This window comes from Anomalospiza imberbis, chromosome 1 (assembly GCF_031753505.1).
Source record: "Anomalospiza imberbis isolate Cuckoo-Finch-1a 21T00152 chromosome 1, ASM3175350v1, whole genome shotgun sequence".
NCBI classification, from domain to species: Eukaryota; Metazoa; Chordata; class Aves; order Passeriformes; family Viduidae; genus Anomalospiza; species Anomalospiza imberbis.
In genome coordinates, this window is record NC_089681.1 from 61,712,760 (window position 1) to 61,853,750 (window position 140,991).

Genomic DNA, 140,991 nt, shown 5'->3' on the forward strand with positions numbered 1-140,991 from the left:
TGATCTAATAAGCTCTTCAAGAGGTTTGGAGAGACAAGTTCTGACTTAGTGGACTGCTAATGCAGTTCCTGGCTTTTTGACTAGAGTGGCCTCGTGTACTTTTTACTCACAAAGCAGAGAGCTTGTTCCTACCTGCCATCCATGCACAAAACAACTCAGAAAAAGAAACAGAATCACAAAATATCCTGAGCTGGAAAGGACCTACAAGGATCACAAAAGTCTGACCCCTGACAAAGGACAACCCCAAGAATCACACCAACTTTGTATAAGGAGCATAACATAGGTGTAATAGAACACTGGGATATGCAGGTCACAAGACAAAGTGATGAAGGAAATATCTGCAGAAAATAATATAGTAATCATTGCTCTAAATGCCATATTAGATCTTTCTGCATTTTCCATCTTTCTATCTTTCTATAGGAGCCTTCTTCACTTCTGACTGCAAAGCTAGAGAGGGTGGAGATTTTATCATGAGTCCAGAAATACATGATGAAGTGTGAAATATGGTCCAGAAATATCTGGTGTTCAACTTTAAGTTATTTGAAAAGACTATTTTGAGTTTCCAGGCTCATGTTTGCAAAAAAACATGAAACCAGAGATTGCTGAGTCATCTGACATCAGAAGCCAGATTTTATTATTATTTTAATCTTAAAAGAGTGGAGAATTTTAGTCACTCAGGCCTGTTTTCAGCATTAGGCTCACTGTTTTTTAACAATTATAATTATTCATATTTGTCCTTCTCTTTTCCATGCTCATTTCTGAAATAGTAAAGTGCATTTGAATCAAGTTTTCTTTCTTTCCCCTGGAAGTGCAAGCATTAGAAATGTATTTTAAAGACACTAACACCGATATTCATTTCTAAAGACATTCAATTAGCAGTACCTTAGGGTTTTAAAATAAACACCAGAAAACAAAGTTCCATATGGAGTCATTAATTCACAACAAGTAGATATTACAGTTTTTATACCAAACGCACACATTAAATATAAATTCTTACATGTCTCCATTCCTCTCTATGATTTAAGCTGTAACTGGTTAGAAGACAGAGCACACAGAATACCTGAAGGCTTTTCTGATCCACCAAATTTGAGTTTGGCAGTGTGAGAAATGAGATCATGAAAAAAACATGTTTCTCCTTTTCTCACAAATTACACTGTTAGTTAAAACACTCTCCCTGGAGGACAGGACTTCTCTCACTTCAGGTCTCACTTTTGCTCCATCCTTTCACCAGTTTGTAAAAGTTAGTAAAATTTATTCTTGGGCATTGGGTCAATGGCTTCAGGTAAGCATCTAAAACACCCCTCAGTGAAAAACCAGACTTAATAGTGCTGCACTAAATTACCCATTCCATCAGGAATCAGGGACACCCACTGGCTTCAGCAGATGGTATAGGCAATGTTTGTCATGTATCTGTGGTGTCCAACTCAAAACATCTGATCTCATTTGGTGAATGAACCAGACTGAATGCACAATCCTTTCTCAGGAAACCACTTGGAGGAAATTATTTCCAAGAGGCTCAGAGACTACAACTGGACTGTGTAACAGCTACACCTTTATTTTTTTTTTTTTCTTCCCTGGTAAAAACATTCCAGTGACACACTGTAAAAAATAAACTTTTGTCAGCTATGGAGGAAGGTGAAGAGATGTGGTCACTGGGGCAATGATTATACAATACTCATTTTCTGGATGCTCACTTGCTACCTGATTTACAGACAAGCCAAAAATGTCACATAGGATCATTTACCATCAGTGCAAATTTTTCCTTTAAAGAAGTTAGTAAGAAAAGGACTACAAACTTGGTGCCTAGACTATTTTTCAGCAAGGGTAAAAATCCTTTTTTTCTGATTGCAACCAATGCAGTAGCTCTGCAGGAATTCTCAGTGTTGATGACACTGTTGAGCAAACTCAGTGGAAAAACTCAGCACAGAAAAAAATTGCAAAGACTTGAACTGAAATTCTTACATACAGAGGAGGATTTTTTTTTGGTTGTCACTCATGCTCTATTCCCAATTTTGTTTCTCTGTTTTACTTTTGCACAGACATCTTAAAAACATAAATGGTGGGAGAATTAGTATCTATTATCAGTACATAGTTTTGTTACTTTTTGAATGCAAAAGCATTAATACATTTTTGTAACTTTGTGTGATTGACTCAGATCTGTGAATAGCACCATCCAGTTATACAGTTATAAATGTATTTCTATGGAATTTTGTAAAGAAGCTTGCTCTCAAGCTGAAGGAAGAAAAACAGGCAACTGCCTTACAGAGGAAAGTTCAAAAGTGAGTAGGATGAGAAATATGAGAAAGCTAAAACCTGGAAATTCTCTTATGTCCCAAACAGAAGAGAGAACTGAACTGCCCACGCCTCACAGCAGAATATGAAGTGCAACACCTCAGAGAATCTGGATGACTTAACCCAGACAAGCTGTAACATCTTAAGTAATGCACCAGCACTCACTATGTAAGGCTGAAGAAAAACCATTCAGGGCATTAAAGGACAGGCTGCTGTTTTTTCTGGAAAAGATTGTTAAGAACTAAACCACCAAACACAGCTGAAAGCAAAGGAAAAGGTACAGAATTTGTCAGCTATGGCATCAAAAGTACTGATGTACCTGAACAATTCAGGCAAATGGAATTGTATCTGAAAAGTTTAAGTTAGGAGACAGGTTCAGCAACAGCTCTCAGGCCATGGGATCACCTGAAACAAGGCAGAATGAAAAAGCGCGTACAGCACAGCACTTAGCGTGCTGTCAGTGCCCAATAACAGATACACTATGTACTGAGCTGTGGTTTTGTTGTCATTGTCTGGCAGCAAGATCATTTGTTTTAATGACCTTCTGCCATCATGTGAAAGCAATAACTCTTTTGATTGGGCATGTGGTAAAATTAAAGGCTAATTGGTATTCCACTGGCAATATACAGTAGGTGCCTCATTGTGCTGCTGACAAGATCTGATGGATGCTGCTTCAGGTTCAAAGGAAATTAGTTTGATAGGAAAAAACCTGGCCGTGCCAGGTTTTCAGGTTATCTACTAGTGTTCTATTTCACAAGAGATATTATTATACCATCCAAATTTAATACATACCAGGCAGAAGAAAACAAAATAACAATAATGCTAAATATTATTGTGGCGTCTGTCTGCTGTATGAGGTTACTTTTTTATCATAGTTTTGAAACAAACACACCATGAGGCAGCAACAATTTAACAAGAGTTGAGGACATCAGTGTAACAGTTTATGGAAAGAGGCAAGTCTTGAGACCAATAACAGGTCTCCTACTACTAGAAATGTTACAAGTCCTGAAGAGTAGAGCCGGGCTGTTGGATATTTAGAAGCCCTACACATGCCAAGTAGTTGCAAAGGAGTAGCTTATCTAAAGTGTTCTAAGTGCTACATGCAGTTTTAGAGTTTATCTGCTTATGTCCAATTAGGACAGCACACTTCGGACACTATCAGTTCTGCAGAATGTAAACAAGCAGCTGTGGCACGCCCCAAGATCGACCCAACATGCACATTGTTATTTCTTTCTAGAAAGTGCCAGAGAGAAATACAGCAATACTTTTAATGTATAATTATGCGGTAAACAACTTTATCTGTGAGCCAACCTTTGTGTCAGAACAGGTTTACTTCTTACTTTACCTTAATGGCACTCATCAAAGCTTTAGTGGTCAGAACTCAAGCTAACATTTAAGACAGGCTTTTAAAATGGCATGGGAAAACTGGATCTGGACTGAAGAATATAAATAAGCAGGCTTAGATTCTGAGAGGCTGACTACTCATTAAGTTCAGTGATTTCAAAGGCATTTGGGCTTGAAAACTTTGATTTTAAACTTGGGATTAGGAAGACCAGCTTCCCAAATGCATGCCTTCCAATTATCTTCTGTGTTCAGCAGAGAACATAAAATACAGTAAAAATTGCAGCACTCATACATGCTTTTTGAATCCAGCTTTTAACTGCCCTAGCTTTGCAAAGTAACATGAACTCCAAAAATTTATTCCAGCAGTACCTTAAGCAGCTATGGCTTCCATTATTACAATCCATTTTCAAAATACACAAACTAAAGTGGCATCATTTTTCTGTTAGGACAAAGCAAAGTAGGGTACAAAAAAGAAGCAGGCTGTGTCAAAGGGAAGGGTGGCCAGCCACGAATCCATTCCTGTGTTCACCCCAAAAAGAAGAGCCACAACAGAGGTAATCCTAGAGCAACATCCCTTTTACAGGACACTGCACTCAAAATTGGGAAGAATATGCTGCTACCACAGACATTCTTCACCGTTAATTTTCTCATTGCAAATGAGTGTTGCATGGCTGGCTCAGGTAAAAAAGTGAAGGCAATGGGTATTGAAAAGCCCAGTGCTAACCCAGTGAAGTTGGCAGCCCACCTTTGTTGACTGAGCTAGGGCATTTGAGATTCAGGTTTCTATTTATACAATAAAATGTATAAAAAAGGAACAAATAAATGAGGAAGAGGTTTCTTCTGTGTTTTTTAAATATAACTTTTTCTAACTAAGCAGAAATTTGCTGATTAAATAATTGCTACCCCTATATTTATATACACACAAAACGTGCACATTCTATGATGCAGAATCTCTTTGGCAACTTCTAAAAGTAAATAAAAGCTCTAAGCACCAGATGATAAACTGTACTCAGACACTTTGACTATTATATTTCTATGGCACAAAGGAACAGAATCTCCATCCTGGGATAGCTTTTAATTATGCAGTAAAGTCTCCTGTGAAGATACATAATAACTTATGCTACTGAAAAGCATGCCATGCATGCATAAATGCTGTTACTCTCTTCCTTCAGCATCTTTCAGTCAATAGCACCTACAAGAATGTATAATATTATTGCATATTATTGTACTCTGTATATATAACCTTGCTATATATCAAAGCACATTTTTCTGCAATTCTAAATAGGTTTCTCTGGAGTGTTTATATTTTTGCTTTTTTTTCTAATTTTCTCCATATTCTTTTCTGGTATACTTTGCTGCTGCTTGCATTCTTTTCCTGAAAACTCAGCCTTTCTGCATCTGAGATCTAATGCCTCCACAATACCCAAACAACAACAATTACCCATGAGAGGCCAGGCTGTTGCTGCTCTGGTTCCAACAGCAGTGAGGCTGAGTTGTTTTTTTCAAAAAAAGGTGGAGATGCATTGTACCCACACAGAGCCAGTCACACAGATACACAGACCAAAACACAGCCCTCATGCAATCACCATCAGTACCGGCACCCACATCCTGTTTCCCCATCTGGCTGATTAGGATGAAAGCCTATGAGCAAGGAATGCATAGATGGATATAGTACAGATCCCTCCAGCAGCTGCTCTTAGACACTCCATCTGTCTAGTTACTGGCTGCCTGATCTGGTGTCTCCAGTTGCTGGCACCTGGACAAAAAAACCCCTGAGGCTTGTAGCTCCACAGACTGCTGGCTCCCAGACCCCCTGGAGCATGTGCACACTTGCACACACTGACACACATCCTGTGGCTCCCTCTGGGCTTAGTCAATCTATACCTAGCTTCCAAATCCCCTGGCCTGACACTTGCCTCATGTACAAACAGGCTCTCTCACAGCCTCATCCCCTAATTCCAGGGGTCCTTCCAAGAGCTGGCTTGGACCTCCAGCTTAATGTTCATTAGGAATTGATTACACACATTGATGTACACACCCACTCCAGTCTTTCCAGTTGCTGTCACTTCAGACACACAGACACCTATGACATACTTACAGCCACCTGTCCAGCTGCTGGCACTCAGACCTCCACACATTTGTCTTTCCAGCTGCTGGTATAACAAGCAAGGGCCCCTGTAACTCCTGGGGTCCTCTCCAGCCACTGGCACTTACTTATCCATCCACACAGAACAGACAGACACTCATCCACAAATTTACCAACAGAGTTCAGTAACAAGGCTGGAAAAGCAGCAGACCATGTTAAACTACTTACCAGCAACCTTGCAACTGGTCCTTGTTGTCATCTCTTCCCTATCTTCTTGTCTTTGTCCCTTCTCAAATTACCTTCTACCCACCTTCTCTTACCTTCTACCCACCTTGGTCCTTCTCCTAAACATTTTATAGTAAGCCCTGCACAGTCCCAAGAATCTCTGTCCCTGCATCCCATAATGACTTCAATATCCCTCTCAGGGTGATGGGAATGTCTGTAATGATCCAGCCAGCTTCTTCCATTTAGTTGTCTGGTGAATTTCACACCTGATCCCAAGGCTGATCCTTCTCCTTTGACAGTCCTACATGCACAGCAGGGCATTTTCCTCATGCTTACTCAGCGACTTGGTCCCTGGAGTTTCCCCTCAAGTCACTGCTCCTCTGTGCTCATGGCAATGAGCCTCTGATAATCCCACATACAGCTTATGCCAAGACACTTTTCTGTGTTATATCATTATATTATCAAGCACAGCCTAACAGTTTACAAATTATTTTCAATACTGATATTCCATGCATCATAAGCACTGAAGAACACAAAAATATAATCAAAATTACTGAACACAAAAATTACAGCAGACCCAAACTTCCAAGTTTTTGGTGTATAAGTATCTGAGATCATATGTTCACCCTAGGGAGTTTTTCCATAGACTTCAATAACTGATGGATGAGGCTAAAGGCAAAAGATCCTCTGCAGGGGGAAATAGCATGACTTTAATATTTTATTTCTATTCTTTACTATTTCTATTACTTTAGGGCTTATTCTTCAGAAATTATTTGCAAGCATGTCCATAGCATGATTTGTAAGAAAATGTGTGATACAAGTCAAAGCCCCACCCTGGCAGTTAGCACTTCCCCAGACATCTGTGCAGCTAAGCACAGCACAAAAGGATCCAATGCTCTTGCTGTGAAACTTCCAGATAATTATTTCTTCAGCCAAAACTTCTCTGTTTCAGAAAGGTCTTCAGAAAGGAATTTGCTGACATGAGGATGAGCCACTAAAGAAAGACAGGAGCAGAGGAGAATGTTGTGGAGATTCTGACATAAGGATATATCTATTAATATTTTTATTTAATTAAGAAATTACTGTCATGTATCTATGCTAATTAAAACAAAACAAAACTCCCCTCCAAAGCTCAGCTTATAGTTTGAGAAAATCTGTAGCTATTTGGGAGACATAATCAGTAACACCAATTTTTTTTTTTTTTTTACAGACAGAATTCTAAGGATTTTGAAAACCACCACAGAACACACACAAAAACAATGGACATTGCTTCATTAAAAGGTATCTTTAGGACTTAGAATACAATAACATCAAATATGCAATTGCCAACTTGTTGTTCAGCATAGTACTGAAAAGAGGAACCTATTGGAACACTAACAAGGAATTCCTGATTCAGGGATTTCTTTACAATTGTGAAGTGTTGTTAATAGAATAAAAGGATTACTGGAGATTTTAAAGAAAGAGATGGGAGTTTTGTGTGAGGTTTCAGCTGTCCAGAAATTTTATGCTAACAACTTTGCAATTTAAACTAAAACCAAATTTTTTAACTTTCAGTGTTTTCATTTATTTTATAAAACATTTAATATCTCTAATCAAAAATATTGATGTTCTCCATAAAAATTTAAAAGGCAAGAAAATAAAAAACTTTCCAAATCTCAAGAAACTTTTAGGGTTAGAAGCTTAGAAGGACCACTTAAGGGTGGTTCCCAGCATCATGCTCAGTCCCAATTCCCTATCATCACCCCCATTAAGTGCATAATGTTGAGCTCACACAAGACAGCTGTGATAAAGCCTTGCTAAGAGACTGGAACTGCACCAACAGCCAGCTCCTTATTGATTCCCAGCTGGTAAGTCTTGAGGCATTTGCACTGGCACACACTCAGCACAGCAACCAAGACATTTTTGGGCAACACCAGTCACATCAGTTAAACGTGGTATTATTTCACAAGCTTTTCCACTTCCATCCTCTTCTTCCTCACCCATTTTCCATGCTGAAAAGACTGCCACCTCCTGAAAACAAACAAACAAAAAACCCCCAAAAATCCCAATGAAGATGATAATTTCAATTCCGAACGTACCCTCTTTGTAACACAGGCCTGGAGCTACAGGCTATAGCTAAGATGCAGTTCCATGATGGACTAAGACAGCAATCAAGCTGCTTCCTGGTTTGCTCTCCACCAACTCTCTAATTAATGGTTCCCATTTGTCCACAGGCTGAGAGATTTATATACATGCATTAAGTCATCCACAAAGGTCACCAAGACCTTTATTGTCTTGGTTTTATGTAATCACAACTACTGCAGAGCCCATGGCTGGGTATGTATTCAGACTAAAACACTAAATAATAGAATGGGAAAAATTATTAAAGTACTTTAGTTTTACCATGAGGTAAACATACTGAGATCAGTTCAGGTAAAATAGACCTCACCTCAAGTTTTACTGCAAATAAGTGTTTTAGGTGAATTGTTTTTACTGTAATGGATTCTTTTTTTGCCTAGTTGATTTCTGTTAAGTACTCCAATTAAATAAAAAATATAAACACCACTGAAGACCAGTTCTGGGGGACCTAAGCTCCGATACTTAGGTTTGTAAATGACCTTGAAAAGATGTGAGGGGAAACTCCAGATTTGTTGCAATGAAACAGAGACAGTCGAGGCATTCAAGAGGCTAGAAAAAGAGGCTGCATCATGTAGCAGCTGTAATTTCAAAAGATTAAAAAAAGAAAACAATCCACAAACAAACGCCTAACACTAGCATCTTAGACATAAATTTTGTGTTACTGAAATAATAGAAAGGCATTTGGTAAATAGTATTCATGCAAAATGAATTAGCATTAAACAAAAAAAGATCCAAACACACCAACCCCACCCACTCCTGCATTTATAGCCTCCCCCTCTTCCTTTGGAAAAAAAAAAAAAAAAAAAAGGAGTAGGGTTGAATGACACAGAATTTTATTCAATACTTCAAAAGTGAGTGCATGGAACAAATCCATAACCTTCTGATGAGTTGTTCTCTATTTCTGAAGTTGTTCACAACACATACTTCCCTTCTGTCCTTCAGTCAGCTGAACTCAGGAACAAAGAGGTTTAATTCAGTCAGCAAGTGGGAGGTATTAGATGTAAAGAAGAGACATCTGTCACCTCCTGACTGGTGAGCAAGGTGGCACTGTCAGGAGTGCAGGCAGCAGGAGAAAGATGGCTGAGAATGGTTTGGATGTGAAGTTTAAGTCACTGTCATAGCATTCAGAAATCATCAATACAGCCAGATACTGGGGCAGGATTCAGTGCTGCCTTCGCACTCTAGCAAGCTGAAAAACCTTGGCAACTGATCACACAAGAGAGGCCAAATTCAGAGGCAGTGGGCATGGGTAAGCACAACTGCACCCACTTCACCAGCAATATTAATCATGTGGTGATAGAGAGAAAAACTGTGGAAATGTTGGAGAAAGAAGAAAGAAGTGTAAGAGACCCTGTGCCTGGGACTCGGAGTGGTGAAGGGCTCATGACCACTTAAGCGGTACAGCAAAGCAGTATTTGAAAAATACAGTATGTTTTTTCAGAAGAAAGCAACAAGTTTTTCGCAAGTTTCAAGCCTTTCTCCACGGCGATCTCAGTCCTTTCTTACTGTCTCTTTGTTCACTCGTGCACAGAGCGATCTTCTGCCAGATCATTAATTATAATGACAGGTTTGACCAAGCTGCGCCCACCGCAAAGGCCCTGTGGAGGCCGTGGAAACCCGCCACCCCTTGCCATTTACCCGCGCCCTTTGCTCACAACCGGACAGCCCAATTCCGGCCCTGGCTTGCCCACACACCCACTCTTTTTAAGACCGGGAATCCCTGTACAAAACCCTTTCCAAGCCTTCAAGGAATGCTACCACACCTAGCGCCATCAACCAACGCTGCCAGCCCTGAATGACTCGTGTTTTCTGGGAGGAAAAGACCTCTCCGACTCTCATCCTTTTAACTCTTTGGGGATTATTCACACCTCCCGCGAAACCCTAAATCCAAGCGTCAGTGTTTTCTGAAACAGGGAGCCTCTCAGGATCCAGCCTTCCTCCCGGGCCACCTCCTCCTTGCTGCTGACCCTGCCCCGGGCCCCGGTGGCGGACGGGAGCGGCGGGACGCCCCTGCCAGGCTCCGGGGCAGCTCCGTCGAGGCCGCGGCCGCGGCCGCTCGGGCCCCACGTGAGGCGGCCCCGCCTCCATTGGAGCCGCGGGAGCGGCGCGCGGCGGCCGCCGTACCCGGAAAAGGAAAGGAAAGGAAAGGGAAGGGAAGCGGAGGGGCGCGGCGCGGCCGGCGCGGGCGGGCAGCGGCGGTGGTGCGGCTCAGCCCGGCCCGGCGGCGGGAGAGGTAACCTCGGGCTTCTCTTCCTCCCCCTCCTCACCCCTCTTGCTGCGGCGGCCTCTCGTGGCGCGGTGTGTGCCGTGCCTGGGCCGCGCTCAGCGCAGCGCGGGCGGCCGGGGCCGCCTCCACCGGTGCGGGGTCGCAGCGGGGGCTGTGGGCGCTGAGCGGCTCCTGCGGGTCACGGAGTGGGACAGGTTGGGAGGGACCACGGTGGAGCGTCTGGTCCAGCCGCCCTGCTCCAGGAGGGTCATCCCAGAGCACGTGGCACAGGATTGCGTCCAGACGGCTCTTGAATTTCTCCAGTGAGGGAGACTCCACTCCGTCTCCGGACAGTCTGTTCCAGTGCTCGGTCACCCGCACAGTTGAGTTCTTCCTCGTATTCCGAGGCAGCTCCCTGTGCATCAGTTTCTGCGCCTTGCCTCTTGTCCCATTGCTGGGCACCACCGAGAAGAGCCGGGATCCGTCCTCTTGGCACTCCTCTTTCAGTTCCTTACCGACAGTGACGAGGTCCCCTCGTCTCTTTCCAGCGGCGGTGTGGGGTTTTCCGGGCTGACTAATATTTTTGGAAACGGAGGTTCTCCTCATCGCCCTGGAAAAAGGACTGAGGCAGCACAGCCCTGCACGCAGTCTCCATAGCAGTTAATTCGCAGCCCTGCTGGAATATTTATGGCATGAAACACACAAACGCTCACACGTGTGAGCATGTGGTCCGCAGCAATGGCCTACCTGCCTTGTGAAAAGGAGCCGTGTGACACTGATGTTAAAACAAAGGCAGAACGTCACAGCATAAAAAGCCAAATTTTTATGGAGTGCTGGAAACACTTGCCTAGCTGGTTTGCCAAAACCTCTGGGAAATCCAGTAATGAAGGGTTGGGAACTTCGATTTTTAAGCATGTAATTTATATGACTTATTCATTGGTCAGACAGAAATTACAGGGTTTTTTTTAAGCACCAGAAAACCCTGACCTAGAACTTTGTGCACCCTTGAGGGCTCTCATTGTATAGCCCATGTGAGCAGTAACTCAGGAAGAGCTAAACAAAGGCAAGCTGGCACCTGGGGAGGTGTTCATGGCCAGTGACCTCACTGTGGTATTCAGCTTCTTCTGTTGCCTGAGGCAACACATCTGGGAGAAGTGCTGAATGTGTAAGAAATTTAAATGTCTCTTGCTGCACTGATACTTTCAGCAGGGTTTGGTTTTGTTTGTTGTGGTGTTTTGGGTTTTTTTTTTGTGTGTTATAAAGGATAACGTGATTGTTTTTGTGCAAACCATTTACATTGTCCTCTTTTTCCAGATTATTTTCACTGCTGAAAAGGAACTGCAATGGAGAGTACGGTACCAGTTATTTTCCTTGTATCGTTTTCCATACTGCTCTGTGAAAGTTATCACCATGGGGTGGAGACGGCTACTGTTGTGCATACATCAGAGAGAGCTTTTCCAGAAAAGACAGTGGGTGTTAATACTGACTTGGCAGGACTAATACAGAAGTTGCACCTTCAAGAACTTTTTAATCGTTATGGAGAAAACAACTCCCTGTCAATTGATGGGTTTAGAAAACTGCTACAGAACATAGGTATAGATAAAATGAAGAGGATTAAAATAAGCCACAATCATGACCATGATCATGACCATCACGACCATGACCACGACCATCACTCTCATCATAATCATGTTTCATTGAGTAAAAGCTCTGAGAAGACTTCTTGTCCAAGCCACGAATCTGATGCTAGCAAAGACCACAGGAACAGCCACACGAAGGAGCCTCATAAAGCCGAGAGCGTGGAACGGCAGCAGAACTTTGTGCGCAGCAAGAACGCGGTCCATGAGATCACGGCGTCCGTCATCACCGCTTCCGCAGGCGGCCACGCCGAGCTCCAGAACGTGCAGCCCGGAGAAGTCAAGACAGTTGTTCGAGTGGGTGCGGCTGGCCCTGGTGCCGTTAATGTCACAGGGGGCCGCAATGCCACCTGGCTTGGTGCCACAAAGGCAAACGAATCTCGTGCTTCTCCGAAGGAGTTGGACAGAGGGAGCTACCTCTATTCTAAACTGAAAAAACAAAACATTCAAGAGGTGAGGCCAGTTCTGTTGTATTCTCAGGAATCCAGATCCATCAGTAATGTTGTCATGGCTTATTTTTCAGATGCTTATTGTTTACCTGGGTGCAAGTTTTGTGGCATAACAATGCCCATAGCCAAACACATGCAAACAACTTTCCTTGGAACTGAATATTTTGAGGGTAAATGGTGTTGTGTTCACAAACTCAGAGGAAAATTAAGTATAAATGTACACTTGGTTTAATGCATTTATGATTTATATATTTAACTGTTACTAAATATTAAATAAATTGTTACTAAACCTGAAAACCAGCTACAGTTTTAAACTTGCAGATCTGCCTTACATCTGGAATCTGTCTTGTTTTCCTATTAATGGAGTAAAAAAAGTAAAGTAAAAAAATCCAATTAAGGTACTGTGATTCTTATCAAAGCTGTCTCACATTGTGATAGTGTAGAACCATCCTCCTCTAACACCTTTCCCTGCCCATCTAACAACGGGATGTAAACAACTCTAAAAAAGATTGTGGCAAAATGTCACGTGTTACTTTAAAATAGTATCAAATTAGCACTGATAAAGAGTATAATTGTGTTGTAGATATTTTTCTTAAACAGTCAGATCCTTTTCTATTAAAGGCTTTAAAAAGCAAGCAGGATCTTGCAAGGTTTAAAGCCGTGCCAGGTAACTCCGAGTGGGTGTTGTGTGGCATGTGATGGTGGGTGCTGAGTTCACAAGTTGTTGCTGTGTTCTGCACTGTTGAAGCAGAAGTACTGCTGTTCTTTAAACCCACTGAGACTTTGTGTAGGTTGTACAGTGGGGAGCTTATTTACTAGAGGGAGTGTATGTACAACCTGCTCTCTATAAGACTATCCACAGCAGTTAGTGCTACAAAAAGGCATTTGACCTTGTTAATGCTTCCTTATGTGGCCTTTGAAACTGACTGAAAAGTGTTAGGCTTTTTCTATTTGTACGTCGAAGCATCTGACCCATTTGTGCTGAGGATGAGTAATAATTACATGTCATCTACTGCAGACTCCCAAACCAGCTTTCTGAGGCAGGATTAGGGTGGAAGTACATTTTTTACTAAATGGGTTTGTTAACAGTTTTTGAGTTGTGTTGATATAGCTGCTTTCATGTGATGCCACTGCATTTCAATTAAGATGGGATGTGCAGTCCTTTTAAGATGGATCGTGGTATCTTGTTTCTGGTTAATCTTTAACATGTCTCTTTCCACAGTGCTCCAGTGCATCCAAACTGATGCAGTCGCATGGAATAGGCACTCAAGTATTGTTGACTGCTACAGAATTTAGTTATCTCTGTCCAGCTCTTATTAACCAGATCGATGGCAAGTACTGCATAGTTCATGCTACTAGTGAAAAAGCTGAAACTCCTCCAAAAAGTTACTCTCTGCAAATAGGTAGGCTGTTTTTGGTTTTTTTTTTTTTTTTTTTTTTAACATCAGAGCTTAATGGAAAAATGTTTATGTTGGATATAAATCCAAGAAACCTATGTCATAGTTGTAAGAAGTGTCATTTTCTTTTGGCACTTCACCAAGATTGGAGGGAAATCTTTGTGGCATGCCTTTTGTTAACATCTGATTAATTGAATGATCAGGTGTGTTTGATAACAAAAATATTAAGCAAACAAAATCACGTACAGCTGTTACTTATTGTTGTTACTATTTTATTTTTTTGCCAGCTTGGATTGGTGGCTTTATATCCATCTCTGTCATCAGCTTTCTTTCCTTGCTGGGTGTTATATTGGTACCACTGATGAATCGAGTATTTTTCAAATTTCTTCTGAGTTTTCTTGTGGCATTGGCTGTGGGGACCTTGAGTGGAGATGCCTTCTTACACCTCCTTCCACATGTAAGTATTAATTACTGTTTCATTCATTATCTCAAAGCAGAAAGCTTGACAGCTGTATGTATTAGTGCACTATTAGTTCGTACCTATTTGATGAGTCATTTCTCAACCCTGTTACGCAGGTTGTTTGATGGAAAGGTTTTCCATCTGGAACATCTGTATTAATCATTTCACAGTCTTTAAAAGTTCAAGAGCTTCATAGAATTATCCCACTCTCTATTTCCTTTTCTTAGTCATATGTGTTGCCACGTCCTTTTATTATTCCTTGAATACAAAAACTTTGCATAAATTTTCTTAGTGGTTTATTGCAGTGCTGCCCCCTTTTTTTTTTTCCCAGTTTAATGGACTTTAGAGGTAGTGGAAATTGCTCACTGAACACTTTAAATGTGACATGAACAATCAACTATTTTTTGTTACAAACCACTTATGTTGATGGCTTATCCATTGTGATTTTTCTTTTTCTTTTTTTTTTTTTTTTTTTTTTTTACCAGAATCCATAATTTCTGAAGTCCTGGGGAAAATATTACTTCATAGATTTTGGAATTGCTGTTATTTAATAGGGACAATGAAATGGGAATATTATTGCTAAATTTCTGTCTTTCTTGAAGTTCTTAAATAGACATTCTCCCCTCCCAAAAGTAGCTTGTTTCAGCTTTCAAATAAAATGGATAAAAGTGACTGCAGATTCTGTGGTTTCCCAGTCCTGCCAATAATCTACCAGGTGGTTATTTTTCCTTTCAGTTAATTTTGCATTTGCTGTGTAAGGTTATGTAAATCAAAACATGTGTGAATGAGATGTGCAGAAGGGTTTTTTATTTCTGATCATACCTGTACCCAGTAAGGAGAGGAAAAGTGTCAGACTTTATTAAAGAAAGAAATTGCAGCCAACTTCCTTGTAGAAAAAATTGTTTGACATCTATGAGTTTTCTTAGATGGGAAGCTAACTGGTGTGCTGGCTGTGACCACTGCTTAAAATGTGGTTTCCTTGATGGTGTCAGGAGTTTGTGTGGGGGATAGCTGTACACCTTGGATTAAGCAGTGTCCATGCAGCTTCAGTGAGTGGGCCAGTGCCAGGCTTGTTCTCAGTCCTTGCAATGTTTCTTCCTATCAAAAAAATTCAAATCAACAGATTGCTTTTTAATTGTTTGAGTCTGCAAGCAGAGCATTTGCCCTGTGAAAATTGTCAAGTCTGGACTCCGGACACGAGGAAAATGATGTGAAGAATACTTTCTATGTTTCTTACATTGCGGTTCTTTTGAATATGACGACTTCCTCCTTTTTGTTCTCCCCTTAGTCTCATGGAAACCATCACCATCACCACGAAAAGCCTCTGCTTGATCAAAAAGGCTCTATGTACAAACATCTTGTTTTTCAAAGTACAGAGGAGAGTGCTTACCTGGATTCTACATGGAAAGGACTTACAGCACTTGGAGGCTTGTACTTCATGTTTCTAGTGGAGCATTTGATCACTTTAATAAAACAATTTAAAGACAAGAAGAAAAAGGTAGGGAGACTTTTACTCCGAAGCTCTGTTGTATTACATGCTCATTTCTGAAAACACTTACTAAAAAACCTTCCATGAATATCGTATATCTTTTGATTTAATGGCAATGGCTAACTGGATTAGTGTTAGAATGTTATTTTTATTAGGGAGACATACACTTCTAAACCTTTTATTTAGGGCTCTTTGCTATTTCCATAACCAGACAATATAGTACAGGGTTTGACATTGCAGTGAACTGTTTAATAAGAAAATATCCAGTTGCATCCTCAGTTTTAACAGAGTGATTTAAGAACTCATTTTATTACTGACTTCCTTCTGACATCTTGAGGCATGTATAACTATCTTAACTGGTTTTATTATTATTTTAATTCCAATCCTGGATGCACTAAGTTTGCATTGTACAGTTATTGTACTGCTGTTGAGGAGGGCACTTGCACAGACAAGAAAGGGTCGGCAGTAAGCGCTTACATAAGTAAGCATCCAAGTATGCTCTAGAAAGTGACTTTGTGGAATAGCATTCCATGAGGAAACACAGTCTCTCAAGCCCCTTGGTGCTTTCCCTTCTGTCGCCCAAAAATGCAGGTCTCAGATTGTTATGCTGGTTTTTATGTGTAAGGTAAATAACTGAATTCGGGCAGGTCATTAGTGTTGGTAACTTGCCAATTACTTGTAACAGTTCTTTAAAGACCTGTGTAGCCAGGAATAAAGAATGATATCAAAATTGATTCAGTAAAAAAAAATTAAGCAGAAGTTGGTGATACAATAGAATCATGGAGTGGTTTGAGGTAGAAGGTATCTTAAAGGTCATCTGGTTCCAACCAATCCTAAGCCTTGCTTGAAGAAAGTTAGTAAATACTAATTACTTAGTTTAAAAATAGCTAATTGCTAGGCTACCTCAAAGACTGATAATCTCTGCTTAGTTTTCTCATTAAATTGGTCATTAAGGCAGTAGTCACAGGAAAGATGCCATGTAAGCTCTTTGATCATGGGAGGTTGTGTTGGTGTGGTTTATACTGAAGCTAAACTAACTGTTAGATTTCCCTATCTCTAGTTAAATTTGTTTGACAGGAAAGAACATGAAGAGTTTCAAGCAATGCAGGAATTTTGTCTCCTCCCAGCCACAAGGAGTGGATTTCCTGTTAGACTAATTATGCCTTCCTAGGTATTGAGTCACTGGTCATAAATTGTTGTGATACAGACTTTAGTGGGCAAGGAGGAGAGATCTTATTTGGTTTTCCTTCTGTACATTATTAAAAAACATTATATTGACAATATGATAGAAAAGAATTAGCAGAATAAATTAATCACTATTTGATGCATTTCACTTCTCAGATGAAAACCTTCTGCTTGTTTCTTGTGAAAAATGTAGGGCATTTGTGTGTGTGGGTTAGTTAGTTTGTTTGTGGTATTTTTTGTTTTGTTTTGCTTTTTCTCCCCTCCTATGGAGCCTGAGGAACCTTTGTCATCTTACTTTAGTAAGTTTCTAATATTCCTCTTCTACACTCTTTATACGGGTTCCATATTGTCCTCTTTCTGTGCAGGCTGCATAAATGTTGTGAATATAATGTTGCTCATATATATCCTGAAAAATAAGTAAAATATTCATAACTCCAGTATTTTCTTTTGGAATAAGAAAAAAAATGAAGATGATGGAGAAAGTAAGAAGTTTTCAGCAAATGAAGAAAAGTTGGATACGGATGATCGTAAGTCTCATTAATATCACATAGTTGCTTCTTTGTGGCAGCACTGTTTAAAAAACACCTGATTGATGACAGCTCCTAGATCTGCTTCTTAATGTAGGTTGGATCACTGCCTGTTTGAATTATTTTCAAAGCAAAACCTGTCTGTCTGCTGATATTTGGAGCACTAGGTCTATTTGCTGCTTTCCTTTGAAAAGGATCAGTGGGTTAGAAGTAGTGAATCCACAGTTTTGGAACTTCAAGCCTTTTAATTCTGGATTTAACAGCAGAAGTTGAAATCATTCTGTGAAAGTTGCAATACAGCTACACTTTCTACACTTCTCTTTAGTCTGCTAGATGTTATATGCATGACTCATTATTTAATTTTTTGGGTTTTGTTAGTTTGATTATTTATTTATTTATAAGGGTAATATTACAAAATTCTAGACAATACTTGAAGTTCAACATTCAGAGTGCAAATGACCATGTTACCCCCAAGATCATGCTTTAAGCTAAAACACACCAGACTAGTTACTTGTTAGCTGTTGTTGCTGAAAGAGATGTTCAGTTTTTCAGAGTAATTTTATAACTAATGAAATACTTGTCTGTAATGTAGGAAAAAAAATTTATTCATTTAATTGCAGAGGCAGAATTTATCAAGTTTCAGCAATTAGTTAAAAGAACCAACTGTGGTGTGTCAGCAGTGTTTATATGAGGGTATTTAATGGTCTATATTGATGACTTTGTTTTTTAGTGTTTATTTTCCAGGTGTTAAACTCAAGTGCCTGTATTTGTTTCGAAATATAGCAGTTTCCAAAATTATCTATAACATAATTTTCTTCTGTATCGTTTTTGTTCAGCCCGGAGATTACTAAATGGCACATGCTTTTCAGATACTTGGTTTTTCTGAAGCAACTGAACTAACAGTCTTCAGGTGTGAAACTGGGACTTGAAGCTTTTTGCTGTTGTGTTTAAATTGCAGGGAGTCTTAGATGAAAAGATTTTTTGCCATTTAGGAAGCATTTTTGTCTGTAATGTAAGGGCTGTTTCAGCAGTAGGGGATGGAAATGAAAAGTTTTCCGTGTTGGGAATTATCTCTGAAATTGAATAAGTTGTGGAAACATTTAAAAAAATCTTCTGGTTCAAGAAATTGGATTATATCTGAGATATCGGTCTCAGACTCTAAACTTCTTTACTGCTTCACATAGCCAAACTGTTTATTGTATCTTTGCTACTCAGGCGATTTTAAAAATGTGTAACATTGTACTCTGGGTTTTTGTAACAGGACCTGAGGGCTATCTAGGGACAGACTCTCAAGATCCATCAACCTTCATTTCTCAGCAGCCAACTGTACAAGAGGAAGAAGAAGTGATGATAGCTCATTCTCATCAAGAGGAGGTTGACAATGAATATGTGTCCAGGGGCTGTAGAAACAAATGCCATTCTCACTTGCACGATACTCTAGGACAGACAGATCATCTAAGTCACCATCACCATGACTACCATCACATTCTGCACCACCATCATCACCAGAACCATCATCCCCACAGTCACAGTCAGCGCTACTCGCGTGAAGAGCTGAAGGACGCGGGGATAGCAACTCTGGCCTGGATGGTGATCATGGGAGATGGACTACACAATTTTAGTGATGGACTGGCAATTGGTAAGTGCTAACTCGGATGCTGCAGCCTTGGATGTGAAGGCAGTGAAGTCTTCTAGCTGTCTCTTACCTCTGTTAGGGATGCAGCTAATTAGCAGAGGATCTTTGAAGTCTAAACTTTTTTCTGAGAGCATCATCTTAGTTAGTATGAAAAATCTCCAGCTTAACAACCTGGAGGTAAGTGATATAAGAAACAGAAATTATGTGTTTGCAGCTGTGTTTCTTAAGAAAATCTATAAACTAGGCTTCATTTTCTGCTTTTGGAGAGTTAAAGCTAAGATGTTTCAGAACTAAAGCTAGGCTTGTAAAAAATATTTAAGATTGAGTTTGTATTTCAGTACCTGCTAGTGCTCAGGCACTTTTTTAAAATTTTAGGATTTTAGTTTTTAGGACAAGCTTGTATTGTCACATACAAAGTAATTGTATTTTTCTCACTTCCATCAGGTTACTGGTACCATTGGCTTCTTTACTTCTTTTTCTCTTTCATCTTTTCTTGTGATGCAGCAAGGTCAGGTTCTATACTTGGCATATCTGCCTCCCTGCCTGTACTGGGCCCTGGTTACACATCAGTGTTCCTCCAGAGCACTGATGGATAGGGAGATGATGCCCTGGTTTCAATCTGTATTAGCCTGAAAATTTTGTTTTCTGAAACAGTGGTCATACTATACTCAAAATTTTGTTCCTAAAGTTGAGCATAATAGTCCATTAAAAAAAAAAATGAACAGGTATAAACAGTTATTTTACTTGTAAACAAAACATTTATCTTCTTGTTTCTGGTTAGTTATTGTCCCTATTTTTCCCTTAATGCGTGTAGTTGCTCAATCTTTTTTGATAATGCTTCAGTGAAAATATTTCTTTATCACAGTAATAGTAGATTGAATATTTTGTTTTGGACTTCTGTCTGGGAGGTCAGGTTTGGGAACTCATGTTTTTCCTAGAAGGAGAACTAGATTACAGGTATATTGAATTTAAAAGGTTAAAGTAAGTTACAGAAAGTGAAGTCAAATCAGTAATCTTCAGTACTTATGCTAATCTTTCCTGATCTTGACTATTGTATTTAAGACTAATCTTTACAGGTATTGGATTCATTTCCAGGCTGTTTAACATACTGGAGGCAGCTCAGCAGTATCAGTCATTCTGTAAATTTTATTTTAGGAAAAAATTCGTTCTTGTTTGAAGAGGAAACCAAATAATAACTGTTTTCTCACAGCAATATTTGCAGTTGTTCAGATTCAGTCAATTCAAAGTGTAATGTGAAAAGAGACTTTCTGATTTAATCTCATTTTTGATGAAAGCTGAAGCATGAAATGTAAATTTTTGAGCGGATCAGTAGTGAAAAATGTGGTAGAAGGAAGATTTGCATACAAATGACACAGAATCAATTACGTCTTGGCATTAGGGAGATTTGGGAAGGAGGTATGGCTTTATAGTTATGAAGGGAAAAGTATGAGAAAGGTTAATAAAGGCTTATTGAGCAAATGAGAGCAATAGCTTTTAGAAGTCCTGCTGTGTAGCTTGTTCAAACTAATGAAAATATGGGTTTCTTTCAGTTCTGTATGTGCTTAAAAGAATTGTTATCAATTTGATGGTGTTGTGAAAATGCCAATGTTGCTTGTGTAGTAGCTAATCTGTATTTTAAAGAAGATGTGAACGCTTCTGTAAAGATAACTTTAGCCAGCATAACCCTTCATTTAAGTTCATTCACTTCATGTGATTTGTTATTCATAAGTTCCATCAGTTACTTTTTTCCTCAAATCTCTTGTGCTAATTATGTAGGAACAAGATTTAAAAGTGCTTATTTTTTTATTAAGGCATGGAACTGTTGCATTTGACTCATTTGTGCAAAAGGATCATCTGTGATTTGAACTTTAATGTGTAATTACAACTAAATAAGTAAAATGCAGAATGCTATTTTTATACTAGTCTTGCATAGATATTTTTTTCTTCAGCTTTTGAGAGAAGTCATGTCTTAAAAGTATATTTTAAGATAAATCAGCATCTTGAGAGGGGATAATGCCAGATATATTAATTTCATCTATGAGTTTGTTAACATTTCAGGACTTCTTTTTAGCAGTGAAAAAATAAAAAGAAATATTCTTGATATTTAAGCTTGTACTTTAATTACTTCTTACTTTTTCTCTTTGAACTTAATAAGAATTAAGTTTGCTATGGTCTTGTCTAAAGCTCTAGTGCTTGGTGTGTCACCTCAGGCCTTTCTTTCTCCCTGCTTTCCCCTAAATTTGCTGTTAGTGCCATCTGTTTTATCCAGATCATTAGTGAAGACACTGAAGAAAATGGGTTGCAGTTTTTGTCCTGATGACATCCACCAGGCCCGGTTAGCCCAGCAGTCCAGTCAGTGTGCAAGCCCATATTTCCTCTTTGCCCAGATAAGACTGCTATAGGAGATAGTGTAAGAAATCCTACTAAAGTTCAATTGTATTCACCATCTATATGATCAATTATTTCCTCAAGCTGGATGCAGCTTTTGGAGAGGGATTTTAATAGGATATTCCACGTGATCTTTTCAGGAACTGAGATGACACTGACCACTCCTGAATCCTTCCTTAAAGATGGGAATAATGTAATCCTTTTCCCAGAGTTCCAATGGGGCCTTCTATAGCCGTGGTTTTCCACACATGATCAACAGCAGCTTTTTAATCACACTAGTATCTGTCAGTGCCCTCAGGTGAGTCCCATCCTGGGATGCATCTGAGCATTTCCAGGTTTTTCTGTATTTCTCTAAACTGTTGCTTCTGTGGTTTGCTGTCTCTTTCTTTCTTGAATGGAGCTGCAATCTGGCTTTGTTGACAAAGACTGAGATGAAGGCTGTGCTGGTGCTTTGCCTCTTGTTATGTCTACAGCTTATTTCCCTTCCTCATCTATCGACAGATGAGAATTTTTCATGAATGCTTTTTCTCAGCTAACATTCTTGTAGAACTGTGTCTTGTTATCCTTGGAGTCCTGTTAGTTTTAGATCAAGCTGGGCTTTGGTCTTCCTCCCTTTTTTTCCACTGCTTTTACCTTTGTTCATATTTCTTGTGTGCTTCTTTTTTGAATCTTAATTTACTAGGACACGCTGCTTAGCTGGGCACATCTTCTGCAAGTGTTCTTGTACAAACAGGCTTGTTGGTTTGTGCATCTCTGTGCTCTACGAACTGGCCATCTCTTCTGGGCACATTATCTCTTTTGACTGATTCCCTACACTGCAATTCCTTAAATAAGTCAAAATCTGCTTCATTAAAGCCTGGAATCCTGATTTTGCTTCTTCATCTTCCAGCCTCCTTCTGTGTCCTGAACTCAGTTACCTCATGCTCACAAGATGTCATTTTTTGCTGTATTTGCCATCAATTTTTCCTTGTTTTTGAGCAGAAGGTTAAATTGTGATGCTAATCCTTGCTGGCTTTTGTGTCATCTATAGTAGGAAGCCATTAGCAATACAATTAAGGAGCATCCTGGTTTGTGTGCCCAGTACTGTTACCTCCACAGCTGAAGACTCTGTGTGAATGGTGATGTCCTGTGTTCATAGGTAGGCTTATCCACCACCTTTCCTTGGTCAGATGATTAGTAACCTTATTCCTAGTGTTACTCTGAATTGACCAAGAGACCGAATAGACACATGGAACCGCAATTTACACGTACTTTTATACTGGAGCAAGGAACCCTTTTATGGAGGTAGCCAAAAAAACCCCAAAGTGAACTGTATTCTGTCCCTGTAGGCAGTTGGTATCTATCCATGACAGGCTAGACAAGCTTTGGTGGTGTCTCCACAGCATCATTCAGGCAGTCTCATGGACTTCCCTTGGCAACAGGTCAGGAGATCTGTCTTTGTCCTGCATGGGAGGGAATCTCCTATCACTAAAAAAAAAAGATCTTTCCTTTCTTTTTGTACTTCTAGTCTGATGTACTGAACTGCTGGGCAAGGCAGGGCTTGCTTATCCTCTCGCTGCTGCCAGGGTCATGACAATGTTCTTTAGCTCAGTAGCTGCAGTGGAGACGAAGAGTCTTCCTGTTGCCAGACTTCACTGTTTTCAAATGTTACTTGTCTCAGAGTTCATGTTTCCTGTTCCAGTGCTGCTTTAGTCTTGCCTTCCTCTTTAGTCTGATGGGCTTGGGCTTTTGCCTCTGTAGAACCTCTTCTGAAGACCCTCTCAATCCTGTTTGTTACCACAAAGGTGCCTGCTTGCCATGTCCTGCATCCTCTTGCCTGGATGCTGCAGCACACATCCCAGACATAACGTGGCTGCTGTTGTCATCCACTTCAGGGATGAGCGTCGGTCATTTCTTGCACTTGAAGACCTTGATAGCCATGTCTCCTTCAAGAATTAGGTCAGCATGTAGCTTCCCCAGGGAAAAGAAGGGATTGTCTCCAGTGGAGTCATTGCCATTGTAGTGCTTCCTCTGGGAGCAGTAGTCCTGGGTCCTTTGTGTGCCAGCCACTGTGACATGACTTTGTGCCTCTTTGACTGCTTGTTGGCAGCATCTTGTTTGCTGGCAGGCTCCTGGTAGCAGCTGAAGAGGAAGCTGGATGTGGCTCTGCACCCTTGGAGAGGCTCTTCATGCAGCTGGGGACCTGACATGCCATGTGTGAGCTGTGGTGCAGCTCTGCAGCGAGCTGCGTCCTCCCGAGCTGCTGCCAAACAAGAAAAATGGCAAGCAACAGGAGGAGCAGAGAAGACAAGAAAGATGAGGACTGTAGGACTAGTTTAAGGGATTGTTGTGGATTTGGGGCTTTTTTTCTCCACTTAAAAGCAACCTGCTGTGGTATTTACCTTAAAGCAAGCTGCTTAGAAGTTGATCTGTCACTATTGATTTTGTAGCCTCTCTTATTGTTGTCTTGACTTTCCTTTCTTAAGGAATGTGACTCTCAGGTGCAGTTGAGCTGCTTTTGTTCCCTTTGTATCTTTAAAAAAAAGTATTTTTGGATGGTATTTCCATTTATTGCATTTTTTTGGGAAGGGTTGTGTTGTTGGAATATATTTGGCTTAGTTCAGAAATAAGGTAGTGAAATGTGGTTTACTTTAATAGCAAGATTCTGAAGAAGAATTTTACGATGTAAGAATCATAAGCAACTGTTTAGTTGAAGTTTAAATGCTTCCACAAAAAAATTGAGTGAAATCTATGTCCTAATGTAACACAAGCACATACAACAATGCTTCTGTGCTTGATGTCTGAATATCTAGTAATGTTTTGTTTGCTTTTTTTCCCTGTCTCTTCATAGGAGCAGCCTTTACTGAAGGATTATCTAGTGGTTTAAGCACTTCTGTGGCTGTATTTTGCCATGAATTACCTCATGAGTTAGGTAAGACCCCAGCATTTCCATATGCTGCATGTGTATGTGCTTACAGGTTCATGTGGGAGAATAAAATTTGATCAGACAACTTCATCTGTCAGGTTATCTATTCAAGGATACTTCTGATTTACTTAAAGACTTTAAACATTTCTTAATTTAACCATTTCTTAATTAAATTAATAGTTTTAAAATCTAAGTATTTCAGCTACTTTGTTTAAAACTGTCTCTTGCTGTTACAGTTTTTTCTGTCTACTTTAGTTGTAGTTTTTATTCTCCTTACATATAAGTTCTGAATTGCAGGAGAATGCATGACAGAATTTGCTTTTCTCACATCTCTCCTTAATTTTATTCTCCTGCTTGTGCTGCTAAAAGGAAGGTCACAATTAGTCAAAGTACTTTCCGCATAACATTTGCTGCTTTTTCATTAAGTCTTGCAAAGAACTGCTGTAGCTCTAAATTAAACTTGAAACTACTTGGAAATCTGTCTGGAAACAGTTTGTCTTTCAAGCTCAAGTGATTTAAATTCGTGTGCAGTCCCATGAGAGATTATTGTCGTGTCTTACAATATGAGTTCAGTATTTGGCCCTTTTGAAGGGCAGCTGGTTGAGAACACGATGGATGTGCTTAGTTGAACTCGAGACAAAGCTGATCTTTCCAGTTGTCAAATCATTTTGGATGTGCAACTGGTGTTTATTTCTCAGCTGTCATGGTCACAGTCACACTTGGTGTATAGAATGAAGAAAGAAGAGTTTGCTTTCACTTTTTTTAAGGTTTAATTCCCCAGAGGGGAGAACATTCAGTTTCATTTAATGGAGCTTGTAAACCACTATGTGTAAACATTAAACTCTCTCTGTATTAACAGTTTGATATATTTGTACAGTAAAGTTATACAGAAATACATTATTATGAAGAAAACATATCTGATTTTATAGGTTGGGAGGAACTGAGTTTTGTTCATACTAATCATGGAACTTGCATTAATTACACGTACTAAAAGTTGTTAGTTCAGATATAAGAAGTAAATTCATTGTATGAACCTGGTAATTTTATATTCAACTGTTCTGTTGGTTTTAGAAATAAAGAAAAATGTCTTAAAATTTAAATCATACTTCTTTAATCAGGACAGAAAACCTGATAGGAAATATCTTCATTACCAGAGGACATGAAGCAGCATAGGAAAATTGAAACAAATGGGACTAGTTGAGGTTAGCTGGGAATAAAATTGTGTCATTGTTGTTAATGCTAAGCTATGTTTTTAATATACCAGTTCATCTTAATTGCAATAGCTTATAGGAAAAGCTGTTGTAACAAATTACTCAAATCAGCTTTGAAAATCACTTTTGTTTGCTTTAACTGGAGATAACTTATAAAGAATCAATTTTATTTTCAAATAATACACTTATATTACTCTGGTTTAGAAAAAAATATGTTCTGAATTACAGAAAATATGTTTCTGGCTGGTGGTCTATCATTCCTTCAAGTAAAAATAAGACGTTAAGCATCATTTACAGGAATAAATAAAGAAATTATTTTAAATTTATAAAACAGATTAAAAGTATAAAGATAGGTTACAGGATAATAAATTGAAAATGCAATTGAGTGGGAATATTTTACTTGAGGAACACTCAGGCATAACAGGTACTGCAGCATTTTAGTGGTGGTTTAAATTCAAACTGCTTGAGGATATGAAGCTATTAGAGACCATCCAAAGGAGGGTTACAAAGATGGTGAAGAGCCTTGAGGGGAACCCATTTGAGGAGCAGCTGAGGTCACTTGGTCTGTTCAGCCTGGAGGAGACTGACGGGAGACCTCATTGCACTCCACAGCTTTCTCGTGAGGGGAAGACAAGGGGCAGGCACTGATCTCTTCTGTCCTGCGACAGGACCCAAGGGAATGGCCTGAAGTTGTGTCAGGGCAGGTTTAGGTTGGGTATTGGGAAAAGGTTCCTCACCCAGAGGGTGTTTGGGCACTGGAACAGGCTCCCCAGGGAATGGTCACAGCACCAAGGCTAAGCGTTCAAGGAGTGTTTGGACAATACTCTCAGGTACATGGTGTGATCTTGGGGCTGTCCTGTGCAGGGCCAGGAGTTGGACTTGATGATCCTTTTGGGTCCTTTCCAAGTCAGGATGTTCTGTGATTCAGCAAAAAGCTTCTTTCAAAAATGCAAAGACTTAAAAGTTATAAACTTAAGAGTATCTGCTGCTGTGTTGTTCATGTGCACCCTTTAAGTTTCTGTCCCTCAGTGATTTCTGATTTTATGAAGGAAAAAAAAAATAAGTCAAACAACAGCATAAAAGTAGTTTAGTAATCCTGTAAGTAAGAGAACTGTAAATAAGACAACACTGCAGTACTTACGCAAGATTGAAAAGAATGAAAACTTAATTTTGTTTTTTTTTTTTTTCCCTGTTATAGGAGATTTTGCTGTCCTTCTAAAAGCTGGTATGACTGTCAAGCAAGCTGTGCTTTATAACGCTCTGTCAGCTATGCTGGCCTATCTTGGTATGGCGACTGGGATCCTTATTGGCCATTATGCAGACAACGTTTCAATGTGGATATTTGCACTTACTGCTGGCTTGTTCATGTATGTGGCTCTTGTGGATATGGTAAGTGCCTAGACCTATTTGAATTTCGTAAAACACAGCTTAAGAATTAACGATTTGAAGCAACTGTTTCTTTTGAAGGTATTTAAACACCTTCTTGTTTGTTTAGGTACCTGAAATGCTCCACAATGATGCCAGTGACCATGGATGTAGCCGGTGGGGATACTTCCTGTTACAGAATGCTGGGATTCTCCTGGGTTTTGGGATAATGCTGCTTATCTCGGTATTTGAACATAAGATTGTATTCAGCATAAACTTGTAATCCTGGTTGCCAGGAAGACACCTTGGTGTTAAATTATAAGTGGTAGGGGTTTTTTTCTATTAATTTCCTTATTGGAAAGGTACATTTGATATAGACTAGACATTTTTGTTGGTGTGCTTTGTTGTTGTGTACTTCCCTCACTTCTTGCTTGATAGAAAGGAACACTGTAAAGTTTGGGGTTTATTGGGGGTTTGTTTGTTTGTTTGTTTGTTTTTAACTGTGGTTTTTTTACTTGGGATTTAGCATTGCTTATGGTACTTGGAAAGTGGTACTTAGTAAAACATGGCCAAATCTGTATTATTTTTATTGTCTGTATTGTTTGAGGGGTTAGCTTGCGTTTTTTACTGAATTTATTTACTGTATGTAATTATATGTAATGTTTTTTACTTCAGTGGTTTTGCTGGTTTAAAGAGATAAAACAACAGTGGTTTTTATTTTAGCACAATTAAAATCAGTGGATATAAAGCACAGTGAGCAAAATAAAAACAGATCAAGACATGTAATAGTTAGCATGTGTTTATTGGTAAAAACTCATCTCTTCTGCATCCAGCTGGTTTATATGGAAAGGCAGATTAGTCCGTTCTGTCCTTTGTGGTGGTGCTGGTTCTCTCAGTAGCTTGTGGATTCCTGTGTCATATTCCAGTTGGTTTCTACTCCAAACAAATTGATGTAAAACCATGTTCTAAGTGTTTACATCAGATGTTTGATTTGTTTCATCCGTTCTGATATGAGTTGCTCTTCACTGGTTCCTTAAATCAGCAACAAAGGTCCAGCTCTTAAACTGCCAAAGCTTTAAGATATGTAAATTCCATCAAAAAGACTGTAAAAGCAGTGCTGTATCCCACTTACACTGCCTGAAGCGACAAAGGTGTACTAAAGCCTGTTTGATATCAAGGGGGAGGAGTGCTACAGGCTGAGATAAACAGTCATTACCTACAAAAGCTTCCTGAAGTAAAGTGTTGATTTACTTTGGGAAAATGAGCTGAGTGGGAGAGCTGCCTACTTCTAGTTCAGTGTGATTGCACACAAACCTGTGCTATATTTTTTGCAAGACCTAAAGCTGAGAAATCCAAAATAAGGAAATTTCTTTGGTAGCATATCTAGAGAAGCAAGGTGTTAAAGATAATAAGTGTATACTTAAGTATGTAGTTTAAGCCTACAGTCTTAATATGTTTAACCACCCTGAATGTCACTGAAGGAAGAAGGTTGAAAAATCCAATAGCAAAATAAATTCTGCATTCGCAGGGAAGGTTAACATGTCAAAGTTGTTTAATGATGAATAAATAACAGAATTATGCTCTCTTACTAGCTAGCTTTAAAAATCCCAGAAGTAAACAATTAGAACCTATTTCCGATCCACTGCTTCAAATCATCAGCTGAATAAAAAGCTTGAACAACAAGAGAAATGTTTGATAATACTGTGTATGCCAGGTTAAAACAGTTTGTTGGTCTGTCATACAATGAAAGCCAGGAACCATTCTATGACCTCAGAAATAGATGTTTTCAATTAATTGAGAGGTTTTAGGGTGTTTTATGAGTTGAGAAATGGGTACCACGTGAGTTTTTGCTGCCAGTAGACTATTAGTTTTTCCTCCTTCAGCCTTTCCTCAGGTTAGCAAGATTGATATTTACTTTTCTGCTCACAGTGATGAAATCCTGTTCTGTGCCTCCTTTGAAGCCAGGGGTTGAGAAAGGCATACTTCCTTCAGCACTCCTAATGCATCCCTGTGTCCTAGCAGGCTTTTTAGGGCTTGGACGTGGTGTTTATGTGTAGTGTGGGAAAACTCCATAAATACAGTGCACTTCATCCACTTTCTGCACTGCAATCCTGGCTGCTACAGAAATCGGGCATCTCTGTAGTCCTGGGGGATTTCAGACTTGGATGAGCTCAGTTTGCTTTGAATTTTTCACTGCTGGTTTCTGTTAGCCTACAGCCATAATAGCTGCCAGTTCAGCTGGATTTCTCTTATCTGGATATGACACAGGAAGTGGGCAGGTAGCCTACTATTGTTCAAGAGATTTTAAGATTAATGACTAAATGATGGAGATAAATCTACAAATTTCAGTGTTTCCAGTGAGTTACTGGCTGGTTTTTATGTACTTGACTGACATTAAAATATCCACATATCAATAGCCATTGCTAATTCAAGAATAAAAAAAATTGCCTTTAGAGCATTTGGGCAGAAATGTCTTTACCCTGTACACAAGCATATTCTACCCATTCAGTGCTCTTTAATCATTGATGGAGAAACATCCATGACAGGCAGCTGTCCAAACTGATAACTGAGAAGGTGAGACTAAAACTTGCTGTAGTTTTGTATCGGCAGGATGACAAAATGTAGGTTGTTCTTTTTGTTTGTTTTGAGTTGGTTGGTTTGTTTTGTTGTTGTTTCTCTTTGTTGGCCTTACAAAGTAGAATCTGCATCTGTTGCAGTCTACTCGTGTTGGAAATACTCAAGACTTGGCAAACCGGTGGGGCAGAGCCTCTAAGTAGCCCTTTATTTTTATGTGTATATTTTTCTGCAGCAGTTTTTAATGTGCTTGGCTACTCTGGATAATAAATGCAAGTGTCTGTTTTGTGTATCCATCTGTAGCTTAATAATGGTACAGACCTTAATTTTTATGCTTTTACAGCTGCCTTAGTGCCTGTGCTAGATGCGGGTAAACAGAATAGGCAAACAGTGCTGGAATAAATCTTGGTTTGGGTTTTTTCTGTAACATATTCTTCTAATTGTTTTGGCCTGTATTTGTACAGAAGAGGTGTCATGTTACTTTGGGCAGCAGGAGTCAGAGCAAAGGTGTGGAGGTTCTCCAAGTTCTCCCCTGCCAGGCCTGTGGGGATCAGGTGCTGGTACACTTTCTCTGCATCCTTTTTACATTTAGACACCACGTGTCTAAATGTGATGCCACGTGTGTTGTGGGAATGCAGCTCTTTTATGTTTATATAAAACACAGCCCAGGCTGTGAGTTCAAAGGCTGAAATAGAATTCACAGAGGCTCTCCTGCTGCCTGAACTGAGACGCCAGTGCAGTTAAAATCTCTGTGGAAAAACAGGGTCGTTCTGTTTTCCACGAGCAGAAAACAGAAATATGTTTTAATGGAATGTGGGTTGTTTTACTTTGGTTGTTTTTTGGTTTTTTTTTTTTTTTTTTTTTTTTTTTTTTAATTTAAAGCACGTTTTCGGTGTGTGTATATATATGGTCACTGTAGCTGTTACTGTATTGCTGTGTGCTAGAGAAAATAAACCACTGAACCAAACCGCAGGCGTCTGAGCGTTTTTCTCAGTGGTGCAGATACGGCGAAATATGCAATAGCCTCGAGAAGAAAGAACAAAAAACCAAACCAGGTAATAAAACAGGTAGTACTGTGTTTCCTCGGGGTTTCCCGTGCCGGGGCGGGGAGAGGGCCGGGCTGGGGCCGCCGCTGCCGGGGCCGCCCTCCCGCCGTCATCGCGCCGCGCCGGCGGGGCGGGCCGCGCCGGGCCGGGCATGGCTGAGGGGGCGGCGGGGCCGGGCGGCGCCGAGCGGTACTTCACACGCTGGTACAAGCCAGGTACCGCCGGGGGCCGGGCCGGGCCGGGATGGCGGCGGCGGGGCCCTGACTCCTCTTTGTGCCCTTCTTGCAGACGTGAAGGGGCGGCCGTGCGAGGACTTCTGCGTGCTGCAGCACTCCAACAGGCGAGTGGCCGGCGGGAGTCGGGGTCCGCCTCTGCCCGCCGGGCGCCGGCGCTCGGCCAGGGCGCTGCCGCAGAGCCGGCCCTCGCCCTGCGCCCGGAGGGAGCGGCGGTGGCTGCAGCAGCCGGGACATGGAGAGGCTTGGCCTGGGACACAGCACCGGACAAATCGGCCTCCCCATCCTTTAATTACTGCTCCAGTGAGAAACAGGGAGGCTTGGCCTCTTCCCCCCTGACGGCCCCCCACACCCCCTCGTACTGCTCAGCAGTGTCCGTGGTGCTGCCCTCGCTCCCTTGCACCCTCTCCTGCTGAAAGGGCCCCGTGCACCGTCCCTTGGGGTGTTCATGGAAAGACTGGATGTGGTGCTCAGTGCCGTACTCTAGTTGACACAGTGGTGTTCGGTCATAGGCTGGACCCAGTCTATTTCAGAGGTCTTTTCTAACCTAGTTGATTCTGTGATCATCAGCAGTAGAAGAGAAACGTTCCAAAAGGCCTTTCCATAATGACATTTTGAAGGAGTCTGTTTAACTTGATTTAGAAATCCTTCCGTTTGAACAAACATTCAGCTTTTTCTGGATAAAACTTAATTGCTTTTTCCTGTACATTTGTGCACTGATGGATGGTGAAGGCAAGATAGGAAAAGTGTCTTGCTTGTGCTTGGATGTAGCTGGATATCCAGTTATTTGGAGTAAATCAACCTGTACCTGATGTGGAGTCTCCTTCCATACCTTACCTCCCCCTGCTGCAGCCTCTTAGGGCAGCGGGAGCATTTCTGGGGTGTTCAGTTCCAGAGGGAAGAACAGAACCTAACTACTGTCCACACAAAAACTGTCAGGGCCAGTGGCTCATGGGTTGAGGGAAGGTGAGGCAGCATTTGTGTTCCCGGTGAGTAGTTATGGCCTGCTCTAGGAATTCAGAGTAAAAGGAAGGGTATGCTTGGCACAAGGCAGAACCATCACCTTGCTGCAGCCTTTGGAGTTGGAGCTTCTCTGTGGCTGTTTCCTGCAGTTCTTCCTCATTTCTTTCAAAAGGGAAACTAGTGTACCTTCAAATAACAGGTGTGACAGTAACAGCAAGGAAGGACACCCTTCCATTTGTACTGAATACTTAATATAAGATTACTAATCCCAGGTGTTTGGCATAAACAGCAGTTTAAATTCCACTGATTTGTTCAACTGTCTGTGAAGACTGTTCTGCTACTGTGAATTCTGAAATATCAGGACCCTTGGGTTCCACAGCAGCTTAGTCAGATGTTCTGTATTTTACCATTGCTATGCATTGGGGCTGTGGCTTAGTTTGCTGTTCCTAGGCAGTGAGAAGTTGTCCCTTGATTTTTTGTTTTACGAGGTCTCAGCTCCATCAGGTGATAGCTCAAAAATAATTTGTTATCTTCCCCTTAGAAGGAGGCTGGGGTGAAGGGAGGCAGCTTTGCTGCTAGGACATGCTGGATGCGTTCACCAGGATCCAGCTCCCTCTTGTGGGAGCTGTGCAGCCAGAACTCCCCAGGAGTGTGGGGAGACGGATAGAGCATCCACAGGGAGAGATCTGGTTCTGTGCCCTGGTTTTCTCTGCAGTCACTCTTCTGTTGATTCTGGTGCTTCCTGTAGATTTTATACTCTCAAACAGAAGAGCTTCCACTCTCTTCATTTACTGGCAAATTGATGCTTGTGCATTAGGCATGGTTCTAGGCCAGGCAGGCCTAGTCTCTTCAGCTGGGCTCGTCTCAAACTGTCCAGTGTCCTGGTAAGAAATAACCCTCCTTTAGAAAAAAATGAAGTGCAAGCAACAAGTTAACTAAGGCCCAGGTCACCAAAAGATTTCTCAGCTGTTCACCACAAAGGGCCTTTAGCTGTTGAGAAACACTGCTGTGTCTTACATTTTGTGACAAAAGTATACTGTGCTTTACTTGTCTTAGCCCAAGTACCTACTTCAGCTACTGGCTGAAATGAACCAACCATGCTCTCATGGTTGGTTAGATAGAACAGCACTGGCTTATTTAAAAGCAGTGGTTTTGTTTAGTATGAAGTGTAGGGCTTTTGACAGTCCAGTCTGGTATCTCAAAATGAAGCATTTTCCATGGGAGTGGCTTTAGGACAGAATGCCATTTTTGTTCACTTTGGTATGGTAGGTGTCAAATAAGATAGACAGAGAAGGTTGTGGGACTTGCTTAGAGCACAAAGCTGTGGCTTACAACTACAGTGGAATAATTGTATTCTTTTTTTTTTTTGCAGAATCTGTGTCATCACCTTGGCAGAAGCCCACCCTCTTCTTCAAAGTGGGAAAACAATTAAAAACATTAATTACCAAATCAGTGCAAACTGTAGCAGACTTCAGAATAAGGTCTCTGGAAAGTCAAAAAGGGTATGGCTTTTTGATTTCCTTAGTTTTGATTTTAATCTCTCATACTCCCTGAGATCTTTCTGTCCTTCCTTGGATAGAAACCCAACAGGTTACTTCTGTATTTCATTTAAAACAAGCCCCTCTGCACTTGAAGAATTTAGACTTCCTCAAAGAGGTGCCTGTCTGCCTGTCCCAACCAGGGTCTTGCAGTGCTCCTACAGCACACTTGCTTCTAGTAATTTTTTTTGGTAGTGTACAGAGGGATATAAACATCCCTGAAATAATAAAAACTTATTTCCAAGAAGATGTAAAGGATTTGGAGACTAGATAGTAGATGGGCCAGTTCAGTGTGGTGGGTTTTTGAAGGTGCAGTTTAAGTAAGCAAACACCAAAATCAAAGGTGCTGTTCCTCTCCTCTCCCCCCTGACTTCAATCTCATACAAGTTTGCTAGTCTGCAAGAAACTTAATTATGACTAACTCTGTAAGCTTGTAACAAGCTTTTATTTGATATGTGCACATAAGTAAATTGGCATCTTCCCTTCTGTAGGGAAGCACACCTCTGGAACTGAGAATTACCTGTAACTATCACACATCCTTCCTTTTAGGTATTGCTGATGGTAATACTTTTACAAGCCCTATGTAATTAAAACTACAGACATGTTTGTTTATTTTCCAAATGCAGGGAGCTCAGTTTTTAACAGAACTTGCCCCTCTGTGCAGGATATCTTCATCAGATGGAGAGGAATACACCATTTACAGGTAAGGTTTTTCCCATTTTTTTCTTACCTTGCCATACCACACACATCTACAGAATCTGAACACTTTTGCAGTTGCATACGAGGGCGCCTGATTGAAGTGAATGAGAACATCCTCAGCAATCCTGCTCTTCTGCAAGAAAAGGTAAGACACTTTCTTGTTCTTTATTTTTCAGCTTTTATTTCACTGCTAACTTCATTCTTGCTTTTTAGCCATCAACTGAGGGGTACATTGCCGTGGTTCTACCCAAATTTGAAGAAAGCAAGAGTATAACTCAGGGACTTCTGACGCAGAAGGAGTATGAGGAAGTTTTGATGAAACGCCGCAGTTCTGCTTCATGAAATCAAATCTACACTTGCCATCTATGTTTGATACTAAATAAGTGATGTTTATTGTACACTGTGAGTTTTATAGTACGGAAAAGGCCCAGTGCCAGTTTTTAAAAGTGGAACTAAACTCCTTGATTCATAAAAGAATAAACAAGTTCAAATAGTTTGTAATTAAAATTTCTGTAAAAACTTGACATAAAATTTTTCTTTTTCTCTGAATTCCATCTTAATTCAGGTTTATTAAATAAGCTCAGAATGACATGGTGGAGATTATTTATGTTCCACAATCAGCTTTGCTTCTGCTTAATGCAAGCATAGTACATGTAGAAAAAAATCATAGCATTTAGCTATCATGTCATTTAGCTAAACTAATACAATATGGAGTTTGACACAGGTGAATGGAAAATAAAAATGCAACAAACGCCTGTGTACAAAGAGAAGATAAACTTGAAAATACATATTTCACACCAAGTTGTATTTTCATGGTATCCTGAAGTCAAATAATTCCCTTTGTACAGAATTTTGTAATAATCAGTATCTATTTTCTTCAGTTTTAAATGGCATAATGTACAGTCTGCATAATACTTCAGTGGTTCTACAGTCAACTCAAATTCTGCTCAGTAAGTTTTAATAAAAAAGAAAGCAACAACTGCCATCTACAAATAGGGTAAAAGAAAAAGGGTTTGAGTCAAGACTATTAATCACTTAAAAATATACTTTTTGTGGAGATAAATCTTGTCAAGATTAAAATTCAGGGGTGCATCTATTGAAATAGGGTTTTTTTCCTAGGACTACTTCATTGCAGGAATAACTTGTAACTAAGGTAACATTTCAGTGCTTCAGGCCACAGCCTTTCAGACTATATTCCTGATTCTGCTTTATCAAATACATAGACTGAAATAAGCCAGAGATGAGTTTACAGACTTCAACAGTAGTGTAACATACAGCGTATGCAGCACAGGGGTCTTTACGTAAAATGTCTACTAGCAGCATCTTTGGGTTGACACATCTATTAAGACATTCAGAAGCATTAATTACAAAATTGGTATCAATAGTGAGCATAGGAAAGGCATTCACATTATAAAAATACAGAACATTTAGACTAGCTTGTATTTTAATGGCTAAGTAATGGGACATCTATTAGATGTGACAAAGATCAACAGTTTTGTATCAAATAAACCTGGCTTGACTTTCCACAAATGAAAGCAGTATTGAAACTTCAGCAAGTATTATTTTCAAATGGGAATTCCTGCATTTCTTAGTGCTATGATTACTTGCTGTCTAAAAATGTCATGTTTGTTACGTGATTTTCCAAAGACTTGATGCCAAATGTCTCCACACTTCTTTCTGGACTACGTGCATTTGTACCAGTTCGTATTCTGTCTTCTTTCCATGGTGGAGCAGGCTTAAGACAACCATTTCCCACTTTATTCTGTGTATGTATATAAGAAAGATTTCTTAAAAACAACCAACCAACCCAAGCAAATAAACCCCAGAACTTTTAAATAGTGCAGATTAAACTAGTACTCACCTTTCTCAGTAATTTGCAACAAAGTGGAAGAAGTTGACACAACAGAGTCATCACATTCCTTGTTTTCAGAATGCATGCATCAACCTAAAGAAGACAATTAATAGTAGAGTAATACCTCTTACTCAATACTTGTGTTAGGAAGTTGTTTTTGGCATGAGATGATCTGTTTTGAGCTGGGTTAAGTAACACGTTTCCTGTTAAAATATCTCCTTATCAAATGGGTTTGCCTACATTTTTTAAACTTCTCTGTATAGTACATGCAAAACAAGAGCATCCCTTCTGTTAAGCACAACTTGAGCAGACACATCCCAAGAGAATGAACTACTACTACTATTATATTAAAAAGTAACAGAAGTTTCTTGGAAAGGAGCTCTTACGATCTAAGCATGGATCATCACATTTCTTCATGGTTTTCATTTTGTTTTATGTCTTGCCAGCATGATTTAGAGAGTCATGCATCATCTAAGCCTTAGTTCAATGTTACACTAAAAGTTATCTTAAATCTTAACACTCAACATCGGTCACAAGTCTGAGCCCTCAGACATTAATTTGAGAACCTGTTACTGCTATGTACTGATACATCACTCTATAAACAAACTGGAGTTCCCTTTTAATTTAGAGGGTATAAAACAAACCATGCAGTAACCCCAGGGTTTGGTTCTGAGTGGCTTGTATGCTTTAGCCAGTTTCACACCCTGCTGTAAAACTGAAACACCTTTTCCACAGCCAATTGGAAACAAATATCCAGCTGCATAGAAATGGTCTTGCTCACACTGATCACTGCTGGTTCAGGAATACTGATCCCCTCTGATGTTTGCAGATCTACTTCTTGTGTTAACAGTGATGAAACTTTCATGGCAGCTGTCTATGTAGTTATTTATAGCAAATATGAATATCAGAAAAAAATCTCTGCAGTCCAGGGTAGATGCTACCTACTGAGAAGCAAATGTGTTTCAGTAGTGGAGTTGGGGTTTGGAATTTGTTACATATATGTTAAGCATCAGTAACAGTAATTATTACAGTGGTGGAAATACGTATTACCTTCATTAAAATTTTGATCCCTGAAGTCCATACCGAGGTACATTTAATTACAGTTCCTGTTTATCTGAATGGAATTCTAGTGGATTACAGTTCTACTGCAGCCTACTTCCATATTTTAACTGGAGCATAAATTAGTAAATTACTTTATTTCAAAACAAGTTAGGTGTGACTTTGAGAAATATATATAATTTTTTACCTTACCTTTGTAAATGTAGCACTTTTACCCTGAGCAGAAGCTTTAGCTGTTGCCTGGAGCTGCTTGCACAGAGAGATGAGTTTTTCAGCCTCCAAAAGAAGCAAAGGCTTGTCATCATCACGTACCTGGTATGTAATCCAGGAAGACAAAATAACTCTGTGTTAAAGACTCCAACGTCAAGTTAAGGGAGAAGACAGCACAAGCAACTTCTAAGCAGTATCAATGATGTCATAAGATACATCACCTGATCAGACAGAGCATGAAGAGCTGAAGCAAGCTTTGTGCCCTCTGTGGCAAAAATCTGAAAGTAGGAGAAAGCATGTAACAAAATGAATCACAATAGAGATAGGCTTCTTACCTCCTGCTTTAATCATGTGCTTTTAAGTAAAAAAGTATCAGGAAGTAATTGTAATAATGGTATACGTCTATAATTCACAAGTCAGCAGTTACAGCAGTGACTTCTGAAATAACAAGCTACACTAAAAACTGCCATCCTCACAGATAAGCACAGTTTAAAGGTTTTCCCTTTACATATAACAAAACCCCCAACTTCCAATTATCTCTTGTACTGTGGCAGCTCACAAATGTTTTGTGATGACACCTGCCCTGTTTGTTTATTGTCCTTTCAAAGTTAACCAGTCTCCTGTTACACACAGAGGTATGCATCCTGGAAATAGCATCCCACATCACTTCATTTGGGCCCTTCTGTTTGCATCGTGCAAGTTTTTACCTTCTTTCTTTCTCATGAAAATCCTGCTCAGACTGGGATTTAGTACCTGTTAACACTACCAGGGACTGAGCTCAGTGATACAACAAATACTACAGATGTGTTGAAGTCCACTGTATTTGCCATAATGCCAGTTTGCTATCCCTCCTCCTAGCTGGAATCTATCAGTGTAATGATCCTGTCTGAAGCTACTACTGCAACACTGGGAAGTTCACTTTCAGAATATGTATCAGGGTTAGGCTGCTCAAAATCTACAGCTGCTGGTCAATTCATGGTACACTGTACTTATGTGTAAGGAATCAGACACTGAAGGTCCTGTTTGGCTTCACTCAGAGTGTCTATGTCCTATTTTGTTAAAAATACCTCTGCCTGATGAAATAAATCTTGAGTAGTTTTCAGAAGTCCTTCTCCTCTGTGGGAAATAACAAAAGCAGAAGATATGCCATTTATAGACTGCAGATTATTTTGCTTGCTACTTAACAAAAATTATAGTCTTACCACTGAATATTTTACAGTTCACACCAGTGAACTGTTAATATCAGTCTTTCAGAAGATACTAGGCACAACAATAACTACCTACAGGAACTGCATTTAAAAATATTACACAAACACCTCAGTAGCTACAGCACTGTTGGGGAATTAACAAGACTAGAAATCCACATCTCTGGCATACTGAGTATTATTGGACTAGTAGGTAACAACAAAAAATTCTCAACTATGATAAAAAAACCTCAAGCAAACCTAAATTCTTCAAGTAAGAAAGCTGACATTACACAGGCAAATTTCAGATAAACTCTTTTCAGTACAAGGATCAGTAATTCCCATCTATAGTTATATCTCATCTACAGGTACTTATGATTTAATTCCCTTTATTTTCAAAGTATTTATGAACATACTTCTTAAAATATCTTCCATACTCAAGAGACATTTAAATAGATGCTCTCCAACAAAACAGGTGTTTAGCCCTTTAAAAACAAATGGGGGGTTTAAAATCAGAGTTTTTTAAAACAGCTTAAAAATTTACAAAAATTTATAAAGCCTACAGACAGAATCAAGTTCCTTTCTAAATGGGTCCCAATTATTATGCTCTGAAAGTGAAAATTTGTTCTTTCTTATAAACACTGTTAATGCTCTTTTTCCCACCAAAATTTGTCTCATGCAGTGTAATTACCTGGTAAATAAATACATGGAGTAGGCCATACTTGACATCCCTTGCCCATGTTGCACAATCTCATTCTCCTGATCCTCCCATTTCTCTGTCTCAGAATCCACATCGGATGTTAGCAGATGCAATTCTAATCCAAGTTTTGCAATTTTCGCCTGTTCCTGTAAATGGTAACCATATTTATGGCACTTAAAAACATATTCTTCAGATGAGATAAAAATATGAAAGGAGGTTTTTTTTTACTAAAACCATGGCATCTTACCTCAGTATCTAGTTTGACTGGCTTTAATGCTTTCAGATTTGCATTATGCTTCTGTTTCAAACAAAAAATAATATTTTTAAATAAAAGGAATTGGTAATCATTTTACTAGCAAATCTTAAAAGAGGTAGCTCTATATTCAGAGAAAGACTTTGCAGGAGAGTTCCAGAGGTTCAAACAAACTTCTCAGCAGAAACTGAGAACCTCTTCTGATCTGTCTGTCCTGAAATGGCAGGTGTAGATGCCCCGAACTTGTAAGGAAAAGACCTTTTCCACAGTTCTCAGGCTCCACTTCCTAATGCAGTACAGTCTCTTCCCTTTACCCTGTAAATCCTCAATAATACTCAGGTCTGAACAGTCTTAAGCAAGTACTCCTGCACTGATTTTTCTATCACTGATGGTACTGATATAACAGGGATGCTGATTTCGCTAATAGCAAGCTGATGTAGGCTACAACCCATACAAATACTGGTGTGAGGAGGCAGCCCATTATTCTGTGTCACTCTGGAGAAGCAGCTGTAAGCAAATACTGACACTCATCTTTTCATGGGTTTCCTTCTTTTTTTAAGTCATGAACTATCCAAAATATGTCTGGCTGCAAGCCAAATATGAGCTCGCATTAAACAATAATTAGTGGCACTGATGTGAGTGGACTACCTGGTAAGGCAGTGCTTGCCAACTGCATGACACACTTAGGCAGTAATTCATAATTTATTTCATAATTATTTGCTGTTCTTGGCTTTAATTTCATCTGCTGGTGCTGTCACTGTGCAAAGCCAGCAAGACCACCAGACGCGGGAGGCACAGTCCACATTCAGAAACCACTGGACTGCAGTACAAAGTTGGTGTCATAACTTGGAGAGGTGTGATGCTCAGGAGGAAGCTGGATCATCTCAGTGCCCAACCGAGGGCCTTGTCTGAGATTCTGAAAAACTGAAAAAAAACTGCTGCTATTCATTAGTGGGAGTACTTGGGCGAATTAGGTTCAGTTATGCATGCAGGACAAAAAAAAAACCTAAGAAACAACACTGTTCATTGTGAACAGCATCAGAAATGAGATTCTGGTCCCATTTCCATTTCTCACTTCAAGAATCTGAGCAAAAGTACTCATACTGAAGTTCCTAGTGCAATTTAGTGCTCAGTTTAATTTTCTGCCATTTCTCTTTTCCTATCCAAAAATGTTTAAATATTCTGAATCTTATGAATGTCTACCCAGATTAGACAATGCAATTCTGCCTATGTATTAGAAATGCTGATCTCATTTTGAAACATTTAGCACAAAGGACTGAACTCCTAATTGTGATTTGACTATAGTGCATATTAGAAATGCAATTTCAGAAATGGTGTTTTCAAGGCAGTGTTTTAAAATAAGAAAGGAAGACAAAACCAAACTACATTTGTTTGTAAACACAAACTTTGGTCTAGAAGGTGTAGCAAATATTTAAGCTGCAGAGTAAAGGGTATTCAAGAAAACCAGCACTAGTTACAACAAGTAAGTTTTTCCATTCACAAATTACTAAAGAAAGCTCAGAATATTTTTGCAGTTTTCTCCACTCTAGTGTTCCTTGCATTGTTTGAATAGTATTATTGTTAAAAGACAGATCAATAGATATGTTATTCTGCTTTTAAAACATGATTCAACACTTTTAACTATAGAGAAAAAATATGCATTAAGTACACACATGAATCATCACTGCTGCTCTGGTCCTCATCTACAGCATGGTCTAGGGTGCCACTCATTACCAGCAAACAGCACAGTGGCAATTAAACAGATGTCACAAAATATGTGATCTAATTAGATTGGCAGGAACAGTGTGGCCTCTGTGCAGGGACAGCGTGGGCATCAGCCAGGCACAGCAGAGCTGTGGTTGCAGCAGGGGGAGGAGAGGCTCTGCTGAGAGGAACAGCACCGGGAAGAGAGGCAGTTCCAAAGCTCAGAGCATCAGCCAGGCAAAGAAGTCACTCTGTGAAGAAACTCTGGTGTCCTGTGGATGCAATCTACATTTCCTGTTGACTTTCAAACTGTGCATTTGTAACTCCCCACAATGGTAAGTATCTTGCAAAACTCAAAAAGAAAGCAGCAACTTTTCAAACAACAACAAAGCAGAACTGTTTAAATGCTGACCACAAAATTTTTATTAGCGTATTTTTAAAAACATATGAATCCATAATTGGGACTCTGACTTCAAATATTTAATCTCTAAATTATGACATCCAGAAGCTATGTGTCTTAGTCAAATGAGTCAGGGACAGAAACCCTATCCCGAGTTTCAGTATTTAGTTCCATAACTGTGAAATTCACCCATGCTCATGCAGCCTAACATATTCTATTTAAATCTACAGATTCGCTTTATAAAACTTTTTTTAATAAATATTGGATTTATAAAGCTTTTCTCTTTTCGTTAAGGGGCAGATGTTGTATTGTGTTTGAAGCTGTAGAATTGCACAACAGAAGACATGGAGACAGAGGACCATTTCAAACTGAAATTCCTCTATAGGTTAAGGAAAGAAAGCAAGGAGAGAAAGAAACAAGCTAGAGCTTACTGTACCTTTTGATACTACTGTTTCCCTTTTTCCTACCCATGGAAAGATTCAGTTCAGAGTAAGTGAATCAAATGACTGATTACATGACACTAACAAGATTTAGGAGGCTTCCTAACACACAGATGCTCTCAGAAACAGTGTAATATCAATTATAATCAGCTAACAATATTAAATACCTCACACCTAAGAACTGGGTACTTGGTGTAACTTTTTTCTCTACATTAAACACACTTAAGATCAAAGAAAGAAACAAGAACCCATTATTTAAAGAGGCTACAACAGGCTCAAACATGAGCCCTTGTTCCAAATATGTTAACTCAGGCTACAATGTTAAGTCTTGGTAGTATGATTTATTTTTTTCTTTTTTCAGTATATTGCACCATATTCCTACTGTTTTAATAGTAACAATGCACTTTTTAAGTATATAGTATGAAAGTAGAGTATGTGGTAAAAAATTAATGAACAGGAATTAAAGTTTACGTACAATCAAAGTGATTAAAGCACATAATTAGTTACATTTGTCTTCAGTCTGCTTATTATTGACTTAATAAATTGACAAACTTTGATATTTTACTGTCAGCCATCTAGTCAGGATGCATGTTACCAAGATATTGTTATGTCCCCATCAAGTTGTGACAGGGAAAGAAGTCAAACAGAGAACAACAGATGCAAAGTAAACACAACAAACCCAAAAGCAACTTACCCCTGGTCTGGGCAGTGATAGGTAGACACGCTTCTCTCCTATGAAGAACACACAGGTTTATACCAAAATTTATATACAGATTTTAATCAGTGGGGTCAAATGCCTTACTTCATCCTTCCTTAGACTGCAGTACTATAAAAGCAAATTACTTACCTGTAATTCCTCCTCTCTGAATACTGCAGGAGATCCTCTGTCTCATGCTTTCAGAGACAGGCCAAGAGCTCCGTACTGCTCAGATTTTAGCAACTGGCAATTAAGAAAGCTTCTCTGATCACTTCCCTCAGTAATATTTCTAGTCCCTTGCATGTATTTCACAAGGAAGTAAAGAAACGCTCTCACTAGCTACAATGACTCACTAGCTACATGCACTCATTTTGTCAGAAAATGCAGAACATAAAATTGTAGCTCCATGTATGGCTTTTCTTGGCATGGGTTGAATGGTCTGAAATTTGGAGTAGACAGTGCCACTAGTGAGAAATACCTAGGCAGGTTTTCCTAAGTAATGCAAATAAAACTCTCATGTTGTACTGTACTATACGTATCCCATGTGTGCTGTATTTTATGAAGAGGGAAGTTCTACAGCATTTTACACACTTATTGAATTGTTTCTTGTATAGCCAGAAGCCTACAATATTCCAAGTTTGAGCAAAACAAATTAAGAAAGAAAAAATCCTTTTTGGGTGTTACCTAAAAATTGATAAAAACACTTTATTTTCAAGTAGAAAAACTGCTTGGGCTAACAGCCTAAGATTAGAGTTTCAATTATCAGAAGACATAATAGTCTATGAAGACATACATTTATTACAATAGATAAATGAGAGGAAAGTCTCCTAAACCAAATTAAAATAAATAAAAACCTTAAGAGCTAGTAAGACATTTTTGGTATTGCCAAAAACCCCAGAAACAATCAAAAAAACCCCACCAACTAAAACCCAAGGGCTACTACAATGGATGTCAGTACAGCATCACAGCAAAGGACAACCAACAAATGCCTATACAATTGCTAATTCCTCCTCTTGTATCAGCTCCTAGAGAAATTCCATTCTGAGTCCTCAGAAGAGGGTTCTTTTGTGCATTCAGGATTTTTTGAAAGCATGCCCTTTTTCTCCTGACACAACAGGAAGATCATAATCTCTGTATCTAGGCAACTGACTCCTACAGTTTTATGATGCCAACAAGTGTCCTTCAACCCTCTTGAAAAATACGAAAAATGGAACCTTCCTTTCTAAGATCACTTTTTCCTTCCCCTATGCAGTTTTGCAAAAGATGAATGAGCTAACAGGGCACAAGCTGCATAACCTTTTTTTTTTCAGAATGCAGTGTTATTCGGCTATTAATTGCCCAAACATGTATCCAAGCAAGATTTCTCCCTAAAGACCAATACAAATTATGAGAAGTCATTTACAACATCCTATACATCAAAACATCAGCTAAAGGGCATGTAAGACATGCCAAGAACAAAAGTGAACTTGCAATTTTAAATGCTGCAGCGTAAAAGATCTCCTTGGAGCTATGTAAAAACTTGTTGTGTCTTGTTAAAAAGTTCAAACACAGAAAGCTTTGACATAACAAATGGAATAAAAATGCTCACTGCAATGACACAGTACTTGCACACACAAGGCAAGCATTCAGAATTACAGAAACCAAATGGAAAGTGGTGGCAAACAGAAGTAAGAAAATAAAAATTGCCTTTGCTCTTCTAGTAATTCCCGTTATTTGGCTTAGCAAGGTTTCGTTGCTCACCATATTCAAACAGAAGAATGATCTAACTATTTCTTGGAACATTTTTAAAAAACCCTAAAGATCACAAAATACGCACACAAAAAACATACTTCACTGGACCCACAGATACCAGGCCTTTCAAAGGAGCAGATCAACTCACGTTAGAGATAATCCTACTTAATCCGAAAATACTTAATTCCATCAGTGTAATCACAGGACTTTTATTTGATTCCATTAACAGAATATACATATATAATTTTTTAGGTATGTCATTTCCTTAGTTTGTGTGTCAGATCTTTGCTATTATATCAAGAGGCTTTTTTCATCATATGATGGTCTTCTTTTTATTTTACTCTGCCTTTGTTTTTCCTAATATGTTTTCTGAAACATGTTTTTCCTTTTTTATTCTTTTCACTTAAAATTAATTTTCATTATTTCATTCTGTCTTCCAATTTTCTGCTTCATACTAGTTCCAATCCTGATTTTCCCTCCATAATACTCCTATTTCTACTTTTAATTCCTACTTTTGATGTCACTTCTTCTCTGAGAGAATGGCAGCATGCCTGCTTCACTCTTCTTCCTAGAATTTGAGCTTACTAATTCTGATCTGTATCACCTACACACTACCTACAGATGTTCAGAAATCTCATGGTCATTCAACTCCTCTCAAATCAAGTGGTCAAAACAAAAGAGGAGGACAGAGAAGTATGTTATCTTCAGAAACCATTTTCTCACTTCTTACCCCAGTAACAAGGCAGCAAATCAGAAGATTATTTATTTACATTCTTCTCCACCATGTTCAAACCAAAACGTTAGAAAAAAGAGACTGGCTGTCATCCAGCAGCCTGGATTGATGAAAGGTACTTTTGTCAGGTGGTTCATCTCAAAGTGTAAGAGCCTCAGAGTTAGGCATCAAATGGAAATGAACCAAACAATGCCTCTGTGGGCAGAATCAAACTTCCCATGCCTGGCAGGAGGCACCCTCTCGAGGAGCCTGTCACTCTCCTCACCCCAGCCTGGACACACCAACACTGTGGAGAAGGGGCCACCTCACCACTGGATTAAAAAGTGTTTTAGGATTGAGCAAAAGAAGGACAAGTCTACCTTGCTCTACAGTTCTGCACAGCACAGGAATATTTCCAAAATACAGGTGAAGGTTACTGAGCTGTGGTGTGCTCACCAACTTCCCCCACCCCATCGTGTCTGTGAATCCTGCTACCCTAAATAAGCCCTTTTCAATTTAGGCATGTTCTGGTATAATTTCACTAAAATTGAGTAAAATATTGTTTCACTTTCAAGCTGAATCCAGCTCCTCCATCCATGCTCCCTGAGGTGCATTTGGAACCTCAGTATGAGAAATACCTCATTTTATGTTATGAAAAAAAAACCACTGGATAAGGAACTATGTAATTGCTCGTGAAAATAAAGAAATGAGTATAAACAATGTGAATCTAGTGTAATCCGAAAAATGCTTCTTTTATTTGATGTGTCCAGCACATTTAGTCACCATTCAATTTTTGCATCTTAAGCTGTATTCTGAACTCTCTAACAAAGCCAAACATTTAAATTGGTAGTACAAAAATACAAGTTTTTAAACTGAGGAGAAAAAAAATATACCTCTTACTGTAATTCTATCTCATCTTACATACAATCACAATTTTACTATGAATAAAGCACTTGATACATTTTAGTCTGTAAAATAAAGACACTTTTACCAACCTCAACATTAAGACAAGTGTCATGAATGACAAGAAGAATAAAGCCTTATCAAATATTATGAAATTTCATAGTGTTTGGAGGCAAAAGGTTTGTGAATGCCACTCCTATAATCTCTTAGCAAGTAAATATGTTCGTTTCATTTATTTACTAGATCCCTACTTGTGTTTTCTCAGAGAAGAAAAATGTTGGAAGTGGCAAAGTAACTTCAGAGTATTTTCTGGTAGAAAAAAGGTGGGGGTATTTGGGTGAGATTTTTCCCCTCCCCCTTTTTTTTTTTTTAAATAAGAGTCACTCTGAAGTCCAACAAGAGAAAATAAACAAACAAAACCAGATTAGCCCACAACAGAGAGGAAAACTTTGTAGAAGACAGGTGGATATCAGAGACAAAATTACTTCTAAGTACATAATTGGTGGGTACTATGAAACAATATAGATTCAAAGGAAAGCCTCTTAACTAGGCTGGGCCATGTGACAAGGAAAATGAGATTCCTTAACAGTGTTTTAGCAATACAAGATCTAACACACCCAAGGCCACAGGGAGAACACAGGCAATGCTCGGTATCTTACCAGTGGTGGTATCAGAATGTTTTATGCTGAAAGAAAGACTGAGGAAATGAGAGACACTAAAAAGAACACCATTGTGTGGTTATGTCAAACAACAGAAGTCTTCACTGCATCACTCATGATGACCTCCAACCTGCTGAGCAGCGCCTACCCATTCTCCTTTCCCTCCTTCAAGCAAGGACATTGGGTTGCCCTTGTGAAATGATGCTTTAAAGAAAGTGGAAAATACCCCTTATAGAAAATGTGTTATTTGCCATCAGCAGCTCCAAAAGAAAGTTATTAACTACAGAGGAGGCTGGGCATCTGACATCAATAACAGTTTGTTTGGAGAGCCAAGGATATGCTTTGCTGTGGCTGCATGATTCTCATCCTATTACTTTTAAATACTGTAATATCTATATCTATCTATCTATCTATCTATATATATATGTATGCACACACACAGAGATAGATATAAATATATAAAAAGTTTATCATTCAACGTTGCTAGACCATTGTATGAATATGAAAAAATATTATATATTGCATGATCAGCCCTAAAGGTTCCAAATTTATTCTAACAAATTAACAACAGCATAATAGCATAATTTACATTTCATTTTAAAAAATATTCTCTTTAAGGAAAGCAAGTTTGACCCTGGCTCCCAAAACAAACAAACAAAAAATTGTCTGAAAGTTAAAAGACCCATAAACAGGCTCTCTGACTGCTGCACATATTTATGTTGCATTTCAGACCAAGGTGGAAGAACAGCTGGGATAACAATCACGTTTTTCTCAAAAGTCACAAACTGCCAATAACCTAAAGTATACACAATTATTGTAAACCCTCTCACAATTTCAACAGATGTTTTCTTTTTACAAGTCCTGAGGCTCAGGCATACACTCATTCACCAACCAGCAGCAACAATTTAAGATATTACACCCCATGATTGGTTGCTACTCTACTCAAAATGCTGGCAGTAAAGAACTGCTTACACAAAAAATCAAGAACAGAAATTTAAACTACAAAATAAAGTCTGAAAATGAAAAGAGGTCTCAATAGCAAGATGAAGTACTGTATCATTGATGAAGTGTTATCTAACCTGAATAAGGATTTACATTTTCTGTATCTTAGATACAAAAAATTAAGTACCCATATTTAGCTAAATCTAAGCTTTTGAACCTGAGCGATTTTCTTAAAAATACAAGACATTCAGTATTACTATATATTACATTCTATCTGTATGCAATTATACCTTAAAGACTGAAACAAACATGTCACTGTTAGAAGTATGACAGGCTACACTAAAGACATAATCTGAAAGAAAATTACATGGTATAAAAATGAAAACCAAAATACTTTCCATTTTGAAGGTAAATTACCCTATTCTAAAAGAAGACAGAGATTTTTTTTTTCCTTAAGATTCCAAGCTTTTCTTCTACATGTTGTACAAATACCAATAAACTTACCAACCAGAGAAAATATCCCAAGATTGCGCAGAGTCGTCAGAAATTCCATCCAGGAGAAAGGACAGCAGTTTAAAAATCAAATAACTACATTCACTACATTATGAAGGGAATACAAGGCAAGCTGACAGTACAGAACATATATGTATATATGTATTTTCCACAAACACAGGACATTAATTAAACACGTCACAATTCAAGTTGTATCTTGACTGTCATGAATTGATGATATGTCCAAGCCAAAAAAGAGGGGTGGGTGAAACCCCTACACCCCTTGTATTTGGACACTGCTGGCAAAGAGCTGTGTCAAACACTTTTGTGTCCTTTGAACAGTTCCATTTGATTTTGCTAAAACTAATCCCAGTGCAAAAAATTAAGCATAGCTAATCTTAAATCAGGCCTTTAAATATTTGGTTGCTTGTATTTGAAAAAATCCAATAAGCAGCCTGATTTGACATCTATACAAACCCAACATATTTGTGTATTACTACCTAGATCCCACAGGATGTGGAACTGTTTACTGCACTCCACTCTTAAGAAAACACAATTTCCTAAATCATACTTAAAATTCTTAGATTTGAAGTTACATTTTTTTATTTCTACACAGCCTTCTTACCTCTTCTTCCTTCAAACACATCGTTGATTTCTCTTAACAACAGAGACATGTCACTCAGTTGAGACTCCCAGGCCTCGCAGAACACCTCAAGATTTTCTTTTGCAATCTTGCTAGATGGATGTAATGCCAGGGTTTCTGCGGCAGAAATTATCTGGACGAAGAACAAAGCATTTGCTACTGCAAGTCTTAGTACATAGTGTTCTACATGAATTCACAAATGCCTCCCCAGGCAACACACAAAATTAAACTGTTACTATTACGTCTTTGTAGTGTATTCATCTGACAATTGCAGGCTTGATGATCTTTCTTGTGCGTTCTTTTAGCTACCACCCAGCATTAGAGCAAAATTCCTGCTTAGAAATGAATGCTTTGAACAGGTAAACATTAGATCTCCTAACAATTCACACAAGTAATTTTTATTGATTTATGTGTAGTAGAAGAGGCCAATTAAAAGCTGAACATACCTGTGGGCCAGTGACCTGAAAGGTATCCTCTGCATGTATGCAAGTTATTTCAAGGGGCTCAGTTCCAGAAACATGCCTCAGTAAGCGACACATCTGAATTATAAAAAAAAAAAAACATGAAAAGAATTGTAAAAAATGTGTATTTATTAGTAGTGAGAAAAGGTGTACATACAAAAATAAGGTGTACGAACAAACACAAAGTTATTGATTGTCCTTTCAAGTATTTACTGGGGACTGCACAGGTGGGTGCTTCTCAGGGAGAATTAACAATAAAAATGGAGCTGAATCCTGACTTGAAAAGTGTGGAAAACCACTGAGAGAAAGGGAAGTCGTAATAAGTAAAGCAAAACAAAAACAATTTCACATATTTATGACTGAATAAAACTGAAAATAAATACACACATATAGAACTTGGAAAAACTGTAGAATAAATAACTTTAGCAAAACAGGCTTATTCAGCAAGAAGCAACCATGTGGAAAATTTAGGCTTTCATCATCGAGTGGACTAAATTATCTTTGAGCAAATCAGTGTCAAATTAGTTTAGGGAAGTAATACTGTTTCCATAATCTTTTTTTTAGGAAGATTAAGAGTGAACTTTGGGTTGAAAAGGAAAATGGAAGTTTTCAGATCAAAAGGAATTTTTAAGACAGAGACAGCACATATGCAACTTATTGCACTGTCCATCATCAGACATGCTGTAAGGTCTCACATGCAAGCACTATTTAACCTTCTGGTTATGCCTGGAAAAAAAAAAAAAAGTGTCACTAGAACACTAAATAGCCACAGATCAAGGAGACATTAAAGTTGAAATTAAAAATTCAAAGCATTGCTCTGCCAGTCCTGGAAGATGAAGGGTGTTGCTTCTGCATATTCATAGTTCTGGGAGGAATCCTCAAGCCCTGTATATCATAGTTTTTTAGAAATGAGTATTGGATACCATTCAAGTACAGCTGCTGGCATCACCATATTTCAGATCAAAGTGATCTATATTTCTATGTCTCCTGCTGGCATAGGTGCCTCTCCTCATCTGTGAGAGAGACAGCAACAAGGTACACGTGGCTGACATCCCCTACATACATTGCTTTTAACAAAGGAGGAAGAATTTCAGTGTCCCTCTTGACTGATCTTCAAAAAATCAAACTCACGCATTAAGAAACTTAACTGTGTATCTCCAGCATTCTTGATTCAGCTATTGCTGGATGCCTGCTACTTGAAAGAAAGGGGTGATAATTTCCTCTTGGACCTAGAAACTTGCTTTTTTTATTAATATTTTAGGCCAAATGTCTACATAGAGATTGAATCTAGATCCATTGGGTACAAATATAAATCTGTTCTACAACATTTGCATGCCAGAATGACATCTCTGGCTCAGACCCTGACAAGAACAATCCAAAATTCAGCAGCATACTAGGAAAATAAAATAAAACTACAAAAACACAAACCAAAACCTTCCTAAAGAACAGACTGATGCAAATTCAGCCGCTCATTTTCTAAGTGCCCTATACAATGAAAACAGATGTTAACTCACCTCAACAAGCTGTTCTTTCTGCTCTGATAGCTTGCAAGTATATTCTGCTACAGCTTCAAGATTTCCTTCTACTCCTGTGATTTTTAATGCTTTGAGAACCGTATGATCTGTATGGTATTTTAGAAGATCTGCTGCCAGAGATGTTGCTGCACTGTGGACCTTCAATAGCATTAAAAGAAGGAGAGAGAAACCATGGAACCAAAAAAAGAAATCTATCCAGTACCAAGTCAAACAAGCTTAATTTTTCAAGAAGCAAAAAATTTACTGGCATGAAAGATCATATACAGCTTGCTTATTATCTGGAGTTTTCATTCTTCAATTACTATTCAAAGAACAAAGATAAAATCCACTGCAATTAAAAACAAACCAACAACAAAAAGCCAAAAAACACTCCCCACAAACAAGAAAAAACAACTTCACAACCAAATATAGAAAGAAACAAAAGAGCAGCTGGGTAACATGAGGCCATGAAGTTATCACACTGCTTCTTTCTGATTATGTTACAGCTGGGGAGAAACCAGGTGCATGAATCTGTGGGTCACCAAGTTCAGCATAAGCAAAGTACAATGGCCATTCCACTTCTTCTAAAGAACACACATTGAACTGTGTAAATCAGACTGAAGCCACACAAAACTGAATTTATAATATATTAGAAATTAGAATTGTCAGTGATGCAAAGAAAAGCTTAAATATAATCAGCTTGTGACACAGCCTTAGGAAAGTATAAAGCACCTTTTCTACAGGGAGATGGGTCTGGATGAAGTCTCAATCTCCCTACACTCCTAATAAGCAAGAAGAAGCTTCTCATTTAAACACATCTCTAAATCCGGACACACACTCAGGCCCTCTTGTGAAGGACCCTGACTGAAAACAGATATCAGTGACTGCTGCTGCTAGTTCTAGTAACTAGTCACTAGGTTACCTGCACCCTGCAATCAGCCCCATCTTAAGAATATTGCTAAAACCAAAATAGCAACCTCTTTAGAAACAGCAGAGTATGCTCATAGGACTATTTTGAGTCTTGCAATACTGCACTCGCTCTGCTAGACTAGACTGAGTACAGAACAAACTTGGTGTTCAAGAGAAAGTATTTTTTCAGCTCTTATGAATGCAATGAGCTTGGAACTCACTCCATAGAGAAAAGTGTTTATTGGAATGGTATGTTGGGGTTTTTAATTCACTGGGCTCCATTTTTTTACACCTTTCCTCTGGCAGTACTTCCTGCACATCCAGAATTGAGTTCTTCTGGATTTGTTTTTTAATTTCACAACAGACAAGACAACTGAATTATTGCCTCAAAACCTGCTGCAATTGTTTTTTAGAGGGGGAAAAACAAGCTATGACAACCTGTTATAAACTATTTATATAACATTGCTCACATGGCATTAAAAATTAGCACAAATCACTAATCCCAGAAATGAAGTCAGCTCTGAAAAAAGGATATCTGAAAGGCTTGTAATGTTGGAGTAGGAGCTGGCAATTCTCATTTATATGTAGACTACACAGGGATCACCTTTTCATTACAGATTCTTTTCATTCTGATCCAAAATAGAAATGTACTTCTACTTAATGCTGCCTCTGGTCATTAGTGGTAAAATCATCTCAAGAAAGGAATATAACTTCTGTTTCTTCCATAAAAAGACAGAGATGGGTAGAGAACTACTTTAACAAGGCTGTCTTTTGTTCTCAGCCACTCAGGCTCTTGAAAACATTTAATTAGTGTCACAATATTTGAATTTAACCAGTAGAAATCCTGGTTGCTGACTGCTACACTGCAGCACCACAAGTCAGACTGACAGGACAGCCTTCAGCCATGTACAGAAGTATGACCACTCTGGGATCAATTCAATCACTACACAGAGAACAACAAAAAATGACATAATTTTCTGAACTTACTTTTAAGAGCATGAATCCTTTCTTTCACACAACATATTCCACCCACCTGTGGTTTTATTATCAATGCAATTAAATAGTCACATCCTAATTTGATTGGGAACTCTTCCACCTCATTCAGCACCTGGGAACAGTGTTCCTCAAAAAGGATAATCTCACAGTTAAAGCACTGTGAAGTGCTCACATTCCAAAGAGAATGCCATTTTGGAAAAGCTCTGCTACTTCCATAATGGTGACCAAATTACAAACCAGAACATAATGAAAGTGCAAAAATTATGTATCCTCCACTTTCTAGAGCCCAACACTCTGCCTGACAGCAGAAGTGCAACTGAACTGAAACAGACTGAAAGCACTTTCAAATCTTCAGGACAGCTGCCGGAATTATAGTCCAGAAGACAAAATTTCTCATTCTGCCTATGGTAAAAAAGGGGAGCATGATTTTTTCAGCAGTTAAGATTTTCCAGTTACAGCAGCTGACAGCTCAGCCTAAGCAAGTTCACCACACTTCTCTAACATCTTTGCACTGTTCTGTATTGAAACTCACTGTTCTTAATCTTCATTTCTCCATCTGTTTAAAAGAACAGCAATTTGAAGCAGTTGAAAAGATAGCTGAATCATGTGCAAATATTTAGGAAGGTGCCAGAAATCAGATTCTGTATTTGCTTCAGTTCTGTGGAACAAACAAGGCAGCAATGCTATTCTTACTAGGAAGGGTGAAGACCCTGAGCAGCAAGTGCAGTCCATCTCATGTACCAAATGAGGCAGCTATTCCATGTGTGTGTGCAAGCTGACCTCAGCATACTTGAACTTAGGAAAAGAATAACGATTTACAACAGACACATACATAGCTTCCAGCTGCTGAGGAAAACAGCCCTGAGTGTAAGGCTAAGGAAATAAATAGGAAAGGTTAACTACAAATAAACTGCAAAAGTAATTTATTAATTTAGGCACAGACTAGAAGAAAATGTATTTACAAACAGTGATGCATACATCTCCAAGGGAAGTTTGCCTTTACATTTAAAATAATGATTACATACATAGTACTTACTTCCAAACACTTCTTTTTTGGGTTAGCAATGGACCTATGAAGCCAACAGATTTCCAATCAGTAAGGACAAAGATGATGTAGCTAGCTCCATGATGTTATTCTGATTTGGTTACTCTTGTCTACAAGAGTAGGCAAGGCAACAGTCTTCTTGGGTACAGGATCCCATTTTACAACCTCACGTATGAAATTCAAACTTTTATTCACCTTATCTTGCTTAAGCTGCACTTACCTCTCTTTTAAGTTCATTCATGCACTGGCACGTTTTTAAAATGGCTACTTCCAAGTCTTCCATGAGATCCTTTGTCTTTTGGTTTTGCTACAAACCAAAGAAACCAACAAGACATTACACAAAAAACCCAGCAAACCCCACCTTCACATCATATGTCATTAGCTCAAGAAGCTTTAGAAGACAGCCTTTCCTTTCTAGATGAAATACTCTCACTTGTGCAGCTGTGTGTATTCCACTAGAAAAATTATTTAATAGAAACATTTATCACCAAATTAAATCTAAAACCAATTGTGATGCAATCTGATTGACTGCTTGTGTTCAACAGGAATTTATTTCTAAACCTCATTGAGCTTTCTTCAGGAACAGGGTTTCCTTGAGATCTGCCAGAAATCTTCTACCTGACCATCCTGAAGTAAAACAAACATTTAAGGCATTTTTTAAAATATAAACACCCTTTTAAAATAAACCGGTACCTAAAAATGTTACACCAAATGTTCTATATTGAATTATAAAATGGTTCTTCAGAATATTCACCTTGCAATGAAACTGTTGAGCTGAAACCAAATATCCACCTCAGTGAGCTGTTATTATTTTACCTGCTACTGTGTCTTTAATCACAACCAGGCTGGGTTATTTATTAATGAAAATTCTTAATGCATAAGCACACATGTGCACATCCAAATATTTCCACAGATCATATATATGCATAATCTTGAACTAGGCTCTCATTTCTATCTCTTGAAATGTAGCCTGTAAATTATTTAGAGGTGATTATTTTCCACCAGTAATAGAACTTAGAAATAACCAAGTATCCTGGTTTTGGCTGGGATGGAATTAACTTTACAAATCTGGCATGCTGCTGCTTTGGATTTGTGATAAAGGCAGCGCTGACAACATGGCGTTAGTTATTGCTGAGCAGTGTTTGCACAGCTGCCTACCAGGGCTAACCACCAACACCAAGCTAAACACAGGTTTAGCTCCTATAGTTAGAGGGAGTCTATGCAATTGATATTCTGTATGTGTCTTGTTTGTCATAATAATATTCTGTATTATCAGGAAAATTTATATGCCCTTCAAACTACACTACTGCATTAAAAACACCTGACAGCAGTACCTGATTCAAAAAAAAGGAACAAAAATGCTTTCTCGTAAGAAATACACTCATTTAAGTAAGTATCCTACACCAGGACACATCTGCCTTATTTCAGAGTGTTGATAAGACTTTGTGCTATACATATCCCCAGAAGCAAGACTGAAAGCAAGTCAGCATCAAAACCAGAAGCTGCATTTTCCATCTCTGCTTTTGCTTCCCCTTTTGCACGTATCTTCTATCATTTTCAAGGAACAAGTAGGACAAATTATAGAGGCAAGCTTAACATGATTCTTTCTTAAAAGCTACCATCATTTAAATAATGTAAAAAAGGACAAACAAAAATAGCCTTATTGTTTCTCTTCTCTCTCCATAATATTAAAACCCAGTCAATTTTTTACAATGTTTCCCTTTCCAGCAGTTTAACGGTTTCCGTTGAAAACAAGAAAGAAAACTGTAGTCACAGCTATGGGATCAAGACAATTGAAATCTCTGAACTACTCCACCAAAAGAATTCACTGTTTAAGACTGTGCAGTGATACTTCTGTTCACTGCCTTGTTTCCACTACATCTTCATTAAAATTAGTCTACTGCCATCAGTAGCCTAATTTAGCCATCAAAGACTCAATGAAGCAATACCACTGGGGTAGGGGGAGGACAGAACATATGGAAGCTGCAAAAGCACAGAACAAACTGTGGCTTCCTTGATCAGCTCCCACTGTGAGGAATACACCCAGTTCTCTCTTCGTAGACCAGAAGAAAGACTGCATTCAAAATTTCTTTTCAAAGTAGAGATGAAAAGATTTACTTTGCTAAAAAGCTCTTACAGCTTGCATCCACACTGAAACCAGCTGCTCTAGTTCCATTTTAGCTTGTTTAGACAGCTCCAAAATGTGCTCTCTGTGCTCATGACTGGTATAGGCAGAGTCTGTGAAGTCTTCTGTATGTTCCAGGATAACTTCCAGCATTGTTGAAAGGTTCTCTTTTGAGAGAAAATAAAGATTCTCACGGAGACCTTCAACCTTATTCTGAAAAAGAAGCATGTCATTTCCTTGAGAATTTACGTGATTTAGTTGTGACGCAAATGCAGAAAGTAGATCTATCATTTTACATTTTATTTTTCTCCTTAATGCTTTTTAAAATTACTCCCATATTTTCAAAGTAATCCAACAATTTGCTTGTGTCCAGACCTGCAGTTTGGGGTTTGGAATGTTTCTTAAAAGTGATAATACAATCAGCAGTTTACTAGTCACTTATCAGGAATAGCAGCAAATACATCATTGTACTCTTTATCAGGAATAACAGAAAATATACCATTGTTCTACTGGTGTCAATAAAAAGTTTCTAAGTTCAGGAAGTTTCAGAAATTAAATATATGTTCCAATTTTGTTTGATCCTTCCACATCCATGTAATCCATTTTGAGTAGTTTTCTAAAAATGTGTATGTAGCAAATTTAATACTTTGGGGCACTCTCAAAAAATTTAAGTGGAAATTCAAAGAGGGGAAATAGATAAACAAATAAATTGAATCAAAGTAACATGCTCAAAAGCAGTAAGCCATGGTTTCTCATTAACTCTTCTTAATGGAGTATGAAATTTAGAAAAGCCTTTATGAGGAAAAAAGTCCATTGAGCTACAGGATACAATTTCAATTCAGAACATTTCTTTTGAATGTCAGTTTACTCTTTTAAAAGTTTGTATGAATATTGTTGCATGCAGTTTTAACAAATTAACACTTAAAAAGCAAGAATTCTCAAACAACAACTATTTTAATGAAGGTCTGATCACATCCTGATACTTCAGTTTATTCAATGTCAATGCATCACCTCAACAAAATATTAGTTCTGAATGTATACTGTTTCAGAAGAAGAGGTGTATTTTGGCAATGACAATTAAATTATAGTCACTTCTTGACAGATTCTTTAACATTATGGGACAGTTATTTAAGTCAATACCGCTGAAGAGATGTAGCTCCACGATCTCAAATCTAAAACCATTTTTTTTCCCCAAAATCCTAGTTAAGAGGTACTTTACTGGCTGTAGAAAACAATATTATTTCTACTCTTACCTTGAATTCTTTGATGCCAGAATATATGCTGATGGGGGCCATTTCATTTTCTCCATTTGGTCTAGAGTCAGTTACAATTTCTATCACCTGTTCCAAAGCTAGTCTCATCCGATGAAAAACTCCATCTTTGTTAATACGAGCAGATTCACAGTCTGGATGCCTCAGACAAGTCTTTTTAAAGAAAGTAGAGTAACTATTATGAAAGAGTACACATGCAGTACATTAAAATGAATGATCCCTGCTAAGGCAAGTCTAAAGAACGCATTTAGAATATGGTGAATTCTTTCTGTTGAACGGCTGTTAAGTTAAATTCACACTGCTACTTAGAATATAAAGATTTTCTTTCCTCATTCTTTACACTTATACCCTTTTTATACCCTTCTTATACCCTTCCAGAAATCTGAAGTGGGGCTGCAAGAAGACAGTCAGCTCTCCTGGCAGATGCCATGCTTTGTGATTTAGCCAAGTTGTGTAAGGGTGCACAAACTCACTCACCTTTGAAGCAGTCAGAAGCATCATAGTGCACTTCTCAAGAACAGCCCTAGATGCTGCCATTCTAGCCTTTTTCTTCTCATCCTTCAAATCCTAAATACCAAAAGAAAAAAAAAAAGACCCAAATATTACACAGTATCTAAAATATTAACTTGTGAGACTGGAAAAAGAACTCTTGCAAGTTGTGCAAGAATGGGTTGTGAGAAAGGTTTCTAATTTCTGACAACTGCTGTTTTCAAGCCTAACTCATGATCTAGAACTTACTTTTCAGACAGACTTTAATTTATGCATTTATTCTTGGCTCTATTCTATTCAGATTTCAAAGAAAGAAGATCTCCAAGATACAGAGCATGTTACGTAAACTGTTGCTAATTTTGATACCTTTATCATAAGGCATTATTCATAAAACAGAAAAATGAGGTGAAAAGAATAGCTGACAAGAAATATTTTCTGAAATGGAGGGGAAGATAAGGTAGAAACAGAGAACACCTGCTTTTCATTATACTGCAGTGAAGGAAATGTAAACTAAATATTTTTTCTACTTGAGTGTTATATTTGCTATGTAACAGTAATAAAAAAGTCTTAATAGGCTGAAAAAACAATTACTTGGTATTTCTCTGCTCTGAGTACAGAAAATTATCAAGAACTTTCCAGGGAAAGATGGATACACCTGCAAAACTGAACTATATCCCCAGCAAAGTTCATCAAAACAAAAGAATTTAGACTCCAAACCAGGATGTCGGTGAAGAGGGCAAGACACTAATCCCTCAACATGCAAGAGGGTCTAACAAGGGGAAGAACTTATAAAGCTACAACTACAGTCTTCTCACTGCTCACAAAGACAGCTGAGCGCTGAGTGTCAAACAGGCAACTGAATGGGACCAGCTGAAGTTTTACAGGATGTAATGAATCCTAATATACCCAAGAATAAAAAAAAAAAATCACCCAGATAAATCACAGCAGCAGTCTGTTTTGACATTTTCATAATGTTTGTATTTAGCAACTACAGAAAATCTTTAAGATCAAAACCACATTAAAAACCAAATCAACAAAACAACAAAACAAGAAAACAGTTAATTTCTGAAATTCTGACATTACACTCTGATAAATCTGATGGCACTCAAGAATTTATGGCACACTTAAAAATACTGTGTAGTAGTGCCACATAGCAGTCTACACACTGTAAACTGAGCATATCAAGAAAGTCCTGACACAATTGAAAAAGTGGTAACATAGCACTCTTGCCAAAAGAGTCAAGTAGGCAAGGAGGGGAGAGCAGAAGACCACTTAACACTGAAAATTCAACATAGTTGAAAAGTGACTAAGACTTCCTATTAATTCATGTTTCCTTTTCAAAGGATCAACTGCTTGAGAGAAAAAATACTTCAGGAAAAAAAAAAAAGAGAGTGTTCACTTCTAAGCAGGTATTTCCTTTAAGTAGCTTTCCCAGTAATAGTTCTTTGACACCAAGCATGCACATATCAACAGTAAAAGGAAACACATGATTTTGGCCAATTTGTTTATACAAACTGAATTCTGAATTTTGCTGGATATTAGGGACTCTGTATATTTATAACAAACCCTGGTTTAGCTCTGAACAGAGGATTGGATTATCAAGGGAAAGCAACTAGAGCTCACAGCAGAAGTCTTAAGCCTCAGCAAACCCTTAAATTTACATGGAAGTAGTCGGGAAAAAAAGCTTTCAGTATGAATGAAAGGCTTTGAAAGAGTAGCTGTCTGTGAGAACTAAAACTCATTGCCCTAATATAAGAAGGTTTTGACCTTAACCTAGAAAAATATTTCATAATAATAATAATAATAATAATAATAATAATAATAACCCAAACTCTAACAAGCCACCAAGCAGACGCTTTATTAGAATCCGTTTGGAGTTTTTTAAGATAATGAAGTCCTTTCACTACATGCAAACATCAAATATTCCGTCAAATAACAACAGACAAACTCTCTACCAGAGTAATGAGCCAGAAAAGTTAGAAACAAAAGACAGTGACTGAAGCCAAAAGACAAAGAAAATAACCCACACCCAAGCTTCTGGAAGATATGCAGGGCAAACAGTGCAGCCATATTTCTCAGGCTGAGCTTTAAAATCAAAAGATGTGTTTTGGGTGGAACAAGGAGAGGCGAGGTTCCAGAGACAGGACATCAGCAATTGTTTTGTTTTATCATCCCAGAAGAACCTATACCTTCCTGATAATAAGATGAAGATGATACTACGCAACATCTCTTACAACCGCTTACTAATACTTACATTTTGCCGATCTCCAGTTAAATGGGCAAACTCCACCATTTCATTTCCAAACTGGCTGAATATCTGTACAAACTCCTGAAAACTACTGACTTTTTCCAGTTGCTCCATTGTTGCAAGAACCTGCAAGATAACAGAAAATACTGTAGATTATCAAGATGCCGAACAAAAAACATTATCATTGAACTAGGAGTACTACTATTTACAGACACTCTTAAGGTGTGTAGTTTGAAATGCATGTATTTTGTTACTATTTAAGCATTAATAATTCAACAGCCAGAAATCAAATGTAAGTGAATTATCATGCTTCATTCAAAGCGAGTCATTTGTTGTCCTCCCTCAAAAAACATTTTCCTTGTTCCTCACAGTATTAAGAGTAACAGTATTAATGGATTCAGCTTCCAGATTCAGAAAAAATGTGGTTTTAAATTTAATATGACAGTAACAAGATTGATACCCCTGTGTTGTAACTATCCATTTCAGATACCTAACTTCTAAAGTCCAAAATCACAGTAGCACAGACATGTGTTTCAGTGGCTGTGTATATTAAAAAAAAGCAACAGAATTCAACAAAACTGAACAAAAAAATTAGAAATAAGTGAATACATAGTTTTATACTTTCCATAACAACCTACTCTAACTCTGGAGATTTCTATTAGTTGCATATAAAACAAAGAACTAAATATACACAAGTTGTACCAAGTTGTTACTCAAGACACATGAAAGCATGTAAAATCAGCATTTTTTTAAACATTCAGCAGAGACTACCATAGAGCTTATAAATTACTGATTACTAAAGGTATCCTGTGAAGTCACTACATTATGGATTATAAAAGAAATTAACATCTGCATTTTTCAGGTTAGACATATACTTGCTAATCTCAAAGTGATCTTTCAAATCCACTAGATGTCTTCAGAAGGGAAAACACTCAAAGCAGTTCTGTATTGTCTTTCAGACTGGAGATAAAACACCACATGAAAATTTAACAGACTGTACTTGAAAGGGAGAAACTCCAACTGATTTTTCCTTTTTTATGCCAAAAGTATCTCCCCCCAACTACAAAAACAGTGTACACACCTGATTATGACAAACTCCCCCTTCCCTGCAACCCTGGCAAACTCTCCTAGAAGCACCCATTTGCTTGTGGCAGAGCAGCTGCTCGATCTCAGCTGTAACTGTAAATGTAAATGTAAATGTAAAGCAAATTGCCCACTAAACTCTGTAACTGCTGTAGAATTCACAGCTTTATCAAGCAGTATTAGACTGCAGCAATCTGTTTGAGGATATTAGGCTGGGCAACCAGTTCCACAAAGGCTGCAGAAAGAAGTTTTCCTGATTGGGGTGTTGATGCATGAGAAAGGCTGGAGTATGAAGGACTTGGAAGGAAGACGTATAAAGGTGTGAAAATAGCAGTATGAGAGTGGAAGGAGAGAACCACAGGACTGGGAAAGTGAGGATCTAGAAAAGTAAATGTGGCTAAAAGAGGAAAAGATACAAGCTAAGGTCCAACTTTCTCTTCTAAGAATAGATAAAAAGAAATATTAATGATGCTCAACCATTCTAGGTTTAATCAAATGTAGTACTTTATGAGTCTGACCTTGTTTGCAAAAAACTCTGTTACAGTCTTCTGTGGTTTTCTCATGATAAATTTCTCGTCAAATAAAAATTACAGTGAAAGCACATGCATTTCCATTACACTGAATAATTCTAGACATCCCAGGCAGAGCTGACATTCCAAAAACCTGTATAGACAGCTCTAAATTTGTCTAAAGCTTATTCAAGATTCTGATAGAATGCAAAATACCTGTGATGTCTTCATAATTTTTGTTTTAAAGCTTTGCCAACAAGAAACACGCAGATAATAATGAAGATGTACATATTTTAATTAAAAGGTTAAAATTTTGTTAAAAACCCCCAAGGCTTTAAGCTCTTATTAACATCTAAATTAGCACTAGGTATTGCACAGCTACATCTGCAGGATGAATGTCTCCTTGCAGACAGCAGTTGTAGACTGACATCACTTCGGGGCACATCCATATTTTGATCCAAAATGAACAATGCAGCAACTCCCCCACTATCTGTCACTTCCCTGCTTATTGTTTTGGCTCTCCTAACCTGAATGGTGCCAGTGAGTGGAGCAAAACCTTAAGCTCACTGATGCAGTGACTAAGTCTGATGGACAATGAAACTGATCTTGTAAAGGAAAGATTTGGTAGGAAAGATGTAGGCAGGTATGGAAGAAAATGTATGCAATCCAAGAACACAAGGACAGCATATATGGTGCAGAGAATGTTTAGGTTGGATATCAGGAAAAGGTTCTTTACTCAGAGGGTGGTTTGGTACTGGAACAGACTACTCAGGGAAGTGGTCACAGCACCAAGCCTGAGAGAGTTCAAGATGCATTTGGACAGTGCTCTTGAGCACATGGTGTTACTCATGGGGAGTGCTGTGCAGGGCCAAGAGCTGGACTTGGGTCCCTTCAACTCAGGATATTTTACAATTCCGTGCCTATGGGAGTCAGAGTCAGATACACTTACTTTGGACTATGAGATTGCTTGAAATTAAATGCTGCACCTATGCTTACTATATTCACATTGGTGTGTATATGACAATATAATAATAAATAAATATTATTATAAATATAAATAAAATATGACAATATTTTCATATATATTTAAAATTACCAGAAACCTAGCCTGCTCCTGAAAGGATATATCCCTCCTTATCCTTTCATGATACGTGCATTTGCACAGTTGCTCCATATCTTAAACCTGCCACTTTTGGAAAGGTAAATGAATTTGGATTACTGCATGGCTGCAGACGACAGCAGAAAAGCAGCCAAAGGTATTAAATGCACCATTCTGGTCTTCAGTGCAAAAAAAAAGACCAACACTGCAAGGAACTTCAGCAAATTGATATTGATAACACTGCTGCCAATTGAATCAACCGCTGAGAGAAGAAATGAGCACAAAGACAGCAGATCAGTGCAGCCAAGTCTAAAGCCAGAGAGAAGCAGGTAATTTCACTGGTTTTGAATCCTGGACTGAACTAAGTGTCTTGGATCTAGGTGCTGCAAAATAGAGTCCAATGGGTCTAGAAAGTAAACTGGGACAAAGGAATAGAATAGAGACAGCATAAGGAGTCAAACGTGGAAAGAGGGACACTGCTCTGGATTACAAGCTCAAAATTAATGGAAACCCCCAGGCCTTATCAGGTTCTCATTTTTCAAACATAGGATTTTTCTATTTTTGTTTTAGCACATTGTGAAGAAGAAAATGGAAGAATATCCTACAGGCAGACAGTGAAGTCTGCACTGCATGAAATAGATTATATTTGAGGTTAAATAGGCCTTCACAGATTCTTTAAACTAACCAAGTAATTTCATTCTAAGTTTCAAGACCTAAGTTAAACTGCACAGAAACCTTTTAATCTGTAAACCTCACTTCACTGGCACAGACTTTTATGTACATTCCGTGCAGCTTTTTGCCTAGATGCCATAATGCTCTCCTTGTCTTGATCCTGTCATTAGCAAGTAGAAGATTTATTGACCATTTAAATCAACAGACACACTTTTCACCTCACAGCAAATTTAAAATTAAATAAGCAGTTACACAGGATCTTTTCCAACATAATGAATGAATAAAACAATGTGAGAGACATAAAATGCAGAATCACTGAAAATTGTTATTTTAATCCTACTGACTTAGAGCTATCCCCTTTTGGATACGTGGTAAGTAAACATGTGCAAGACATTCATTTTTATATCTTTATTTTATAATTCCTCCAGAGAGACAATGACAATATCACATTTACTACTACCACTCTTTTGCACTGACTACAGGTATCACTTGGACAGAACAGAAGTGAAGCTACAATACCTTGTTCCTGGAAGTTATAATTTGCTTAATAACAATTCTGTCTGCTAACACCAGCACCTTTGTGACAGAAGAAAGCAATAACCTTGCAGCTTTTACCACACCCGTTTTGTCTGTAAAGATTGTTATGTGGCTATCAGATTCTGGATGATCCAAGCTTGCCACATCTGTAAGCTGTGCGATTGTTTCACCTAGAAGGAAAAAAAAAAGTGATTTTCCATACTTAGAAGAAAGACACTGGGCTATTAAACATTCTTAACTTTTATATTTGAGGGATAAGACAATTTCAGAGCTATCTAAAATGCTTTTTATTTCACTTTACTTCCTTTGACTGACTGCTGGTGGCACCCTCTCCATATTTAAATGTGGATTACTATTCACTACTACCTTATTCTTCCATCTGTAACATACACTAATTTTCTTACAGTAATCTACAGCTATTTGAGGGGGGAGTGATGGGCAGAATTAGGGAGTGTGGAGGGAGAAAACATTAATGGGAGGTATTTTTCTGATTTTAATAGCCAAAGTCAGACCAGTATCCACACTTGCAGCATCAATCCACTGAAATAGTGGGATGCAGCAAGGAAGAAAGAACTATAAACTCCCCTCCACTTTCCAAATTTCAGTTAGCATTCCTATAATTTATAGGTTTCCTACTCCTGTAGAAGTCTCCAGGCATGAATAATAAAAAGATTCCACACAGTAACTTTACAACTTGGAGGAGTGAAGCATTATAGTGAGACTACTGCACTTTACATTCAAAGAAGGGCCACTAAACAGGGCACTGTCAGAGACAGGAGAGGAAAAAAAAGGCAACTTATTTTCAGTTCATCACCATCTTTTTATTCAACTTGGATTTAGTTAACTAGATAGTTAAAAAGGCTTAACTGACCACTTTTATTTTTTATGCAGATAAAAACTCTACATCCACTGCAGCTAATGGATTCCCTTATCTGAGAAAGAAACACAGACCATATCCAATTGAATCTTCTGGAGTACCCTAGATAGTATTGCCACACAGGAAAGACAGAGCAATCTGTAACCAGAGAAGGGCTGCTGGGAGACTGAGCTCAGGCAAGTTCTGAGACATGATTTTTGTTAGCATTCAAGACAAGATGTTCAACCTACAGCTGACCTATAGATCATCCTTAAAGATAATATCTAGGAGATTTGATCAAATTCCCTATGACTCATTTGCAAAACCTCAATATAGGTAATTCACCTAAACAGGCAAAATACTCCAAAAGCCTGATAAAGTTAGTACTCCCCCTTGAAGATGTACTAGTACTCCAGAAATACCACACACTACAGAACAAGGAAGGTCTGATAGTCCTTCAAACCACAGAGCTCCACATTTCATAGTGCTTCTCTCCTCTGATACTCATAATCCCTTGGGTTCTTAAGCTTCACACCAGTCTCTACTTTTTCACCTTTGTCAGCAGATTAACCTATTTCTGTGACATCACAATATCTGTGACAACATAAAATGCTGTAGAATCACACAGAGAACAATAAAAACAAATGCAAAGTTCTTTTGATAACCAAGAAAAGATGAACACCATTATCCCATTTCTTATGCTATGGGATTCACCTTCTTGAGGATGAATCAAGTCATAGGTGAAGCAGCTAGTTACACAAAGAGTTATCAGAGAACACTGAAACACCTGCAACATCTGCCTGTCAAAAGCTCCAGATAACCACAGAAACTCAAGACTTCTGGTAACAGAACAAAGGCTTCCTTCTCTGCCTATAGATCTGCAACTCTGGGAACAGGAATTAACCCCTGTGAGTAAGCTATGAGGAACAAGACCTGTTAGGGTAAAGAGATGGAGCTAGAGAAGCTATACTCAGCTGGGTGTACACCAGTCCATAAAACACATCTGAGCATGTCAAAGAAACAGTTCAGTGTCACTGTAATTCTCCTACCATGACTGAGAGATTATGACAATTGGGTGATATTTCCAATGATAGAAAGACAACTGTCACATCCATGTCAAAGAAAGTTTACAAGAAAAAAATCAGGTTATTGTGGGCTAGTCAGCCTCACATCAGCATCCAGGATTACCATTAAAATAATCTTGGAAAACATTATCACATTAAGCAGAAAAAAAAAGCAATCCGGAAGAGCCATCATAGACCTGCCAAGGTGAATAGTCCCTTATTGATCTGAGTGCCTTCTGTGATGAGATGACACTGTTTTTAAAAAAAGAAAGTAAGGAATGTCGTGCATCTCAGCTTCAGCATGGCTCCTGCCATGATCTCCCATAGTTTCCTTATAACTTCATCATATGGACTAAGTGAACAAAAAGGTGGGTAGAAAACGAACCTGACTGTCGGGCTTGGGGATGGATGTTAACAGGTACAAAGTACACTGGGCAGTCAACTTCCAGTGGTGTACCTCTGGGACTGACAGGAGTCATCAAAACTATTCCCTGGATGATGACTCAGCATGCTCAGCAACTGTGTGAACAATATCAAAGTGAGTGAGTGTCTGATACTGTGGAGGGCAGGACTGCTAGACAGAGGAAGAGGCTGAAAAAAAAATGATCTAATAGAAAATCTGTGAAGTCCAAGGGCAGTAAATACCACATCTGGGCCAGGGTAACCACTCAGCCCTACAGGCTGAGATCAGATGTCAACAGGGAATGTTCGTGGGTAAAGACATAGCAGGCCAACAAAGATTTGAACAGGAGTCAGCAATAATGGCCAGCTGCATGTGGAAGGCTGCAGAAATGATTCTTTCCTTCCTTCTGGCACTTGTGAGCCAGCATCTGGAGTACCATGTCCACTTCTGGGCTCCTCAACACCTCAGCTGACACAGTGAGGCAAGTGACATAAAGGGAGACCTTGAAGGGGGAAGTTTATTCTGTCCCAAGAAGAGATGGTCAGTGGTAGAGTTTTCTGTGTTCTACATCTGTCCCCCCAGGGGGCAGGTATGGAAAGACACAGACAGACTGATCCCAGGAGGTATGGTGATGGAATAAGATGTAAGAAAATACTTTTGCCACAGCAGAGGTAGTCAAACACCCTTAAGTAAGGGCAGAAGAAAGAAGTAGGAAATGAGCAGTGTACAAGATGTACAAGTGTACATGATCTCCATTCTTGGGAGTTAAAATGATGCTTACAACTTTAGTTATTCTGTGATTCCATTTATTCATTTAAATTTCCATTTTCAGCCTTCTAAATTTAGCCCTCTCTGTACCAAAACCAAAGCAAAAATAGGAGAGAGCTATTTTTTTGCTTTTATTTTACTCCATGTCTTCCTTTAGGGCTATGTAGTCAACTGGCAGAGAATACTGGAAAAGCTATGACACTTATTCCTGACATGTGCTTTCTCTTTTAAATTAGCCAGTCTTTCTAGTTTTTAGAGAGAAAAAGAAGACAAAATCACAGATCAGCATCTAAAATGTGCTTCTGTAAGTTACATTCCACTACTATACTATCACAGTAAACACTGACACAGTGCAAGAATAATGTCACCCAAAATCTGCTACATGACCCTCTGCAGTGTTTTAGGATTCTATTTTGAGTCAATCAAATTACAAGGTTTATTACAAGGAAATAGTCATAACAAGTCTGAAACACTTCAAATCACTCATTATACCCTTCTCAAGAAACAGATACAACATCTGTCATCCTTCAAAGCCTCTGCAGAATATGCAATTGATTTAAAGACTCCTTACTTTTCTCAGAAATTGAGATGCTTAATGTTCTAAATCCTTTTGTGCTCAAATATTTTATGCCTTGCAAAATCTCCATTCCTAAGACACAATCTAATTTATTGGCTAAAAAGAAGTATGAACAGCTCTACCAGATTCCCTGCTCTAAAAAGCAAAGGCTTTCTGCTGCCTATGCCCTCAGTACATAGGGTTTATTAATATGGTCAATATTCTTGGCTATAATTGTCCATGTAATTTTTTTGGCTTGCTTGGGAACACCAAAGTTATTAAAAATGGCACTTGAGTTACCATGTTCAGAAACTGAGTTCAGACGACATTTATCCATAAGAATTTATCTGCTCAAAGGACCGCGTTACTTTGTCCAACACTGAACAGTCCACAGAGATACAACTGGCACAAAAAACCCTCTGGGAACAAACGTGTTTGCTATACTGAATTTCCCATGTAAGCCATAAGTTAGATCTCAAATGCAATGAACAACTGAGCCATGCCAAAGTAAACGTGAGGCTGACAGAAATGTAAACAGGCCATATCTTCACTCCTGTTATTGCATAACAGGAAATAAAACTTTCAATACAAAAGAACTATAGTCTTTTGCTGGGATAAAGTATCACAGACTATTTTTAGGTTCTGAGCTCCTCCTGCATACAGTGATAGGGAGAAAAAAATACTTAACCACAGCCTAACTAGCAAGTCAAGAAAGAGATTCAGACTGCACTGCTCTTCCAGCAGCTGAGATTATTGATGTGAACTTTGGCAGTTTTGGTTTGTCAGCATTTTACTTGGATCTCTGAAGATATGCTTCACATAATAATTGGAATGATTTTAAAATAGGACATTTCTGTTTGCAGCCAAGTTTACTGGAGCGACTAGGAATTTTCATTTTAAAGTTAATCCAGAATAGTCCTTCAAATCCCAAGAACAATCATTCATCATCAGAGTATTTCTAGACATTGTGACTCATTGTTGAGAGATTTTCAGAGGATTTCTTACAGCACCATGCCCAATTTCTAAGCTTCTTTTTTCATTTAATCACAAGTAATAGCATGAACTGCATCCCCAATGTCTGAGGCCAGAACGGCAATCCAACAAGACGTATACCAGTTAGGTCAGCAAAGACAAGTTCTTCAGGACTCTGAGGTAATTTCAAAGATAAAAACCAAACAGCTACCCAAGCCCCCTTTTTAACTTAACAGATCAGTTTCAAGTACAGTAACCCACATCTTGGAGTAGAATATTGCTCCATCCTACAGTAGTCAAGATATTAGTGTTGAAGGGTTGTTGAAGGGTCATTTATTTGTCCCCACAACAGAAGCTCAAGACTGTCACCCTGAGACCACAGCAAGCAGAATGTGTATCACACTTGCAGGTTCATCCACCTGTTCAAATGGAAAAGCTTTGAGTAGAGTTTCCCATAATCCAAAAGTATTTGAAAGCAAAAACAAAATGTCACCCCACTAACAACAAAAGGAACATTCTACTAGATGTCATATCGAAGCCTACATTGCAGATTTAAAAATATGCATTTACTGAGGGCCACTGAAACATTATGCAAGGAATAGTATTTAGTATCTAGGAAAGCAGTTTTTAGCATGACACTGACATTCTCTTACAGCATCAGAGAATGCAATCCCCTATTCACCTGAACAGAGTCTTCTGGGGGAAGGAGAGTGACAGCAGGCGACTCAATTATCCACACTTCACATTCAATTCTTACACACAGCAAGTTTGCAACAAAACGTGAATCCAGCAAAAAGACAAGCACAATATGATTTTCATTCTAGTGAGTGGAGTCATCAGATGACTGATGTGAGTCATCTTACTGAGTCCTGATGAAATATGGGTTGACACTGACCTTCATTCAGACACTGAGATTTGGAATGCAGTGACCTCAGTAGCATAACACTCAAATAACTTTAAATACTCCACTGTTTTAACTTGGCAGCAATAAACTCTGAAGTTGCATTCCCAACACTCTGCTCTTTGTCTGTAGTAACATCATAAAAAAAGAGCAGTCAGGTAATTCCTTGAGGCAAGTGATCCTATAAAAATCAAAGCCAACACACAATTCCATTCCCTATTCGTAAGATGACAGCAATTAAAGTAAGTGACAAAATCAGGTAACAGATCAGGCCTTGAATGAACCAGCAGAGGAAGGTTAAGCAATTAAATAATAAAGTTCTTACATTATGCCTGACACTAAAAATAGTGTGCCAAAACCAGCATAAGTACAATTTCATGAGTAACTACATACCTGCTCTCCTTGCCTCGATGCAAGCAACACTCATTTCCTCCTTTAATTCATGGTTTTCATTGGCTATGGCTTCACCCACAGTAACAAATCTCCCGACTGCCAGGTTAACGGCCTGGCCCACTCGCTGGATTGCTTGCAGAGTCTTGTCTGAACGCTTTGGTTTATCTTTATGATTAATAAGAGTAGTTATCTGCAAACAAGAATAATTATTTATTAGAACATTTCAATTTTAATACTAAATGCAAGTTTTGAATTGAACTCAAGAATAGATCTTTACAGTACTTTGCTAATAAAACTTAGTTTTGTGCTGTGTCATGAGGTATCATTTAACTTCTCAGAGAATGAAAAAAAAATTGAAGTGTAATTAAGGTTGCTCATCTGCTCAGTTTATCTCAAATGAAAAGAGAGACTTTTACTTTTATTCCACTCCCATTTGCAGTATTAAAATAAGCTCCCCTGGGTCTCAACAGCCTTTCACAATACACACATAGCCCTTCCTCCATTAAAATATCCACCATACTCATACCTTAAACATCCTCAATTACACGTTTCCTAGAATTTAGAAAAAGGTTGCTATTTTGATACAAGTTATCAGTAAAACAATTTGTGAGGACTTTCCTATTTTGAGCTCCCCAGTTGGCTTTTCTGCCCACTGCAAAGTGCTATACATTCCCTCTTGGATCACACAGACTAGAGATCAGCTGCATGCTGGCTGCAGGAGACTGAAGATTTGTCCAAAACACCAAACATGAGGAAACGAGATCCTCTCCCCTGACAGAGGAAAAAGGCAGGATTGCAGGAACAGCTTCTGAACCAAGGCATCGGGTAAACATGAGAACAGTAAGCAACTCACAATTAACTAACTATAAACTTCATTAAAAATCTGAGCTTTACATTTTTTGCTACAATTCTTTTTTAGTGAGAGGCAGGAGAGAAATTAAACTCTGTAGTTTGAAACACCCTAAACCAGCAAAAAAACCCAACAAAAATAGTCCTGCCTGTCCTTGTCACATACACTCATGTTTGCAATGAATTTATCTGATGTGGGTTTAACCTCAGTTGTGGAGAAGGTGATGCTTGTTGTTTCAATTTTCCCCATAATCAGGTCCCCAGACTGGTTCACTGCATAGGTTCATGAATATTTTTTGGTGGCAAAAGGGAAACAGTCCAGCCTGAGGAAAGATGGGCAGAAGCGCTCCTTTCAGCAGGAGTATAGTTTAAAATACCCACAGAACTCCACTGTAAGCCACATCCCCAGGAGGTCAAAGATGTCTGTTTAGATAATCTCAAAATTACATGAATTGCTTAAGTGTCTGAACATCTCAGCTATATCAGCTTGATCACAGATGTCTTTGCCATTCCTCAAAAAGACATAAATCATCATTCACTCATGCACCAGTCAAGCCTGGGGTGGGATAGCTTACAAGCTGTACCTGTAATCCTCACTACAAATTCAAGGACATAGCAGGAAGCAATGTAGGAACTGTTTTAGTTCACGATTTAATCAATGCCCAAGGTTTACCCTTCAGATATCTGAGTTGTCTTTCTGGAGGAGAAAAAAAGAGTGGTGTTGTTTAACACCTTGCTGAAGCTGGTTTTGAATGCCAGGAGCTGGTTTAGCCAAGTTTCCAGTATTAAACTCTTTGCAAGGGGAAATATCATCACTTCATAGAGTGCTTTGCACACACAAGAAAAATAAAAAAGCCAAAAAACCGGAGAACAGTGCTGCCCTATGGAAGAACTGCTACGAGATGTAAGAATATTTTGTTCTGGTACAAAACATCAGTACAGAAATGCATTGTCTGCCCACTGCCTTCTTATATACAGCCCACTTTTCCAATTTGTATCTAAGCCATAAGGTGTAAAGGAAGGCCGCTTTCTATAGTTCATACAACAAATCTGTCCCTGTAAGAGACCCCTGGATCATCAAACTTCCAACTCCAAAGCCTATGAACCTCAGATGCCTTTCCAGCGAAAAGATCTTCTTATGATGAAAACAGAGTCTTAACAGAGAGTAAACTGAGGAAACATCTGAACATCTTCAAATTAATTTTAAATGAGGAATGACATTCCTCCAAACACACAATTACCATCACTTCAATGGAAATTCAGACCAACATGAAATTCATGGTATAAACAACTGCACTACGCAGCTCTACTGAATTCTTGCATTGTAGGTACTTCAGGTATACAGAATTAAAAAAATACCTGTCAGCAGCTTATCTAACAGTGCCAGCTGGTGAATTCTCGAATAGGCATGGCTAGCAAGCCAACTGAGAACATTAGTCCAAAGGCTGAAGAAAACCAAACTGATAGAAGGTCTCAACTTTGGTTTTTCAGCTGTTTTTGAAGTAAAGAGCAACCCAACAATAGCAACCCAAATAAACAGCAACCCAATAATATTACATGGATTAATATTACATTCATACAGTGATTGACTTCTCAGAAGTATATATAAAGTAACACTGGCCTAAAACAAACTGCAAGTTTACATACTGGCTGCAAGTTTACCTCCCACAACATTTTACACCAGTAGAAGTTTAGACATGTTCTGCATAACCCTGAAAAAAAAAATGCATATGCAAATAACACTGCAGAGTGAAAGGAATCCCACTGTCTCTTACAAATCATCAAGGGCATTTATTTTAATTCCCATGTTATTGCAGAGGTACGCAAATAATAAAAATTATGAAGATATCACAGCTTAATTCCTTTATTAAAGTCTTACAAAACACTCTCAGGAACATGAGTGCCTTTTACATGTCCATAATTTCTTTTGCTCTCTTTTCAGAGGGCATCATAGTTTCTGCAGCAAAAAACAACCCCTCTACTCCCCCTGCCAAGGTTAAGCAAGAATACGCAGTTGTTCTGACAGGTCTTATCACGAGTGCCATCTTAACCTCATGAAGTTCAACAAGGCTAAACACTGGGGCTGGGACAATCCCCAGTACCAGTGCAGGCTAGGGGATGAATGGATTGGGAACAGCCCAGCAGAAAATGACTTGGGGGTACTGGTGCAAGAAAAATTGGACATGAGTCAACAATGTGCTTGTACCCTGGGCTGCATCAAAAGCAGCATGGCCAGCAGGCTGAAGGAGGGGATTTTGCCCATCTACTTTGCTCTGGTGAGACCCCACCTGGAGAGGGGTGTACAGCTCTGAGGTCCCCAACAGAAGAAGGACATGGACCTGCTGAAGACAGCTCAGAGGACAGCTGTGAAGATGGTCAGAGGGATGGAGCACCCTCTGTCCATGGGTGAAGACAGGCAGAGAGAGCTGGGGTGCTTCAGCATGCAGAAGGCTCCAGAGAGACCTTACAGCAGCCTTTTGACATATAAAGGTGGCTTAGAAGATTAGGAAAGACTTTTAACCAAGGCCTGTAGTGAAGTAGAGAGGTTGATTTTTAAACTGAAAGAGGGTAGATTCTGACTGGACTTGGGAATGGAATTTTTTACAATGAAGGTGATGAGACACTGGAACAATTTCCCTGAGCTTTGGAAGTCCCATCATTTTAAGAGTTCAAGGCCAGGTAGCTTGAACAACCTGGGGTAGTTTGAGCAAGCTGGTCTAGTGAAAGGTATCCCTGCCCATGGCAGGAGGGTAGAACTAGATGGTCTTGCAAGGTCCCTTTTAACCCAAACCATTCTCTGATTCTATGACCTACTCTAGACACCCACTTGAGAGGCTTGTATATGAAGATTAAGCTCAACCTACGGTTATACACAGCAGCAGGGCCTTTGAAAATACCTCCTAGAATAATGAACTCTTATCTGGGTAATATAATTTCTTCTCAGACTGGCTAACTTAAGGCCAGTATAGTAACTATCTTTAACACTGGAATGGAGGGAAGTTGGTTGCACTCCATACTTTTTCAGGTAAAGTCAAAAAACCGTATGGACTGACAGTTAAAAACAACCATTGTGAAAGAACCAAAACAGAAGTTGTTCAATAAGTTTGAAACATCACAGCTTCATGTAACACCCCTTTTGAGTGTGATCAACGTTATGTAGCAAATGCAGCCTATACTGATATCAGATTTGATAAGATGTTTCCTATAAAAAACTAGAGTAGCAAACAGCCCTGAAATAGAAGTAGGTAGGTCAGATAAAAGAAAGATATGAAATATTGATCAGTTAAAGAAAAAAGAGTTGGGTTTGGTTCTAGAAACATGAGTTACACATAAACCAAATGTAATAATGTCAAAGGCATGAGGAAAACTGTTCAGATACAAGACGGGCTTCTCAAAACCTGCCATCTGCAGAAAACACTGCTCTATGAACAATGAGAAAGATTTTTCAGAATTATGTATTCTCATTCCCTCACAGTGTGTCAAGAGTGACAGGTACATCCTCCATGTCAAGTAAAGTTTTGAAAAAGCAGAGGTAATGGCAACTGCAGTTTAGGATTCTTTTCAAGACTTAATTAAGCTTGTAATTAACAGGGTTAAAAAAAGAACAAGATCTTAGCAAGGAGAGGAATTTCACTAGTATGTTAAATGACAAACTGAAGGAAACTGATGCTAATAATCAGTGCAAAGATTATTTAACTATTCCAGCACTCAATAATAATTGCCTCAGAACATGAATATAGCAGGGAGCATTAACAGGCCAATAAGAAAGACTTCTAAAATAAAGAATAAGCAAAGGGTTTGCTCCTTACTTTTAAGCAATGTTTAAAACAAAGCTAAAAAATTGGACAAATTAAATGGAGAAAAGGAAAGACCCAGACAAAACTTAACAAGAAATTTTCTCTGCAACAACCAACCAAAGACTTTCTAAGGACCTATAAAAAACTGAACTAGTAAAACTTGCAACATTTAAGACACTTCAGATTACAATTGCTTTTCCCCTGCAGTCCATCCAGTTGGAACCATACTAGACCTATTACCATGTTTTAACTTTTTTTTTAATGAAGGAAACACCTGGATGTCCTAGAACATCTAAGGCCTCCTTCAAGCTTACACCTCCCAAATATTTAATCTGTTATATTCTGGTCATGTATTTCCCAGTCACCAACATCTGTGATGTTTGGACAGGAGTGAGCAGCTGAAAAGATTACCTACAAGCCTCTTTGAACAAGAGCAATACGTTACATGCTGTTTACTTACGGATTTACTGATCAGGTCCTAGAAAGGAAACAGTCCTTTTGATGGTACTCACCCTCTGTTTAATGTGAGCTCTCACACTATTTCCATGGAATGTTTATCTGAGATTTGAGACAATCAGTTTAAGGAGTGTCTCAAGAATCTGTCAGCAACATTCTTTTGTCACTTGTTATGAAAAGCCACAGAAAAAATAATGGCTTTTTCTCAAAAACTTTACCAAAACTAAGAGATATAGCCATAATGTATCAAGATGTACTTCATATTTAAGGAAACAAGCTCAGTTGTGGCAATTTTTGAGCAGCTGTTTTCAGATCTTTTTGAGGACCTTCAGATACTGACATTTAAGTCATTATATGCTTCATGCTCAGGAAGCATCATGACAGCACACTTAGCTAAAAATATTCTAATGTCTATTTATTGTCAGTGTAATTAAGTCTTGCATGACAGAATTAAGTGATACTTAAAGAGACTAGGTTTCAGGAAGTATTTATAGACATCTATAAATAAAACCAGAGGAAACAGCTATTTCACAGCCCCTGCTACAAACACAAGAGTTAAACTTGACAAGTCATGTTTGGAAGATATCCTGCCCCCCTCTCTCCTTAGGAAAGTACCCACATTGTACACAGGATGATTTAGACTCTCAAGAATAATATTTGTTACTGCCTCTTGTCTGGTGGGTTGACCCTGTCAGGATGCCAGGCGCTCACCAAAGCCACTCTATCACTCCCCTCCTCAACAGGAAAAGGGAGAGAAAATATAATAAAAGGCTTGTGGGCTGAGATAAGGAAGGGAGAGATCACTCACCAGTTACCATCACGGCCTAAATAGCCTCTGCTTGGGGAAATTAAATGAATTTATGACCAACCAAATCAGAGTAGGATTGTGAGAAGTAAAACACATCTTAAAAATACCTTCCCTCTCTCCCTCCCTCCTGGCCTTTATTCCTGATTCTCTATCTCCTTTTCCCCAGCAGCACAAGGAGACAGAGAATGGTGGCTGTGCTAAGTTACTCACTTGCTGTTTCTGCTGCTTCCTCCTCAACAAGAGGTTTCCTTCCCCTGCTCCAACATGAGGTCTCTCCCATGGAAGACAGTCCTCCATGAACCTCTCACACACATCCTTCCCCCATGGGCTGCTGTTCTTCACACACTGCTCCAGCATGGGTCCCTCCCACAGCTCCAGTCTTTCAGGAACAGGTTGCTCCACGAGGGCTCCTTGGGATCACAAGTCCTGTCAGGAAACCTGCTCCAACATCAGCTTGCCTCCACAAGGCCAGAGGTCCTGCAAGGAACCACTCCAACACAGGCTTCCCACAGGGTCACAGACTCCTTCAGATATCTACCTGCTCCAGCATGGATCTCTGCATCCCTGTGAACCTGCATGGGCTGCAGGGGGACAACTGCCTTACCATGCTCTGCACTACAGGCTGCAAGGGAATCTCTAGTCCTGCAACTGGAGCACCAACTTTGGAGTCTGCAGAATTGTTTGTCTCATATTATCACTTCTCTCTCCTCTGGCTGCAATTACTTCTGCACAATACCTTTTCCCTGCTCTTAAACACATTATCCCAGAGGTGTTACCACCATCCCTGACTGACTTGGCCTTGGCCAGTGGGTCTATCTTGGAGCCATCCGGCACTGGCCCTGCCAGACATGGGGTAAGCTTCTGTCAGCTTCTCACAGAAGCCACCCCTGTAGCCTCCCCAGTACCAAAACCTTGCCACACAAACCCAACACACTCATATTCACCCTGGAAAAGTGAAGGCTTTGAGTGACCTCACTGCAGCCTTCCAGCGTATGTGACAAGATCCTACAGAAAAGATGGAGAGGGTCTATTACAAGGACATGTAGTGATGGAGAGGGTCTATTACAAGGACAGCATACGAAGAATGGCTTCAAACTGAAAGAGAATCTGTTTAGATTAGCTATTAGGAAAAAAAGATCTTTACTCTCAGCATGGTGAGAAGAACAGGTTGCTCAGAGAAGGGGATGCCCTAATCCTGGAAGTGTTCAAGGCCAGGCTAGATGGGACCCTGAGCAACCTGATCTATTGGAAGATGGCCCTGCCCTTGGCAGGGGGGATTGGAACTAGATGACCTTTAAGGTCCCTTCCAACCCAGGCCATTGATTCTTTAATTCTATATTGATCAGCTTTCCTGCTAGAAAAAATTCAAGATGTTCTCTCTATACAATGAGGATTAGCTGCCTTACAGTAACAGCTCCTCTTCCATTTTGTGTATTTTCTGCTTTCTACCTTCCATTAACTTTATAATGGTAGAAAATTTCCTTCTTTAAAAAACAAAAAAAGTAATACCAGGAATGAATAGTCGTTGCTAAGAAAATGTAATAGCAATACATACTAGGAAAGAAGTTACAAACTACTACAAGAAGAGTGTTGTAAGGTAAATTTAGTTGCATTCAATACAACACATAGAAATCTTGGTCAAAAAGGCCTATCTCACACTGCTCATACTTTCATTTTGTACTTTCATTAGCTCATCTTGAGTTGGGAGCTTCTAATATTACATTTTAAGTACTGTGTCTCATTAGGTCTTGCATACTCCTTGAGGAGGATCAGGTCTTCAGACTCATTTAGCCAGACAGCAGCACACGTTGTTCCAACACCCACACCCACTACAGAATACAACCATGCGTCAGACAGAGCGGAGAAGCAGCAGCTGGCATTTGACATCCTGTCCATAAGGGCTACAAGCAGAACTGCCACACAGACTTCTCATCACAAGATGAGCCTCAGGGATCTTAGGAAGTCAACAAGGACTACCTGCTTACCTGTCCTAGAAAACAGAAGTCTGTTAAGATTAGATGCCTGTCCAGGCACTAATGAAAATCTTAAGCTTTTTGTACAATTTCAAGCACTGAATTATTTTTTTAAAAGTTCAGCTGGTGTGTGGATTTTTGGAATCAGAAAATTCCTATCTTCCTATTCTTATTTAATTTCGTAGAAAAATTCAACAAATAAACTTTGCAGAAACTCAATTTTAAAAGTTTTCAATGGTTGCTAACTACTAATGCACTAGTTAACTGTAAGAACCCATATTTTTTTTAATGCTGAAAACATTATTTCAGACAACTGCCTCTGCTTTATAAACTATTGAACCAGAACAGTTTCTTCTACATGTTATTATGCAAAGGGACAATCAACTCTTCTTGCAGAAGTCACACATCATTCAGGATTCTAATCAACACTTTTGAGACAGCCTCCATGAAGTGACATAATCCAGCTATCCTCTATTTCTGAATTTTCCTTGTAATCCCTCTGGACTGTTGTCTAGAAGAACAGTACAAATGCACTGCATATCCAAGACTGCTGAGTACTTAGACTTGTGGCATTATACCTTTACCTGGAGGCTTTTTAAAAGTATTTTCTCATTGGTTTTATATACATCTTTTATAAAAACCTTCAGGGAAGCAAATTAAATAAACTATAACTGAACCAGCCTACAGGTTGTTGTTATCTGTGGGCAAATGCTAACACTCTTAGCAGAGCCTCAGGCAATCTTTCATATGCAGTGTCTAACAAATTGGTAAGCCACCTTGGAAAAGGAAGGAGGAACAATCCATGACCTGCAGGGACAAGCAGGAGCTGCCAAGCACCACAACAACAGCCTTACCAGCTCAGATCACTGGGGTACCTCACCTAATATCTTATGTCCCACAGTCCTCCACATGTTTACCTAGAAAAGATCATGAGACTTAAACAAGCAAATGCAACACGAGCTATAATGCACTTGTAACCAGACTTCCAGCTGGCTAACTGCAAACTGTACACTAAATTTTAAAACACCACAATACCTAATTGTATACATCTCACAGGCACAATACTTTCACCAGACAGAAATATTATCTAGAAGAGATGAAAACAGTCCTCTTCACCTCCTTCACATCAACATTTAAAATCTACTCTTTGTGAACTTCACCAAGAAATAGAAAAGTACACAACTTCAAATTCAAATACGCACCTCAGAGTATTAGTACCATTGCTACGTACTTGTTAGGCATTCTTGGAATTCTTAAGAGATCAAAAGAAAGGATTCAACACAGAACAAGACTGTATTATAGCAGTGAATACTCTTTCTTTGTGCTGAATGCATTCCTTGAAAACCAAGGAACTTATAAATTTCAAGTTCCAAACCAAATAGCATTGAGAAAATTATTAGCTAAGATGTGATATAGATGAACTTGTTCAAATGCAGTGCAGCAATTTGATGACACCAATTTATTTCCTCCAGTGTGGGTTATTTTGGGTTTGGGGATTTGTCTGGTTGGTTTTCTTTGTTTGGGTTTTTTTTGTTTGTTTGTTTGATTTTTTTAAACAACAAGACCTCTGAAAACTTCAGGATTTTTTTTGCCCCCCTATGGGATTAAATTATTTCCAATTTATTTTTTTAAATTGTGAAAAGGAGTATCAGAGGGGGGAAAAAGGAATGAACACAGCTCACTACTTTTGCAGCCTGTGGATTCTTGATATTATGTAGAGGATTGAATTAATGATGTTATTAAAGTACCCTACAGTAGAAGAGAAATATGCTTTCTTTTTAATGTTCTCTTTTCACAGACTCCTTAAAACCAGGGATCTCCACTGATCTGCAGAGGTGAAGCAGAAAAGTAGACAAAACCAACATGCATTGCTGCTATCCTCTTTTTTCCACACATGGAAGAGGAGATCAATCACTGGAAAACCCTTAGTGAAGCTTAACCAATGACCAAAGGTACCTTGTTTACTCTTACTCCCACATGGTGTGCAACTCAGAGGACTGCCCCACTGTTCACCCAAAACAGGCGTCTTCAGAATTTCTATAGCAATGAATGACCATGAAAAAGGTCATTTTCAGACAATTCAAATTTAACCTTTCTTCTCTTTTTAAAGAGATGTATGCAAGTTCACAGAGCTGGCACCAAAATTTATACCTTTGCCAACTCATGACAAATTGTTCAAAGATAGTTTTTCAAACAAGGTCCAACTAAACTTCTTCGATAATAGAACATGTGCATCAACAAGCAAAGTCGACATGATAAAATATGCATTCACCATTACGAAATAGGTTCAGAAGTAAAACTGGCTTTCTAACTCAACTGCTGTCTTGAAGTTTGAAATGCACAACTACCTTACTAGAAAAGGTGAGTACAGTCTAGTAGACCAAGCAATTGGGTTTCAAGGCATACCAGGCAGTACATTTTCCTCCCCTCCTCTTGCCCTTCAGTATCTTATTACCTAAACAGCTAGATTTTAAAACAAAGCAATTCCTGCTTTTCATTCCACACTTAGAAAGCCTGGGCAGGATTAAGCCTAAGAAAATCCAACTCAGAGGGAAGTTCATTGTTTAAAGTGTACTTTCATATGCAGTCAGAACAGATGCAGACATGTTTTCAGCACCAGAGAGATGCAAGTCTCAGAAATAACTCTATTTACGAACATAATCGGGTAACCTCAAAACCAGAGACTGGCAAACTGTAATTCTGGCTTTTTCCCCTAACATTCTGTGTTAATGTACCTAACCTTGTACTGCTTGTGTGAACAATGCCTGAGCCAGCTCTGAGCTGCTTATTCAAAAAAAAAAAAAAAAAACTACTGTTGCGGAACTAAAAACTCAGACATGGTAATAAAGGATGTAGCAGGGACAACACACTTATTTCACCTGCAACTGAGAATTCTTTCTATTCAAACCGATTGACTCCTGAAGAAGTAGAAAATGTTCCTTGTTAGTACATAAGAGGTGGCTTCCCTGCCACAAATGCCAGCTATTCAATCCTTCTTACACTGCATCTTCCTGATAGAAGAGCTCCTGCAGCCTCTTTCAGAGAAGGCTTCCTTAGCAGCATTTTGGCACCCCACTTCAGCTCAGAGCAACACCTGGTACTCCATTTTGAAAAGCACAGACTTGCTCTAGAGATTAACTGAGAAGTACAGTATGCTCTGGAAAAAGCTATGCAAATCCAACTACTATCGACCTACAGGAGTGAAAAACAAAAACTTAATACAGTCCAGGAACGATCAGCTTATTTATGCTAAAGTGCCTGTATGTTCTTTTGATTGCTTCATTGAAGAGCTCCAGGGCAATAAAAACTCATTCAGTTGGAAAATTTAAGAATATTTAAATGAAACATAGAGATACAATATAGAATCTTTGGTAATTAAAAGGGAATGTTCCATGTACTGGTCTAACTCCTACATGTTAAGTGCTTGCAACATTGGACTATATTACCCTCCTACTTGTAAACATTCTTCATGCCTGTGAATAAACAAACAAACAAAAATACTATCATAACCTCCACATGCTGAAAAGATTATGTTACTACAGAACAACTTTGCTTTATTATTTGAATAATAGGATTTGTGTGGTTCTAAATGGTTACATTCATTCTGTTTAATAAAAACATGTTTCTGTAAGAAAAAATAAACAATTTTTTAATTTGTTTATGCACATCAGAAAGAACTTTGGGATTTGCTCATAAAATACTTTTATACTTAGGAGTTATCTTACCATTTGAGAATTAATTTTAGGCATACAACTAAGAAATAATCCAATTCAGTATCTAAAGTAGATTAACAGTTATAAAATGGCTCTAGAGTCTTTATCACCTCTCATTTACCCCATTAGCTTTGAACAAGGCTATTAATTAAATGCAGTATAGCTCAATAAGTGAAAAATAGACTTTAAGGTTCTATCTAGCAATGGTTATACTTTTCTAATGAATTAAGAAACATAAAATAAATCCATGCAGAAATCCACAAGCTCATACTACCACACAACAGTTTTACTAAACTATAATCAGAGTTGTTTGAAATCATTAATTCATAAATCATCCTTTGGGGATTTCCCTACCTAATCTGTCTAAAACCATCTGTTAACAATGCTGAATAGCAAGAAAGCTGCTCTAATTCTTCTTGTGCAGGATCATAGAGAGGCAGTTTTGATTTAATGCTCATTCTACTGGAGAACTACAAAAATTTGTTTAATCTGCAGAGAAGTCATTAATCAGATCACAAAAATATGAAGGATACAATACCATTGAAAAAGAGCAATTGATTTTCAGCTATGTCAGTAAAAAGTATCTTCCTTCAGCCACTTGAAATGTTAGTCTGACTCATTTATCACATCAAAGACTAAGGTACTGAACATTATAAACCAGTAGCCCAACTTAACTCAAAGCCAATTTTACTATCCAAGGGTTCACAGAAAAAAAACCCTGAAACCACAGCTGTTTCATCATAGTGCCATTGCTCATGCGATAAAATGTTCAAGTGTAATTTTCCTTGTAAAGCAGAATATAATTAGTGATAGTAACATCATTATTTATTAATGCAATAAAATAATTTATCTTTTAAAGTTATTCTAAGGTACTCCTGGGCTCCCCAGCATACCTTATAAACCACATCTGTAAATGATAATCTATTTCTCTTTCAGTGTTTCACAATGACCTAGCTTCAAAGACTAAAAGCTGTCAATTAAAAACTCGTCTCATTAAAAGGAAACCTGCAACCACATCAGCCAAGAAATACAACTGATACCTTGAAATAATCACCTTTTCTACATCCAGATGACAATCTCCTAAGATTAACTCTTCTGCATAAATCGAAGTGAAACAATCAGGCTCCTTTAGGGGCACAGAGCACCAAGTGTAGGCTGAGTAACAGCTGAGCTTCTGCCAGAAAAAGAATTTGCATGGAGCGCAAGATGCTTAACACAAACCAGAAGCTCACAACTTAACCTGCAATACCTATGGAACCGCAGGGAGAAGAGTCACAGAGCTAGTGACTAATTGGAACTACGGAGGTGCAACTCTATACCCAGGCAGCACCATATGCTTCCGGACCCACAGCAGTTACAGCATATGATCCACGGCAGAGTTTCTCTGCTGTACAGGATGTAAACTCTTCTGACTTTAGTAGGAGGTTTGCCTCCCTCCATACAAGTTACAACACAAGCCTTTACACCACAATACGTAATTTTATTACTCAACAGTAGTGCCAAGTTTCAAGCCTAAAGTGAGTACCAAATTAATTCATAAGACAGAAAATTCTGGAAAAGAGGAGAAACAGTTTCTCAAAGCTTTCAAGTTATCAGGATTTTTAATGTACAGAAAAACAAAGACATGGTCCCAAGAAGCAGTTTAAAAGGAGAGCATGCAGATATTTTTTTTCCCTCAGATGCAATGAGCTAAAGACAAATATGGATCATCCTGCTTTTTCCAAAAAAGAATTCTCTCATCCTCCAAAAAGAGCCATAAGTGGCAATGCACAAGCTCTGGCACCAGCCAACCAATGTAAGAACCCTTCAGCACCTTAGACATATGAAAAAGAAAGACTTAGAGATACCAAAAAATGCCCAGTGAAACAAGGCAGCCAAGGGATTTGCTGGAACAAATCTGTCAGTGCAACTGCTGTACGGGAAATGCAAATAAGTCGAAGTGAATCTCAGTTTGGACTGAAGGCTGAAGTTCAGGAAGGGAATGAGACTACACATATTCCTGAAGATTACAAATATTGTCCAGAGAATATGAGACACTTCTATTTAGACTCTAATTGAGAAAGAGAATGCACTTGACTAACAAGTCCAAAAGTAGGTATGTAATGAGCCTGTACTGCAATACAATACTATGGCTACAGACATTCAAACATTAGCTTATATCCAAGACTGATGCAGGATGCAGAGGAAAAAAAAAAAAACAGGGAAAATGTGGTGGGTTTTTCCCTCCATTTTTGTAGACTTCCAAGAATAAAGAGCTAGTGATAAATTAGAAGCCTCACAGTACTTTTAATATAGGACTTTCTGCTTTAAAGGTGTTAGGAAAAGTCAACTGAATTTCAGAAGGCTCCTCTCTTCCAATCCCTCCAACTTGTCATGGTCCTTCTGAAGGGCTGCACAGCCCTCTGGCATATCAGCCACTCCTCCCAGTTCTGTCTCATCAGTGAACTTGCTGAGGAGGCACCTGCCCTTTCAGCCAGGTCACTGATGAACAATTTAAACAATACTGGGCTCAATATTGAACTTGGGGGACACCACTTGTGACAGGCTTCCCACTAGACCCTGTTCCACTGATTACAAACCCTCTGGGATCCGCCGTTCAGTCAGTTCTCAGATCACCTCACTGCCCACTCATCCAGTCCACGCTTCTTGAGTTGGCCTATGAGTATGTTACAAGAAACAGTGTCCAAAGTCTTGCTGAAGTCGAGGTAGAAAAGATCCGCTGCTCTCCCCTCGTCCATTTAGGAAGTTGTTTCATAATGGAAGTCAATAAGGTTGGTCAAGCATGATTTACTTTTAGTGAATCCATGCTGACTACTCCTGAACCCCTTCTTGTTATCTGTGTGGATGGAGACTGCTTCCAGAATGAGGCGCTCCATCATCTTTCCAAGGATTAAGGTGAGGATGACTGGCCCGTAGTTCCCTGGCTCCTCTTTCTTACCCTTTTTATAGACTGGGGTGACACCTGATTTCTTCAGTCCTCAGGCACCTCTCTCGATCATGCTGACCTTTCAAAGATGTCTGTGAGCACCCTCGCTGTGGTGTCTGCCAGCTCTCTCAGCAGTTATGGGTACATCCCATCATGGCCCATTGACTTGTGGATGTCAAGTTTGCCTACATGTTCTCTAGCCCAATCTTCCTTGATGAGGCAGAAGTCTTACATTCCTTTACTCTGGTCTCCTGAGTTAGAGATTCCTGAGGGCTGGTGTTGTCAGTGAAGACTGATGCAAAGAAAGCATTCAGTAACTCTGCCTTCTCTGCATCCTCTTTTACCAGGGTCCCACCTCCATTTAGCAACAGGTTCACATTCCCCTTAGTTTTTCTTTTGTTATTGATATATTTGAAGAAGCCATCTGAGGACTTCCAAGCCAGCAAATCCACAAAACAGCTTCCCCAAAACCACTGCTAGCCTACAGACAAATTCCAAAGGCCAGTTGTCAGCAGCACTGACAGTAGCACGCTGAATTCCATGTCTACAGTTTTACACTGCTCTTAAATCTCTCTCTTGGACAGTACATGCTTTTTCAGTTCCATGGAGAATAATATCAGTTCCACCAAAGATACAGCAATGTACCAGCTATTTCAGTCCATTTCTTCAGGAGTTTTAACTCTGATGTACTCTGTTACTTCCTTACCAAAGTTCTGCCATATTCTTTTGACAGAAAATAAGAACAGAGCAGAGCAGCTATTCATAACTGTGCTCAACTGCAAAAGAAAGTAAAGCAATCTCTACTCCAGAATGTGTACCTCTGTAAGGTACTCAGAGAATCTGTGTGGAATCAAAGTGATATGCAGAATATGATATGAAAATGTTAGACAGAATGAACTGGAACAATTTGCCAACATTATATGTTATTCACTAAGATTTCAAGGGGCTCAAAGATACAGTGGATTGTATCAACTTACTCATGCAATCTCCTGCTTAAAAACAGGTCAAAAGTCAAGTTACAAATGTTGCCCTGACACTTGTACATATCAAATCAATACAAAATTTAAAAAGAAGTAGTGAACACCTAAATGAATATGAAATATTAGCAAAGATTTAACAAAACTGTTTTTAAAGAAATTACTGCCTCACAAAACAACCAGATTTCTCTGTAGACATCACCTGAAAAAAAATAAGAAACAAAATTGACACCACAGTTTTCAAAATACATCAGACAAGTCTCTGAGAGAAACAGAAGCAGATCTTTCATATGAATATTGAACTCATCAAGAGACAGAGTGATGAAAAGCAAGATGACGGATATTAGAAAGTGAATGATTATTTACTTTAATAGAGTTGTACAGAAACCTGCACTACAACGTGGATATTAGTATACATAATCATAAAGAGAGAGGAGAGATAAGCAAGTAATAAAATGATGAAGATTTGTTGGTGATCCCAATTTATTTGGGACAGTAAAGCAAAGATCTGACTACAGAATTGCAGAAACATCTTGCAGCACTGACCAGGGAACAAAATGTCAGACCAAAAAAATCACTGGAGATCAAAGTGATAAAGATGGGAAAGTACATTCCTAGCCTTCTTTATGAAAGCTAGGTCTGAGCTGACCATTAGTCCTCAGCAGCAAGATCTTTTGATTATGAAACAGACATCCATGAACAAAATCCGACTTGCTTATGATGAAAGCAATTTCCAGTATCATCTTCTCTAGTTCCCTGCTCAAACCATGTCCAGTTAGAGTGTGCTGTTTATAGTCTTATCCATTCTAAACATCTCCAAAATTGCAGACTCTGTAGGAGCTCTGCACACCTCATCCAGTGTTTGGTCTCCTTTACATTGATAAAAGCCTTCTCTTCTATCTCATTAGACTTTCCAATGTTCCAGCTTCTGTCACCATACATGTCTGGGATCAGTCTGTCTCTGTCTTCTCCATACCTGCCAATAGGTGGTAGCTGTAGATGGCAGTAAACTCTGCCATTGTCCAGAAAAAAAAAAAAAAAAAAAAAAAAAAAAAAAAAGAAAAAGAAAAAAAATCACTGCAGATTCAAATGATACAGAGAGGAAAGTACCATCTTAGCTTTCTACAAGAAACTAACAGACCATTACACTTCTCTTCCTGAGGTGGAACAAGCCCACTTCCTTCAACCACTCCCCTTATGCCACATACTTCACTGTCAGTGTTTTCCCTGGAGCACAGAACTCAACATGGTACTGTACCCCATGCCGCCTCACAAGTGCCAAACAAAAAATGAATAACTTCTGCTTGTTATGTTCATGCTACCAACCCCAGGTGCAGCTGGCCATCACTGCTGACCCCCATTCAACTTGTCCTCCAGGATTCCCACACAAAGTTTTCCTGAGGACAGTTGATCCCAGGCTGTACTGCTGCATGGTGTTACCCTGACTCAGCTGTATGACTTGGACTTCACAGACTTCCTGTCATATCATCTTTCCAGCCTGTCCCTCTGTGTAACAGCCCGGTCATCCACAGTGTCAGACACTCCCCAACTTGCTGTAGGGAAGTTCACCTGCCTGTTGAACATGCTGGTCCATGCTCACCCCAACATTCAGATCATTAATAAAGATGTTAAACAGTATTGCCCCCCATATCAGTCCCTGAAAATTGACCGAAAAAGAAAAAAAAATAGAAAAGTGTACAGATATATACAGACCTCTAGCTTGGTGCACAATGGCTATTCTAAAGTCATACCTTCAGTCTGAAAACTGCATAAGCAAGCTTCTCACATTATTAGGAAAACATCAGCTGTGGGTTCTTCTTTGGGATCTAATATACAACTCCAGAAATTTCTGGAAAAACAGAACACTGGCAAACATTACCTAATGTTACATAACATTTACTGAAATGGGAATAATTTTAGCTAGCTTCAGAAAAAGCAAGGAAACAATATGACAGTAAAGAGCAGGTTTGTTTCATTCATTCACCTCAAGGCACTGTTAACTTATGTAGACTCTAAGACTGACAACAACAGCATTCAGAAGCATTGGTATCATGGGCTTTTTGTAGCTAAAATAAAGAAAAGCTTAAAAGCTTATATTTATTACTATATAGGTCAAGTCAATTGCAAAACCTCTGGCAGGATCTCCTATACCAAGAAATTTGGAAAAATGTATTGAGTAACTTGTGGGCATACAGTCATTCTCCAAAGTGCCTATGACAAAATCTTCCACTAGATCAGGTTGCTCATAGCCCCATCTAATCTAGCCTTGAACACTTCCAGGGATGGGGCACCCACAGCATCTCTGGACAACCCACTGCAGTGTCTCACCACCCTCACAGAAAAGCATTTCTTCCTAACATCTATCTAAACATATCTACTTTCAGCTAAAAGCCATTGCCCCTTGCTCTATCACTACACACCTTTGTAAAAAAGTCCCTCTCCAGCTTTCTTGCAGGTCCTCTTTAGGTACTAGAAGGCTCCAACAAGTCTCTCCAGAGCCTTCTCTTCTCCAGGCAGACAGATCTTAAAGTTTCCCTCTTTTTCCCAAGTACCTGACTGTGAAGGTTGACAAATACCTGTTCTGCTGTTTCTCAGACGCTTCCTTAGAACAGATCTAGTAGACAGACAAACTCCTACAGCTGTGAAGGTACCCGACTGCTCCTACACTAGCAAACAGGTACAGAATGGCAGCTGCGGAAGCCACTGGTGGAGCCTCATCCTGAAAAGTGCTTTTTCCCTGTCTTTGCTTTCCTCAACTGTTTAAATGACTTGCTATTAAATGAGTCAGCACTGACCACTTCAAACACCCTTCCTGACGTGTGTTGCCAAAAACTTCCCATTAAAAAAATGAACCCCAAAATAATTAGACTGGAAATAGGTAGCAGCAGTGAAGGAAATGTCTAGACTTTTAAAGAATGCCACAGTATTTATGCATGGAAAACCGAACTAAAGACACCTATCCCAGTGAAGAAAATATTGCTTATTTTAAAGAAAATTGTGGTGCTTGACCCCAGAAGTCATGTTTTCTGAACTGCATGCCACATGCTTTGCAAAATACTGTACAATGATTCCTTTCACAGTACAGCTACATAGACAGTGAAAAAGAAGTGTTAGCAAATATGCTTAATACTGTGGCTTAAAATTGTCATCTTTGGCACTCTTAAAAATGGGCCACATCAAGGTCTGAACAGATCTAGTTTAACTCTGTAAATACTCTAAGTTTTAAAACCAATTTTAATTGGTTTAATGAGTACATGCAGTAATGATTTTAAGGGTAATTTCTCCTGCTGGAAAAATCAGAATCTTATACCACCGCTGACAGCAAATGTACTCTGTTACAACATAGTCTATAAGAAAAAAAACCCAAGCTGCAAAATGCAATTTAAAAAAAAAAATCAAACAAAACCAACCCTCACAATTGCTGAGGAAAAACAAACAGGCAAACACATGTTTACAATATTACAACGATGACGATGTATGGTACAGTACATGAATTTAAATAAGAATCAATGCAGCTTTTTTTTTTTTTTTTTGCTTAAAGAAAAGTTTTAGCCCCACATGAGAGATTGAAAGTGAGTTTGTCAGACAAGGCACCTTTTGTTTCCTCTTTGCTTAAAATAAGTAGTGAAAAGCAGCAGGAACATTCTGACTATTTTTTCAGTAGTATACAAGTATCACATAGCGCTTCTCAGATTTTAACAAAAGGGTAAACTGTGAAGTTAACTTCACAGTAGGAACAAAGCCCTTTGCAAGTGCATTTTGTAGAAGCAGAAAAACAAAGTCCTGAGGGTTACTGCATGCACAGCTTACGCAGAATCTACAAGCAAATTCTGAGACTAAGAAGTACTCTATAAACACCATTTTGCATAAATTTCCGAACAAAGCCAACGAATGAGATCTCAACTGAGCAATCCAGATGGAACGGTACAGGCAGAACTGATAAACCACTACAGTAAGTGGGGTATTTTACCAGGCAGGTGTAGGGAACTACTGCTGACACCATCAGCAACTTCATCCTGAATCTGAACAGAGCTCAGCGCTCGAGCTTCAAGGAACTTGTCTCAAGTCTGGAGCACCTTAGCAGGAAAACAGTGAGCTCTGGTGTTCACAAATGCTCAGACAGCCGGTATACAGGGAAGCGAAAGCCGCTTAGCCCTTCTGGAAGATGCTGTCACAGGCTTTGTGGACAATGAAAAATCATACATGACGCACTTCTCTGCAGGTTTTGTTGCAAAGGTAATAAGATCATTGTGGTTAAACAGTACTCCAGAGAAATAAGAACATCTTCACATAAATCTGTTGAAAGTACATATTTAACATATGCAACTAAATTCAGCTTTTGCAACTGGATGTGTTTCTGACTGCTCTTAAACTTCATAAAAGAGGTCTCCGTATTTTATCTCAGTTGTTTCAGGACTAGAAAATTCATTTAACTTTACTTTGCCTTGAAACAAGTGGTTTAGGTTTAATCCCTTTAAAGGGCTTTGCGCTACTGACTGTGATTTCTCCAAACAGAAAAGAAAACTCACATTACCACGAAAAGCACAGAAACACAACTACCCATCAGAAACCCTCCCTGCAGCCCAGACATACACATGCAAAACAAGGCTTACCACAGTTTGTTTCCAGATAATTATGAGAATATAAACACAATTTGACCTCACCGGGACTACTTATTTTTGTATAGCTGTTACATATTGTTTAAAGATTTTGCAGATACATTTTGACTTGCTAACTTTATTGATCAGTGCTCAAAGCACAAAAATCCTATACAGCAAACACTGTGCTGTTTTCAGACACGCTTTTTCAAGAAACAAAATTCTACTGAGTACGTCAAACGCCAATTCTGTAACTAGATGTCTGAAAAAAAAACTCCAACAACAACAAAAACTACCAACGCCAAAGTGAATGGCATATAATTACTTAGCAGAGCAATGAAAAGCCCGATTTGGGTGGGTTTTAAGGTCATTTAGCACTGTACGGGACATGCTAAAAGGTTATCAAGACAGTTTGTCCATTTTCGAACCTCTTAAAAACCGGGCACTACCCCGGGGTGCAGTAGAAGCTCCAATCAATGCAACGCTCAGGCCAGACCGCGAAAACACAAAGCTCCGCCAAAGCCCCTGGAAGACGAGCGCTCTCTCCGGCGCCGAGCTGGGAGGAAAGGAGCGCGCTCCCATGCGGGCAGCCAGCAGGCGGGAGGCTCGGGAAGCCGGGAGTGCTCGGGCGGCGGGGCAGTCCCTCCGTCCCCCACCCGCCGCGGCGTCCCGGGGCTCGGACCGTCGGCGGCACCGCAGCGCCCGGCGTTATGCAACGCTCACCCGCGACCTTGCGGGGAACTTCGGAGTCTTTCTCGGGGACGGACGTGCGAGCAGCATCACCCACACGGCACCGGCTCCGGCAGCCGCCCGCGGCCGGCGGGACGCGGGGACGCCGGGACGGGCGGGAGGGGGCGAGGCTCAGAGCAGCCGCCCCCACCGGCGCGGCCGGAGAGAGGGGGCTACGGGGCGCCGCGACCGGAGCGCGCAAACTTCGGCGGCGGCCGAGCTCTGTCCCGGGCGGGCAGAGCCTCCCGGAGCTTGTGGGGGGAAGGGGGTGGGAAATCGCTTTCCCGCGGCGATTTTCCTACCTGCGACACCAGCGGCACCAGCGTCTGCTCCACGGAGCGCGTGCGGATCTCCAGCCCCGCGTCCGCGCCCAGCCCCGACGAGGACGACGACGAGACGCCGCTGCTGCTGCACGGGGACGTGGCCATAGCGGGTGAGCCGAGCCGGGCCGGGCCGCGACCCCCTCCAGCCGCGTCGCCGCCGCGCTCCCGCACGGGCAGCCCGTGCCCGCCGCTCCCCTCACGCCGCTCCGCCCCCGGGCCGCCGCCCCCTCCCCGCCCGCCCGGGCTCCGCTGCCGCGCCGGGCGATGCCGCGCGCGCGCGCCCAGCCCCCCCCCCCCCCCCCTCCCCTCAGCGGCCCCTTCCCCGCCCCTCGGGACGGGACGGATTTAAAGCGACAGCTCCCGCCCGCTCGCCTGCCGCGCAGCGCAGCCAGCGCCGGGGGCTGCCGCCCACCTTCCCTCGCCACTCCTCTCCCGCGCCCGCCGCTCCCCGCCCCATCCCGCAGCCGGCGGAGGAAGGGAAGCGGGAGTGGTCCAGCCACCACCGCTCCCACCCGGAGTTTCGCCTCCGGTCTCGCTGGGAGCGGGGGAAGGTCGAGGGTCCCTGCCCGAAGGGGGGAAGCCGGAGCAGGCGGTGACTGAGCGGCTCGGGTGGCCCCAAGGAGGCGGCAGTCCGGGCCGGTGACCGGCGTTGGGCTGCAGCGGCACCGGCTGGCCCGGGGAGGGTGGTCTCGGTCGGGAAGTGTGGGGCGCCGGTGTGGGGGCCAGGGAGAGGCAGCCGGGGAGCCGCTCTCGTCTTGGGAAGGGCTGCAGTCACGATTCGCCTACTTTTAGCATCCGGGGGGCTGATGAGGTGTCTCAAACTAAACGCCATCAGCTTCTCTCTTAGAAGCCTCACGGCGAAGGGAAAAAAAAAAAAAAAAGCTTTTTTCTTGCTTTGGGTGATCTGTATTCCATACCTGGCCGCTCTTAGAGAACAGCTATCGTGCTTATCCGGGTTTGCCCAGCCCTGGTGCTAAAGCGAGAGCATCTGTGATTGATACAGCTAAAAAAAGGCAAAAGTAATTGAAAGAAATAAAAGTGGTTTGGTTTGTGTTGTGGGGTTTGTTATGGGCTAAATTCACTTCTCCACTTTATTTAGAAACCTGTACTTGATAAGTATCCGTACATGGATGCTTACAGGTCCTATTTGGCTTGTATTTGGTACGGCTGATTCTTCTACAGGTTTGTCTGCGTAAGACTGTGGACCGGGAACGGAGCTCTTCTGGCTGTTATCCAAACCACCAAGGTGCAAAGCAGCTCCAGCCCAGCACTGGGGCCACTCAGTGCAGTGCTGTGTGGGAGCCATCGAGCCCTGTGTAGGGTCTGACAGTAAATCACTTCCACCTAACTATTTAGTTTCCTGGTCAGAACCGATGATTTGTGTTTGCTCAGCTCTCACACAACACAACTCTGCAATCGTGTCTGTGGCTCTTTTTATGTTTTAGATCAGGGACTTTATATCATTTTATGTCTTCAAAAAGACTTCTGACCCTTTTTGCACATAGCATCATTTCCACAGTTTTGAAACACAGACATAAGATAAAGGACAATATTTGTTGTCCTTTAGAGAGTCCTATGGATTTATCCATATTTATTAAAAAAGAAAATTGCCACAGCTGCAAGCGTAACACTAGATAACGATATGACCCTATTCCTAGCTCTTCAGGAAATTGGTTTCCAAGACGGTCTCATATTTTCTAAAATGACATCTTATATAACATCAAGTGTTTCAGGAGAGGAGTGAAGGCTTAAACCTGCCATGGTACAAAAACATCTGATGGTGTAGACTTGAAATAAAGGCTAGTCATGATTGATCAAAGTGGTTTAGAGTATACTTGAGATTTCTTGTTTTGCTTTTCTCACAAACTTTTCATTTTCTTACAACATCTTTTGTTCTTTTTCAGGTAATATGTTTTCCTTTTATTTCTCAATAGCCATATGCTAAGCTCTGGCAACAACTGCTTTCTTTTATATTTTGATAGAGTAGTGAGGGCAAATATGGTTGCAGCCTCCCCAAGATTCTACACTGGTACAGGAGAGTTCTGGATCATGAGCAGAAACATCCACTGAAGTGTCAGTAATACCAGAGAGAAGTGCATTCCTTTTCCCTCTTCCCCCTGTTATTCCCACTTATTGACTATTTTATGAATATTGCCATAATGCAAATTAACTGTCATCAGCATCTACAGATACAAATCTATGCACTAGAAGGACATGAACACTTGGATGCACACATGGTTTATAATTTGACAACTTGTGTCACTTAATTTCAAAGACAGCTGCCTGTTGTTTTCAACACAATAACAGATCAGACATTCCAGGAATGACCTTTTCTGATTCAAAGCAGTGTTAGTAACAGAGGTTAATGATTAATTTAGAAGATTTTTTTTTAAAGAAGAAACATTGAGTTTTAAAGCGGCAAAAATAGTTTAAAGCTTATTTCTTACACTTAGCGGACAAATTGTGTGAACTTTGAAATGCCTTTCTGCAGACAGAAGTCCTATTCCCAATCTACCACTTTGTTTTACTGCTTGCATTTTGTTATCACTCAAGAAGCAGTGTTAGTGGGTGGTGCTAGTGACAACACTGTCTAGCTCTCCCCATTCTCCTCCTCAGGCGCTTCCAGTTTTAAGCATGGAAACCACTGCTCTGCTTCTGGAACCTGTGCTAGGCAAACAGAGAGCATGTTGTAATGTTTTTAATCTAATGCCGCACTAGCATGCTGCAGACTAATATCTTTGAAGACACCTTGAGGAGTTCGTCAAACATCATAGCCTGGAGCTTAATTGCGCTCTTTAATTATGTTAAGACAATTTGAATGAGCCTGTGTGATAGATTGCAACCACACCTTTGGCATGCCGACACATACCTCTGAGGGAGCACACTGTGCAATGCACAGCAGTAGAACACTTTGCATACGATCATCATCAGCCCACAAAGAACATCCCTCGTGGCTGCAGGATGTGAGAACCACCCACTGGCCATGGCAGTCTCATGTTTCCACTTGAGTTATCACTTGAGTTACCACTGTTCTACTCTGCCTTTGAACCTGTAAAGCATTTGAAGTATGGAGAACAGGAGAAATGCCTAATGGACTATATTTCTAACTTCATAACTTAGTCAGTGGTCAAGGGTAAGGAAGTGATTCATATCCTCATAGCATTATGAACATGTCAGTCTGGTCCTCCTTGTGTTTTTTCCAGACTTCACTCAAGAACACTTGTTCCTCTGTCCATGATCTTCCATGAACTTGTGCTCTGTGGCTGGTGACAGGTTCCTACACAGAATGTAAGCCAGCTTTCCCTCGTCCAGCTCTTCACTTTAACTGTTCCTGTCTGAAGTAGCTTTTGTGGGAGACAGCATTACTACCCAGCACAATGCTGTACCAAAGTTCTCAGACAAAAGTGCTGTTCCCCACACTCTGACATTCTGTCAAGAATGGCTGTCTTGAGCATTTATGTGTAGTTAAGCCTCTCACCGTGGATGCTGACCTATTAGCTTTGGTGAAAATTATATGAAACATACTAATGCTCGTACTAAGCATATCTGACGCTACCTGTGCCATGGCTTGTTTGAAGAAGCTGTCAGTCAGCCTCAGTTTGATGGAGCACCTGGCACCTTAGCTAAGATTTGTGTGTTGTGTTCCCTGGCCTGTTTAAAGCAAAACAAGATTGGTAACACTTAAACGGTTTAAATTATGCTTTTGCTAATCTGGTCATTTTGACCAGCCTAAGTTTCAGCAGAGAACACAGAAGCCTTTTCCACATGGAGAAACCTTCCTTAGGAAGCAGGTTATAGTTGTTCCATATGTGCTGTTGAAGCACATTTAGCAAAGCAGATGCCATTTAACCAGTGAAGGCGGGTTTGAACTTGTGAGCTGTGAAGAGAAGCTTAGCAGTTTCTGTCCACAAGGAGCAGTTGGTCTAGGAAGCACAAACTGCCGGGGGAACAGGGAAATACTAGCAAAGGCCAGCTGATGGGATCAGAGGGCTTTTTAGTCAATTTTGATAATAAGCATTTTTCAACACATAATGAATAAGACATAGGAATTAGCTAAATTATTAACACTTTGAGGATGAATTCCAAGGGGTAATTGGTCTTTATCCTCCCATAGAGAGCATCCCAAATATCCAAGGGTGAGAGGAAGCAGTGCCTCCATTGCTTCCTTATCTCCCAGCTGCAGTCTAGAAAGCAGAGCTGAGTGGCCTAAGTGTCAGATTGCTCCCTTTCTCTTTCCTCCAGGTGAGATTAAAGTTATAGCGGTGTGGGAGGGGAAAGCACATCAATCATCCTTCCAGATGAAATTTAGAAATCCACTTTAAGATTAAGCTTTTCCCTCGATTGCCTCTAGTTTCCTCTAAAATTTGACAAAGTCATATTTCTTTTTTTTTTTTTTCTGTGGGGATGTTTTGCAGGAAGCTTGTGAAATCAGTAATTTTAAAGACGGCTAAAAAATTTAGGCTTTTGAGAAATGTCAAAAGATGGGAGACAAGCATTGCGTGAAATGTCTAATCCTGGTTATTAATGGTTGTTAACTGCAAAGTACATTACTTCTTTATAAAAACAATCAATCTTTTATGTTTGCTTCATGCCCCATAGTAAAAAGACTACTTTTTTTTTTTTTTTACATTGCATTTTCTGTTACTCTACAGCGACTATATTTGTCATTTTGTGAATTTACTAGTTTCACAGTGGGATTGCAACAGTTATTGCAGAAACTATGAAAAAGAGGGGATATAAAAGTAATGGATAGATGTATCTGAAGGACTGCAAGCTCGTGTCTATTTTTATCTAAAGCTTTTCCAGAGTAATGATACAATGATAATAATAATATATATATTCAATATATATAATATCTGTACCCATACAGCCAGAGGGTGATTTCAAGCTCTCTTTCCCTTTGCGTTTACAAGGTGGTAGCTGTCAAAATCTTCAGCAAGTAACAGCTATTTGGCCATGCTACCAGATGTGGTACACCTCCAAAACACTTCTGTCCCCTTTGTCTGAGGAAAATGAGGAACCTTGTTTGGATGATCAGATGCTCATCACCCATCATGGCTTCCCTGCCTCTTTTACAGAGCTCAAAAGTATACAGTTACCTGTGCTAGTTCTCCAAGAAGTCTAAGAACACAGATAGATTTTTCATCTATCCCAGCACCATCAAGAGACTTCTGTAATAAGTAGGAGTTTTTGAAAACATATCTTGGCACAAAACATATGTTTCCTGTATCATGCTGAACACCAAGAGCACAGAAGCTTTAATCAACCAATCAAAATTAAAGAAAGAACATTAAAGTCAGGGTCTGAAGGTTATATCCCACTTTTTCATTGATGTTTCCTACCAAAGCCACCTGCAGTTGTAGAAGATGTGTGTCTGAGGCAGGGAAGAGCAAGGGAACAATTTTCAATCCTGTAAAAATTTGATTTTTAATGAGAATATGAGACTTTATCAGCAAGGAAAGATGTAGTGCATAATATATAATGGATACTGCTATAGTTACCCAAGATTTCCACTTTAAGACTCATGCTTTTGGTTGACTATGAATATGCTGAGCCTTAGAACAGGTACTATGTACTGCAGGAGAAGCTGAAGCTGCTTTGTAATAAAGCCTGGGGTTTATTTTTTTTCTGTATTTAGGGCTTCCTTGTGCTGTCGTTTAATACATATTACTGATATATTGACTTGGGTCTAACACTGACAATGGTGTGACAGCTTTTGGAGGTGGAAAGTCTCATCAGTTTAGCTTCAGCTTTGAATTTGGCCTTATTTCAAAAGGACATCTGAAAAATAAAGTTTCATCTTGTTCTGTACGTAGGAATGAATGTGCAGTTTTGTAAAATCATACCCTAGGATCGGTAGAGTGCAGGATTCTTTTCAGACAAGCACTGTATAGATTTATCAATGCATTGCTATACTCTTTGAAACTCAGTGCTGCTGTAACAGCTCAGGCAAAATCCCCCAGATGATCAGTTCCTAGATGTTAAGCAAAAGTTTTGCCTTCTTTCCTTGCAGTCTGTGAAGTTCTTCTTTTGCACATACATATTTTTCAAAGGACTGTGGCTGAAGCTTATTCATTACATGGAGGACCTTGTCCTAAACAGGAGCTAACACCAATTTTAGAAGAAGGCATGAGCAGCCTTGCAATATGCAGATAGAGGATAATGAAACCTCATGAAAATCTTAAGCTGACCTGTAGCTAGGATTGGGAATAAGCTTTTGATGCCAAATCTCTGATAATTTTCAAATCTACGATCATCCTAGCACTGAGTGGTATTTTGTTGGTTTTTTTAACAGTTCCTATGGGTTATAAAATAAATATGGAGGATTAAAGGTTTGAAGAAATCTCTAGCCTGCAAAATCTTTAAGAGCATTTGCCACCTAGCAACAGCCAGGAATGTGCGTTTCCTTCAAACAATCTGCAATTGTGTGATTCAGAAAAAACCTCCATGGTGTTTATAACTGCAATTGTAATTTATGTAGGAAGGAAAAATGCAGCAAAAGGCTCTGGTTACATCACTGACAAAAGATTTCATTACCATAAGAAGTCCCTAACAGGGTGACAAATAATCAAGATTAAAAAGAATGCGTGAGACCAGCAGAAAGGGAAACAATGACATTCCCATTATAGCTGTGGCCTTTGCAATAAATGATATGTCAGCTTTTTCATTTTGAATCGTGCTGAATAACTTGGTGATTTTAATTCATCAGCAAATGAATACTTAGATTAGAAGCTATTTTCTTTTCAAATGTACGTTTGCTAACTTAGTCATGCAGTAAATACCACACTCCTTGAAAAGTGTGATAATATAGATACTACTTATAGATGTTAATGATTTAAATCACAGATACTGTGTTAGTTTGCTCAGATATGTGGGGAAAGTATGGGAATTATATGAGAACATAATTGCAACATGCATGAGCTGGCTGGCTATCAAAATCCTGTTGGTCTGCATTTTGTGATGTTAACGAGATAGTAGGGGAAAATTACACAGATGCTAATGCACATGGGTTCTATTTAGATGATTATCATGCATAAGTCTGCAACATCTAAGAATATACTTTATTGAGTATCAGTTATCCCAGTTGCTCTGTTTTCCTCCTTTTTTTTTTAATCTCCTTAAAGGAAAGAACGTGGGGATATCTAAGGACACTATCTTTCAGACCGCTCTGACCTCCAAACCGTTGTCATTTGTTCAATTAATTTGTTAAATTAACCTGGATCTGTTCTTAAAAAAAAAAAAAAAAGAGCAGCTTCTAGACTTGTGTTCATACCATTACTTAAAATTCCTTATTAACAGGGTACTAAACCCCACCTTGTTTCAGTGTATGTTCTTTTTAAAACATGGGTTGTCGTTTCTCAGTTAACAAACCAACTTAAGTCCAATGAAGACATTACTAATGCACATTACTAACAAAACACTTCCAGTGATAAAAGATATTGTTGCTAACCCCTTACAGGCAGCTGGTAGGATTCAATTCTGTTTCTGGCAGCAGTAGAGTACATGCTGAAGTATCAGAATTGGAGCAGAAAATTGTAAGTGCAGCTGAAATGGAAGGGGAAGCAGCAAGCTACTGCCAAGGGAGCAAAAGGATTTTTGAAATAAGTACATTCAGTGAGTTTATACTAAATATTAAAAGTTCCAGAAAGCATAATGTAAATAACTGAAAACTTAGAAGCCTCTCATTTTCAGTCATGTTCAAGGTACTAAAAGCATTTCTTAGAACCTGACATTTGTACTGAATTGCCAGTGCAATATCAGCTATTTTTGGAAAACATCCTAATGTAGACAGCCCCTAATAGGCAAAAGTTTTGAAAGCAAAATGAGATGTTGCAGTGCAAGGAGAGCACTGACAGAGTGGATTTTTGCTGTACTCACTGACAGTAGTCCTGACCTGGCAATTCTTCCACTGATGTACTTTGGAGTGGTGCCACATGAGGACTGCATGTTCAGGTGTGCTCGGGACACTGTTCATGTTCCTCAGCAGGAGCAAGTTTGCAGAGCACAGGTGGAAAGCACTTAAAAGTCCAAGCTTTCTTCTTTCACAGTCTTTTATAGCAATCAGAATTTGAAATCTAATTGTGGGCTTTGGATAAGAAGAAAATGGTTTCCTGATCAATGTTTCTTTGATCCTGCCATAAAGGATGGCAAAACCCCTGCTTCTGAAAAGAGGAGAAACCAATCTATGGGAGACAGTTTGTGTTTTCAGTTCCAGGATTCATGCCAGCTATTTAGCCTGCAAGTTGCTTCAGGATTCTCAAGATTTCATTTACTGTCTATGCCTCTATATGTACCCATTTTGATTTCTCACAATACTATGTATCTTACCAAGCAGCATACTTAGAAAAATATCACTCTACTTTAAAACAGTGTACTTTTTGAAACTTAAAATATCACAGGATGATATGTAATTGATAATTATATCCTGATGGAATTGCTCCCTACTCTGCCTGTCATGCTCAAATTCTGGTACACAGCAGGTAGGGAATCTCAACCCTTCCAGCAGAAACTGCAACAACTGCATTTTATCTACCTCTGTGTCCTTCTCAAAAGTTATGATTAAGGTGCCGAGAGGATAAAACAAATGATAATATTCTTTTAGCTCTAGCAGAACTTATCCTTGACTTTGAAAGACAGGTGATTAAGATTCACGTTTTTTTAAAAATGGGCACAGCAGAGGCAAGACATAAAGTGAAAATCCCCATAGATTAATGTAGCCTGGTCTACAGGTCACACATGTAGCTTTCATAACCTGATTTAAATCCCTGCTTAACCAGCTTCAGATCATGGTCTTGAAACTAAATTCCCACTTGCCATCTGCGTGTTTAGCTATGGATGTTTCAAGGTGGTGTCTTTTTTTGAAGAAATCTGTCAGGCTTCATCTTCATTCAGATACAAAACAGAAACTGCTGTGTTCTCCACAATTAATTCTTACCTAAATTCAGGAAAAAAAATTTCACTAGTATCTTTTCAGTCTTAACATTTTACTAATGTACTTATGATTTACTGCACTTTTTATTTCAAAGTAGAGTTAGGACTTAAAAGTGTGATCTGGAGCAACTCATACTATGTTTAGCAATGTTCCTGAATGTTTACCTTTCATCCCAAACAGAGAACAGTAGACACCACTTAAGGTTTTAAATATAAGTTTCTTTTGTCCTTCCTAATGTTTTTTTCATCATCTGAAGGTGCTTTAAGACATTTCCCTTCAAGACCTTCCTAATGGAAACTGAATTAATACATTTGACTCCTAAATCATGCATCATTTTTCTTCTTCTTCTTAAAATTTTCTTTAAAAAAGGTCACATTTTAAATATGAGTTTCAGAGAAATGTGGCAAGCAGAGAAAGTTCAGTGTTTTAAGGGCACTTTATAAAAGGCATGAACAGCTGTCTTCAGACAGGGATTTTGTGTATTTATATGCTGATCCAAATAGACTTAATGTGCATGATGGAACAGTACTATAGCCATACAATTTGAATTAGAACTGTTACTTTTATATCTCTTATCAGAACTCCTTTCCAGTTAACATTCTCCTCATTTAAATCTGGCATTCATAATCCCTTAGGATATTTTTTCCCCAATTTTACAGATCAAAATATTCATAAGATTAGAATCAGTAGTTTGTCGTATTACTCATTTGAATACAGCAAGTCTGTTTATAGTTGATTCTGTTATACTTGGTCACAATCCTCTAGCAAGGAAGAATAAAACACTATAAACTGTTTTGTTGCCTTATACTTCTCCCATTAGGGTTTCACTGAAGGAAATTCTTTGGTGATAGTCAAAACCCTTCAGACTGGGTTAAAATTGTTCCAGTGAAAGTCAGCTGTCATCTCCTGCATCCTCTAGGTCAGGCACAGGTCAATAAAAGGCACATTTGTGAATTCCCACTTACATAGCCCAAACTCTGGTCAGAAGAAGATTGTATTCTGGCTTTCCACCACCTGATAACTTTTCATACTTATCCTCTGTTCAGCACTATGGGTGTTCTCAGGTTTTGGCCGACGAATGTGGAAAGATTGCTAGCAAGAATTAGGCTCAGGGAACATGCACCTATTGAACCTTACAATATTTATAGTTGTCATCACTCTATTTTTGTCCTGCTCTAGAGCTGATAGTGAGAGACAGTTTATCCTTATTTACTCATCTCTTTTTACATTTATTTCCTGTCTAATGTGATGGATGCAAATTGAGAGGGAGGGAGGGAGGGAGGGAGGGAGGGAGGGAGGGGAGGAGGAAAGGGAGGAATTCCTTCCCTGCTCTTTGATAAGGTGACCCGGAACAGTACTGATCATCAAGTATCCCAGTAGCTGAATTCACTTTCTAATGATTAATTCACCTTCTAATATACATATTATTAGTTATTCCTCTGGCTTTCAGAGACACAGACTTTTCTTCTAAAAGATCAATGACAAACTCAGACAGAGTAGAAGTAGGTTTGTTCCCAGCAAGAAGATACTACCTTCTTTTCCTTCCTTGGCAATTTTCCTTCAGAAGAATCAGTCACTGATTTTCTGGGGATTTTTTTAAAGAGATTTCCCTTTGATCCTAAGAATGTAGTGAGAGCTGATACAACCATAGTTAGTGTTCTCTTTTCTGGATTATTTATGTGAGGCTGCTGGGAGAGCTGGTGTAATAAATTCCCTGGCTTTTACTTTCTATAGATCCCAGCCTTGGAGAGCATCTTGGAGAGTCAGAAAAAGTAACAAAGTAACAAGCAGAGTTATTGTTCCACAGGTCCTCATACTACTCAAAAAAAAAAAAAAAAAAAAAAGGATTTGCATGGTTTACCTGAGTAGGTATTTTAATGATTTCTAGTTGAGACATTTTGCTGTGTAAACTTTTAGCCCTTTCCAGTGGATGAGAGACAAAATTTTGAAACTGTTAATTGAAGGGCAATTTAGAAGGTGTTTCTTAGGTGGGAAAGTAGGACTGTGTTAAGTTCAGCCTTGGAAGAAGACAATGCCAGGAACTATGATCAAGGATAAAAAGGCTAAGTTTAGGCCACTCCTTTCAATTTTTTTTATCTGAGGTCAAACTCTTATTGTTAATAGCGGCCTCTCTTTGTGCTAAGTCATTTAGTTTAGGTTCCATAAAAAAAGTACCAGTACAATCCAACATGGACATTTCAATTCCTACTTTTCCAACCCTGCAGCTGTTAAGCACTAACCAGTTCATTCATAGCCATTCAATTTGAGAAGGATTTCTTCAGCCAGCTTTAATATTACTTTGTGGAGAAGTTCCATGTTTTCAGAGGAACATTTAAAATCAAAGCCTGTTGGCAAATGGAGATGGCTCAGCCTTCTCTGTTCCACAGCACTAAAGCACAGAGGGCAGGCAAGGCCGACAGGCTAAACAGGCTTATTAGACACAGCTTTGTTTTTAGGACAATTTCTCTAACACATTTTGCTACACTCCAAGTTGAATATAAGTGGAACCTGTTCCTCCATTATAATGCAGAGCTAGGAACCTTCAGCTGTTTCTGACCTAGTACTTAAATACTTGGAGAAAGCTGTTGATCGCTAAATCTGAGATTAGAACAGGAATCTGGAACCCTATAACAAGCTAAGCTTGAGGATGCTGGAACACTATAACAAGCTAAGCTTGAGGATGCTCTTTGAATATGGTTCCCTAATGTTCATTGGTATGTAGCACATCTTAGTTCAACAAAATAAAGGGACACTGGATTAAGTTACAATATCTGTTATAAATCACAACACTGGTAGTTCCTGAAAATGCCTTTGCATTTGAAAGACTCAGGAACCATGTATTAGTCATTGTAAGGAAAACCTGAATGAGCAATTACATAAAACTGGAAGGGTCCTTGTACAGCAGCATTTACTTGTGCACCAGTAATATGTTCCAGTCAGCAGTGATCTCTTGGAGAAGGCTATAAAGAGCACTAGTCTTGTTTTCTGACAGCCTATAATATAATTTCTAACAGCCTGATGCAATGAGTGTAATTTCTTTCCATTTTTTTCCAGTGTAGGTTTTACTGGAAAATGTAAAACAAAATGTTCTTTTATTTGTTATATTGTGTTATTTGTTATTTGAAAGTTAAAAATGAGGCTAATATCATTGGCTATAGGCTCCCTAGTAATTTCTTTTACTTGGTTGAATACAGAGCTTTCATCAGATTTCTAGAGTGAATATTTTCCAAAGTAAATTCAGAATTATTTTTCAACAAATGCTTTGTAGTGAGACTGAAATTCATTTTATGCAAACATATCACAGATGGTACCATTCAAATGAATGAGTGTAGAAAGTAATGCATAAAATTGATTCATCAAATTATTTTAAATACTTATGGTGAAAAAATTGTATCCAAAACTGTTTTCAACAGATTTTGTATCCTCTCATTAAAAAATGCTATTCCCACAGACTTGTTTTGTTACGGATTAGGAGTGACATTGTTAAAGAAATATGTCTTTATGTAATGAAGTATAAGCCTGCAGTCTCTAAGCTTGCCTTCCCTATTAATTTTTCCTAAGTGTATTTTTAAAACCTCTTAACTTGTTTTCTTTCATCACATAATGTGTCTAGCCTGTATTACTTCCTTGTAATCATTATCTGTGTCATTTATCTTAAGAGAATTTAAATGATTGAAACAAGCACACTCTATTTTGTCATCATTTTAATGATATAATTTTGAATATTTCTTTAATATTTACCATATAGTACATGGATTCAGTCATCCAATAATGAACTCTGCAGTAACCAAAAGCCTGCTGATGAAATCTCTGTACTCAGATTAGTTTGCTGACATTTTTCACTTTTTCCATGAAATGAAATTTACCCATTTTATCTGAAATATTAGCTGGTGCAAAAGGATGGCTGGAGGAGCAGAGTCTGCAGCGCTGCCATCCCCTGCCGCTGCTCTGATAATTAGGAAACAGCACATCCCTCACTTCTGGCAGAGGAGCAGTGCTGCTGCCTTCTGAAGTGAGACACCTGAAGGGATCTTACCTGCATAGGGCTATTTGCACCCATGGTGTAGGGCTGATTCCCATATGCACTCTCTTCCAGGCACAGCTTGTGGCTTCCAGCTTGGTTTTAATAAAAACAGTACTCAAATTCTAAATACTTCTGACTGATTTTAATTCTGTTTATCAACAGGTACACTGTGTTCCAAGTATTTTTATCAAGTTAGAAAAGCTGTTAATGCAAGAAAACTGAGGTGACTTTTGTGTATTTTAAATATGCAAAACTCATAAGTACTTATGCTGCATCCCATACTTTCTAATGAAACTCTTCTTGATAGCATTTCAGAGTTTACACAGTTCAAATTTTCAGGTACCTTTCATGTCCTAATTCTGCCAAAGTGTTTTTTTTTGTTTTTTTTTTTAATTCTAAAGTGAGAAAAACACAGCTTTTGGATTTAGCAAGAACTGTTTTAAACCAAAATAACACAGTTCACCATTCTTTTCAAACTATTTCTCAGAGTGCAATGTGGTCTATGCAGTTAAAAATGTGGCAACAAAACAAATAGTCTTATAAATTCTTGTACAAGATGTTCCAAGAATGCAGTCAGAAGAGGAGACAAAGAGGACTGGTCAAGGATAAAACATTGTGCAGGCTCATTTGCAGTTCTAAAGTGAATGCCTTTATGTGGCTGGTGCCTTTCCTTCCCCCTCCTTCTCAAAAGCAAGAGACTTCCAGGAGAGACTGAACTTTAAATTCCTTTTGGCATTTCTTACTGGGAGGGATTTATTAGTAGCTACAGCAAAGAGAGTTAGTGATTTAGGACTAACTTTGACATATTTGCTTTTCCTTTGACTCCTTAAAGACAAGATTTTAGTTTTACAACATATCTGGCTGGGTTTTTTTCTTTCTGTAGTTTGCAGACTGAGTTAGGGGAATATAATGAGTTAAATGTACTTGGACTTCCACAGCAAATCTGTAGTTCAGTCATAAACAGATGCCTGGATTTGTCTGTCCTCTGCTCTAACCATGAAACTCACTGTGTGTTTTTGCCAATACCTATGTGATAGCTCATGGGTTTTGAACTGATAGCATTCTGGATAGTTAGGAAGCTGCTCAAGTAGAAGCTGAGTCATTGGTGGATTATATTTTTAACTGGTGTCATCATCTCACCACCCATTCTACCCAGTATCAGTTTGGCTCTGTATTTCCTTGCAGACCACCTATTTCCTTTTACTCCAGTCCTGCCAGAAAGCATTTCTAAGCTGCTCTACAGTACACTCTGCCACTTACTCAAATCCCTTTAGCTATTATAATATACTGCTTAAGTGAAGCTAGGAGCCTGAAAACTACATGAGAAGCAGTTAGGCTTTTTTATATCTAGAGTATAATTCTGATTATAGAGGCAAAATATGCCAAACACTACATACACACAAAGATAGCAGATGTCTCCTTAACAGGTGTATTTTTTTTATAGTAAAGCTTGAGGATGCTTCAGGTTTACTTTCACACAGGCTATTGTTACTATTAATGCAATGAGAAGCTATAGCAACCATAAAACTTGAGAAGTTACCCGTTCCAAGACATTTAATAAAATTTCAGAACTACAAAACAGGAGAATCTCTGCAGAGTCAGATAACAAGAAAAGAAGCGTAGACACTGAGTTCTGGCAGGGTTTTTAATTTGTCAGGCAAATTGGAAAGTTGACTAATATGCCAGTTACACTTGTAATACTGTGCTAAATGGAAAACCACCTTTCAAACACTGGTATTGTTGAATCTCATGGGGAACCACTTCAATCCTTGTATAACACAATGAAGAAGCTTTACCACCCTAAATCAAAGGAAACCCAGGGCAGATACTTTTAACAAAAGGATTTAACTGTTTCTCTCTAAAACAAACCCAAAACATTGGCTTTCCACCAAGCAATTCAAGCCATGGAAAGGAGAAGCACAGCTAAACCGACCTGGGAACTCTGACTCATGGGGTCAGGCGTCCTCCTTGTTGCAGAGGGGAAGCGGTTTGCACCACCCTTTTTCCTGGCACAGCCTGTTTCCTCCTCTTCTGCTGTGGGATGCAGCCCAGCCTGCTGACCCATGAGCCCATGGTGTTTTATGTGCTCTACCCACCCCAGAAAAAAGATAAATCCGTCTACCAACAGCTCCTTGCCACCTCATACAGAATAACAGCTACTTGCTCTTCTGTGCAGGCATTCAAAAGGGCTCACAAGAGGGCTTCAAATATTTTTGTAAGTCTTTGCTTTTTGGGTGATAAATTATTAACATAAAACAAAATGTTACTGATCTGACTAATACTTTAGTAAATTTGCTATTACTTTTTGGCACATTACCAGCAATTTCAGCACGGTGAGAACTTCTATTGTTCAGTTTATCTCAAATGCACTCTGTTAAGGGTTCCAAAAAAGGTGTAACTACTGATTAAAAGGACTGAATATGGTTGTGGAGTCTGAGATTGTGGACAAGGTTTCACGCTTAGCCTTTCCAAACCTAGCCTTCAGTTCTGGCTTACTGGTCTCCCAGTCACTCACAGAAGAAGTTAAATTGAAGGGTACTCTCTCAGTTCTGCTGTAATTAGGTTCCAGGAAAAGCATGAATTCAACTACTGATGTGTACTGGCCCTTTGCAGCGCAGACTTCACTGTCAGCCCTCCTTCCTGGTCACACAAACTGTATTCAGGTCTGTAGCAGACATTTCCTTTCCTCCTAGTTCTGTAAGTTTTGGCACTTGGACTCAATGATCATTATGGGTTCCTTCCAACTCAAGATATTCTATGATTCTAAGTTGGACCTCTACCTCTGCAAATTGCATCCCTCTCTTCTTCTCTTCAAACTTGAAGCCCTGGAAAAAATACTGCAGGAACACCCAGATCCTGTGTTTCTCTGGAATACTACTGTCCTTACAACATAACTGTCCTGCAGTTACCCAGAAAAAAGGCTTCCCCTTCTCCCTCCTTCCTCTGCCCTGCTCCTTTAGATGTCCTTCCAATTGACACTGAGCTTCCTGCTCTCCTATCTGCTGGTTTAAGTACTGAGCAAACCCGGAAACAGATCAAATGGTGATGGTGATCCCCTCCAGCACATGTCTACACATTGCCTGTACACCTTAGAGCTAGACTACAGCAAAATCCAAGCCACTGACAGACTGAAATTGGTACAACATGGAAGGCTTCATGAATTGGGATACTTTACTGTGAACCAGTGTACTAGTGCTGTCTTTTTCAACAGCTAGTTGAGGATTATGTTTGGGGATTCAGAAGTGTTGCTTTAGATACGTAAATTTCTAGCTGGCCCAAAACTTATTTTAATAAGACTTATTTTCTCCTGTACTATGCTACCTCTCAACTGTCATGTTCAAGTGAGAGACTTCAGCTGAAGGATCTCGAGGCAGTGCTCTCTGTGCCTTTGTTATCTGTTTGGAAGGGGACTTCTGAGCATGGGTTAAAGTGTCATTAGTTACATCCTTGTATTGTGGCTCCTTTCTATCTATGTGTACAAAACAAAAGAGTCAACAAACTGTGAATCAATTCTTTCAGTAACATTCCATTGCTGCTATCTTTACAGAGTGTTGGTATCAATAGTAATCTCCAAAGCTCAAAATTCTATTCTTGTTTCTGCTGTTTCTCAAGGAGGGGAAAATCTCCATCAGTTAAAAAAAAAATTTACAGCTTATGCATATTGTAGACAGATGATTAAAATATACCATGGGTATAGCAATGACTTCACAGTTATGCTTCCCAGTTTAAATAGTAAAACTTATTACTGCTCCATAAAAATATCCTGTAAGTTTTTCTCTTATGGTGAATTTTCATTATAAACTGCTTTATGAATTTAGCATGAACGTAAAAGGAAAAATTCATGAAAGTTGAGCACACTCTAAGCTAAACTTGGCAGCTGCAGTTGGTAATATACATGACAAAAAAATGGAAAGAGAAAAATTAACAGGCAGTGGATATGAATATGAAATATGATAGAAATCTTCTAAATCACTAATGTTTAACAAAATATTCATTCTCCAACGGTAATATTTAAATTATTGGATTCCCACCACTTAATAAAAATTATAATTTCTTTGAATATCTTTTTGGAAAAAAAAAGGAAGCAGAGTAAGGGAAAATTATCAGATTTACTTTCCTGTTAAGCTCCAGTAATGAAACACCTATCTAGAAATGATTTCTTTCTCAATGTAGGCCAGGGTAGTAAAATTGTACACGATTTCTTTTCTCAATAAAAGATATATAGGGCAAAAAATTTCATTATTTCATTAGGAGATTTCAAGGGTGTCTGTCTTGAATTGAAGCAGCTTAGTTTGGAATATTTTTGTTTTTACTCTAAGGAAAGCAGTGTCCCCCATCATTAAATGGATACAGTGCACTTGGGGGCCATGGACAATGGCACAAGCAACCTGTCTGGGAAGCTCAGGCTACTGAGAAGAATGGGATTACGAGTTGCATCTGAGGTACCAAAGGAAGGAGGAGGGACAAGATGGTTTAAAACCAAGACAAAATTACAGGGTTTTGCATTTTTCAACTGAAATTTGCAAATTGAAAATTAATAAATCAGTATTTTGGTTTTTGGTTATTGTCCATTTTTCAACAGTAGAATTCCCAAGAACTACAAATTATTAGTTTTAATAAATACTTCTGGAAAATAAAATAGATGGTGAGCCTTTTAAATACATCTTCCAGGAACAGCTAACTAAAACCTTCCTCTCATTTAGACTTCAGCTTTACAGGTCACAGAAGCACAACAGTAATAGCTTTCTGAATCACTCATCTGCTAGTGCTGTTTTAGAAGATATTTTTCAGATTTGTGAAAGTTTTGGGTCCTGAGCAGCTGGGCTGGGGTGTTGTAAGAACTTAGTCTGAGATAAAATGGCAGGTCACCTTGCAAAATGGTTCATTATGATTTAGACAATCTGAATTCCAGTTTTGTCTTTTGAGGCTTGGCTGCTTGCTGGCTTCCTAAGCCTGTAATTCATTTACAGGAAGATACATTTCATATCCATGACTGTGACAGCCAATATGCCTTGTCTACTGGAACAATCTAGCAGTACTCTGTATAAAGCAGTTCCCCAAGGGGCCCAAAACATTTAGGATCAGTGCCTGGGCAAAGCAGTGCTCTCATTGCTACAAGCAAAAGAATCTCATCACAATCATTCTTCAGTTCAGAGTATCTTTCTTTGCTTTTTTCACTTTCTTCATTTTCTTCAAAGTCCTCCCAGTTTCTACATTTTCCTGTGCTGGCATAGTCAGGACTCTGTGTTATTCCAGAGCATTTGCATTTTGGTGTGGGGATAGTGCACGCTTCTTTTCACAGTGAAACAGAGCACAGCCCACAACATGAAATAAGAAAAGCCTTAATAGATATGGGTAAAATCCTATTCTGAATAATTTTACTTTTATGCTGTGTGATACTACCTAGTGAGCTCATGAATCCAAGTTTCATTCATCAGGTATGTTCTTCTGTAAATCTGAGGCTGAAAAGAACCATGACATTAGGAACTGGCACAGTGTTAGGGCAGAAAAGTTGCATTTGTTTGCATGTTTGGGGGGGTGTTATTGGTTGATTATTGGTTTAATTTTACACTGATTATTTTTGCTATTTTTCTTTTTGCTATTGTTCAGTAGCATTTTATTTTTCAAGTATTTTGGACCTGGTCACTTCATTACTTGAAATTTACAGGTGTTTTATCTGAGCATAATTTGCTACTGACAGATTATTGTTCTCAAGCTCACAAACCAAATTCTACTCATTCCCTGTGGTCTCAGTCCCCTTTATTTTTCCCATATAAATAGTTATGTGCATTTGAAGAGAACCACAGCTTTTCTCTTCCACGGCCTCTGGCAGCAGGAACGCCCGGCTAGAGCTGCCCTTGCAGAAACCATGGTTGCCACGTGGATGGACGCTCCAGGGCTATGGCGTTTGCCTCCCTGCTAGTGCTGAGCGGTCCGGCGTGGGTTCGCAGCTTTGGTAGCTTCAGCTGAGAGGAAATGAAGGGATGAGAGAGGCACACTTTGCCGGCAAGGCTGGGAACTTTTATTTCTCGCATGGCCACAGCGGTGGTCAGAGCGGCGTTCCCAGCGTAAAGGCAAGGCAAAATGGTGCCGGGACAGAGAAAGCATTGGGTTAAATAGGGGGTGGGCGGACAGGGGTGTAAAACCACCTTGCCCAATAGGGACAGACAACAGGGGAGTGACACAGAACATAACAATTTATGGGAACATAACAGAGGTGGGTACAGTGTTCTGGGACAAATGGGAATGCAAAGGTGGGGTGATTGACACAGAACTTTCTGTGAAGAAGCAGGGAGTGGCTACAAGATTGACATGTAAGAGCTCCTGTGGTACACAGCTTGTGGCAAACCATTGTGAGGGAAAATAGGGGTACAGAGAACCAACCTAACTAACATTTATTAAAATCCCTAACTAAACCAAACCAAACTACAACAGAGAACCTCAGAACAAGGGATAACAGAGCATGGGGAGAGAGAATAGGAGTTAATCAGACCTTACAGCAGGCAGCTGGGTACTATCTTTTATTTTAAAATATTTTTTAGTACTAAGATGTGGGAGATGATACCAGTTACTTCAAATATTTCAAAGACACTGGGACACTTAGGAGAAAACAACGGTTTTCAAGCACTCACTAATTTATGTATTCAGTTAAGTTGTCTCTTCCCCTGATGACTGATACTGCTGAGAGTTAAATGGATGATAGAACTATTCAAAGTACCAGGAAAAATAAGTGTGAAATCACTCGTCACTGGAGAGAGTGCTATTGCTCTTGTCTCATCCTGATAAACCTGAGGCACATTAACTGCAGGAAGGGCTTAGCTAAGAGAATTCCAGTGGTCCTCCACTCTGTGTTCATTGCTGTTGACCTGTATTCAGACTTTGCCTCCAACTTGATCAGTTTGAAGGGCTGCCATCCATGAGAGTATGGGAATGTGCAATATTTATGCAACTGAGCAGTTTTAGCTGTACTATACTTTGTATCCTCACTACTCTGTGTTACACCACTGCGGTTGCACTGAACTTAACACACAGCCTCCTCCGTGGCAAATTCCAAGTGGTTTTAGAAAGCTTTCTCAGGATTTAGGTGGCTGTGGGTTAAATCCCCCAGAACATGGTGCTGTTTTTTTCTAAAACTAGAAACAGGAATGAAATTGTGATTTTCTCATAAGGCAAAACAGCTTCAGTTAAAGATTTTGGAAATCGCCCACAAGGTCTATGCAGCAGCTGTTGTGAAGCAGGGGGAATGGTAGAGAGCTGGGAACTGACACCAACAGCTGCAAAATTATTTTTTACAGCTGTCTCATGCTCTTTCTCTTGGATATTCATGTTTTGGTTTTCTGGTATTTGAGAACAGTTTCTTATGACAAGCATAATTTTATGGGCCTGAGGTGGGGTGAGCATCCCTGAGTGACAAGAAGGTTTCCTACTTTGTTGTGATGAGTTGCCTGGAGAGCACTTCCACTGGGTTGAGAGAAGACAGCACATTTTCTATGGAAAAGATGTGCAAGAAATAGTCACTGAACTCTTTGAAGAGCTCTTGGTAGGTGATGCTGCTGAGGAAGAATTCTGAGAGACACTCACTGATGGAGCTCTATGTCCATTCGGTGTGCCACCTCTAATCTCTTCAAAGTCCGGAGTACCATATTCAATAGGAATGCAATAGTAACTCATTGTGGTGGGTATTTGAGGAAAGAGCTTAAATTGCACCAGGTTAGATTGGATATTAGAAAAAAAAAATTTCTACTGAAAGAATAGTTAGGTATTAGAATAAGTTGTCTAGGGAGGTGGAGGAGTCCCTGGAAGCATTCAAGAGGCATCTGGAGGAGTCCCTGGAAGCATTCAAGAGGCATCTGGATGTGGCGCTTGAGGCTCTGGTTCAGGGGTGATTATGCTGGTGCTGGGTTGATAGTTGGATGATCTTGAAGGTCTCTTCCAACTTTGATGATTCTGTATTTAATGGTGTAGTTAGAACTGTCAGGCAAGAATAAAAAATTCTGGACTTAGGAAGATCAATTGAAATTATGTGATCATCTTGAGATGGAAGGAAAGAGGATAATGTAAAAATATCAGGTAGTGTTTTAAGTAGGAACGCTGTAAGCTTTAGGCACACATTCCCAGTTTCCTCAGAGAAATAATTCCTTTCTGAATTTCTCAACGCATATTATTCTTCATAGATATTATTATTAAACAGTCCAATTCCAGCCTTTTGTCATATTTCAGCCATTCAGTCCTACTTATGTCAAAAAGTGATATTTTTCTATAAGAGGTGGCTGAAAATTTGTTTACTTATACAAAACTGAAAACTCAGGTTTCTGAGAGCCAAGGTATGCTACTGAATTTATCGCTTCTTACGCACCTTGTGCTTTTTTTGGATGTATTTCTTAGATAAAAGTTACTGCTATGACAAAAGCATTTGTCATTGGTTCTTTGTCATTACTCTGCAGAGAACACATCATTTCAGAAACCTCAGCATATAAAACTAAACTGCTCCAAATTTAATCATTAAAACACTCTTAGCTCAGTATAAAAGAATATAAGCAGCATTTCAGTTGCAAAAAGTGGTTTACCATCACCCACACCTTCACCATCTTGAACCAATTTACTGACTGCATTTGATAAATCTTCACCTAACATACAGAGGTGACTTATAGAAGCTGGAAAGCTTTTAAAAGCCTTTTAGTGATAACATGTATCATTGGTGAGTAAACCTCAGAATACTTCTATATTTTGCTGACAAAATTAAACATATCCTGAAATTCCTAGCCTTTTTTGGGGCATAAATAAGAGTGACAAGAAAGTTTTGTTACATACCTTTAAAATCAAGAGTTATATTATGCATGTTGCTATATGTATCATATAATCTCAGCAGTTAGATAGAAGCATATATTCTTGTATTCCTAGTAGAATATCCCCCTTGTAAACTGATATTAACAATACTATGGTAACTATTTAATTCCAGTTATCAAAAGTATCAGAGGCCACTGAGAAAAATATGTCTTTTTTCAGTCTTTATTTTGTCCTTTAAAAGAAGTAGCTGTTATAGTTTTTAAATTACTTTAAACTTTTTTTTTTCTCTTTCAGTTATTAGAGAATGAGTCACCCACTTCGTCTTAAATAATCAAATGCCACAATCATGATTTGTTTGCTTGGCACACTTTTTATCGCTTGTGGTACAGTCACTTCAGCCTTTTTCTTACCAACAAAATAAGCTATTACTTAGCAGAAATTCTGGAATTTGTTTTTATGTTTTCTTTTTCAACATTCTATCCAATGTCTGACAATCCATCATGAAAAGCTGGAAAGCTCTTATCTTTTTTGATATGTGCAGAATTCTTCTACAGTGAGCTGGTACCTCTTGTTTTGCAGATGAGTTATTTTAATAATCTTTAAAGTCATGGCCATTATGTGTATAGGTAGATAATTCAATAAATTAGCAATTCACTAGGGCCATAGCCAACCCTAACCCACAATCAATTACTCACATCTTCAGTGTCTGTCTGGAGACAGATGTCATGTTTGACTGTGTATGGCTTTTAAACAGGTAGGATAGCACAGTCTTTAGAGAAGGCAATTCTAGCTAGAGATCTTGGGAGTCAGAGCTTTTCTGGAAAACACATAGGGCAATATCTTACACTTAGGGAGCAGCTGAAATCCTTTCCATATGAAGTATATGAAGGAATATATGAAATTTGGGGTGCAGGATTTAATTCAACTACTTGGAAGTCTCTCTAGGAGTGACCACTCATTGTACTTTTTTCAACTGTTTCAACTCTTCAGAAAACAGAAGAAATTTCTTTTTCAGTTTGTTTTTAGAGGATATCTGGTCTCTGGAATGCTCACATGGTCTTTCTCCTAATATCAGAAGGGTCCCATCTTGCTTCCAGTTCCCTCAAAAAGGTTGTAACTTTTATTTGTTCAGTGTGGTAGTCTGTGGGGATGAAAACATCAGTGACACAGTAAAACCCCCAGCTGCTGAAGGTCTCCTTTATTTATAAGATGCTGAGCCTATTATGAAACTCCTATAAAGCACTAGCAAAGCTTCTACTTTAAAAAAAATAATTATGGAATCCATATGGGCCGGTTTGTTTCATGTTTCTGCCCTTCCCACAGTACTCACTAAACATGTGCAATAAAACATGCTAGACTTCAAATAACATGAAGTATTTTCTGTTCATATAGCCCTACATGATGGTTGAATCCTTTGAAATGTTCCTTTTTTTGCATGCCATTTCCCTAACTGGGTTACAAATGCATAAACATCACAATTCAATAGCCAATGGCTCAAATACAATTCCACACCCATGACTTTATGTTTCAAGCTAGTAATTCAGGATGACCACAGAATAACAGAAAATCATATTTTTCCTAGGCTTTGTGTTTAGATTTTTTTTTTTTAAGATTTCATTTCCTCCAGCTGAACTACAACCTGGAAAAAAGTGATTGGATCTGTTGGTGTTGCCTGGCAAAACTTACGGTTGTAGCATTTGACTGAATGGTTCAACTTTCCCCCTACCCTTTGGAAAAGTGAATGAAAAAAGCTATTCCCTTATAATTAAAGATGGAGTGCACCTGTGGTGAAAAAGGTCCTTCTGCCAGCAGGGCGTGCTGACCCTTGTGGGGTCTCATCAGTCTTCATAGACTTGAACACATCGGAAGCTAGCCCTCTTTTGAAATAATCCTTAAAATCTACCTCTGGTTAGCTAAGCCCAGGCAGATACTGGCTCAGTCAGAATGTGTTGTCATTAATGATTTTGTTTGGATCAAAATTATTCTTTTTACGTGATTCTCCTGATTATGTTCACTTACTACATTTTAATTTGCATCACAGAGAGATCTTTGACATGGGCGGATGAGATCTTCCTAAGGTCCATAGAAAAGCCCTTCCTCTAGCATGGAAGTACACCAGACATTTGGTTCCATCAGACAGTATGCTTCAGGACTGCACTCTGTGTGTGCCTGCCACTACTGGGCTGTCAGTCCAGGACACCAGACAAAAGCTGAAACACTGAATGTCAACACTGGATTGCCACCACTCAGATTACGGGCTGCAAAGTTGGATTTGCTCCACTGGCGTTGCACAACTTGTTAATGCAGGCATTGCCTTGGCAGAAAAGAACTGGGGAGACTTTTATTTTTTAGAGGTCACAGTGAGATGTCTTCTGGGTGGCAAAGTCCTATGTTCAGAGCTCATTGTTCTAGTTATCATGCTTCCTGCGTTTGCATAATAGGTTTTGAAAAGCAAAAGGGCATTTTGGGTACAGCAAACTAGGAGGACAGTTCTACAGCCTCGAGGTGTCCAAAAGACCAAATCTGCTTGATTTTGTCTTTAATGAGGCCGTGATTAAGTCATGATGTCTAAAGGCACATGCTTCCAGACTGGATGCTGGACACTTGTAAAAGATCTGCAAATTAAAATTTTGTTTTATAAAATGGATCCCTGCTGGTGTATATTTGCACCTGCTCATCTTTGCTGTGAAATATTGTCTTCATTTGGAAACTAGAACACAGATGACCTTCCAGAAATGGGATAAAAACCTACCTTCTGGATTGCAATGTTATCATCAGTAACAGCTTTGTATTTCCCTCCTTGGGAAAGTTTTAAATAAATAGCTGAGTTTAGTGTCAATCTTGTGTCCTATAGGTTTTGATTTTCCCTTCTTCTGTGATTCGGGTTTATTTTTCTCCATGCCACAAGGAGTTTCAAAGCTAGTCATGGGGCCCAAGAAAATCATATCAATGGGGCAGAAATGGGATGGGACACAGGTATTTAATAGAAAATCATGCTGTTGTCCCCACTGGTATTTAGACCAACCCTGGCAGAATAAAAGAGCAGCTGGATATGTGCAGCAGTTATTTTTGGCCTCTGGAAAAATCAGATTAGATTAGAGGAAGCTGGGTGCAAATTAAAGAGACCCATAGCTGTCTTAAATTTTTGAGTATTAATGACTTGGCAGTCAACTCTAAAAAGGGTGAGCAGGAAGATGGAGGATAATCTGTTTTAGCAGAATTTGTGAGCTGCATTGTTGCCAGCATTTGCCCAGAAGAAACATTCAGACACGTCATGTTTACAGCAGCTGCTCTGAAGTCTGAGCAATCAAAACAGATTTCTCCCAGCACTCTGAAAACAAAGCAGGCCACACTGAATCTCCCATGTGCAGATGAAAACTCCCAGCCATTATTTTCTGTTTATTTAGCATGGCTGTGGAATGGACCGTGACCACTGATTTCCAGTCCATCCTGCTGTGCCTGCATGGGCAGAGGCACCACAGCTCTCTCTCAGGGGTGGGAGGCAGCCAGGCTGCCTGCAAAGTCAATGCTGAATGCAGGGCTGGGACTATTGCTCAGGAGAGCTTTTGCTGCCCATTGCAAAAGAGCCAAGATTTCCATCCCACAGTGCTGAGTGGGACGTTGTTTTCTGGAGCAATCCTTCCCCTGGATGAGTGACAGGGAGGAGATAGAACTTGCAGTTCCATCTTCCAACTTCTCTCTTTTTAAAATGAGAAGCCACCACTCTGGTAACAATGGATGCAAGATCCGCTTGGTTACAGGAGAAGAGGATAAGAGCTCATTTGGACAGAAGTACAAATGAAAGCAAGCATTCCAAAACATAATTTTGGCAGAGACAGTAAACTGCACCCAAAGGACAAATTCTGCACCAAAATTTCAAACCCTGCCTATTTATGTGCATTCAGGAACAATTTTCCATCAAAGCAAATGGTTTTTTTATGATGGCTGAGTCAGAAGGCAGTGGGATTTTCTCTGTAGAGAGCTGCACAGCTTTTTCTTTGGAGAAGCATGGCCTTGCATGGTTGGCATTGAGTGGAAATCAGAAAAGCTTCATTACTAAGACTTTTAAGAAGTGGGATTTCTTCTCCAGATGAGCCTGATTGTGCTAAAGAGTACCAAGAGGCTGTGGCATAGCAGTGGGCTAATATCCAAATATCCCCTTTTAGCTTTCACAGGACTACATCAGGTAGGTCCCACCTTCAGAGTGAAATTAAAAGGCATGTTTCATCCTTCAGGAATGTGAACTGAGCTTGGTGAGTTGCATTTTACAAAATCTTCTCTATTTCTTTCAGATGTGTGAGTAACTAGGCTGACATTTCCAAGCCATCAAGAGACCCAGACTGCTCTAGACTCATGAGTAAGGTCCTTTGCCTTTTGCTGGCAGTTTAGTCTAATTTTCATATGACTGCACAGACACTACAGTTTGAGAAATCTTAATATGTTCATTCCTTGAATAGGAATATGCACTAGCCAGTCTTGTTTCTTAATAACTGATGACCCTCTTATCTGGATTATTTTCCTAAAACAAACTTTCAAATGCAAACTCTTCATTGTTTTTGCTCATTCTATTGATTCTCTCAGCCTCGCTCACAGGCCTGCAGGGTTATAAACCCTCTCTGATCATATGCTAATGAGTCATTAATACTGACTGGCTTTTAATGTGAATAAATCTCCCCTTCTTAGTCAGCTTTTGTCCAAATAAAGAAGTCTATTCTGATAACAAAAATTTTAAAACCAACCAGCCAAAAATCAGTGAAGTAAAATTAGTACAGCTCTTCCTCTGGGCTGCCTGGAGCAGGGCTCAGCTCACTCTGCCTCAGCCTGGCTGATTCTCCCTACCACCTTTGTTATATTTAAGCACTTTGAGCCTACGATGGTGTAATCAGGTTTCAGTTAGATTTTAACGTCCTCAGATGGCCAAGAACAAAAGGTCAACACTGCTACTCACTGTGTGGCTTTACTGAAGTGTGACTTTTCACCATAAACTCTGCACAAGGTTATTTTAAGATCTTTTTTACACTTTTGTTAGTGAAGGGGAATTACCCATTCACTTCTGGACAAGGTTAAATAGCTGAAAACAGCTACAGGTTAAATATTAAGCTGTTGGTCCTTCCTTTCAGGTAAGAAATTGCAGCTGTCTTCAGAAACACTTGAAAGTTCAGTCTTGGAACTGGTACAAGGAAAGGCCACTTCTAATTAGCACAAGGGAACACTACAGCTTTTGAGTCAGACTCTATTGTCTTGCACCCTCATAAAATTTTGTAAGATTAATAAAGGCCATATGTTGGTATTTGAAAAACTCAGCAGATTTTTTTCAAGAGCAGCCAGTGTTTGCTTGTTTTATACTCAGCAGGTCTGAAGGTACAATCAGATGAGATGGCTGAGCTGACTTCACAGCTTGCTATGTCTAATGTCTCTCCTTTTTTTTTTTAATCTTAATTTCTACCACTTTCATGAGCTCAGCTTCCTCCTTGAAAGGTTAGATAGCACCAAGGTACCCCAGGGAAGTGCTGGGGATCAGTGTAAGAAGGAAGATAGTGGTGACAAAAAGGAGGAGAGGGAGATTACCTGCTTCATTTAGCAGCCCTGGGCTAATGGATCAGTTCAGCCTGTTTAATCTGACTGGACCCATGGAGTCCTACAATAGATTTGCAATAGCCCAAAGCCTCCACTGTCCGAGCTTTTGGGTATAGATTTAATAAAATGTTTAGGCTTGTGATTTTTTTCTTCTAGACTGGTAACTTCCTTTTTGATTTTCTGTCCAAAGAGTTTGATAACAGCTAGGATCTATACCTTGTGGTGTATGGATCTGTGGAATTATGATTGTGGTGATAACTTTGAAAATACGAACTGAGTTCAAGTCACCAGTTTGTTCACAGCTTGCAGTAATAGCTACTGCAGGGGGTAAAAAGCTGTCTTCATTTCAGACAGGGACTGTGTGCTTCCAAAGTGCATGATTTTGGCCTTTTTTCCAAAATGTTACTGAATTTGGTATTTGTACTCTAAAGTGCACCAGCTTGTTGCATTTGGCCACCATCCATTTCTCATTCATTTGGATGGCCAGGACGTGCTGGCAGCTCAATTTTCCTTCCTGGTTTTCCTCATGTGGTTTTCCAGGCTGCCTGAATTGTGGCACATGATGTCTGAACTGCTAGACCTTTACCTGAATAAAAGCATATACCCTCATTTACTATCCAGCCACATTACCAGCCCTGGACCGTAGTGTGCACTGGCTTAGCTCCTTGAGGATGTGGTTCAGAGCAGAGGTAAGAGCAGCCCCATTTCTAAAGATGGCCACGACCCATGCTCTACATGCCGTGTGGCTTGAATAAGTCAGGCAGAAACAGAAGCAAAAAGTTGGCAGTCTATAGCTGCAAAGAAATAAGGATTTATTTTTAATTGCACCACACGTGGAGTTTCCTAATTCACTGAGGTTCAAAGTGAAACACATTACCTTATTATAGTTGTGTTTAAAATGTCTTGAAAAGGGCTGGAAAAGTTTAAGTGTCCTAGGATGATCAGTAGGCCATTCAAAAAAGTGAAATGCCCTCAGCTCATTTTTCTGTTCTCCCAAAACAAAGGTGGACGGCATGAGTTCAAGTTCGCTTTAGTTCAAACTAAAGAAGATCCTTTCCACACACCTACTTAAACTTGCTCTAAGATGAGAAGGGATCTTCAAAGAGAGGAGATGCCTGGAAAATGATCTTGCCTGCCCCTCAACTGCTAGCTGCTCCAGGCTGGCTGAGCCATACCCAGTTCTGGGCTGAAGTGGCCAGGGTAACAGTGGGTCAGGCAGGGCCCTGGAAGAAAGGTCCTTGTAAAGTTTGGATGTAGATGTGTTTCAGTGGTGCTGCAGGCTTTGTGCAGTGGGGGAGAAAACCCACTCCACTATTGTAGTGTTTTATGGGCAGTATCTACTGCAGCTTTGCTTTGTAGGCACTTGGTTATTAATGTGAAGTTTCTGTGAGGTTTCCCTCCTATTGTATTTTATAGATGCCAGTGTAAGTCTGGTTCACTGTGACAGATGACTGAGGATGCAGTCCTCTTCCCAATTGGTGAGACATGTCCTGTAACATTTGCTGGCCACATTTGCCTAGGTCTAGGGGTGCTGATCACTGCTATGGGACTGCGTTTTTTGTAAGTAATACTCTAATTCATTTAATAATGCAAATGTGGTCCCAGCAGTACAGCTTTACTGCATAATGACTAATCTCTGTCACAGCAGGATGCTGAGAATGAGTTTCTCTGGGAAGCTGTGGGTATGCATAATGAACAGCTATCCTAATAAAGTCTTTTTAATCAGGAGTGTTTCTCAGATCAACTGAGTTAAATGAGTTTGCACTTTGTAAATACAGGGGTCAAAGTCTCTGACTTGTATGAAACACCACATCTAGTGTGAAGTCAGTGAACATTTAAATACATTGACATCCTGGCCCTAAGAGCTAACTCCTATGCTCACATGTGTGATAGGAAAGCCCATGTCACTCTACACTGCCTCCAGTGAATGAATACAGAGTGTGTGACACTGCTTGTTGTGTACATATTTCACTTTCCCCCTAGTGACCTATGAATACAAGTCACAGCCAAGGACTCTGTGTCTGTCACTGTATTTCAAAAACAGATGTTTCAAAGATGCAAATTTCCAGTACATTTGAAGAAAGCAGGTGAGAAAGGAGAGAGATACAACTTTAGGAAAGTTTCATCTGGAATTCATACATTATTAGATGCCAGGGAACCCAGTTTTCCATCAGAGTGTGTCTCTGTTGGTTGCACCTCAGCAGGGAGATCCCTGTGAAAGCAAGTGGGACTCCTGAGATCGAGTGTTCACAGGACCACCTGTTTAATAGAAACAGCTCTGCTTCCAGTTTGGGATTCATACAAATATGACCGCTAGAAAAATATGCCCTGGGAGTCAGGGCCATTGCAGTTGTTCTTATGTTCTTAAAAATCACTTCAGCAACACATTTTGTGTTTGAGAGACTATATTCCCGCATGGATTTGCATTTGAATGTCACAGCATTACAATCAGACGTGAGAATCAGTAAGTAAAATGCCAAGTTTGCCCTTGATGGCTGTCCTGAGTATCAAGGCCCATAACTTTTTATAAACACCTAAACAACAGCATTATACATAATATATAGGTATAGCACAAGTCTAACAGACTGATATTTTATTCACGTGATCACCATCAAGCTGAAGGAAGGAAATGAATCTGTGCTTCTCAATATGACCATTGACTTAACAAGATTGTGCAGGCTTACCTCCAATTCAGGTGCATCTTTCCCTTATTGTCTTGTAAAAAGAAGGCAAGTCTGTCTTGTGCTCCAGTAAGTATGATAATCCAAATTCTCAGTTCACTTAGAGAGTAAGATATTATTTTTCCTTGACTGTTTCTTTGTTAACTACAGAGGTAAGACCAGACAGTCATAAAAATTCAGATATTATTGTGGTTCAGGTCACTTTGTAAAATATGCTGGAAACATCTTCTTATGTTTTAATACCTTTTTTTTTTTCCTACTACATATTTAATGAAGTAAGAAAGACAAGTTCTTTTCAAAGATGCAAATAGATGTCCTGGAGTAGTTAATAATTTCTGCCTACTTCTAACATCATCTGCAAATATTGTCCCCCGAGATTTTCACACCAAACCAGTTTTGTAAAACTCTAAGACTTTAAATTTCATCTCTTAACTTTTTATCACATACAATCTCTCTGTCAGAGGGAAAGCCCATAGCCCACCCAAGGATGTCACACTGACTCTCCAGCTGTGCTGTATAAGCACAGCAGCTACTGCTCCCTCTTAGGGATGGAAACACTCTGGTCTTCTCATGGAAATCCAGCACAGAAAATCTATTTCTTCTGTTAAAAAAGAGGTTTGCCTTTATTTCCTGGCTATGATAATATGATTCATTTCTCCTCACATACTTGTCCCATTAAAATTTTAATCTTTACAAATCCATGTCTTGCTTCTCTGGTTTTGGAGTTTAACAAAGTAAATCACTACTAGAATGGAAAAAACAGGGTGATCTGTGAAAGACCTGATAAAAAGATGTCTATATGTGGTGACACAAAGAGTCATAAAAGAAGAACAAAGGCTTCTGGGCTCCTTCTGCTGATACTTCATGGCAAGTGTAAACCTGAGCACTGTTTGAGAAGGCCAGATCTTTTTGCTTGAATTTTTAACCAAGTGTTCTGCACCTAAATCTCCTTTCTAACATGCTGTGTGAGAGAGTATATGAAAACTATAGCAATGTGTCACCTAATATGATGTTCTTCCTCTTCAAGGAAATCTGTGAAGGACTACTAAGTAAGACTCAGAGAAAAAAAATCATTATAGATTAAAAACCTGGGGTATTTTAGCCTGTTAAAAAATCAGATGTGGGATGTTCATGAGAATGAAAATTAGGTCATGAATAATACTTGATTTTTCCATTTAAGCACAATCACTATACATTTATTTAAATGTTAAAAAAAAAAAAAAGATAGAAGGAGAGACAAAGAGAAATTATTTCCAGTTCCCCCATTCAAACTTTTCTCTCACTGAGAAGAGCTGAGATACCTTCACAAGAAAATGGATTTAAAACAACTCTTTTGTGAAAGTGGTAATTGATAAACTGATCTGATTTCACAGCCATTCTCAGGAGCTCTCTGAACACTGTCTGAAAATGAAATTGGATGTTAAGGATATTTCCTATAAAGGAATCACCTTGGTCTTGTCTTCAGAGTTACATGGCCTAAATTAATTTGTTTGGCAAAGTGTTAGCTAACATACAGTAATTTGTAATGTTGATATTTTTGTCTTCACAAACCTACAATCCATGTAGTTTAAATTGCCACTGAAGCATAAATCCAAGGCTTTCAGCATCCCTTTCTGAGGATGTATATGAGGTGTAGATGTATATGAGGTGTATATGTTAAATATCTATACTCATAGAGTAGATTAAATTTTGTAATAAACAAGATGCAATATGCTTTGGAAAATGTACTCTCTAAGGAGAGTGCAGAGCAGCTTGAAACATTATATTCCTTATCCATATTTTTAAAGACTGTCACTGTGAGCCCAGATATATGTTTAAAGGAAATCCTGCCTCTGCTCTTCCCTGTAAAGACCAGCCTGTTCACAGCATGGTCTGAACAGCCAATGTCCTTGAGGTGGCTGATGATCACAGAGTGTTCCTTGCAGGAAACTTGCAGCTGGAGAGGGAAACTTGCCCCACTCTTGATAGGAGGGGGAGTACTCTGATTACTACTAGTGAGAGAAAAAACAAAGTAAAAAGCATTTGGCTGGTTGCTGAGGGATGCTCCTTGCAAGGAGATTCTCAATTCTTACTGATGCTTTCATAAAGCTGATGTCTTTATAAAGCTTCAGGAGTCTCAGAAGTTGTTAGGAAGATTGCCTTGCTTCCACTTTCAGGAAGTGGTAACACTGTATTCCTTGGTTAAAAACATTTTAATTTTTTTTTTTTTTTCATCTCCTAGGGAGCGAAACAAATGCCCATTTGAGATCCTAGATAATCACAACCCTTAACATCTATCATTTCTGTGACAGGAGTTTTGGAGAGAAGGCTCAGGTAGTGCAAAACAAAAGAAACAAGAAATTGTTCAAATCTGTTCTGCAAGCATCTTGTAAAGCACTAGAAGTTGTTGGTATTGATTAATTACTAATTGTTGCCTTGCTGACTGCTGGCTGCAGGACTCTGCGCCTGCCTCTGTGCAATCTGGCTGTTTTCAGTGTAGTTGCTTGGGTTTTTTCATTTGGGCTTTTTTATTTTCTCAGGATGGATTCTTTTCCAGGTTCTCTACGATAATTTCTTTTAGCTAATCTGATCTCTAAAATAGTCTGAAAAACAGTGGCCCAAGGCAGTGTAAAGTAGACAGCACAAGCACAGTCGTTCTGCTGCTGTTTAGCACCATGAGACACAAGAGCTCTCTTTCTGGAGTGCTCACATCATTTAAAGAAGTGAAGAAGTGTTCTCATAGTACCTGAATCTCAAGAGATATAACATGGCAGTTCCATTTTACCTGTAAGCTACTGTGAGCCAGTACCACATCTGACCCATCTTTGTCATGGACCGCTCTATTACGGTTGTGAATACTTTAAAATTGCCACTCCTCAACAAATTGAGCACAACCTGTCCTAGCTTTAATCAGATCACAGTAATAGCATATGTTGGCTGGATGCAATATCATTCTAGGTTTTAAATGAAATATACCGACTGTTGGAGATAACCCGTAGAAACAACAGCTTTAGATAGGGGATGGTGTTTCCCTTTGAAATATTCCAGACTTTGTCCAGCTTTTTCAAATCATGTTGTAAAAGCAAGTAAACATTCACATTTAAAAATACCTTCACTGTTTTATTGCCTAATTCATTCTCACTGTAGTCTTTTTTATTAGATATGAATTGTATACCTTGTATAGAAAGCCATCCTCTTCAGGAGAGGAAGTAATTTCTAATTATGTATTCCTCATAACAGAAATATTAGAGTGATAATGGTTCCTACATTTAAATTGTGAAATAATTTGCATTGTGAGATTAAAAAATCCTCATAACAGTGCCAAAGGCAGAACATTTCCAAAGAAAAATGTTCTCTCTAACAACCCGGCTGTAAAACTGAGGGATGATAACACTTGACAGTTTTCTCAGGCTGGGGTATATGGAGCTTTGGTTAACTGTGAGAAATAATGACAAACCTGAACACGTGTACTCTCTTTCCAATTCTCTCCATGTTGCAAAGGGTTGAGTGTTTTTAGTGAGACTGTTTCCCTTTCTAATCTAGTTATCCTCAAACTACTCCAGGACACAGTCTGGAACACGTAACACATCCAGAACTGTGTTTGCCTTGTGCAGTGGGCAGTGGTGGTGCTACAGGCTCAATACCAATCACATCCCACATTGTCTTCTGCTCTCTAGGGAACTGTTTTGGCTGCTTTATTCTACCATTGAGTGCACTGAGTTGTTTCTTACAAAGATGCAACATCTTTTTTGGATAATACTATTAAAAATATCTGAATAAAACACAGATATGACATTTGGAGTTCTACTGCTTTTCCCAGTGTTAACAGTAGCAGATGGTGGAAATAAATTTGCTATTAATTTACTTTCATGTCAAACACTCAATATAATTAAGTGAAGTGTCATCTAAACTCTGATTACTTACTTTCAAATTAAAATCATGTGTTAAACAGACTCCTAATTATCATGCTAATACCTGTGAAATGCTGCTTTCAGTTTCCAAGCTCCACAGTCTTTTTAGTATCAGACTTCAAAGTCTCCTGACAGGAATTATGGGTAGGAAGGTCAGGATTTAGAGCTAGATTTGTTTAATACTATCCTTCATGTGGGAGCCCTCATTTGGGTTGTTAATTCCCTTTGCTAAATTTCACACACTCAACAAAGCATGACTATCAGTGTCATACTTGGGTACCATTTACTCCAGTGGCACATAAAAAATAAAAAAAGTGTTATTCTCCCTAATACCAATAGAAATTACCTTAGTGCACCACAGATGTGATTTAAAACCTTAACCACAGTGCATATCTGTGCTTATATTCAGGAAAAAACTCTATTTGTGTTAGTGTTAATTAAAGCCAAATTAGAAGAACAGAAAAACAAATCTGACTGAAGAGAACATCATCATGCATGCCACTTGCTTTGTAATTGTGCACATACCTAATTACACTTCCATAGAGAAGAAACAGAACTCTGAAGCCCTTTTGCTTATTATCCGCTTTAGTACAACATTCTTCTTCTACAAGCTTTTGCATCCAAACTTGGTTCCAATGTTTCAAGCTACGCAAAAATTTTTTTTTTTTTTCTCCTGGACAATACTCTGTTCGATATTTTACAGGCTGACCAAGAAAATGTTTCCAGATAGTCATTCAGCCTTTTTTATTCTTCTGAGTAATCTAATCCCTCCTATGTCTGCTGCTGGACTTCAAAATAGGATTATTATATGTGGTTTACAGCCTGAAAACTAGATAAAGGATTAGCCATTTTAGCTTGATCCTATCTGATAAACTGTGAAATAGTAATAGGAGAAGAAACCTTTTTCCAAGCAATAATTTTCCACATACGAAAGGTCTCTTTAGAAATATTGTTGCCTCAAATAACAGGAGAAAATCACAATTGATGTAAGTGGGAGGGAGGATGATCCATGCAAAAATTCTTTCTCATTGAAGTTTCTTGAAAAGTTTTGAAAATCAGCCCCAGCTGAACAACAAGGAAGAAAATCAAAGAGCAAGGCAAAGATCAGCAACGCTACCATCACCTTTATTAGCAGAGAGTATGTATGCCTTCCTAGCACAGCAAAAAGCAACCTACAGGCAGAAGCTCTTTTCAACATGGGGAAGAAATAAGAAGATGCCAAGTTTTAAGAAAATTAGCCATACAGGGCTTTGGCCAGCCTGCTAGTTGTAGGCTGAGGACAGCCTGTGTAGGTGGTACAGAAGCAGCTCTGGAAACATTTTCCAGAATGTCTCATACAGTGTTCGGTGATTTGCTTTTATATACGTGGTTCCTGGGATTCCTGGCAGCCCTACATTCAAAGACAGCAAAAGGACTTAGCTTCTGCTTTGGAGATTAAATAATTTAAGTTTTGCCATTTGCAAAGTTATAACCTCAGTGGAGTGTGGTAAAAGCCCTGCTGGAGGCTACCTAGTGTCCACTACAAACCCTGTATATTGTAATGCAGCTTATACAGAGGCACATCACCAGATGAAGGGTTCAGAGCACATCACATCTAGTCATCTTCTCCTTCCAGGCCTTTATAAATGATGGTCAGCAAAATAAAACGAGTTAATTTTAAACCAAACTGTACCGAGTCAAAAATAAAACAAAACCTGCAGTTCTTTAGAGCCACCAAAATAATAAATGTAAGGGCAACTCTTTTTATTAGAGATATGAACATTAAATATAAAAATATTTGCTGAACTCAGGAATGGGACCAAAATACTTCTCTATCAAAGCAATAGGCTTCCAGGTAGTGAAGACCAGTATCACACCTCTGACTTGCCTTTGTGTGGGAGGGCATTTGCACAAATGGATCAAAATGATTACAGTACTCAAAAGTGGAGGAGAACACTGGGGTCAAAGGTATTACTTAAATGATAGAGTGAAATCAGCGACTACTTGAAATCAATGACATTGAAAAGATGGATATGCTTCTGAGAGCTAGATGTGCAAATTTGTGATAAGTGTGAGAAGCTACATATGCACTGATAGAGGGCCCTGTCAACCTATGAGTGGTTTTCTAATTCCTGAACAAACTGGATGAAAATACAATATATATTCTTTACCTTCACTCTTTGTGAATGAGATGGAAATGGAAACAAATGTATGACATTGTACTTTAATTGAAAACATAACCATACTTGCCTTGAAGGAACTTGGTTGCTTAGGAAAGCAACAGAGGAATATCACAACGTCTCATGATAAAAGATGACAGTTCCATTATGTGGCTGCTGTGAATGAAAACAGGACAGAAAAAAATGTCTCTGAGAGATAAGAAGCCTCCTTGTTTGTGAATATTGTGTTTTGACTGGTTATTATATTCACTCTATAGTTTGAGGAGGTAGATCAAAAAGTTCAGACAAAACTTGTTGCAGCAATTTAGGAAAAAACAAAATGTGCCAGCCCACTCTGCACTTCGGCTGTGGGTAACAGCTGTCTAGTGCAAAGCAAAGCTGGCAGGACAGAAGTGTTGGCTTAGAAATTGTGTGCAAAACCAGACTTCTTAAGCTGAATTCTGGCTACTGGACATCACCTTCAGTCTTGAGGGTTCATAAATATCCCTGGATCCACAGTAGGGCTGGATTGATGCACTGGGGGAAGGTGGAAGGGAACAAGGAGTTCCCTTCCTCCTTCTACAGAAAGGGCATATGGACAACTGGAGCCCCAGAACTTAGAACTACAAATTACCAAACTCAGATTTGCAGGATCATCAACAATTTTCATATATTGAAACATGGTCTTAATCAATACATTCTCAGAGATAAAAAAAAAAAAATCATTGTCTGGAATAAATTATTATCTGTGAAGAAAGAAAAATGTGAATTTTTTTTTATAGTAGCATAAAAATGTAAATCTCTAAATAGGATAGAAGCAGGGGAAGTAATACACCATGGGAAAAAATGGGGATTATGGAAGAAGAGGGTTCAAAGAAAAGGTCATGATCAAGGTTTTACTCAGTGTCTTGCCTTTTAAAATTCTGTATGGCATTTAGAAATATTTATTAGCATACACAGTTTTGTTGAAAGGGTTTAAGGAGAAAAGAGATTTGGGGAAAAATAATTGGGCAAGAGAATTTGAAGGCATGTGTGAACAGAGAAGAAATGAAACATGTAACAGGGAGCAAGCAGACAGGGCAAGACATAAGAATTTCAGTGGGATAATGTGATGTGTGAGAACAACTCATGTCCATACCAGCTGCAACTCAGCATCTCTGCAAGGTAGGTCACCTCTGTTTTATGATGCTTAACTTGGATTTGGAGCCCAAAGATAAGAATACTTTAGATTTCTTTAATCTTCCTGTCCTATGACTCAAAGGACACCTTCTTGTCAAATGAGACATAAATCAATGGAACCATCACAAAATGTAAACCCTAAACCAGATTATGTCAGGCTCCAATGCTCAAGAAAATTTTTAGGCTTTAATATTATTCTAATTTTATGGCTATTGTACATATAAATACTAAATGATTGCCATAATATTAAATTCTGTTGGTTAATAGGTCTCAAAACAGTGCATAATATTCTGTTTACCACTAATCTTATTTAGAATTCAGTCTTACTCAGAAAAAAAGCACATGACTTAGCAAAATAAACAGCTAACCTATTTAGCTCTTAGACACAAAAGTTTCAATAGGACAAAATATATACAGGCTAAAAGCAGAAGGGTGTCCATGTACTGAAAATGAAAATATTCTTGTAATAATGTGCTTGTAAGTATCAAGTAAGGACTTAAAGTAACTGGAAATAAATGAAAGAAAAGGAACTACTCTATGAGAAAGTATTTGAACAAACCAATAGGCTGTTCATACAAAAGCATCCATAAAAATGTAGGCTGAGGTTTTCACTTGGAAGTGAACAGTGATGTGAAATAATGGTAAAACCCCTATTAGTCATTCTTTGTTTATCAGACCTTCTTCAAACATACTGTCAAATTGCATCTGATGACCTCTTTTAAAAAAGGTGTAGTTCTGGACAAACAGATATAACAAAATGTGGAATAATAGTGATGCAAAAAATAGAAGAAAAAGCCCACCAGGTATTTTACAAAGATGCATGAAACTGAGTTATTTTTAATATATGGAAATATTTGGATGCAATTATCTATAATAAAATAGGGAAGGTACATCCTGTTTCTATGTCATAAAAACAAAACCAAAAAAAACCCAGAAAGGGAAAAATCTGCCTAAGAGGCTGCTGATTGTTTTTCTTCTGTTTCATGAACACCCACCTAAAATTTATTCAATTTATTTTCCAACTGCTGCCCTGAAAATGGTAGAATAAATTTCAGACATTCATAAGAGGATTTTTGTAATGTACTGGGGCTACAATAAATTGATACATATCATAGCTTACTGGGAATATTGAACACTTACTAAAGTAAAGAGTAAAATGCCACTTTCTCTACCACAATTAAGAAGCAAGCCTTCAGAAGATGCAAACAATCAAAGATTTGCTCCAAGACATGTATAACCATTTCTATCAGCCTAGGACAACTCCTGTAATGCTTTTTACATCTAGAGAAAGATTAGATTTATTCTAGGAGTTCTCTAAATGTCTGGGAGTGTTCAAGAACAAGCTGGATAGGGCTCTGAGCAACTTGGTCTAGTGGAAGTCATCCCTGTCCATGGCAGGGAGGTTGGAATTAGATGATCTTCAAGGTCCCTTCCAGCCCAAACCATTTGACAATATTATGAATAAATTAAGAAAAATAAAATTTTCCTGTATATGATGGAAATAGCAAGAAGGAAAACATATTTTCTTCACAGATCTAAGGAGAAAAAAAAGGCTCATAAAAAAAAAAAAGATCATGTTTAAAACATTTTCTTAGCATTTTATAGAACATTGACATCTTTTATACAGTACAAGAAAACCTGTATTTACTTCCTAACAGATGCTACATATTCAGAAAGGGGTCAGAAAATATTGTTTACATATAAATTTTTATACAGAAAGTTATAAATATACAACAGAGAGATCACGACTCTTACATATCCTAAAGCTAATCATGACCATGCCATAATTTTTTATTCACATTGATGCCTTTTATTAGGAATTTGGAAAAGATTGTGATAACAATTCCATTGGTATATATCTGGAAAAATATGGAAGAATTGTTAGAGATTATATAATTCAAATATGACCACGAGAAGCTGGGTCTATACTTTCAGAGCTTAACTGCTCTGGTTGGTTCTATAAAATAGGAATGTTGTGCTTACTATAATTTAGTCATTCCTTCTACTAAAAACTCTATAAAGATGACTAATGTTGGATGCAGGCTGTAATAAAGTCCAAGTAAATGACACAAATTTAGTTGGTTTTTTTGGCTCCAATGTGAAAGCACGTTTTTCAGTTTTCCCCAAGGCTAAAGGTTTATCCTTTTGTTGCCATCCTTATTATTACCCTGGTGTTCAAAAGGTAGAAAGGTCCTCAGGATAACACCAGCACTTGCAGACTGTTACAGACTCCCCCCAGGGCTTGTGCTTTTCCCTGATACTCACCAGAGCATGTCCTGCTGCAGTGACCTTGGGCTCACTGCAGGCTTAGGGAGGGAGGACTCCCCTGCTGGAGACCTGTGGTGGAAAAACTTCTCATTAAAAATAAAGTTTTGCCATCTGTCACAAGCCTCACCTGACAGCTGAACCAAAATGCCTTGGCGTCCCCAGATCCTAAGCACTTCCAAGTCAGGTAATGACTAATGACAATCAGGAAAAAAAATAAGAAAAAGGCCATTGAAAACAGAATAATTTAAACCCACTCTCATAAAGTGCTCAACAAAAAGCAGAGAAGTGTGCAAGTAGAAGTCATCTCAGCAGCTTCCCTTTGTCTTGCTTGCTTGCTATGTTTTTGGGTGACTTGGTAGCATTAGGCACATCAATAGTCTGGAAATGATACACAGCTCCCCAGCTTGGCGTAGCTGGTTTCTGCTTGAGGCATGTATGCAACTGTTCAGTGCAGATCTCTCAAATTCTAAAGCACTTTTTTTTTTAAGGGACTATGTTATAGTATGAGAAATATAAATGTAGTGCAAACACACTGAGGCGGGCGACAGAATCTTTCAGTCTCCTGTACCTGGACTTTATGCCATTTCACAAGCATCTTAAAGCCTTTCTATGGCCTGGCTCTCGGGGCTGTGAGGGGGGAAGTGAGCTGATGGTGCAGAGGGGTGGTGGGATTAGAGGGCAGGGTTACACCTGGGTTATACCTGTGGTAAAGAAGAGGCAGAGGAGGTTGTTCTGCAGTGGGGAAGGGGTGAGGTGAAGGGGGAAAGGGACAGAGCAGGGCTTGTTATGGATACCAACAAGAAAGGTTAGAAAATTAAACAACTTCATAAAATAGCAGGTTGTGTACAATAAGAAGAGGAATATATATACAGTCAGTACATTTTATATCTCTTCAGATGTTGGGCACTCTTGTGCTTATGCAGCATCTGATGGAGACAGATGGATTTCCCCAAGGAATTCCATCCAGGGCAGATCCTGTCCATGGAGAGACATTCTCCCATCCTCCTCCTTTTGATTCTTTGAGCTAATATAGGATTTTCTTACAAGAAAACTCTCTTCCCGAAGGATGCTCACAGAACTTTTTGCTGCATGGTTAGATACAGGCAAGGCCACGTAGGAGGCACAGTTGCTGGTATGGTGTGGGAGCTGCCCTCAAACAGCTCTGTGACTGTGATGCAGGTGAGGTGACCCTGGAGGCAGGGGAGCTGTGCAACCTGGCACAGCCCAAGGACCCTGCTGGGCAGGCACTCACCTATGCCTGCTTGGGGTTACAGTGGCACGGGTCACACAGAAAAGTGGTCACACAGAATAGTCTGGGTTGCAAGGGACCAGAAAGATCGAGTCCAACTCTAAAGTGAATGGCCTGTATTGTGGAAACCCAGGGCACCAGGAATATTTCTCTGTCTGCTCTGGGGTGTCCTGACCCCCAGGGGTGCACTGACTTTGACCCTCATTCATGGAGAAAACTTCCAAAGCCTCAAGGTAAACTAGAAACCACAAAAGTGTGAAATAGATTGTAGAGATTGTAGAGAGTAGTGTAGTATGCCACATGGGTGAGAAATTTAGGTTTTAGGATTTTTAGTATGTTATAGATGGGTTCAAGATGGAGAATATAGGGTGTTGTCTTGAGTACATTTTACTTCCTTCTTCTTCCTTCTTTTTCCTTCTTCTTCCTTCTTCTTGGGTTTAGGTGATATCTTGTAACTGGGTAGAAAAATCCGCATTGCGGATCTTTAGGGGTCAGTTATTGGGTTAGAAAGGAAAATAATTTAGGTGTCACTTCTTAATTGGGTAGCTTAGTTTTTTATTAGACTTAAAAGGTATTGTAACAAAAGATTGTTAGCTATTTTTGTGCTGTTTTTCCTGCAAGCAGAGTCTGGTGCAGACAGTGTGCTGAAGTTTTGATAACAATAAACAGAAGCTGAAGACCGAAAAAGTCCAATACATCTCTTGTTCCTGACACAGAACTGCTCCAGGAGGGTCTCCCCTGCCAGGGGAGCCCCCAGGGAGTTGCCTAGCTTGGGGCCCGCAAACTCACAGTATATGGGGATCAAACAGTGACCTTGGTATTATTAGCATCATGCTCCAACCTACTGAGCTAATCACACACTCATCCATGGGCAGCCCTCTCCCAGGCAGGAGAGCTGTGCCCCACCCCCTGATCCACACAAAAGTCACCTTTCACAACGGTTTTGTAAGTTACAGATTATCTGAGTGGGCTGTCCTGCTAACAGACAATTTTCCAATAGCTTGGAATGTTATCTCCATCCCACAGACACCAGGGCAGCTCAGTCTGGTGCTTGGTGAGACCAACGTAGGGCTGCTTACGCTAATGGAATGGGCTGCTCTAGCCCTGTGTCCAAGGCCCAGTGGAACAGAGATGTTCAGGGTTGCCAGATCCTTGAACACAAAGCATTCTGCAAAACAGTGCAGAAGTTAAGGCAACAGGGAAGTGAATAGGGGCGGGAAAAGTATTCCCCTGAAAAGGGGAAAAAACATTTCTAGAAGGTAATGACAGATTAGGAAAAGGATCATAGAATACCTCAAGCTGGAAGAGACCCATAAGGATCATTGAGTCCAACTCCCTGCTCTTCACATGACTTACTAAAAATACACCATATAATTAAGGGTATAATCCAAATACTCCTTGAACTCTGACAGGCTTAGTGCCATGACCACGTCCCTGGGGAGCCTGTTGCAGTGTCCAATTGCCATCGCAGTGAAGAATCTGAACTTTCCCTGACACAGCTTCATTCCATTTCCTCATGTCCTATTGCTGCTCACCAGAGAGAGAATCTCAGCACCTCCTCCTCCACTGCCCCTGTTGAGGAGGATATAGACTGCAGTGAGACCACCCCTCAGCCTTCTCTTCTCAAAACTGAATAAACAAAATTACCTCAGCCACTCCTTGCAGTCTTGCCCTCAAGACCTTTTGTCAGCTTGGTTGCCTTCTCTAGACACACTCCAACAGTCTGATATCCTTCTTATGTTGTAGTGCCAAAACTGCACACATAATAATATTAAAGGTAAGGCTGCACCAGTGCAGAGCAGAGTGGGACAATAATCTCCATCAACTGGCTGGCAATGCTGTGCCTGACGCACCACAGGATGTGATTGGCTCAGGGCACACTGCTGACCCATATTCAAATTGCCATCAATCAATCAAAATTCTCAGATCTCTTTCTCCAACCTGTTTTCCCCACAATTTGTATATATAACCAGGAGGATGTAGCTCTCCATGTCTTGGACTGTAGGGAAAGCCTGGCAAAAGCAAAGTTTTCCTGTTGCTGATTACATGAATGATGGACTTTTTGGATGGAAGGGATGGAAGAAATGGAAGAACTGGGAAGGAACTATGAGGCATGTTGCAATTTACATCGACAATACTCCTTGGTGAAATGACAATTTTTCATGCATTCAAAATGAGATAAAAGTTTACCCTAGCCTTGTGTTAGTTTGGTTTTGTTGACAGTTAATGCAGCATGAAAGGTAACAATCTACTCTCTGAGTGTTATTACTGCTGCTTGTGCAGAAGCTTGATTCTCATAAGTGAATTTCAGTGTGCATTGCAGGCTTTTGGTAGATGCCCCTTCTGCCTGGTTCTTTCATGCAAAGCTATTTGCAGAATGTCCTGTAAGGCTCACTGGTGCAGAGATTGCTTTTGCCCTTGTTCTCTAGACATCCCTGCTTCAGTATTTTACTTCTTTAAATGGTTCAATTTATGACTGGAAATGTGGACAAAATACTTTGCCTCAAAACACTTTAGTGTGTGAGAGTTAAAAATAATGTTCTTGGAAATGCCAGCTTGAGCTGAATGTTGTACGTGTTTTTCTAAATGGTTAAAATGATGCAGCTTTTTATATTTTCATGTTTCACATTCTCTCGGTTTCATGGTGTTTTTCCTATGCAAACTCATTTTCATTTTTTCTGTTTTATCCCATGAGTTAATTTTCAGTATCAAAATAATTGCTTGATGTCCAAAGAGTATGTTTTTTAGAATTATTGTGCAGAAGAAGGAGGCAGGTTTAGGTGCAAAGCATATCTCACTACCTTAATTTTGAAGAGATATCACAAGTTTCTGTTCATGACACTGCAATTTCCTAACCTGGTATGCTTTAACTGATTTATGAGTGAGATTTTTTTCCTCATGTTCACTCAATATTTTTCTCTGCTAAATTTCTTTACCATCAACTATTATTCAGTCTTATATCTCAGTAGGAAGTACCTTTCTTGATAGCAATGTTTTCTCAATGCTAGTGTGGTATGAAGTCTTCTTCTGAGGCGCTTATTTAAGCCAAGCCACATCAAACAGAAGGCACATTTCCCCCTTGCAAAATAAAGTATTTTGTATTTCTCTTCTGTGGCTGGTGGCATCCAACTGGGTTGTGTCCTGCTGTGGGTGACAGGGGAAAAGCAACAGAATCACCTGTGATGCCAACTCCAAATTGAATGGCACAGGACACTTTGTGGCCCCTGTGGTGGCACAGGTTCAAGCCTTTCTTATAACTGCATCTACAGTGTGTAGTAAAACAGTTCATCAAATTCTCCAAAGAAGTTATCGTCTACTACAGAAACTTTGTACACCAATGTACACCAATAGTGAAAAAATAAAAAAAAAAAAAAGAAAGAAACATCCCACCCCATTTTAAAAAGGAATTTTGCCAGAAGTGAGAGACTTTTTCCCTAGGAGAGGAATTTTCACCCAACACAAGCAGGTTGCTGTATGAGCATAGGATATGCTGTGTCATGTTCCTCTTTTCTCTGCAGCTGTGAGACTCAGCAAACATTTGCCTTTGAGAATTTAGCATTGGGAATGGGGATTTCCTCCTACAAACTTATAATGGTTTTTGTACTACCCCCGAGCTGAAACCCATGACAGCTTTAGACCAGCAGGACCAGACCAGGTTATTAATTTTCCTATCTGTGCTCACAAAGTTACCGGGAGTGAGACGGTGACAAAGAGCAGGGAAGTGTGGTATTATCATACAGATAAAAAAGTTCCTAGTGTCAGTAAATAGACCTCTGAATCAAAGCCTCATCTAATACAGGGAATCTCTGACTGCTTTGGAAAGCTGAAGGCTTTAGATCAGTCATACCCTTCTGGAGGTTATGTAACTTGTACAAAACCCTTTCATGATCAAACCCATTTAAAATATATATGCAGTGGATGTGGCTATGTGATAAATGTGTGTGTGTAGAAATAAAACTACCAACTGATATTAACTCAATGTATTAGGTTTGGATTTTTTAAATGAGCATGAAGAGATGCATCAGGAGATTATTACAAAACTTATCTTGAGGTTTGGGAGATATTATTCTATGGTGTGGAACAATATCCTATACAAGTCCTACAAGAACTGCTGCTAATACAGAATTTAAGTGTAAAATATTACTTTAATTATTCCAGATGGCATTTCCACGTACTTTTTCTTTTGTGTGTGTGTGCATGTGTGTTTGCACACGTACGCTCTCTGGAATGAATGCCCATTATCATGTCTCTTTTTAGAGCTTCTCTTTCAAAAACATAATGCATAATCAGTTTGATTATGTGACAAGCTGTTTCATCCTTTTTCTCTTTTTTTCTTCCCAAGCAATTTTCTAGGTCATGTTTGTGTTAGGTCTTCCTTTAAAAAACAATATCAGAGAGACTTTATGCAGAATTTCTTTCAGCCAGCAATTACAGTCATTGTTTGGAGAACTAATTTTGAATTGTATTTCTAAATAATTATTTTTTTTTTCTTTAGAAAATCAGAAATCCATTTAGGCAGTGGGGATTTAAGCTATTCATAGAATACTTAAAAAACACCCTTCGAGAAAAATGGGAATAGATATAGTTAAGATTTCAACTTCTTTCACCAGCATCATTCAACTTTCAGTCTCCAGTGAGATGAATTAAAGGGGAATTTATTTCTAAAAACATACTCCAAACATTTAAAATTAAATCTATTCAAGTAACAATATCTGCTTTTTTATCTTGAGCAAATTATTTGGAAAGGATGCGCCAGGCTTACATTATACTCAAGATACACCAGAAATCTTAACTTTTATTGAACGCAGGACCCACAATTCCAGAATTGTTCCAGTGGCAGTTAAAAAACAGTCTGATGCTGAATTTTAATGGACTCAATTAGTAACTTTGATAGTGACACTTCTCCTTGATCATCCCTTCTGGCATCAAATCTGGTAGGTGCATGCTCAAGGGAAGGAAATCCTAGCAAACCCACAAATAAGTATTCCCCATGCAGTGGAATGCCTTCCAACACAGATCCCACAGCTGGCAAAAAGAAAGAGACTGGATCTGTTTTCAAGATGTCAAAGGCAATGGAGTTGTTCCCAGCTGTTGTACAGGATATCCTCTGTGAAGCTGGGAAGTTATTTAAACTCATCTTTATGATTTTGGTCACTGTTGTTTAATATTTATTTTCACAGTGTTCCAGCTCTGATCCCTCATATGAAACCTTAGCACAGCCATCAGAAGTGTCCCAGAGCTGGAATCTGATTTCCAAATTTTGAATGCTCTCAATCCAAGCTGGAGGCAAAGGATGCTATGTATGATTTGTCACTCTCCTGAATGCTATTCTGTGTCTTCCATGATGGGCATTTCACCCCTAAAGACCTATGGGGCTTGAGAAATATGGGGTTGCACAGCCTAGAGAAGAGAAGTCCCTGGGGACATCTTGAAGCAGCCTTCTTGTACCTAAAGTGGGTGGAAACTACAGAACATAGGACAGGGACTATTTATCAAGGAATGTAGTGATAGGAAGAGTGAGCATGGCTTAAAACTGAAAGAGAGCAGGTTTAGGTTGGACATTAGGAAGAAATTCTGTACTGTGATGGTGCTGAGGCACTGAAACATGTGGTCCAGAGAAGCTGTGGATGCTCCATTCTTGGAAGTATTCAAATCCAGGTTGGACTGGGCCCTGAGCAACCTGCCTGGTCTAGTGGAAGGTGTCCTTGCCCATGGCAGGAGTTTGAAAGTAGATGATTTTTAAGGTCCTTCCCAACCCAAGCCATTCTATGAGTCTGTGATTTTATTAAGAATTCTGGTCTAGGCAGAATTTGACCCCAAGAAATGAATATTATAATATCCCTCTGCCAAAGAGTTATAAAGAAAAATGTAACTCGTAAAATTTTTCCTGAGATATTCAGGTGCTGTGGCAGTAGAAGTTAAAAAAAAAAAAAATCCAAAAAAGCAAAAATATCCCAAAAATCCCAAAAAACCAACAAACCCTCTCCTCCCCTCCACCCCAAAAAAACCCAAAACACAAAACAACAACAACAACAACAACAACAACCACAACAACAACAAAAAAAAAAAGACTATGGAAATAGATAATCCTGTGCTGTACAGAAAAGACTACTGTACAACAAATTAAGCCTAGGGCCATGATATAGGTAACAAGGAGAAATTAAAACACTGAATACTGTCTCATTCACCAGGCACTACTCATCCAGGTTGCTGCTGGAGCAAATAACCTAAAGTAAAAACAGCAAACAGTAACTTGTGTATGAGTCAATTTCATTAGTGATTACTTCATAAGCATGTATACAATGAAGATACATAAAGATAGGCTGAATTCAACAACTTGCAAGAACAAGGACCCCAGCCTTTGAGTACTAGCATTGCTCATTTAACAACTTTTGAACTTTCTTCTGTTGAACTTAGCTACATATAATTAAACTGTAGATCTAACATGTGACTGCTGCTTTTCATAGTGTCTTGTAGAATGACTCCTGTCTATTAACACATACTCTTGTAAATCAAGAATATTTCACCCAATGAAATAAAGCATTAAACTTTGATTTAACATATTTGCATCGTTATTATATTTTCATCTCAATGTTTAGACATAGTTAGACAAGTACATTAAGCATTAGATACAACTTTATCATTAGTGTTGTATTTTCTCCATCTCTCTCATAAAGTTGTGGGCATAACTGAGTTGGGTAGGGAGCACATGAAGGGCACTAAGCCACCTCTGTCTGCAAAACCTCACTTGTAAACATGAGTTTACCATCAAAATTACTATTACTATATAAAATTACTATACAAAATTACTGTTTTGCAACTAAATTACTATTGGAATAGAAGTTTTTCCAATGCCTAAGAAACTAGAAAAATTATTTTCAGCTCAAGAAAGCTTTTGTTCAAGTAGTATCTCCCTTACCAGAGCTTGTTGATGTACCTCCATTGGGAGAACCAAACTGGGACACATAAAAGATATGAGCAAAACTATGGAGTGACTTTTGAAGTCTGCTTAGGCACATAATAACCATCTCTGACGTTCAATGAACTGAGTTCTTCCTGTGTCTCAAAAGTTACGCCAAAGGGAGAAAAAGAGGAGGATTATTTTTACATATATTTCTGAAAAATAAAGAAGTTCTTTCCTGGGAATATGAAGGAAAACAAGGACAGATGTCATGACCCACTCTAAGGGGAAGGAAGCACTCTTAGGGGAAGGAACTTCTCTGGGCCTCTAAAGGAGATTTTAATTTCATGAGGACATTAGCTATGAATGAAGACTGGCAGCTGGCAACAAGTCTGGAGTATGTCCTTTTCTATCCTTGCAACACCAATGACCATTATAAAGTATGTGTTCCTAAAAGGCATACGGGTTCTATAGTAATTGTCTGAAATTCTAAACTTCTCATACAATATCCTCCAGACATTTCAGTTTTCAAGAGAAGATCCTGTAACATTAGAATTCACAAAAAAGCTTTCTTGGGTTCGACCAAAGGCTCAGAGTCTCATTTGAATGAGGCCTTGGTCAGACAGAGTACTTATGACAAGTAAGAAATTAGGCTCATTTGCACTTATCTGTCTGGACATAAATCCACCTTCCTGTGCTTCTTTAGCCATGGCACAATGGTGCTGTTAACAGCATTCCTTATGGCACTATTAACTCCATATTCTGTCTTGATTTATCCCAGTTCTCTCAGTGTTGGACTCTATTAGGGTGGCACAGGGGTGACAGTGACAGACCTTTTTTTAGGGAAAAGAAACAATCACTGTCAATACTTGGCACTAGGAGCCCTCCACAATGTGGTATCTCAAACTGGCTGGGAAAGCACCCTGAGGTGTGCAAGGACCAGCCCCACAAAACCCTGCAGAATGGGGCCACAGTGCCTTTGCACCCTCAGGCATGACACAACCCCTAATCTCTCCAATACAAGCAGCACCCCAGTAAAACTGTTAAGAGGACAGCAAAAGCAGCAGATTATCTATCAGTCAGGTTAACTTTTTGTGTCACAGAGGAGACTCTCACCCAATCCATCTTGGAAAATCCATCCACTTATGCCTACCATCACAGCCAGAGCCAGCTTTGTTCCCACAGCAACAGACGCAACTCCTATAACATGACCCAGCTTTTTGGCAGTGCCCGACCTCTTTCTGCCGGAGCCCTGACGCCAGCCTGGCAAGGCCTGCTCAGAAGGGGTTGCTGTGCAACCTGACTGCTGCGCAGCTATCCTTGGCAGCTCAAGACAGCACTCCTCAGTCAAGGCATGCTTTGATGACTGGATCCATGCATTTTTCTGCACGGAGTCATTTGTTCCCCTAGCAGCTAACATTTCTGGCTGTATCTAGTGTGTGATCAGGCACAGCTTCCTTCCTCTCATACCCACTGGAAAACAACTCTGCCTATCTGCCGTATTTTTGTATCAGGTTACAGGGCTGCTGCCAGCCAGGATTCTAGAACACAGGGGGAGATAAAGGCAGGAGAGGTCTAGGGCCCAAAATGTTCCATGAGCTATGTAGAGTGTTTCCTCTGGGTGCCTGCTTGCTTTTCACTGCTTTCTCTTCCTGCCCCCACCTCCTGCACAGCCTCAAAAAACCAGCTTCTCCGTCCAGCCCAGACTTTCCAGCTTTTCAGTTCAGTTTCAATTATTTCAGGATATTTTGGGTGTGATTTGGGGACAGGAAGCACATCTCTGTTTCCCTTTCCATGCTTGCATACGTGAGCTCTCCATTTATACTTTAACCTGGCTTATGCTCCATGGCCTCCTGTGTGTGTGGGGCAGTGCATTTGGAGGCAGCGTGGATGTCTTGAAGGTCCTGCTAAAACTCCTACTCAGCCTGTGGGGCAGCTGTTTGTACCTGTGGCTAATGGGAACTAGCAAAATCCTTGAGCCTGTGAAGCCAAGTGGCTGATACAATTTGAGTACAACTGTGCCTGTATTGTGATCCTATTTCTCAATGCCAGCGACCACGCAAGTAAAACTAGAATACCACAGCAGGATTGTTTTTCTTGATTTGATTTCAATTTCTTATGCAGGAAGGGCAATAAGTATATCAAAGAATGAAAAAATAAAAATGTAACAGATGGAATTCACAAATTGCTCTGTTCTAATCTTTTTTTTTATTCCCCTGAAAAGCAGAGGTATTCAAACATATTCAGATCAAGCTGTTGAGCCTGGCCATTGCCCAGTTGCAAATTTTCGTGCTTTCCACTACAGTAATTTTAGGGACATCATACACGGTAATATTAGATACATCCCGACGTCAGAGACTTAATTTGAGCTTGAATCTTTATCAGGAGGTGGTTCCACCTTTTTCACAGGTGATGGAAGCAGCCCAGGAATGGGTACAGGGACATCATCTCTGGTGCTAAGGTGGAATCCACTTGGTGAAGAATCCAGAGAGGGTGAAGGTGAAGGGGACTGGGGTTGTTTCGCCTGTAGAAGAGAAGGCTCGGGGGGACCTTATCGATCCCCATAACTCCCTGAAAAGAGATTCTGGCCAGGTGGGGTTTGCTTTCTCCTCCCAGGCACCCAGCGACAGGATGAAAGGACACAGCCCTAAGCTGCACCGGGGGACATTTAGGTCGGGCATTAGGAGGAATTTCTTCACAGGAGCCAGCAAACAGAAAAGTTTTACACTTTCGAAACCCTTGAGGTCTCGGCAAAAGGCGCAAGAGAGACAAAACCCCACGCCGAGCACGC

The 140,991-nt window shown here is 39.3% G+C and overlaps 3 protein-coding genes and 1 long non-coding RNA gene across 5 annotated transcripts; 2 read left to right on the forward strand and 2 right to left on the reverse strand.

The window, feature by feature from the left end:
* Positions 1–7,219: 7,219 nt before the first annotated feature.
* On the reverse strand, positions 7,220–10,068 carry LOC137476453 (uncharacterized). The gene is made up of 2 exons (XR_011000384.1): positions 8,943–10,068; positions 7,220–7,957 (listed from the first exon to the last, which is right to left on the reverse strand). It is a non-coding gene; the product is annotated as an uncharacterized lncRNA (long non-coding RNA).
* A 108-nt stretch (positions 10,069–10,176) lies between these two features.
* On the forward strand, positions 10,177–27,363 carry SLC39A6 (solute carrier family 39 member 6). Its single transcript, XM_068194788.1, has 10 exons — positions 10,177–10,298; positions 11,586–12,361; positions 13,580–13,760; positions 14,042–14,211; positions 15,503–15,712; positions 17,346–17,415; positions 18,677–19,054; positions 24,270–24,350; positions 26,754–26,944; positions 27,051–27,363. Exons 2-10 carry the CDS (start codon positions 11,615–11,617, stop codon positions 27,201–27,203), a joined length of 2,181 nt encoding a protein of 726 aa, XP_068050889.1. The 5' UTR covers positions 10,177–10,298; positions 11,586–11,614; the 3' UTR covers positions 27,204–27,363.
* Positions 27,364–30,642: 3,279 nt separating this feature from the next.
* Positions 30,643–34,480, forward strand: ABITRAM (actin binding transcription modulator). The gene is made up of 6 exons (XM_068194823.1): positions 30,643–30,755; positions 30,829–30,880; positions 33,109–33,238; positions 33,901–33,977; positions 34,049–34,118; positions 34,187–34,480. The coding sequence occupies exons 1-6, from the start codon at positions 30,692–30,694 to the stop codon at positions 34,313–34,315; spliced, it is 522 nt and encodes a 173-aa protein (XP_068050924.1). The 5' UTR covers positions 30,643–30,691; the 3' UTR covers positions 34,316–34,480.
* On the reverse strand, positions 34,128–90,777 carry CTNNAL1 (catenin alpha like 1). 2 transcript variants are annotated; one of them, XM_068194803.1, is made up of 19 exons: positions 90,554–90,777; positions 69,426–69,615; positions 63,495–63,682; positions 59,619–59,738; positions 57,353–57,442; positions 56,858–57,028; positions 55,617–55,817; positions 53,700–53,786; positions 50,530–50,688; positions 49,001–49,093; positions 48,537–48,687; positions 42,470–42,507; positions 39,226–39,276; positions 38,970–39,124; positions 38,162–38,210; positions 37,316–37,372; positions 37,077–37,196; positions 35,835–35,918; positions 34,128–35,735 (listed from the first exon to the last, which is right to left on the reverse strand). In XM_068194803.1, the coding sequence occupies exons 1-19, from the start codon at positions 90,677–90,679 to the stop codon at positions 35,574–35,576; spliced, it is 2,292 nt and encodes a 763-aa protein (XP_068050904.1). In that variant the 5' UTR covers positions 90,680–90,777; the 3' UTR covers positions 34,128–35,573. The 2 variants fall into 2 exon arrangements, with proteins under 2 accessions (XP_068050904.1, XP_068050914.1); XM_068194813.1 differs by lacking the exon at positions 90,554–90,777 and adding an exon at positions 89,951–89,965.
* Between the last annotated feature and the right edge of the window lie 50,214 nt (positions 90,778–140,991).

Excerpts from the sequence above, each read along its gene's own strand:
- ABITRAM (XM_068194823.1), top strand. The coding sequence starts at position 30,692 with ATGGCTGAGGGGGCGGCGGGGCCGGGCGGCGCCGAGCGGTACTTCACA. Across the intron at positions 30,756-30,828 it reads CACACGCTGGTACAAGCCAG|ACGTGAAGGGGCGGCCGTGC; the intron begins GTACCGCCGGGG and ends CCCTTCTTGCAG. Across the intron at positions 30,881-33,108 it reads GTGCTGCAGCACTCCAACAG|AATCTGTGTCATCACCTTGG; the intron begins GCGAGTGGCCGG and ends TTTTTTTTGCAG.
- CTNNAL1 (XM_068194803.1), bottom strand. The coding sequence starts at position 90,679 with ATGGCCACGTCCCCGTGCAGCAGCAGCGGCGTCTCGTCGTCGTCCTCG. Across the intron at positions 63,683-69,425 it reads CATCGAGGCAAGGAGAGCAG|GTGAAACAATCGCACAGCTT; the intron begins GTATGTAGTTAC and ends TTTTCCTTCTAG. Across the intron at positions 42,508-48,536 it reads TGTGTTTGAAGGAAGAAGAG|GAGAGAAGCGTGTCTACCTA; the intron begins GTAAGAAGGCTG and ends TGTTCTTCATAG.
- SLC39A6 (XM_068194788.1), top strand. The coding sequence starts at position 11,615 with ATGGAGAGTACGGTACCAGTTATTTTCCTTGTATCGTTTTCCATACTG. Across the intron at positions 15,713-17,345 it reads TTAAAGACAAGAAGAAAAAG|AAAAAAAATGAAGATGATGG; the intron begins GTAGGGAGACTT and ends TTTTGGAATAAG. Across the intron at positions 17,416-18,676 it reads AAAGTTGGATACGGATGATC|GACCTGAGGGCTATCTAGGG; the intron begins GTAAGTCTCATT and ends TTTTTGTAACAG.